Source organism: Heptranchias perlo, unplaced genomic scaffold (genome assembly GCF_035084215.1).
Source record: "Heptranchias perlo isolate sHepPer1 unplaced genomic scaffold, sHepPer1.hap1 HAP1_SCAFFOLD_286, whole genome shotgun sequence".
Lineage (NCBI taxonomy): Eukaryota > Metazoa > Chordata > Chondrichthyes > Hexanchiformes > Hexanchidae > Heptranchias > Heptranchias perlo.
In genome coordinates, this window is record NW_027139298.1 from 160,129 (window position 1) to 275,410 (window position 115,282).

Here is a 115,282-nt window from a genome sequence, read left to right on the forward strand (position 1 = left end):
TTGGGTAAATTCACAGGGCGATGGGGAGTGGGTTTAATTGGGTAAATTCACAGGGCGATGGGGAGTGGGTTTAATTGGGTAAATTCACAGGGCGATGGGGACTGGGTCTAATTGGATAAATTCACAGGGTGATGGGGAGTGGGTCCAATTGGGTAAATTCACAGGGCGATGGGGAGTGGGTCTAATTGGGTAAATTCACAGGGCGATGGGGACTGGGTCTAATTGGGTAAATTCACAGGGCGATGGGGAGTGGGTCTAATTGGATAAATTCACAGGGCGATGGGGAGTGGGTTTAATTGGGTAAATTCACAGGGCGATGGGGACTGGGTCGAATTGCGTAAATTCACAGGGCGATGGGGAGCGGGTCTAATTGGATAAATTCACAGGGCGATGGGGAGTGGGTCGAATTGGATAAATTCACAGGGCGATGGGGAGTGGGTCAAATTGGGTAAATTCACAGGGCGATGGGGAGTGGGTCTAATTGGATAAATTCACAGGGCGATGGGGAGTGGGTCTAATTGGGTAAATTCACAGGGCGATGGGGAGTGGGTCTAATTGGGTAAATTCACAGGGCGATGGGGAGAGGGTTTAATTGGGTAAATTCACAGGGCGATGGGGAGTGGGTCCAATTGGATAAATTCACACGGCGATGGGGAGTGGGTCTAATTGGGTAAATTCACAGGGTGATGGGGAGTGGGTCCAATTGGATAAATTCACAGGGCGATGGGGAGTGGGTCTAATTGGATAAATTCACAGGGCGATGGGGACTGGGTCTCATTGGATAAATTCACAGGGCAATGGGGAGTGGGTCTAAATGGGTAAATTCACAGGGCGATGGGGAGTGGGTCTAATTGGGTAAATTCACAGGGTGATTGGGAGTGGGTCCAATTGGATAAATTCACAGGGCGATGGGGAGTGGGTTTAATTGGGTAAATTCACAGGGCGATGGGGAGTGGGTTTAATTGGGTAAATTCACAGGGCGATGGGGAGTGGGTTTAATTGGGTAAATTCAAAGGGCGATGGGGAGTGGGTTTAATTGGGTAAATTCACAGGGCGATGGGGAGTGGGTTTAATTTGGTAAATTCACAGGGCGATGGGGAGTGGGTTTAATTGGGTAAATTCAAAGGGCGATGGGGAGTGGGTTTAATTAGGTAAATTCACAGGGCGATGGGGAGTGGGTTTAATTGGGTAAATTCACAGGGCGATGGGGAGTGGGTCTAAATGGGTAAATTCACAGGGCGATGGGGAGTGGGTCTAAATGGGTAAATTCACAGGGCGATGGGGAGTGGGTTTAATTGGGTAAATTCACAGGGCGATGGGGAGTGGGTCTAATTGGATAAATTCACAGGGCGATGGGGAGTGGGTCTAATTGGATAAATTCACAGGGCGATGGGGAGTGGGTCCAATTGGGTAAATTCACAGGGCGATGGGGAGTGGGTCTAAATGGGTAAATTCACAGGGCGATGGGGAGTGGGTCTAAATGGGTAAATTCACAGGGCGATGGGGAGTGGGTCTAATTGGGTAAATTCACAGGGCGATGGGGACTGGGTCTAATTGGGTAAATTCACAGGGCGATGGGGAGTGGGTCTAATTGGGTAAATTCACAGGGCGATGGGGAGTGGGTCTAATTGGGTAAATTCACAGGGCGATGGGGAGTGGGTCTAATTGGGTAAATTTACAGGGCGATGGGGAGTGGGTCTCATTGCGTAAATTCACAGGGCGATGGGGACTGGGTCTAATTGGATAAATTCACAGGGCGATGGGGAGTGGGTCCAATTGGATAAATTCACAGGGCGATGGGGACTGGGTCCAATTGGATAAATTCACAGGGCGATGGGGAGTGGGTCTCATTGGATAAATTCACAGGGCGATGGGGACTGGGTCTAATTGTGTAAATTCACAGGACGATGGGGAGTGGGTCGAATTGGGTAAATTCACAGGGCGATGGGGTGTGGGTCTAATTGGGTAAATTCACAGGGCGATGGGGACTGGGTCTAATTGTGTAAATTCACAGGGCGATGGGGTGTGGGTCTGATTGGGTAAATTCACAGGGCGATGGGGACTGGGTCTAATTGTGTAAATTCACAGGGCGATGGGGAGTGGGTCTAATTGGGTAAATTCACAGGGCGATGGGGTGTGGGTCTAATTGGGTAAATTCACAGGGCGATGGGGAGTGGGTCTAATTGGGTAAATTCACAGGGCGATGGGGTGTGGGTCTAATTGGATAAATTCACAGGGCGATGGGGAGTGGGTCCAATTGGGTAAATTCACAGGGTGATGGGGAGTGGGTCTGATTGGATAAATTCACAGGGCGATGGGGAGTGGGTCCAATTGGGTAAATTCACAGGGTGATGGGGAGTGGGTCTGATTGGGTAAATTCACAGGGCGATGGGGTGTGGGTCTAATTGGGTAAATTCACAGGGCGATGGGGTCGTCACGATGGGCCGAATGGCCTCCTCCAGTGCTGGATCTTCAACACTCCATCCCTCTGCTGGTCCAGTGCCTCATGACCCGCTTGTCCCCGCCCCTCGCTCTCCATTGGTCGAAGCCCGCGTCAATCGTTTCGACAAGCGGTGCTGATCATTGATTGGCCAGAGGCTTCCAGTACGTCCCACCCCTTTAATGGCAGCGGGCGGGCCCCAGAATCCACCGTGCGGCAGAAACCGCCCTATGCGGCCGGGCGGCACGGACTGCGCAGGCGCGGGTCGTCCCTGGGCCGAGAAGTCGCCGAGAGTCGCGGCCCGGAGAGGCGGACGATCGCTGCGGCCGGAGGCAGGTGAGAGGCGAGGCTTCGGCGCCAGGCCTGGTACCGGGCCAGGCTGAGGGGCAGCACGGGAGGCGAAGGCTTCGGGGCCGGAGGAGAGGCAGCAGGAGCGGCCGAGGGTTCGGGCCCGGTGGTGGGGCGGGAGGAGAGGCCGAGGCTTCGGGCCTGGTTATTGGGTGGGATGACCCCGTGATCTGGATATTATGGTCTGTGAGGGGGATCTGGATATTATGGTCTGTGAGGGGGATCTGGATATTATGGTCTGTGAGGGGGATCTGGATATTATGGTCTGTGAGGGGGGATCTGGATATTATGGTCTGTGAGGGGGGATCTGGATATTATGGTCTGTGAGTGGGGATCTGGATATTATGGTCTGTGAGGGGGATCTGGATATTATGGTCTGTGAGGGGGGATCTGGATATTATGGTCTGTGAGAGGGATCAGGATATTATGGTCTGTGAGGGGGATCTGGATATTATGGTCTGCGAGGGGGATCTGGATATTATGGTCTGTGAGGGGGGATCAGGATATTATGGTCTGTGAGAGGGGATCTGGATATTATGGTCTGTGAGGGGGATCTGGATATTATGGTCTGTGAGAGGGGATCTGGATATTATGGTCTGTGAGGGGGATCTGGATATTATGGTCTGTGAGGGGGGATCTGGATATTATGGTCTGTGAGAGGGGATCTGGATATTATGGTCTGTGAGGGGGATCTGGATATTATGGTCTGTGAGAGGGGATCTGGATATTATGGTCTGTGAGGGGGATCTGGATATTATGGTCTGTGAGGGGGGATCTGGATATTATGGTCTGTGAGAGGGATCAGGATATTATGGTCTGTGAGGGGGATCTGGATATTATGGTCTGTGAGGGTGGATCTGGATATTATGGTCTGTGAGAGGGATCTGGATATTATGGTCTGTGAGGGGGATCTGGATATTATGGTCTGTGAGGGGGATCTGGATATTATGGTCTGTGAGGGGGATCTGGATATTATGGTCTGTGAGGGTTGATCTGGATATTATGGTCTGTGAGGGGGATCTGGATATTATGGTGTGAGGGGGATCTGGATATTATGGTCTGTGAGGGGGATCTGGATATTATGGTCTGTGAGAGGGGATCTGGATATTATGGTCTGTGAGGGGGATCTGGATATTATGGTCTGTGAGGGGGATCTGGATATTATGGTCTGTGAGGGGGGATCTGGATATTATGGTCTGTGAGAGGGAGATCTGGATATTATGGTCTGTGAGGGGGATCTGGATATTATGGTCTGTGAGGGGGATCTGGATATTATGGTCTGTGAGGGGGATCAGGATATTATGGTCTGTGAGGGGGATCTGGATATTATGGTCTGTGAGATGGATCTGGATATTATGGTCTGTGAGGGGGGATCTGGATATTCTGGTCTGTGAGGGGGATCTGGATATTATGGTCTGTGAGAGGGATCTGGATATTATGGTCTGTGAGATGGATCTGGATATTATGGTCTGTGAGGGGGATCTGGATATTATGGTCTGTGAGGGGATCTGGATATTATGGTCTGTGAGAGGGATCTGGATATTATGGTCTGTGAAATGGGATCTGGATATTATGGTCTGTGAGGGGGATCTGGATATTTTGGTCTGTGAGAGGGGATCTGGATATTATGGTCTGTGAGGGGTATCTGGATATTATGGTCTGTGAGATGGATCGGGATATTATGGTCTGTGAGGGGGGATCTGGATATTATGGTCTGTGAGGAGGGATCTGGATATTATGGTCTGTGAGTGGGGATCTGGATATTATGGTCTGTGAGGGGGATCTGGATATTATGGTCTGTGAGATGGATCTGGATATTATGGTCTGTGAGGGGGATCTGGATATTATGGTCTGTGAGGGTGGATCTGGATATTCTGTTCTGTGAGAGGGATCTGGATATTATGGTCTGTGAGGGTGGATCTGGATATTATGGTCTGTGAGGGGGGATCAGGATATTATGGTCTGTGAGGGTGGATCTGGATATTATGGTCTGTGAGGGTGGATCTGGATATTATGGTCTGTGAGAGGGATCTGGATATTATGGTCTGTGAGGGGGATCTGGATATTATGGTCTGTGAGGGGGATCTGGATATTATGGTCTGTGAGTGGGGATCTGGATATTATGGTCTGTGAGGGTTGATCTGGATATTATGGTCTGTGAGGGGGATCTGGATATTATGGTCTGTGAGGGGGATCTGGATATTATGGTCTGTGAGGGGGATCAGGATATTATGGTCTGTGAGGGGGATCTGGATATTATGGTCTGAGGGGGATCTGGATATTATGGTCTGTGAGGGGGATCTGGATATTATGGTCTGTGAGGGTTGATCAGGATATTATGGTCTGTGAGGGGGGATCAGGATATTATGGTCTGTGAGGGGGGATCTGGATATTATGGTCTGTGAGGGTGGATCTGGATATTATGGTCTGTGAGGGTGGATCTGGATATAGGGGATCTGGATATAATGGTCTGTGAGGGGGGATCTGGATATTATGGTCTGTGAGGGGGATCTGGATATTATGGTCTGTGAGGCTGGATCTGGATATTATGGTCTGTGAGGGGGATCTGGATATTATGGTCTGTGAGGGGGATCTGGATATTATGGTCTGTGAGAGGGGATCTGGATATTATGGTCTGTGAGGGGGGATCTGGATATTATGGTCTGTGAGGGGGGATCTGGATATTATGGTCTGTGAGGGGGGATCTGGATATTATGGTCTGTGAGAGGGAGATCTGGATATTATGGTCTGTGAGAGGGATCTGGATATTATGGTCTGTGAGGGGGATCTGGATATTATGGTCTGTGAGGGGGATCTGGATATTATGGTCTGTGAGGGGGAATCTGGATATTATGGTCTGTGAGGGGGATCTGGATATTATGGTCTGTGAGATGGATCTGGATATTATGGTCTGTGAGGGGGGATCTGGATATTCTGGTCTGTGAGGGGGATCTGGATATTATGGTCTGTGAGAGGGATCTGGATATTATGGTCTGTGAGATGGATCTGGATATTATGGTCTGTGAGGGGGATCTGGATATTATGGTCTGTGAGGGGATCTGGATATTATGGACTGTGAGGGGGATCTGGATATTATGGTCTGTGAGGGGGGATCTGGATATTTTGGTCTGTGAGAGGGATCTGGATATTATGGTCTGTGAAATGGGATCTGGATATTATGGTCTGTGAGGGGGATCTGGATATTATGGTCTGTGAGGGGGATCTGGATATTATGGTCTGTGAGAGGGGATCTGGATATTTTGGTCTGTGAGAGGGGATCTGGATATTATGGTCTGTGAGGGGTATCTGGATATTATGGTCTGTGAGATGGATCGGGATATTATGGTCTGTGAGGGGGGATCTGGATATTATGGTCTGTGAGGAGGGATCTGGATATTATGGTCTGTGAGTGGGGATCTGGATATTATGGTCTGTGAGGGGGATCTGGATATTATGGTCTGTGAGATGGATCTGGATATTATGGTCTGTGAGGGGGATCTGGATATTATGGTCTGTGAGGGGGGATCTGGATATTCTGGTCTGTGAGGGGGATCTGGATATTATGGTCTGTGAGGGTGGATCTGGATATTATGGTCTGTGAGGGTGGATCTGGATATTATGGTCTGTGAGGGTGGATCTGGATATTATGGTCTGTGAGGGTGGATCTGGATATTATGGTCTGTGAGGGTGGATCTGGATATTATGGTCTGTGAGATGGATCTGGATATTATGGTCTGTGAGGGGGATCTGGATATTATGGTCTGTGAGGGGATCTGGATATTATGGTCTGTGAGAGGGATCTGGATATTATGGTCTGTGAAATGGGATCTGGATATTATGGTCTGTGAGGGGGATCTGGATATTATGGTCTGTGAGAGGGGATCTGGATATTATGGTCTGTGAGAGGGGATCTGGATATTATGGTCTGTGAGGGGGGATCTGGATATTATGGTCTGTGAGGGTGGATCTGGATATTATGGTCTGTGAGAGGGGATCTGGATATTATGGTCTGTGAGATGGATCGGGATATTATGGTCTGTGAGGGGGATCTGGATATTATGGTCTGTGAGAGGGATCTTGATATTATGGTCTGTGTGGAGGGGATCTGGATATTATGGTCTGTGAGGGGGATCTGGATATTATGGTCTGTGAGGGGGATCTGGATATTATGGTCTGTGAGATGGATCTGGATATTATGGTCTGTGAGGGGGATCTGGATATTATGGTCTGTGAGGGGATCTGGATATTATGGTCTGTGAGAGGGATCTGGATATTATGGTCTGTGAAATGGGATCTGGATATTATGGTCTGTGAGGGGGATCTGGATATTATGGTCTGTGAGAGGGGATCTGGATATTATGGTCTGTGAGAGGGGATCTGGATATTATGGTCTGTGAGGGGGGATCTGGATATTATGGTCTGTGAGGGTGGATCTGGATATTATGGTCTGTGAGAGGGGATCTGGATATTATGGTCTGTGAGATGGATCGGGATATTATGGTCTGTGAGGGGGATCTGGATATTATGGTCTGTGAGATGGATCTGGATATTATGGTCTGTGAGGGGGGATCTGGATATTATGGTCTGTGAGAGGGGATCTGGATATTATGGTCTGTGAGATGGATCGGGATATTATGGTCTGTGAGGGGGATCTGGATATTATGGTCTGTGAGATGGATCTGGATATTATGGTCTGTGAGGGGGATCTGGATATTGTGGTCTGTGAGAGGGGATCTGGATATTATGGTCTGTGAGGGGTTCTGGATATTATGGTCTGTGAGAGGGATCTGGATATTATGGTCTGTGAGGCTGGATCTGGATATGATGGTCTGTGAGGGGGATCTGGATATTATGGTCTGTGTGGGTGGATCTGGATATTATGGTCTGTGAGGGGGATCTGGATATTATGGTCTGTGAGTGGGATCTGGATATTATGGTCTGTGAGAGGGGATCTGGATATTATGGTCTGTGAGGGTTGATCTGGATATTATGGTCTGTGAGAGGGATCTGGATATTATGGTCTGTGAGGGTGGATCTGGATATTATGGTCTGTGAGGGGGGATCAGGATATTATGGTCTGTGAGGGTGGATCTGGATATTATGGTCTGTGGGGGTGGATCTGGATATTATGGTCTGTGAGGGTGGATCTGGATATTATGGTCTGTGAGGGTGGATCTGGATATTATGGTCTGTGAGAGGGATCTGGATATTATGGTGTGTGAGGGGGGATCTGGATATTATGGTCTGTGAGTGGGGATCAGGATATTATGGTCTGTGAGAGGGATCTGGATATTATGGTCTGTGAGGGGGATCTGGATATTATGGTCTGTGAGGGGGATCTGGATATTATGGTCTGTGAGTGGGATCTGGATATTATGGTCTGTGAGGGTGGATCAGGATATTATGGTCTGTGAGGGGGATCTGGATATTATGGTCTGTGAGGGTTGATCAGGATATTATGGTCTGTGAGAGGGGATCTGGATATTATGGTCTGAGGGGGATCTGGATATTATGGTCTGTGAGGGGGGATCTGGATATTATGGTCTGTGAGGGGGATCTGGATATTATGGTCTGTGAGGGGGATCTGGATATTATGGTCTGTGAGGGGGGATCTGGATATTATGGTCTGCGAGGGTTGATCTGGATATTATGGTCTGTGAGGGGGGATCAGGATATTATGGTCTGTGAGGGGGATCTGGATATTATGGTCTGTGAGAGGGGATCTGGATATTATGGTCTGTGAGGGTGGATCTGGATATTATGGTCTGTGAGGGGGGATCTGGATATTATGGTCTGTGAGGGGGATCTGGATATTCTGGTCTGCGAGGGTTGATCTGGATATTATGGTCTGTGAGGGGGGATCAGGATATTATGGCCTGTGAGGGTGGATCTGGATATTATGGTCTGTGAGGGTGGATCTGGATATTATGGTCTGTGAGAGGGGATCTGGATATTATGGTCTGTGAGGGGGGATCTGGATATTATGGTCTGTGAGGGGGATCTGGATATTATGGTCTGTGAGGCTGGATCTGGATATGATGGTCTGTGAGGGGGATCTGGATATTATGGTCTGTGAGGGGGATCTGGATATTATGGTCTGTGAGAGGGGATCTGGATATTATGGTCTGTGAGGGTGGATCTGGATATTATGGTCTGTGAGGGGGATCTGGATATTATGGTCTGTGAGGGGGGATCTGGATATTATGGTCTGTGAGGGTGGATCTGGATATTATGGTCTGTGAGGGTGGATCTGGATATTATGGTCTGTGAGAGGGGATCTGGATATTATGGTCTGTGAGGGGGGATCTGGATATTATGGTCTGTGTGGGGGATCTGGATATTATGGTCTGTGAGGCTGGATCTGGATATTATGGTCTGTGAGGGGGATCTGGATATTATGGTCTGTGAGGGGGATCTGGATATTATGGTCTGTGAGAGGGGATCTGGATATTATGGTCTGTGAGGGGGGATCTGGATATTATGGTCTGTGAGGGTGGATCTGGATATTATGGTCTGTGAGGGGGGATCTGGATATTATGGTCTGTGAGGGCGATCTGGATATTCTGGTCTGTGAGCGGGATCTGGATATTATGGTCTGTGAGGGGGATCTGGATATTATGGTCTGTGAGGGGGATCTGGATATTATGGTCTGTGAAATGGGATCTGGATATTATGGTCTGTGAGGGGGATCTGGATATTATGGTCTGTGAGAGGGGATCTGGATATTTTGGTCTGTGAGAGGGGATCTGGATATTATGGTCTGTGAGGGGTATCTGGATATTATGGTCTGTGAGATGGATCGGGATATTATGGTCTGTGAGGGTTGATCTGGATATTATGGTCTGTGAGGGTGGATCTGGATATTATGGTCTGTGAGGGTGGATCTGGATATTATGGTCTGTGAGGGTGGATCTGGATATTATGGTCTGTGAGGGTGGATCTGGATATTATGGTCTGTGAGATGGATCTGGATATTATGGTCTGTGAGGGGGATCTGGATATTATGGTCTGTGAGGGGGGATCTGGATATTCTGGTCTGAGAGGGGGATCTGGATATTATGGTCTGTGAGAGGGATCTGGATATTATGGTCTGTGAGATGGATCTGGATATTATGGTCTGTGAGGGGGATCTGGATATTATGGTCTGTGAGGGGATCTGGATATTATGGTCTGTGAGAGGGATCTGGATATTATGGTCTGTGAAATGGGATCTGGATATTATGGTCTGTGAGGGGGATCTGGATATTATGGTCTGTGAGAGGGGATCTGGATATTATGGTCTGTGAGAGGGGATCTGGATATTATGGTCTGTGAGGGGGGATCTGGATATTATGGTCTGTGAGGGTGGATCTGGATATTATGGTCTGTGAGAGGGGATCTGGATATTATGGTCTGTGAGATGGATCGGGATATTATGGTCTGTGAGGGGGATCTGGATATTATGGTCTGTGAGATGGATCTGGATATTATGGTCTGTGAGGGGGGATCTGGATATTATGGTCTGTGAGAGGGGATCTGGATATTATGGTCTGTGAGATGGATCGGGATATTATGGTCTGAGGGGGATCTGGATATTATGGTCTGTGAGATGGATCTGGATATTATGGTCTGTGAGGGGGATCTGGATATTGTGGTCTGTGAGAGGGGATCTGGATATTATGGTCTGTGAGGGGTTCTGGATATTATGGTCTGTGAGGGGGATCTGGATATTATGGTCTGTGAGTGGGATCTGGATATTATGGTCTGTGAGAGGGGATCTGGATATTATGGTCTGTGAGGCTGGATCTGGATATGATGGTCTGTGAGGGGGATCTGGATATTATGGTCTGTGTGGGTGGATCTGGATATTATGGTCTGTGAGTGGGATCTGGATATTATGGTCTGTGAGTGGGATCTGGATATTATGGTCTGTGAGAGGGGATCTGGATATTATGGTCTGTGAGGGTTGATCTGGATATTGTGGTCTGTGAGGGTGGATCTGGATATTATGGTCTGTGAGAGGGATCTGGATATTATGGTCTGTGAGGGTGGATCTGGATATTATGGTCTGTGAGGGGGGATCAGGATATTATGGTCTGTGAGGGTGGATCTGGATATTATGGTCTGTGGGGGTGGATCTGGATATTATGGTCTGTGAGGGTGGATCTGGATATTATGGTCTGTGAGGGTGGATCTGGATATTATGGTCTGTGAGGGTGGATCTGGATATTATGGTCTGTGAGAGGGATCTGGATATTATGGTGTGTGAGGGGGGATCTGGATATTATGGTCTGTGAGGGGGATCTGGATATTATGGTCTGTGAGTGGGGATCAGGATATTATGGTCTGTGAGAGGGATCTGGATATTATGGTCTGTGAGGGGGATCTGGATATTATGGTCTGTGAGGGGGATCTGGATATTATGGTCTGTGAGTGGGGATCTGGATATTATGGTCTGTGAGAGGGATCTGGATATTATGGGCTGTGAGGGGGATCTGGATATTATGGTCTGTGAGTGGGGATCTGGATATTATGGTCTGTGAGGGGGATCTGGATATTATGGTCTGTGAGGGTTGATCTGGATATTATGGTCTGTGAGGGGGATCTGGATATTATGGTCTGTGAGGGGGATCTGGATATTATGGTCTGTGAGGGGGATCAGGATATTATGGTCTGTGAGGGGGATCTGGATATTGTGGTCTGAGGGGGATCTGGATATTATGGTCTGTGAGGGTGATCTGGATATTATGGTCTGTGAGGGTTGATCAGGATATTATGGTCTGTGAGAGGGGATCTGGATATTATGGTCTGAGGGGGATCTGGATATTATGGTCTGTGAGGGGGGATCTGGATATTATGGTCTGTGAGGGGGATCTGGATATTATGGTCTGTGAGGGGGATCTGGATATTATGGTCTGTGAGGGGAATCTGGATATTATGGTCTGTGAGGGGGGATCTGGATATTATGGTCTGCGAGGGTTGATCTGGATATTATGGTCTGTGAGGGGGGATCAGGATATTATGGTCTGTGAGGGGGGATCTGGATATTATGGTCTGTGAGAGGGGATCTGGATATTATGGTCTGTGAGGGTGGATCTGGATATTATGGTCTGTGAGGGTGGATCTGGATATTATGGTCTGTGAGGGGGGATCTGGATATTATGGTCTGCGAGGGGATCTGGATATTATGGTCTGTGAGAGGGGATCTGGATATTATGGTCTGTGAGGGGGATCTGGATATTATGGTCTGTGAGGGTTGATCTGGATATTATGGTCTGTGAGGGTTGATCTGGATATTATGGTCTGTGAGGGGGGATCTGGATATTATGGTCTGTGAGGGTGGATCTGGATATTATGGTCTGTGAGTGGGGATCTGGATATTATGGTCTGTGAGGGGGATCTGGATATTATGGTCTGTGAGAGGGGATCTGGATATTATGGTCTGTGAGGGGGGATCTGGATATTATGGTCTGTGAGGGGGATCTGGATATTATGGTCTGTGAGGCTGGATCTGGATATTATGGTCTGTGAGGGGGGATCTGGATATTATGGTCTGTGAGGGGGGATCTGGATATTATGGTCTGTGAGAGGGATCTGGATATTATGGTCTGTGAGGGCGATCTGGATATTATGGTCTGTGAGAGGGATCTGGATATTATGGTCTGTGAGGGGGATCTGGATATTATGGTCTGTGAGGGGGATCTGGATATTATGGTCTGTGAGGGGGATCTGGATATTATGGTCTGTGAGAGGGATCAGGATATTATGGTCTGTGAGATGGATCTGGATATTATGGTCTGTGAGGGGGATCTGGATATTATGGTCTGTGAGGGGGGATCTGGATATTCTGGTCTGTGAGGGGGATCTGGATATTATGGTCTGTGAGAGGGATCTGGATATTATGGTCTGTGAGATGGATCTGGATATTATGGTCTGTGAGGGGGATCTGGATATTATGGTCTGTGAGGGGATCTGGATATTATGGTCTGTGAGAGGGATCTGGATATGATGGTCTGTGAAATGGGATCTGGATATTATGGTCTGTGACGGGGGATCTGGATATTATGGTCTGTGAGAGGGGATCTGGATATGATGGTCTGTGAGGGGGGATCTGGATATTATGGTCTGTGTGGGTGGATCTGGATATTATGGTCTGTGAGGGGGATCTGGATATTATGGTCGGTGAGTGGGATCTGGATATTATGGTCTGTGAGAGGGGATCTGGATGTTATGGTCTGTGAGGGTTGATCTGGATATTATGGTCTGTGAGGGTGGATCTGGATATTATGGTCTGTGAGAGGGATCTGGATATTATGGTCTGTGAGGGGGGATCAGGATATTATGGTCTGTGGGGGTGGATCTGGATATTATGGTCTGTGAGGGTGGATCTGGATATTATGGTCTGTGAGGGTGGATCTGGATATTATGGTCTGTGAGAGGGATCTGGATATTATGGTGTGTGAGGGGGGATCTGGATATTATGGTCTGTGAGGGGGATCTGGATATTATGGTCTGTGAGTGGGGATCTGGATATTATGGTCTGTGAGAGGGATCTGGATATTATGGTCTGTGAGGGTTGATCTGGATATTCTGGTCGGTGAGGGGGATCTGGATATTATGGTCTGTGAGGGGGGATCTGGATATTATGGTCTGTGAGTGGGATCTGGATATTATGGTCTGTGAGGGGGATCTGGATATTATGGTCTGTGAGTGGGGATCTGGATATTCTGGTCTGTGAGGGGGATCTGGATATTATGGTCTGTGAGGGGGATCTGGATATTATGGTCTGTGAGTGGGGATCTGGATATTATGGTCTGTGAGAGGGATCTGGATATTATGGGCTGTGAGGGGGATCTGGATATTATGTTCTGTGTGGGGATCTGGATATTATGGTCTGTGAGGGGGATCTGGATATTATGGTCTGTGAGAGGGATCTGGATATTATGGTCTGTGAGGGGGATCTGGATATTATGGTCTGTGTGGGGATCTGCATATTATGGTCTGTGAGGGTGGATCTGGATATTATGGTCTGTGAGGGGGATCTGGATATTGTGGTCTGTGAGAGGGATCTGGATATTATGGTCTGTGAGAGGGATCTGGATATTATGGTCTGTGAGAGGGATCTGGATATTATGGTCTGTGAGGGGGATCTGGATATTATGGTCTGTGAGGGGGATCAGGATATTATGGTCTGTGAGGGTGGATCTGGATATTATGGTCTGTGAGGGGGATCAGGATATTATGGTCTGTGAGAGGGATCTGGATATTATGGTCTGTGAGAGGGATCTGGATATTATGGTCTGTGAGAGGGATCTGGATATTATGGTCTGTGAGGGGGATCTGGATATTATGGTCTGTGAGGGGGATCTGGATATTATGGTCTGTGAGAGGGATCTGGATATTATGGTCTGTGAGGGTTGATCTGGATATTATGGTCTGTGAGGGTGGATCTGGATATTATGGTCTGTGAGAGGGGATCTGGATATTATGGTCTGTGAGGGGGATCTGGATATTATGGTCTGTGAGAGGGATCTGGATATTATGGTCTGTGAGTGAGGATCTGGATACTATGGTCTGTGAGGGTGGATCTGGATATTATGGTCTGTGAGGGGGGATCTGGATATTATGGTCTGTGAGGGTGGATCTGGATATTATGGTCTGTGAGAGGGGATCTGGATATTATGGTCTGTGAGGGGGATCTGGATATTATGGTCTGTGAGAGGGGATCTGGATATTATGGTCTGTGAGGGTTGATCTGGATATTATGGTCTGTGAGGGTGGATCTGGATATTATGGTCTGTGAGAGGGGATCTGGATATTATGGTCTGTGAGGGGGATCTGGATATTATGGTCTGTGAGGGTGGATCTGGATATTATGGTCTGTGAGGGTGGATCTGGATATTATGGTCTGTGAGGGGGGATCTGGATATTATGGTCTGTGAGGGACATCTGGATATTCTGGTCTGCGAGGGTTGATCTGGATATTATGGTCTGTGAGGGGGGATCAGGATATTATGGTCTGTGAGGGTGATCTGGATATTATGGTCTGTGAGTGGATCTGGATATTATGGTCTGTGAGGGGGGATCTGGATATTATGGTCTGTGAGGGTGGATCTGGATATTATGGTCTGTGAGGGTGGATCTGGATATTATGGTCTGTGAGGGGGGATCTGGATATTATGGTCTGTGAGGGGGATCTGGATATTATGGTCTGTGAGTGGGGATCTGGATATTATGGTCTGTGAGAGCGGATCTGGATATTATGGTCTGTGAGTGGGGATCTGGATATTATGGTCTGTGAGGGTGGATCTGGATATTATGGTCTGTGAGGGGGGATCTGGATATTATGGTCTGTGAGGGGGATCTGGATATTATGGTCTGTGAGGGTGGATCTGGATATTATGGTCTGTGAGGGGGGATCTGGATATTATGGTCTGTGAGGGGGGATCTGGATATTATGGTCTGTGAGGGGGATCTGGATATTATGGTCTGTGAGGCTGGATCTGGATATTATGGTCTGTGAGGGAGATCTGGATATTATGGTCTGTGAGAGGGGATCTGGAAATTATGGTCTGTGAGGGTGGATCTGGATATTATGGTCTGTGAGGGGGGATCTGGATATTATGGTCTGTGAGGGGGGATCTGGATATTATGGTCTGTGAGAGGGATCTGGATATTATGGTCTGTGAGGGGGGATCTGGATATTATGGTCTGTGAGGGCGATCTGGATATTATGGTCTGTGAGAGGGATCTGGATATTATGGTCTGTGAGGGGGATCTGGATATTATGGTCTGTGAGGGGGATCTGGATATTATGGTCTGTGAGATGGATCTGGATATTATGGTCTGTGAGGGGGATCTGGATATTATGGTCTGTGAGGGGGGATCTGGATATTCTGGTCTGTGAGGGGGATCTCGATATTATGGTCTGTGAGAGGGATCTGGATATTATGGTCTGTGAGAGGGATCTGGATATTATGGTCTGTGAGGGGGATCTGGATATTATGGTCTGTGAGAGGGATCTGGATATTATGGTCTGTGAGGGGGATCTGGATATTATGGTCTGTGAGGGGGATCTGGATATTATGGTCTGTGAGTGGGATCTGGATATTATGGTCTGTGAGGGGGATCTGGATATTATGGTCTGTGAGGGTGGATCTGGATATTATGGTCTGTGAGAGGGGTTCTGGATATTATGGTCTGTGAGGGGGATCTGGATATTATGGTCTGTGAGGGGGGATCAGGATATTCTGGTCTGTGAGGGGGATCTGGATGTTATGGTCTGTGAGAGGGATCTGGATATTATGGTCTGTGAGGGTTGATCTGGATATTATGGTCTGTGAGGGGGATCTGGATATTATGGTCTGTGAGGGGATCTGGACATTATGGTCTGTGAGGGGATCTGGATATTATGGTCTGTGAGAGGGATCTGGATATTATGGTCTGTGAAACGGGATCTGGATATTATGGTCTGTGAGGGGGATCTGGATATTATGGTCTGTGAGAGGGGATCTGGATATTATGGTCTGTGAGGGGGATCTGGATATTATGGTCTGTGAGATGGATCGGGATATTATGGTCTGTGAGGGGGATCTGGATATTATGGTCTGTGAGATGGATCTGGATATTATGGTCTGTGAGGGGGATCTGGATATTGTGGTCTGTGAGAGGGGATCTGGATATTATGGTCTGTGAGGGGTTCTGGATATTATGGTCTGTGAGAGGGATCTGGATATTATGGTCTGTGAGGCTGGATCTGGATATGATGGTCTGTGAGGGGGATCTGGATATTATGGTCTGTGAGAGGGATCTGGATATTATGGTCTGTGATGGTGGATCTGGATATTATGGTCTGTGTGGGTGGATCTGGATATTATGGTCTGTGAGGGGGATCTGGATATTATGGTCTGTGTGGGTGGATCTGGATATTATGGTCTGTGAGGGGGATCTGGATATTATGGTCTGTGAGTGGGATCTGGATATTATGGTCTGTGAGAGGGGATCTGGATATTATGGTCTGTGAGGGTTGATCTGGATATTATGGTCTGTGAGGGTGGATCTGGATATTGTGGTCTGTGAGAGGGATCTGGATATTATGGTCTGTGAGGGTGGATCTGGATATTATGGTCTGTGAGGGGGGATCAGGATATGATGGTCTGTGGGGGTGGATCTGGATATTATGGTCTGTGAGGGTGGATCTGGATATTATGGTCTGTGAGGGTGGATCTGGATATTATGGTGTGTGAGGGGGGATCTGGATATTATGGTCTGTGAGGGGGATATGGATATTATGGTCTGTGAGTGGGGATCTGGATATTATGGTCTGTGAGAGGGATCTGGATATTATGGTCTGTGAGGGGGATCTGGATATTATGGTCTGTGAGGGGGATCTGGATATTATGGTCTGTGAGAGGGATCTGGATATTATGGTCTGTGAGGGGGATCTTGATATTATGGTCTGTGAGTGGGGATCTGGATATTATGGTCTGTGAGGGGGATCTGGATATTATGGTCTGTGAGGGTTGATCTGGATATTATGGTCTGTGAGGGGGATCTGGATATTATGGTCTGTGAGTGGGGATCTGGATATTATGGTCTGTGAGAGGGATCTGGATATTATGGTCTGAGGGGGATCTGGATATTATGGTCTGTGAGGGGGATCTGGATATTATGGTCTGTGAGGGTGGATCTGGATATTATGGTCTGTGAGGGGGATCTGGATATTATGGTCTGTGAGGGTTGATCTGGATATTATGGTCTGTGAGTGGGGATCTGGATATTATGGTCTGTGAGAGGGATCTGGATATTATGGTCTGTGAGGGGATCTGGATATTATGGTCTGTGAGGGGGATCTGGATATTATGGTCTGTGAGGGTGGATCTGGATATTATGGTCTGTGAGGGGGATCTGGATATTATGGTCTGTGAGGGGGATCTGGATATTATGGTCTGAGGGGGATCTGGATATTATGGTCTGTGAGGGGGATCTGGATATTATGGTCTGTGAGGGTTGATCAGGATATTATGGTCTGTGAGAGGTGATCTGGATATTATGGTCTGTGAGGGGGATCTAGATATTATGGTCTGTGAGGGGGGATCTGGATATTATGGTCTGTGAGGGGGATCTGGATATTATGGTCTGTGAGGGTTGATCTGGATATTATGGTCTGTGAGTGGGGATCTGGATATTATGGTCTGTGAGAGGGATCTGGATATTATGGTCTGTGAGAGGGATCTGGATATTATGGTCTGTGAGGGGATCTGGATATTATGGTCTGTGAGGGGGATCTGGATATTATGGTCTGTGAGGGTTGATCTGGATATTATGGTCTGTGAGAGGGATCTGGATATTATGGTCTGTGAGAGGGGATCTGGATATTATGGTCTGTGAGGGTTGATCTGGATATTATGGTCTGTGAGGGGGATCTGGATATTATGGTCTGTGAGGGTGGATCTGGATATTATGGTCTGTGAGTGGGGATCTGGATATTATGGTCTGTGAGGGGGGATCTGGATATTATGGTCTGTGAGGGGGATCTGGATATTATGGTCTGTGAGGGTTGATCTGGATATTATGGTCTGTGAGTGGGGATCTGGATATTATGGTCTGTGAGAGGGGATCTGGATATTATGGTCTGTGAGGGGGGATCTGGATATTATGGTCTGTGAGGCGGATCTGGATATTCTGGTCTGTAAGTGGGGATCTGGATATTATGGTCTGTGAGAGGGATCTGGATATTATGGTCTGTGAGGGGGATCTGGAAATTATGGTCTGTGAGGGGGATCTGGATATTATGGTCTGTGAGTGGGGATCTGGATATTATGGTCTGTGAGAGGGATCTGGATATTATGGGCTGTGAGGGGGATCTGGATATTATGGTCTGTGAGTGGGGAGCTGGATATTATGGTCTGTGAGGGGGATCTGGATATTATGGTCTGTGAGGGTTGATCTGGATGTTATGGTCTGTGAGGGGGATCTGGATATTATGGTCTGTGAGTGGGGATCTGGATATTATGGTCTGAGGGGGATCTGGATATTATGGTCTGTGAGGGGGATCTGGATATTATGGTCTGTGAGGGTTGATCAGGATATTATGGTCTGTGAGAGGGGATCTGGATATTATGGTCTGAGGGGGATCTGGATATTATGGTCTGTGAGGGGGGATCTGGATATTATGGTCTGTGAGGGGGATCTGGATATTATGGTCTGTGAGGGTTGATCTGGATATTATGGTCTGTGAGTGGGGATCTGGATATTATGGTCTGTGAGAGGGATCTGGATATTATGGTCTGTGAGAGGGATCTGGATATTATGGTCTGTGAGGGGATCTGGATATTATGGTCTGTGAGGGGGATCTGGATATTATGGTCTGTGAGGGTGGATCTGGATATTATGGTCTGTGAGGGGGATCTGGATATTATGGTCTGTGAGGGGGATCAGGATATTATGGTCTGTGAGGGGGATCTGGATATTATGGTCTGTGAGGGTGGATCTGGATATTATGGTCTGTGAGAGGGGATCTGGATATTATGGTCTGAGGGGGATCAGGATATTATGGTCTGTGAGGGGGGATCTGGATATTATGGTCTGTGAGGGGGATCTGGATATTATGGTCTGTGAGGGGGATCTGGATATTATTGTCTGTGAGGGGGGATCTGGATATTATGGTCTGTGAGGGGGGATCTGGATATTATGGTCTGTGAGTGGGGATCTGGATATTATGGTCTGAGAGGGATCTGGATATTATGGTCTGTGAGAGGGATCTGGATATTATGGTCTGTGAGAGGATCTGGATATTATGGTCTGTGAGGGTTGATCTGGATATTATGGTCTGTGAGAGGGATCTGGATATTGTGGTCTGTGAGAGGGGATCTGGATATTATGGTCTGTGAGGGTTGATCTGGATATTATGGTCTGTGAGGGGGATCTGGATACTATGGTCTGTGAGGGTGGATCTGGATATTATGGTCTGTGAGTGGGGATCTGGATATTATGGTCTGTGAGGGGGGATCTGGATATTATGGTCTGTGAGGGGGATCTGGATATTATGGTCTGTGAGAGGGATCTGGATATTATGGTCTGTGAGGGGGGATCTGGATATTATGGTCTGTGAGGGGGATCTGGATATTATGGTCTGTGAGGGTGATCAGGATATTATGGTCTGTGAGTGGGGATCTGGATATTATGGTCTGTGAGAGGTGATCTGGATATTATGGTCTGTGAGGGGGGTTCTGGATATTATGGTCTGTGAGGGGGATCTGGATATTATGGTCTGTAAGTGGGGATCTGGATATTATGGTCTGTGAGAGGGATCTGGATATTATGGTCTGTGAGGGGGATCTGGAAATTATGGTCTGTGAGGGGCATCTGGATATTATGGTCTGTGAGTGGGGATCTGGACATTATGGGCTGTGAGGGGGATCTGGATATTATGGTCTGTGAGTGGGGATCTGGATATTATGGTCTGTGAGGGGGATCTGGAAATTATGGTCTGTGAGGGGGATCTGGATATTATGGTCTGAGAGGGGATCTGGATATTATGGGCTGTGAGGGGGATCTGGATATTATGGTCTGTGAGTGGGGATCTGGATATTATGGTCTGTGAGGGGGATCTGGATATTATGGTCTGTGAGGGTTGATCTGGATATTTTGGTCTTTGAGGGGGATCTGGATATTATGGTCTGTGAGTGGGGATCTGGATATTATGGTCTGAGGGGGATCTGGATATTATGGTCTGTGAGGGGGATCTGGATATTATGGTCTGTGAGAGGGGATCTGGATATTATGGTCTGAGGGGGATCTGGATATTATGGTCTGAGAGGGATCTGGATATTATGGTCTGTGAGGGGGATCTGGATATTATGGTCTGTGAGGGGGGATCTGGATATTATGGTCTGTGAGGGGGGATCTGGATATTATGGTCTGTGAGGGGGGATCTGGATATTATGGTCTGTGAGAGGGGATCTGGATATTATGGTCTGTGAGGGGGGATCTGGATATTATGGTCTGTGAGGGGGATCTGGATATTATGGTCTGTGAGGGTTGATCTGGATATTATGGTCTGTGAGTGGGGATCTGGATATTATGGTCTGTGAGAGGGATCTGGATATTATGGTCTGTGAGAGGGATCTGGATATTATGGTCTGTGAGGGGGATCTGGATATTATGGTCTGTGAGGGTTGATCTGGATATTATGGTCTGTGAGAGGGATCTGGATATTATGGTCTGTGAGAGGGGATCTGGATATTATGGTCTGTGAGGGTTGATCTGGATATTATGGTCTGTGAGGGGGATCTGGATATTATGGTCTGTGAGGGTGGATCTGGATATTATGGTCTGTGAGTGGGGATCTGGATATTATGGTCTGTGAGGGGGGATCTGGATATTATGGTCTGTGAGGGGGATCTGGATATTATGGTCTGTGAGGGTTGATCTGGATATTATGGTCTGTGAGTGGGGATCTGGATATTATGGTCTGTGAGGGGGGATCTGGATATTATGGTCTGTGAGGGGGATCTGGATATTATGGTCTGTGAGGGTGGATCTGGATATTATGGTCTGTGAGTGGGGATCTGGATATTATGGTCTGTGAGGGGGGATCTGGATATTATGGTCTGTGAGGGGGATCTGGATATTATGGTCTGTGAGGGTTGATCTGGATATTATGGTCTGTGAGTGGGGATCTGGATATTATGGTCTGTGAGAGGGATCTGGAAATTATGGTCTGTGAGGGGGATCTGGATATTATGGTCTGTGAGTGGGGATCTGGATATTATGGTCTGTGAGAGGGATCTGGATATTATGGGCTGTGAGGGGGATCTGGATATTATGGTCTGTGAGTGGGGAGCTGGATATTATGGTCTGTGAGGGGGATCTGGATATTATGGTCTGTGAGGGTTGATCTGGATATTATGGTCTGTGAGGGGGATCTGGATATTATGGTCTGTGAGTGGGGATCTGGATATTATGGTCTGAGGGGGATCTGGATATTATGGTCTGTGAGGGGGATCTGGATATTATGGTCTGTGAGGGTTGATCAGGATATTATGGTCTGTGAGAGGGGATCTGGATATTATGGTCTGAGGGGGATCTGGATATTATGGTCTGTGAGGGGGGATCTGGATATTATGGTCTGTGAGGGGGTATCTGGATATTATGGTCTGTGAGGGGGATCTGGATATTATGGTCTGTGAGGGTTGATCTGGATATTATGGTCTGTGAGTGGGGATCTGGATATTATGGTCTGTGAGAGGGATCTGGATATTATGGTCTGTGAGAGGGATCTGGATATTATGGTCTGTGAGAGGGATCTGGATATTATGGTCTGTGAGGGGATCTGGATATTATGGTCTGTGAGGGGTATCTGGATATTATGGTCTGTGAGGGTGGATCTGGATATTATGGTCTGTGAGGGGGATCTGGATATTATGGTCTGTGAGGGGGATCAGGATATGATGGTCTGTGAGGGGGATCTGGATATTATGGTCTGTGAGGGGGATCTGGATATTATGGTCTGTGAGGGTTGATCAGGATATTATGGTCTGTGAGAGGGGATCTGGATATTATGGTCTGAGGGGGATCTGGATATTATGGTCTGTGAGGGGGGATCTGGATATTATGGTCTGTGAGGGGGATCTGGATATTATGGTCTGTGAGAGGGGATCTGGATATTATGGTCTGAGGGGGATCTGGATATTATGGTCTGTGAGGGGGGATCTGGATATTATGGTCTGTGAGGGTTGATCTGGATATTATGGTCTGTGAGTGGGGATCTGGATATTATGGTCTGAGAGGGATCTGGATATTATGGTCTGTGAGAGGGATCTGGATATTATGGTCTGTGAGGGGATCTGGATATTATGGTCTGTGAGGGTTGATCTGGATATTATGGTCTGTGAGAGGGATCTGGATATTGTGGTCTGTGAGAGGGGATCTGGATATTATGGTCTGTGAGGGTTGATCTGGATATTATGGTCTGTGAGGGGGATCTGGATATTATGGTCTGTGAGGGTGGATCTGGATATTATGGTCTGTGAGTGGGGATCTGGATATTATGGTCTGTGAGGGGGATCTGGATATTATGGTCTGTGAGAGGGATCTGGATATTATGGTCTGTGAGGGGGGATCTGGATATTATGGTCTGTGAGGGGGATCTGGATATTATGGTCTGTGAGGGGGATCTGGATATTATGGTCTGTGAGTGGGGATCTGGATATTATGGTCTGTGAGAGGGGATCTGGATATTATGGTCTGTGAGGGGGATCTGGATATTATGGTCTGTGAGGGTTGATCAGGATATTATGGTCTGTGAGAGGGGATCTGGATATTATGGTCTGAGGGGGATCTGGATATTATGGTCTGTGAGGGGGGATCTGGATATTATGGTCTGTGAGGGTGGATCTGAATATTATGGTCTGTGAGGGGGATCTGGATATTATGGTCTGTGAGGGTTGATCTGGATATTATGGTCTGTGAGGGTGGATCTGGATATTATGGTCTGTGAGGGGGATCTGGATATTATGGTCTGTGAGAGGGATCTGGATATTATGGTCTGTGAGAGGGGATCTGGATATTATGGTCTGTGAGGGGGGATCTGGATATTATGGTCTGTGAGGGGATCTGGATATTATGGTCTGTGAGGGGGATCTGGATATTATGGTCTGTGAGGGTTGAACTGGATATTATGGTCTGTGAGAGGGATCTGGATATTATGGTCTGTGAGAGGGGTTCTGGATATTATGGTCTGTGAGGGTTGATCTGGATATTATGGTCTGTGAGGGGGATCTGGATATTATGGTCTGTGAGGGGGGATCTGGATATTATGGTCTGTGAGGGGGATCAGGATATTATGGTCTGTGAGGGGGATCTGGATATTATGGTCTGTGAGGGGGGATCTGGATATTATGGTCTGTGAGGGGGATCTGGATATTATGATCTGTGAGGGGATCTGGATATTATGGTCTGTGAGGGGGATCTGGATATTATGGTCTGTGAGGGGGGATCTGGATATTATGGTCTGTGAGGGTTGATCTGGATATTATGGTCTGTGAGTGGGGATCTGGATATTATGGTCTGTGAGAGGGGATCTGGATATTATGGTCTGTGAGAGCGGATCTGGATATTATGGTCTGTGAGGGGGATCTGGATATTATGGTCTGTGAGGGTGGATCTGGATATTATGGTCTGTGAGAGGGGATCTGGATATTATGGTCTGTGAGGTGGATCTGCATATTATGGTCTGTGAGGGGGATCTGGATATTATGGTCTGTGAGGGTGGATCTGGATATTATGGTCTGTGAGGGGGGATCTGGATATTATGGTCTGTGAGGGGGCATCTGGATATTCTGGTCTGTGAGGGGGAATCAGGATATTATGGTCTGTGAGGGGGGATCTGGATATTATGGTCTGTGAGAGGGGATCTGGATATTATGGTCTGTAAGGGGGATCTGGATATTATGGTCTGCAAGAGGGGATCTGGATATTATGGTCTGTGAGGGGGGATCTGGATATTCTGGTCTGTAAGGGGGATCAGGATATTATGGTCTGTAAGAGGGGATCTGGATATTATGGTCTGTGAGTGTTGATCTGGATATTATGGTCTGTGAGAGGGGATCTGGATATTATGGTCTGTGAGTGTTGATCTGGATATTATGGTCTGTGAGAGGGGATCTGGATATTATGGTCTGTGTGGGTGGATCTGGATATTATGGTCTGTGAGTGGGATCTGGATATTATGGTCTGTGAGGTTGATCTGGATATTATGGTCTGTGAGTGTTGATCTGGATATTATGGTCTGTGAGAGGGGATCTGGATATTGTGGTCTGTGAGTGTTGATCTGGATATTATGGTCTGTGAGAGGGGATCTGGATATTATGGTCTGTGAGTGTTGATCTGGATATTATGGTCTGTGAGGGGGATCAGGATATTATGGTCTGTGAGGGAGATCTGGATATTATGGTCTGTGAGGTTGATCTGGATATTATGGTCTGTGAGGGGGATCTGGATATTCTGGTCTGTGAGTGTTGATCTGGATATTATGGTCTGTGAGGGGGATCTGGATATTATGGTCTGTGAGGGGGATCTGGATATTATGGTCTGTGAGGGGGATCTGGATATTATGGTCTGTGAGGGTTGATCTGGATATTATGGTCTGTGAGGGGGGATCTGGATATTATGGTCTGTGAGGGGGATCTGGATATTATCGTCTGTGAGGGTGGATCTGGATATTATGGTCTGTGAGTGTTGATCTGGATATTATGGTCTGTGAGAGGGGATCTGGATATTATGGTCTGTGAGTGTTGATCTGGATATTATGGTCTGTGAGAGGGGATCTGGATATTATGGTCTGTGTGGGTGGATCTGGATATTATGGTCTGTGAGGGGGATCAGGATATTGTGGTCTGTGAGGGAGATCTGGATATTATGGTCTGTGAGGGTGGATCTGGATATTATGGTCTGTGAGGGGGATCTGGATATTATCGTCTGTGAGTGGGGATCTGGATATTATGGTCTGTGAGGGGGATCTGGATATTATGGTCTGTGAGGGGGATCTGGATATTATGGTCTGTGAGGGTTGATCTGGATATTATGGTCTGTGAGGGGGAACTGGATATTATGGTCTGTGAGGGTGGATCTGGATATTATGGTCTGTGAGGTTGATCTGGATATTATGGTCTGTGAGGGGGATCTGGATATTATGGTCTGTGAGTGGGGATCTGGATATTATGGTCTGTGAGGGGGATCTGGATATTATGGTCTGTGAGGGGGATCTGGATATTATGGACTGTGAGGGTTGATCTGGATATTATGGTCTGTGAGGGGGATCTGGATATTATGGTCTGTGAGGGGGGATCTGGATATTATGGTCTGTGAGGGTGGATCTGGATATTATGGTCTGTGAGGGGATCTGGATATTATGGTCTGTGAGGGGGGATCTGGATATTATGGTCTGTGAGGGGGATCTGGATATTATGGTCTGTGAGGGGGATCTGGATATTATGGTCTGTGAGGGTTGATCTGAATATTATGGTCTGTGAGTGGGGATCTGGATATTATGGTCTGTGAGAGGGGATCTGGATATTCTGGTCTGTGAGAGCGGATCTGGAAATTATGGTCTGTGAGGGTGGATCTGGATATTATGGTCTGTGAGGGGGGATCTGGATATTATGGTCTGTGAGGGTGGATCTGGATATTATGGTCTGTGAGGGGGATCTGGATATTATGGTCTGTGAGGGTGGATCTGGATATTATGGTCTGTGAGGGGGAATCAGGATATTATGGTCTGTGAGGGGGATCTGGATATTATGGTCTGCAAGAGGGGATCTGGATATTATGGTCTGTGAGAGGGGATCTGGATATTATGGTCTGTGAGAGGGGATCTGGATATTATGGTCTGTAAGAGGGGATCTGGATATTATGGTCTGTGAGGGGGAATCAGGATATTATGGTCTGTGAGGGGGATCTGGATATTATGGTCTGTAAGAGGGGATCTGGATATTATGGTCTGTGAGAGGGGATCTGGATATTATGGTCTGTGAGAGGGGATCTGGATATTATGGTCTGTAAGAGGGGATCTGGATATTATGGTCTGTGAGGGTGGATCAGGATATTATGGTCTGTGAGAGGGGATCTGGATATTATGGTCTGTGAGAGGGGATCTGGATATTATGGTCTGTGAGGGGGATCAGGATATTATGGTCTGTGAGGTGGATCAGGATATTATGGTCTGTGAGGGTGGATCTGGATATTATGGTCTGTGAGGGGGGATCTGGATATTATGGTCTGTGAGTGGGATCTGGATATTATGGTCTGTGAGTGGGATCTGGATATTATGGTCTGTGAGGGGGGATCTGGATATTATGGTCTGTGAGGGTGGATCTGGATATTCTGGTCTGTGAGGGGGATCTGGATATTATGGTCTGTGAGGGGGGATCTGGATATTATGGTCTGTGAGGGGGGATCTGGATATTATGGTCTGTGAGGGGGGATCTGGATATTATGGTCTGTGAGGGGGATCTGGATATTATGGTCTGTGAGGGGGGATCTGGATATTATGGTCTGTGAGGGGGATCTGGATATTATGGTCTGTGAGTGGGATCGAGATATTATGGTCTGAGGGTGGATCTGGATATTATGGTCTGTGAGGGGGATCTGGATATTATGGTCTGTGAGGGTGATCTGGATATTATGGTCTGTGAGGGGGATCTGGATATCATGGTCTGTGAGGGGATCTGGATATTATGGTCTGTGAGGGGATCTGGATATTATGGTCTGTGAGGGGGATCTGGATATTATGGTCTGTGAGGCTGGATCTGGATATTATGGTCTGTGAGGGGGATCTGGATAATATGGTCTGTGAGGGGGATCTGGATATTATGGTCTGTGAGGGTGGATCTGGATATTATGGTCTGTGAGAGGGATCTGGATATTATGGTCTGTGAGAGGGATTTGGATATTTTGGTCTGTGAGGGTGGATCTGGATATTATGGTCTGTGAGGGGGGATCAGGATATTATGGTCTGTGAGGGGGGATCTGGATATTATGGTCTGTGAGGGATCAGGATATTATGGTCTGTGGGGGTGGATCTGGATATTATGGTCTGTGAGGGTGGATCTGGATATTATGGTCTGTGAGGGAGGATCTGGATATTATGGTCTGTGAGGGGGATCTGGATATTATGGTCTGTGAGGGGGATCTGGATATTATGGTCTGTGAGGGTTGATCTGGATATTATGGTCTGTGAGGGGGATCTGGATATTATGGTCTGTGAGGGGGTATCTGGATATTATGGTCTGTGAGGGGGATCTGGATATTATGGTCTGTGAGGGTGGATCTGGATATTATGGTCTGTGAGGGGGGATCTGGATATTATGGTCTGTGAGGGGGATCTGGATATTATGGTCTGTGAGTGGGATCTGGATATTATGGTCTGTGAGGGGGGATCTGGATATTATGGTCTGTGAGGGTGGATCTGGATATCATGGTCTGTAAGGGGGATCTGGATATTATGGTCTGTGAGGGGGATCTGGATATTATGGTCTGTGAGAGTGATCTGGATATTATGGTCTGTGAGTGGGATCTGGATATTATGGTCTGAGGGTGGATCTGGATCTTATGGTCTGTGAGGGGGATCTGGATATTATGGTCTGTGAGAGTGATCTGGATATTATGGTCTGTGAGGGGGGATCTGGATATTATGGTCTGTGAAGGGGATCTGGATATTATGGTCTGTGAGGGGGGATCTGGATATTATGGTCTGTGAGGGGGATCTGGATATTATGGTCTGTGAGAGTGATCTGGATATTATGGTCTGTGAGGGGGGATCTGGATATTATGGTCTGTGAAGGGGATCTGGATATTATGGTCTGTGAGGGGGGATCTGGATATTATGGTCTGTGAGGGTGATCTGGATATTATGGTCTGTGAGTGGGGATCTGGATATTATGGTCTGTGAGGGGGATCTGGATATTATGGTCTGTGAGAGTGATCTGGATATTATGTTCTGTGAGGGTGATCTGGATATTATGGTCTGTGAGGGGGATCTGGATATTATGGTCTGTGAGAGTGATCTGGATATTCTGTTCTGTGAGGGGGGATCTGGATATTATGGTCTGTGAGGGTGATCTGGATATTATGGTCTGTGAGTGGGGATCTGGATATTATGGTCTGTGAGGGGGGATCTGGATATTATGGTCTGTGTGGGTGGATCTGGATATTATGGTCTGTGAGGGGGATCAGGATATTATGGTCTGTGAGGGGGATAAGGATATTATGGTCTGTGAGAAGGGATCTGGACATTATGGTCTGTGAGGGGGGATCTGGATATTATGGTCTGTGAGTATGATCTGGATATTATGGTCTGTGAGTGGGATCTGGATATTATGGTCTGTGAGAGGGAATCTGGATATTATGGTCTGTGAGGGTGGATCTGGATATTATGGTCTGTGAGGGGGGATCTGGATATTATGGTCTGTGAGGGTTGATCTGAATATTATGGTCTGTGAGTGGGGATCTGGATATTATGGTCTGTGAGAGGGGATCTGGATATTCTGGTCTGTGAGAGCGGATCTGGAAATTATGGTCTGTGAGGGTGGATCTGGATATTATGGTCTGTGAGGGGGGATCTGGATATTATGGTCTGTGAGGGTGGATCTGGATATTATGGTCTGTGAGGGGGATCTGGATATTATGGTCTGTGAGGGTGGATCTGGATATTATGGTCTGTGAGGGGGAATCAGGATATTATGGTCTGTGAGGGGGATCTGGATATTATGGTCTGCAAGAGGGGATCTGGATATTATGGTCTGTGAGAGGGGATCTGGATATTATGGTCTGTGAGAGGGGATCTGGATATTATGGTCTGTAAGAGGGGATCTGGATATTATGGTCTGTGAGGGGGAATCAGGATATTATGGTCTGTGAGGGGGATCTGGATATTATGGTCTGTAAGAGGGGATCTGGATATTATGGTCTGTGAGAGGGGATCTGGATATTATGGTCTGTGAGAGGGGATCTGGATATTATGGTCTGTGAGGGGGATCTGGATATTATGGTCTGTGAGGGGGGATCTGGATATTCTGGTCTGTGAGGGGGATCTGGATATTATGGTCTGTGAGGGGGGATCTGGATATTATGGTCTGTGAGGGGGGATCTGGATATTATGGTCTGTGAGGGGGGATCTGGATATTATGGTCTGTGAGGGGGATCTGGATATTATGGTCTGTGAGGGGGGATCTGGATATTATGGTCTGTGAGGGGGATCTGGATATTATGGTCTGTGAGTGGGATCGAGATATTATGGTCTGAGGGTGGATCTGGATATTATGGTCTGTGAGGGGGATCTGGATATTATGGTCTGTGAGGGTGATCTGGATATTATGGTCTGTGAGGGGGATCTGGATATCATGGTCTGTGAGGGGATCTGGATATTATGGTCTGTGAGGGGATCTGGATATTATGGTCTGTGAGGGGGATCTGGATATTATGGTCTGTGAGGCTGGATCTGGATATTATGGTCTGTGAGGGGGATCTGGATAATATGGTCTGTGAGGGGGATCTGGATATTATGGTCTGTGAGGGTGGATCTGGATATTATGGTCTGTGAGGGTGGATCTGGATATTATGGTCTGTGAGAGGGATCTGGATATTATGGTCTGTGAGAGGGATTTGGATATTATGGTCTGTGAGGGTGGATCTGGATATTATGGTCTGTGAGGGGGGATCAGGATATTATGGTCTGTGAGGGGGGATCTGGATATTATGGTCTGTGAGGGATCAGGATATTATGGTCTGTGGGGGTGGATCTGGATATTATGGTCTGTGAGGGTGGATCTGGATATTATGGTCTGTGAGGGAGGATCTGGATATTATGGTCTGTGAGGGGGATCTGGATATTATGGTCTGTGAGGGGGATCTGGATATTATGGTCTGTGAGGGTTGATCTGGATATTATGGTCTGTGAGGGGGATCTGGATATTATGGTCTGTGAGGGGGTATCTGGATATTATGGTCTGTGAGGGGGATCTGGATATTATGGTCTGTGAGGGTGGATCTGGATATTCTGGTCTGTGAGAGGGGATCTGGATATTATGGTCTGTGTGGGTGGATCTGGATATTATGGTCTGTGAGGGGGATCAGGATATTATGGTCTGTGAGGGGGATCAGGATATTATGGTCTGTGAGAGGGGATCTGGATATTATGGTCTGTGAGGGTGGATCTGGATATTATGGTCTGTGAGGGGGGATCTGGATATTATGGTCTGTGAGTGGGATCTGGATATTATGGTCTGTGAGTGGGATCTGGATATTATGGTCTGTGAGGGGGATCTGGATATTATGGTCTGCAAGAGGGGATCTGGATATTATGGTCTGTGAGAGGGGATCTGGATATTATGGTCTGTGAGAGGGGATCTGGATATTATGGTCTGTAAGAGGGGATCTGGATATTATGGTCTGTGAGGGGGAATCAGGATATTATGGTCTGTGAGGGGGATCTGGATATTATGGTCTGTAAGAGGGGATCTGGATATTATGGTCTGTGAGAGGGGATCTGGATATTATGGTCTGTGAGAGGGGATCTGGATATTATGGTCTGTAAGAGGGGATCTGGATATTATGGTCTGTGAGGGTGGATCAGGATATTATGGTCTGTGAGAGGGGATCTGGATATTATGGTCTGTGAGAGGGGATCTGGATATTATGGTCTGTGTGGGTGGATCTGGATATTATGGTCTGTGAGGGGGATCAGGATAATATGGTCTGTGAGGGGGATCTGGATATTATGGTCTGTGAGGGTGGATCTGGATATTATGGTCTGTGAGGGTGGATCTGGATATTATGGTCTGTGAGAGGGATCTGGATATTATGGTCTGTGAGAGGGATTTGGATATTATGGTCTGTGAGGGTGGATCTGGATATTATGGTCTGTGAGGGGGGATCAGGATATTATGGTCTGTGAGGGGGGATCTGGATATTATGGTCTGTGAGAGGGATCTGGATATTATGGTCTGTGAGTGGGATCGAGATATTATGGTCTGAGGGTGGATCTGGATATTATGGTCTGTGAGGGGGATCTGGATATTATGGTCTGTGAGGGTGATCTGGATATTATGGTCTGTGAGGGGGATCTGGATATCATGGTCTGTGAGGGGATCTGGATATTATGGTCTGTGAGGGGATCTGGATATTATGGTCTGTGAGGGGGATCTGGATATTATGGTCTGTGAGGGGGTATCTGGATATTATGGTCTGTGAGGGGGATCTGGATATTATGGTCTGTGAGGGTGGATCTGGATATTCTGGTCTGTGAGAGGGGATCTGGATATTATGGTCTGTGATGGGGATCTGGATATTATGGTCTGTGAGGGGGGATCTGGATATTATGGTCTGTGGGGGTGGATCTGGATATTATGGTCTGTGAGGGTTGATCTGGATATTATGGTCTGTAAGGGGGATCTGGATATTATGGTCTGTGAGGGGGATCTGGATATTATGGTCCGTGAGTGGGATCTGGATATTATGGTCTGAGGGTGGATCTGGATCTTATGGTCTGTGAGGGGGATCTGGATATTATGGTCTGTGAGAGTGATCTGGATATTATGGTCTGTGAGGGGGGATCTGGATATTATGGTCTGTGAAGGGGATCTGGATATTATGGTCTGTGAGGGGGGATCTGGATATTATGGTCTGTGAGGGTGATCTGGATATTATGGTCTGTGAGTGGGGATCTGGATATTATGGTCTGTGAGGGGGATCTGGATATTATGGTCTGTGAGAGTGATCTGGATATTATGTTCTGTGAGGGTGATCTGGATATTATGGTCTGTGAGGGGGATCTGGATATTATGGTCTGTGAGAGTGATCTGGATATTCTGTTCTGTGAGGGGGGATCTGGATATTATGGTCTGTGAGGGTGATCTGGATATTATGGTCTGTGAGTGGGGATCTGGATATTATGGTCTGTGAGGGGGGATCTGGATATTATGGTCTGTGTGGGTGGATCTGGATATTATGGTCTGTGAGGGGGATCAGGATATTATGGTCTGTGAGGGGGATAAGGATATTATGGTCTGTGAGAAGGGATCTGGACATTATGGTCTGTGAGGGGGGATCTGGATATTATGGTCTGTGAGTATGATCTGGATATTATGGTCTGTGAGTGGGATCTGGATATTATGGTCTGTGAGAGGGAATCTGGATATTATGGTCTGTGAGGGTGGATCTGGATATTATGGTCTGTGAGGGGGGATCTGGATATTATGGTCTGTGAGGGTTGATCTGAATATTATGGTCTGTGAGTGGGGATCTGGATATTATGGTCTGTGAGAGGGGATCTGGATATTCTGGTCTGTGAGAGCGGATCTGGAAATTATGGTCTGTGAGGGTGGATCTGGATATTATGGTCTGTGAGGGGGGATCTGGATATTATGGTCTGTGAGGGTGGATCTGGATATTATGGTCTGTGAGGGGGATCTGGATATTATGGTCTGTGAGGGTGGATCTGGATATTATGGTCTGTGAGGGGGAATCAGGATATTATGGTCTGTGAGGGGGATCTGGATATTATGGTCTGCAAGAGGGGATCTGGATATTATGGTCTGTGAGAGGGGATCTGGATATTATGGTCTGTGAGAGGGGATCTGGATATTATGGTCTGTAAGAGGGGATCTGGATATTATGGTCTGTGAGGGGGAATCAGGATATTATGGTCTGTGAGGGGGATCTGGATATTATGGTCTGTAAGAGGGGATCTGGATATTATGGTCTGTGAGAGGGGATCTGGATATTATGGTCTGTGAGAGGGGATCTGGATATTATGGTCTGTAAGAGGGGATCTGGATATTATGGTCTGTGAGGGTGGATCAGGATATTATGGTCTGTGAGAGGGGATCTGGATATTATGGTCTGTGAGAGGGGATCTGGATATTATGGTCTGTGTGGGTGGATCTGGATATTATGGTCTGTGAGGGGGATCAGGATATTATGGTCTGTGAGGTGGATCAGGATATTATGGTCTGTGAGGGTGGATCTGGATATTATGGTCTGTGAGGGGGGATCTGGATATTATGGTCTGTGAGTGGGATCTGGATATTATGGTCTGTGAGTGGGATCTGGATATTATGGTCTGTGAGGGGGGATCTGGATATTATGGTCTGTGAGGGTGGATCTGGATATTCTGGTCTGTGAGGGGGATCTGGATATTATGGTCTCTGAGGGGGGATCTGGATATTATGGTCTGTGAGGGGGGATCTGGATATTATGGTCTGTGAGGGGGGATCTGGATATTATGGTCTGTGAGGGGGGATCTGGATATTATGGTCTGTGAGGGTGGATCTGGATATTATGGTCTGTGAGAGGGGATCTGGATATTATGGTCTGTGAGAGGGATCTGGATATTATGGTCTGTGAGGGGGGATCTGGATATTATGGTCTGTGAGGGGGGATCTGGATATTATGGTCTGTGAGTGGGATCGAGATATTATGGTCTGAGGGTGGATCTGGATATTATGGTCTGTGAGGGGGATCTGGATATTATGGTCTGTGAGGGTGATCTGGATATTATGGTCTGTGAGGGGGATCTGGATATCATGGTCTGTGAGGGGATCTGGATATTATGGTCTGTGAGGGGATCTGGATATTATGGTCTGTGAGGGGGATCTGGATATTATGGTCTGTGAGGGGGTATCTGGATATTATGGTCTGTGAGGGGGATCTGGATATTATGGTCTGTGAGGGTGGATCTGGATATTCTGGTCTGTGAGAGGGGATCTGGATATTATGGTCTGTGTGGGTGGATCTGGATATTATGGTCTGTGAGGGGGATCAGGATATTATGGTCTGTGAGGGGGATCAGGATATTATGGTCTGTGAGAGGGGATCTGGATATTATGGTCTGTGAGGGTGGATCTGGATATTATGGTCTGTGAGGGGGGATCTGGATATTATGGTCTGTGAGTGGGATCTGGATATTATGGTCTGTGAGTGGGATCTGGATATTATGGTCTGTGAGGGTGGATCTGGATATCATGGTCTGTAAGGGGGATCTGGATATTATGGTCTGTGAGGGGGATCTGGATATTATGGTCTGTGAGGGGGGATCTGGATATTATGGTCTGTGAGGGGGATCTGGATATTATGGTCCGTGAGTGGGATCTGGATATTATGGTCTGAGGGTGGATCTGGATCTTATGGTCTGTGAGGGGGATCTGGATATTATGGTCTGTGAGAGTGATCTGGATATTATGGTCTGTGAGGGGGGATCTGGATATTATGGTCTGTGAAGGGGATCTGGATATTATGGTCTGTGAGGGGGGATCTGGATATTATGGTCTGTGAGGGTGATCTGGATATTATGGTCTGTGAGTGGGGATCTGGATATTATGGTCTGTGAGGGGGATCTGGATATTATGGTCTGTGAGAGTGATCTGGATATTATGTTCTGTGAGGGTGATCTGGATATTATGGTCTGTGAGGGGGATCTGGATATTATGGTCTGTGAGAGTGATCTGGATATTATGTTCTGTGAGGGGGGATCTGGATATTATGGTCTGTGAGGGTGATCTGGATATTATGGTCTGTGAGTGGGGTTCTGGATATTATGGTCTGTGAGGGGGGATCTGGATATTATGGTCTGTGTGGGTGGATCTGGATATTATGGTCTGTGAGGGGGATCAGGATATTATGGTCTGTGAGGGGGATCAGGATATTATGGTCTGTGAGAAGGGATCTGGACATTATGGTCTGTGAGGGGGGATCTGGATATTATGGTCTGTGAGTATGATCTGGATATTATGGTCTGTGAGTGGGATCTGGATATTATGGTCTGTGAGAGGGAATCTGGATATTATGGTCTGTGAGGGTGGATCTGGATATTATGGTCTGTGAGGGGGGATCTGGATATTATGGTCTGTGAGGGGGAATCAGGATATTATGGTCTGTGAGGGGGATCTGGATATTATGGTCTGCAAGAGGGGATCTGGATATTATGGTCTGTGAGAGGGGATCTGGATATTATGGTCTGTGAGAGGGGATCTGGATATTATGGTCTGTAAGAGGGGATCTGGATATTATGGTCTGTGAGGGGGAATCAGGATATTATGGTCTGTGAGGGGGATCTGGATATTATGGTCTGTAAGAGGGGATCTGGATATTATGGTCTGTGAGAGGGGATCTGGATATTATGGTCTGTGAGAGGGGATCTGGATATTATGGTCTGTAAGAGGGGATCTGGATATTATGGTCTGTGAGGGTGGATCAGGATATTATGGTCTGTGAGAGGGGATCTGGATATTATGGTCTGTGAGAGGGGATCTGGATATTATGGTCTGTGTGGGTGGATCTGGATATTATGGTCTGTGAGGGGGATCAGGATATTATGGTCTGTGAGGTGGATCAGGATATTATGGTCTGTGAGGGTGGATCTGGATATTATGGTCTGTGAGGGGGGATCTGGATATTATGGTCTGTGAGTGGGATCTGGATATTATGGTCTGTGAGTGGGATCTGGATATTATGGTCTGTGAGGGGGGATCTGGATATTATGGTCTGTGAGGGTGGATCTGGATATTCTGGTCTGTGAGGGGGATCTGGATATTATGGTCTCTGAGGGGGGATCTGGATATTATGGTCTGTGAGGGGGGATCTGGATATTATGGTCTGTGAGGGGGGATCTGGATATTATGGTCTGTGAGGGGGGATCTGGATATTATGGTCTGTGAGGGGGATCTGGATATTATGGTCTGTGAGGGGGGATCTGGATATTATGGTCTGTGAGGGGGATCTGGATATTATGGTCTGTGAGTGGGATCGAGATATTATGGTCTGAGGGTGGATCTGGATATTATGGTCTGTGAGGGGGATCTGGATATTATGGTCTGTGAGGGTGATCTGGATATTATGGTCTGTGAGGGGGATCTGGATATCATGGTCTGTGAGGGGATCTGGATATTATGGTCTGTGAGGGGATCTGGATATTATGGTCTGTGAGGGGGATCTGGATATTATGGTCTGTGAGGCTGGATCTGGATATTATGGTCTGTGAGGGGGATCTGGATAATATGGTCTGTGAGGGGGATCTGGATATTATGGTCTGTGAGGGTGGATCTGGATATTATGGTCTGTGAGGGTGGATCTGGATATTATGGTCTGTGAGAGGGATCTGGATATTATGGTCTGTGAGAGGGATTTGGATATTATGGTCTGTGAGGGTGGATCTGGATATTATGGTCTGTGAGGGGGGATCAGGATATTATGGTCTGTGAGGGGGGATCTGGATATTATGGTCTGTGAGGGATCAGGATATTATGGTCTGTGGGGGTGGATCTGGATATTATGGTCTGTGAGGGTGGATCTGGATATTATGGTCTGTGAGGGAGGATCTGGATATTATGGTCTGTGAGGGGGATCTGGATATTATGGTCTGTGAGGGGGATCTGGATATTATGGTCTGTGAGGGTTGATCTGGATATTATGGTCTGTGAGGGGGATCTGGATATTATGGTCTGTGAGGGGGTATCTGGATATTATGGTCTGTGAGGGGGATCTGGATATTATGGTCTGTGAGGGTGGATCTGGATATTCTGGTCTGTGAGAGGGGATCTGGATATTATGGTCTGTGTGGGTGGATCTGGATATTATGGTCTGTGAGGGGGATCAGGATATTATGGTCTGTGAGGGGGATCAGGATATTATGGTCTGTGAGAGGGGATCTGGATATTATGGTCTGTGAGGGTGGATCTGGATATTATGGTCTGTGAGGGGGGATCTGGATATTATGGTCTGTGAGTGGGATCTGGATATTATGGTCTGTGAGTGGGATCTGGATATTATGGTCTGTGAGGGGGGATCTGGATATTATGGTCTGTGAGGGTGGATCTGGATATCATGGTCTGTAAGGGGGATCTGGATATTATGGTCTGTGAGGGGGATCTGGATATTATGGTCCGTGAGTGGGATCTGGATATTATGGTCTGTGAGGGGGATCTGGATATTATGGTCTGTGAGGGGGATCTGGATATTATGGTCTGTGAGGGGGATCTGGATATTATGGTCTGAGGGTGGATCTGGATCTTATGGTCTGTGAGGGGGATCTGGATATTATGGTCTGTGAGAGTGATCTGGATATTATGGTCTGTGAGGGGGGATCTGGATATTATGGTCTGTGAAGGGGATCTGGATATTATGGTCTGTGAGGGGGGATCTGGATATTATGGTCTGTGAGGGTGATCTGGATATTATGGTCTGTGAGTGGGGATCTGGATATTATGGTCTGTGAGGGGGATCTGGATATTATGGTCTGTGAGAGTGATCTGGATATTATGTTCTGTGAGGGTGATCTGGATATTATGGTCTGTGAGGGGGATCTGGATATTATGGTCTGTGAGAGTGATCTGGATATTATGTTCTGTGAGGGGGGATCTGGATATTATGGTCTGTGAGGGTGATCTGGATATTATGGTCTGTGAGTGGGGATCTGGATATTATGGTCTGTGAGGGGGATCTGGATATTATGGTCTGTGTGGGTGGATCTGGATATTATGGTCTGTGAGGGGGATCAGGATATTATGGTCTGTGAGGGGGATCAGGATATTATGGTCTGTGAGAAGGGATCTGGACATTATGGTCTGTGAGGGGGGATCTGGATATTATGGTCTGTGAGTATGATCTGGATATTATGGTCTGTGAGTGGGATCTGGATATTATGGTCTGTGAGAGGGAATCTGGATATTATGGTCTGTGAGGGTGGATCTGGATATTATGGTCTGTGAGGGGGGATCTGGATATTATGGTCTGTGAGGGTGGATCTGGATATTATGGTCTGTGAGGGGGATCTGGATATTATGGTCTGTGAGTGGGATCTGGATATTATGGTCTGAGGGTGGATCTGGATATTATGGTCTGTGAGGGGGGATCTGGATATTATGGTCTGTGAGGGTGATCTGGATATTATGGTCTGTGAGGGGGATCTGGATATTATGGTCTGTGAGAGTGATCTGGATATTATGTTCTGTGAGGGGGGATCTGGATATTATGGTCTGTGAGGGTGGATCTGGATGTTATGGTCTGTGAGGGGGGATCTGAATATTATGGTCTGTGAGGGATCTGCATATTATGGTCTGTGAGGGTGATCTGGATATTATTGTCTGTGAGAGGGATCTGGATATTATGTTCTGTGAGGGGGGATCTGGATATGATGTTCTGTGATGGGGATCTGGATATTATGGTCTGTGAGGGGGATCTGGATATTATGGTCTGTGAGAGGGATCTGGATATTATGGTCTGTGAGGGGGGATCTGGATATGATGGTCTGTGAGGGGATCTGGATATTATGGTCTGTGAGAGGGGTTCTGGATATTATGGTCTGTGAGGGGGATCTGGATATTATGGTCTGTGAGGGGGATCTGGATATTATGGTCTGTGAGGGGGGATATGGATATTATGGTCTGTGAGGGTTGATCTGGATATTATGGTCTGTGAGGGGGGATCTGGATATTATGGTCTGTGAGGGGGGATCTGGATATTATGGTCTGTGAGGGTTGATCTGGATATGATGGTCTGTGAGGGGGGATCTGGATATTATGGTCTGTGAGGGTTGATCTGGATATGATGGTCTGTGAGGGGGGATCTGGATATTATGGTCTGTGAGGGTTGATCTGGATATTATGGTCTGTGAGGGGGGATCTGGATATTATGGTCTGTGAGGGGGGATCTGGATATTATGGTCTGTGAGGGTTGATCTGGATATTATGGTCTGTGAGAGGGGATCTGGATATTATGGTCTGTGAGGGTTGATCTGGATATTATGGTCTGTGAGGGGGGATCTGGATATTATGGTCTGTGAGGGGGGATCTGGATATTATGGTCTGTGAGGGTTGATCTGGATATTATGGTCTGTGAGGGTGGATCTGGATATTATGGTCTGTGAGGGGGGATCTGGATATTATGGTCTGTGAGGGGGGATCTGGATATTATGATCTGTGAGGTGATCTGGATATTATGGTCTGTGAGGGGGATCTGGATATTATGGTCTGTGAGGGTTGATCTGGATATTATGGTCTGTGAGTGGGGATCTGGATATTATGGTCTGTGAGGGTGGATCTGGATATTATGGTCTGTGAGGGGGGATCTGGATATTATGGTCTGTGAGAGGTTATCTGGATATTATGGTCTGTGAGGGGATCTGGATATTATGGTCTGTGAGGGGGATCTGGATATTATGGTCTGCGAGGGGGGATCTGGATATTATGGTCTGTGAGGGGGAATCAGGATATTATGGTCTGTGAGGGGGGATCTGGATATTATGGTCTGTGAGGGGGATCAGGATATTATGGTCTGTGAGGGGGGATCTGGATATTATGGTCTGTAAGAGGGGATCTGGATATTATGGTCTGTGAGAGGGGATCTGGATATTATGGTCTGTGAGGGTGGATCTGGATATTCTGGTCTGTGAGAGGGGATCTGGATATTATGGTCTGTGTGGGTGGATCTGGATATTATGGTCTGTGAGGGGGATCAGGATATTATGGTCTGTGAGGGGGATCAGGATATTATGGTCTGTGAGAGGGGATCTGGATATTATGGTCTGTGAGGGTGGATCTGGATATTATGGTCTGAGAGGGGATCTGGATATTATGGTCTGTGAGGGGGGATCTGGATATTATGGTCTGTGAGGGGGGATCTGGATATTATGGTCTGTGAGTGGGATCTGGATATTATGGTCTGTGAGTGGGATCTGGATATTATGGTCTGTGAGAGGGGATCTGGATATTATGGTCTGTGAGGGGGGATCTGGATATTATGGTCTGTGAGGGGGATCTGGATATTATGGTCTGTGAGTGGGATCTGGATATTATGGTCTGTGAGGGGGATCTGGATATTATGGTCTGTGAGTGGGATCTGGATATTATGGTCTGTGAGGGGGGATCTGGATATTATGGTCTGTGAGGGGGGATCTGGATATTATGGTCTGTGAGGGTGGATCTGGATATTATGGTCTGTGAGAGGGGATCTGGATATTATGGTCTGTGTGGGTGGATCTGGATATTATGGTCTGTGAGTGGGATCAGGATATTATGGTCTGTGAGGGGGATCAGGATATTATGGTCTGTGAGAGGGATCTGGATATTATGGTCTGTGAGGGTTGATCTGGATAATATGGTCTGTGAGAGGGGATCTGGATATTATGGTCTGTGAGGGTGGATCTGGATATTATGGTCTGTGAGGGGGGATCTGGATATTATGGTCTGTGAGTGGGATCTGGATATTATGGTCTGTGAGTGGGATCTGGATATTATGGTCTGTGAGAGGGGATCTGGATATTATGGTCTGTGAGGGGGAATCTGGATATTATGGTCTGTGTGGGTGGATCTGGATATTATGGTCTGTGAGGGGGATCTGGATATTATGGTCTGTGAGGGGGATCTGGATATTATGGTCTGTGAGAGTGATCTGGATATTATGTTCTGTGAGGGGGATCTGGATATTATGGTCTGTGAGAGGGGATCTGGATATTATGGTCTGTGAGAGTGATCTGGATGTTATGGTCTGTGAGGGTGGATCTGGATATTATGGTCTGTGAGGGGGATCTGGATATTATGGTCTGTGAGGGGGGATCTGGATATTATGGCCTGTGAGGGGGATCAGGATATTATGGTCTGTGAGTGGGGATCTGGTTATTATGGTCTGCAAGGGGGATCTGGATATTATGGTCTGCAAGAGGGGATCTGGATATTATGGTCTGTGAGGGGGGATCTGGATATTCTGGTCTGTAAGGGGGATCAGGATATTATGGTCTGTAAGAGGGGATCTGGATATTATGGTCTGTGAGTGTTGATCTGGATATTATGGTCTGTGAGAGGGGATCTGGATATTATGGTCTGTGAGTGTTGATCTGGATATTATGGTCTGTGAGAGGGGATCTGGATATTATGGTCTGTGTGGGTGGATCTGGATATTATGGTCTGTGAGTGGGATCTGGATATTATGGTCTGTGAGGTTGATCTGGATATTATGGTCTGTGAGGGGGATCTGGATATTATGGTCTGTGAGTGTTGATCTGGATATTATGGTCTGTGAGAGGGGATCTGGATATTGTGGTCTGTGAGTGTTGATCTGGATATTATGGTCTGTGAGAGGGGATCTGGATATTATGGTCTGTGAGTGTTGATCTGGATATTATGGTCTGTGAGGGGGATCAGGATATTATGGTCTGTGAGGGAGATCTGGATATTATGGTCTGTGAGGTTGATCTGGATATTATGGTCTGTGAGGGGGATCTGGATATTATGGTCTGTGAGTGTTGATCTGGATATTATGGTCTGTGAGGGGGATCTGGATATTATGGTCTGTGAGGGGGATCTGGATATTCTGGTCTGTGAGGGTTGATCTGGATATTATGGTCTGTGAGGGGGGATCTGGATATTATGGTCTGTGAGGGGGATCTGGATATTATCGTCTGTGAGGGTGGATCTGGATATTATGGTCTGTGAGTGTTGATCTGGATATTATGGTCTGTGAGAGGGGATCTGGATATTATGGTCTGTGAGTGTTGATCTGGATATTATGGTCTGTGAGAGGGGATCTGGATATTATGGTCTGTGTGGGTGGATCTGGATATTATGGTCTGTGAGGGGGATCAGGATATTATGGTCTGTGAGGGAGATCTGGATATTATGGTCTGTGAGGGTGGATCTGGATATTATGGTCTGTGAGGGGGATCTGGATATTATGGTCTGTGAGGGGGATCTGGATATTATGGTCTGTGAGTGGGGATCTGGATATTATGGTCTGTGAGGGGGATCTGGATATTATGGTCTGTGAGGGGGATCTGGATATTATGGTCTGTGAGGGTTGATCTGGATATTATGGTCTGTGAGGGGGAACTGGATATTATGGTCTGTGAGGGTGGATCTGGATATTATGGTCTGTGAGGTTGATCTGGATATTATGGTCTGTGAGGGGGATCTGGATATTATGGTCTGTGAGTGGGGATCTGGATATTATGGTCTGTGAGGGGGATCTGGATATTATGGTCTGTGAGGGGGATCTGGATATTATGGACTGTGAGGGTTGATCTGGATATTATGGTCTGTGAGGGGGATCTGGATATTATGGTCTGTGAGGGGGGATCTGGATATTATGGTCTGTGAGGGTGGATCTGGATATTATGGTCTGTGAGGGGATCTGGATATTATGGTCTGTGAGGGGGGATCTGGATATTATGATCTGTGAGGGGATCTGGATATTATGGTCTGTGAGGGGGATCTGGATATTATGGTCTGTGAGGGGGATCTGGATATTATGGTCTGTGAGGGTTGATCTGAATATTATGGTCTGTGAGTGGGGATCTGGATATTATGGTCTGTGAGAGGGGATCTGGATATTCTGGTCTGTGAGAGCGGATCTGGAAATTATGGTCTGTGAGGGTGGATCTGGATATTATGGTCTGTGAGGGGGGATCTGGATATTATGGTCTGTGAGGGTGGATCTGGATATTATGGTCTGTGAGGGGGATCTGGATATTATGGTCTGTGAGTGTGGATCTGGATATTATGGTCTGTGAGGGGGAATCAGGATATTATGGTCTGTGAGGGGGATCTGGATATTATGGTCTGTAAGAGGGGATCTGGATATTATGGTCTGTGAGGGGGAATCAGGATATTATGGTCTGTGAGGTGGATCAGGATATTATGGTCTGTGAGGGTGGATCTGGATATTATGGTCTGTGAGGGGGGATCTGGATATTATGGTCTGTGAGTGGGATCTGGATATTATGGTCTGTGAGTGGGATCTGGATATTATGGTCTGTGAGGGGGGATCTGGATATTATGGTCTGTGAGGGTGGATCTGGATATTCTGGTCTGTGAGGGGGATCTGGATATTATGGTCTGTGAGGGGGATCTGAATGTTATGGTCTGTGAGGGGGGATCTGGATATTATGGTCTGTGAGGGGGGATCTGGATATTATGGTCTGTGAGGGGGGATCTGGATATTATGGTCTGTGAGGGGGATCTGGATATTATGGTCTGTGAGGGGGGATCTGGATATTATGGTCTGTGAGGGGGATCTGGATATTATGGTCTGTGAGTGGGATCGAGATATTATGGTCTGAGGGTGGATCTGGATATTATGGTCTGTGAGGGGGATCTGGATATTATGGTCTGTGAGGGTGATCTGGATATTATGGTCTGTGAGGGGGATCTGGATATCATGGTCTGTGAGGGGATCTGGATATTATGGTCTGTGAGGGGATCTGGATATTATGGTCTGTGAGGGGGATCTGGATATTATGGTCTGTGAGGCTGGATCTGGATATTATGGTCTGTGAGGGGGATCTGGATAATATGGTCTGTGAGGGGGATCTGGATATTATGGTCTGTGAGGGTGGATCTGGATATTATGGTCTGTGAGGGTGGATCTGGATATTATGGTCTGTGAGAGGGATCTGGATATTATGGTCTGTGAGAGGGATTTGGATATTATGGTCTGTGAGGGTGGATCTGGATATTATGGTCTGTGAGGGGGGATCAGGATATTATGGTCTGTGAGGGGGGATCTGGATATTATGGTCTGTGAGGGATCAGGATATTATGGTCTGTGGGGGTGGATCTGGATATTATGGTCTGTGAGGGAGGATCTGGATATTATGGTCTGTGAGGGGGATCTGGATATTATGGTCTGTGAGGGGGATCTGGATATTATGGTCTGTGAGGGTTGATCTGGATATTATGGTCTGTGAGGGGGATCTGGATATTATGGTCTGTGAGGGGGTATCTGGATATTATGGTCTGTGAGGGGGATCTGGATATTATGGTCTGTGAGGGTGGATCTGGATATTCTGGTCTGTGAGAGGGGATCTGGATATTATGGTCTGTGTGGGTGGATCTGGATATTATGGTCTGTGAGGGGGATCAGGATATTATGGTCTGTGAGGGGGATCAGGATATTATGGTCTGTGAGAGGGGATCTGGATATTATGGTCTGTGAGGGTGGATCTGGATATTATGGTCTGTGAGGGGGGATCTGGATATTATGGTCTGTGAGTGGGATCTGGATATTATGGTCTGTGAGTGGGATCTGGATATTATGGTCTGTGAGAGGGAATCTGGATATTATGGTCTGTGAGGGGGGATCTGGATATTATGGTCTGTGAGGGTGGATCTGGATATCATGGTCTGTAAGGGGGATCTGGATATTATGGTCTGTGAGGGGGATCTGGATATTATGGTCCGTGAGTGGGATCTGGATATTATGGTCTGAGGGTGGATCTGGATCTTATGGTCTGTGAGGGGGATCTGGATATTATGGTCTGTGAGAGTGATCTGGATATTATGGTCTGTGAGGGGGGATCTGGATATTATGGTCTGTGAAGGGGATCTGGATATTATGGTCTGTGAGGGGGGATCTGGATATTATGGTCTGTGAGGGTGATCTGGATATTATGGTCTGTGAGTGGGGATCTGGATATTATGGTCTGTGAGTGGGGATCTGGATATTATGGTCTGTGAGGGGGATCTGGATATTCTGGTCTGTGAGAGTGATCTGGATATTATGGTCTGTGAGAGTGATCTGGATATTATGGTCTGTGAGGGTGATCTGGATATTATGGTCTGTGAGGGGGATCTGGATATTCTGGTCTGTGAGAGTGATCTGGATATTATGGTCTGTGAGGGGGGATCTGGATATTATGGTCTGTGAGGGTGATCTGGATATTATGGTCTGTGAGTGGGGATCTGGATATTATGGTCTGTGAGGGGGGATCTGGATATTATGGTCTGTGTGGGTGGATCTGGATATTATGGTCTGTGAGGGGGATCAGGATATTATGGTCTGTGAGGGGGATCAGGATATTGTGGTCTGTGAGAAGGGATCTGGATATTATGGTCTGTGAGGGGGGATCTGGATATTATGGTCTGTGAGTATGATCTGGATATTATGGTCTGTGAGTGGGATCTGGATATTATGGTCTGTGAGAGGGAATCTGGATATTATGGTCTGTGAGGGTGGATCTGGATATTATGGTCTGTGAGGGGGGATCTGGATATTATGGTCTGTGAGGGTGGATCTGGATATTATGGTCTGTGAGGGGGATCTGGATATTATGGTCTGTGAGTGGGATCTGGATATTATGGTCTGTGAGGGGGTATCTGGATATTATGGTCTGTGAGGGGGGATCTGGACATTATGGTCTGTGAGGGTGGATCTGGATATTATGGTCTGTGAGGGGGATCTGGATATTATGGTCTGTGAGAGTGATCTGGATATTATGTTCTGTGAGGGGGGATCTGGATATTATGGTCTGTGAGGGTGGATCTGGATATTATGGTCTGTGAGGGGGGATCTGGATATTATGGTCTGTGAGGGTGATCTGGATATTATTGTCTGTGAGAGGGATCTGGATATTATGTTCTGTGAGGGGGGATCTGGATATTATGGTCTGTGATGGGGATCTGGATATTATGGTCTGTGAGGGGGATCTGGATATTCTGGTCTGTGAGAGGGATCTGGATATTATGGTCTGTGAGGGGGGATCTGGATATTATGGTCTGTGAGGGGATCTGGATATTATGGTCTGTGAGAGGGGATCTGGATATTATGGTCTGTGAGGGGGATCTGGATATTATGGTCTGTGAGAGGGGATCTGGATATTATGGTCTGTGAGGGGGATCTGGATATTATGGTCTGTGAGGGGGATCTGGATATTATGGTCTGAGGGGGATCTGGATATTATGGTCTGTGAGAGGGGATCTGGATATTATGGTCTGTGAGGGGGGATATGGATATTATGGTCTGTGAGGGTTGATCTGGATATTATGGTCTGTGAGGGGGGATCTGGATATTATGGTCTGTGAGGGGATCTGGATATTCTGATCTGTGAGGGGGATCTGGATATTATGGTCTGTGAGGGGGATCTGGATATTATGGTCTGTGAGGGGGATCTGGATATTATGGTCTGTGAGGGGGGATATGGATATTATGGTCTGTGAGGGTTGATCTGGATATTATGGTCTGTGAGGGGGGATCTGGATATTATGGTCTGTGAGGGGGGATCTGGATATTATGGTCTGTGAGGGTTGATCTGGATATGATGGTCTGTGAGGGGGGATCTGGATATTATGGTCTGTGAGGGTTGATCTGGATATTATGGTCTGTGAGGGGGGATCTGGATATTATGGTCTGTGAGGGGGGATCTGGATATTATGGTCTGTGAGGGTTGATCTGGATATTATGGTCTGTGAGAGGGGATCTGGATATTATGGTCTGTGAGGGTTGATCTGGATATTATGGTCTGTGAGGGGGGATCTGGATATTATGGTCTGTGAGGGTTGATCTGGATATTATGGTCTGTGAGGGTGGATCTGGATATTATGGTCTGTGAGGGGGGATCTGGATATTATGGTCTGTGAGGGGGGATCTGGATATTATGATCTGTGAGGTGATCTGGATATTATGGTCTGTGAGGGGGATCTGGATATTATGGTCTGTGAGGGTTGATCTGGATATTATGGTCTGTGAGTGGGGATCTGGATATTATGGTCTGTGAGGGTGGATCTGGATATTATGGTCTGTGAGGGGGGATCTGGATATTATGGTCTGTGAGAGGTTATCTGGATATTATGGTCTGTGAGGGGATCTGGATATTATGGTCTGTGAGGGGGATCTGGATATTATGGTCTGCGAGGGGGATCAGGATATTATGGTCTGTGAGGGGGGATCTGGATATTATGGTCTGTAAGAGGGGATCTGGATATTATGGTCTGTGAGGGTGGATCTGGATATTATGGTCTGTGAGAGGGGATCTGGATATTATGGTCTGTGAGGGTGGATCTGGATATTATGGTCTGTGAGAGGGGATCTGGATATTATGGTCTGTGTGGGTGGATCTGGATATTATGGTCTGTGAGGGGGATCAGGATATTATGGTCTGTGAGGGGGATCAGGATATTATGGTCTGTGAGAGGGGATCTGGATATTATGGTCTGTGAGGGTGGATCTGGATATTATGGTCTGAGAGGGGATCTGGATATTATGGTCTGTGAGGGGGGATCTGGATATTATGGTCTGTGAGGGGGGATCTGGATATTATGGTCTGTGAGTGGGATCTGGATATTATGGTCTGTGAGTGGGATCTGGATATTATGGTCTGTGAGAGGGGATCTGGATATTATGGTCTGTGAGGGGGGATCTGGATATTATGGTCTGTGAGGGGGATCTGGATATTATGGTCTGTGAGGTGGATCAGGATATTATGGTCTGTGAGGGTGGATCTGGATATTATGGTCTGTGAGGGGGGATCTGGATATTATGGTCTGTGAGTGGGATCTGGATATTATGGTCTGTGAGTGGGATCTGGATATTATGGTCTGTGAGGGGGGATCTGGATATTATGGTCTGTGAGGGTGGATCTGGATATTCTGGTCTGTGAGGGGGATCTGGATATTATGGTCTCTGAGGGGGGATCTGGATATTATGGTCTGTGAGGGGGATCTGAATATTATGGTCTGTGAGGGGGGATCTGGATATTATGGTCTGTGAGGGGGATCTGGATATTATGGTCTGTGAGGGGGGATCTGGATATTATGGTCTGTGAGGGGGATCTGGATATTATGGTCTGTGAGGGGGGATCTGGATATTATGGTCTGTGAGGGGGATCTGGATATTATGGTCTGTGAGTGGGATCGAGATATTATGGTCTGAGGGTGGATCTGGATATTATGGTCTGTGAGGGGGATCTGGATATTATGGTCTGTGAGGGTGATCTGGATATTATGGTCTGTGAGGGGGATCTGGATATTATGGTCTGTGAGGGGGATCTGAATATTATGGTCTGTGAGGGGGGATCTGGATATCATGGTCTGTGAGGGGATCTGGATATTATGGTCTGTGAGGGGATCTGGATATTATGGTCTGTGAGGGGGATCTGGATATTATGGTCTGTGAGGCTGGATCTGGATATTATGGTCTGTGAGGGGGATCTGGATAATATGGTCTGTGAGGGGGATCTGGATATTATGGTCTGTGAGGGTGGATCTGGATATTATGGTCTGTGAGGGTGGATCTGGATATTATGGTCTGTGAGAGGGATCTGGATATTGTGGTCTGTTGGAGGGATTTGGATATTATGGTCTGTGAGGGGGGATCAGGATATTATGGTCTGTGAGGGGGGATCTGGATATTATGGTCTGTGAGGGATCAGGATATTATGGTCTGTGGGGGTGGATCTGGATATTATGGTCTGTGAGGGAGGATCTGGATATTATGGTCTGTGAGGGGGATCTGGATATTATGGTCTGTGAGGGGGATCTGGATATTATGGTCTGTGAGGGTTGATCTGGATATTATGGTCTGTGAGGGGGATCTGGATATTATGGTCTGTGAGGGGGTATCTGGATATTATGGTCTGTGAGGGGGATCTGGATATTATGGTCTGTGAGGGGGGATCTGGATATTATGGTCTGTGAGGGTGGATCTGGATATTCTGGTCTGTGAGGGGGATCTGGATATTATGGTCTCTGAGGGGGGATCTGGATATTATGGTCTGTGAGGGGGATCTGAATATTATGGTCTGTGAGGGGGGATCTGGATATTATGGTCTGTGAGGGGGATCTGGATATTATGGTCTGTGAGGGGGGATCTGGATATTATGGTCTGTGAGGGGGATCTGGATATTATGGTCTGTGAGGGGGGATCTGGATATTATGGTCTGTGAGGGGGATCTGGATATTATGGTCTGTGAGTGGGATCGAGATATTATGGTCTGAGGGTGGATCTGGATATTATGGTCTGTGAGGGGGATCTGGATATTATGGTCTGTGAGGGTGATCTGGATATTATGGTCTGTGAGGGGGATCTGGATATTATGGTCTGTGAGGGGGATCTGAATATTATGGTCTGTGAGGGGGGATCTGGATATCATGGTCTGTGAGGGGATCTGGATATTATGGTCTGTGAGGGGATCTGGATATTATGGTCTGTGAGGGGGATCTGGATATTATGGTCTGTGAGGCTGGATCTGGATATTATGGTCTGTGAGGGGGATCTGGATAATATGGTCTGTGAGGGGGATCTGGATATTATGGTCTGTGAGGGTGGATCTGGATATTATGGTCTGTGAGGGTGGATCTGGATATTATGGTCTGTGAGAGGGATCTGGATATTGTGGTCTGTTGGAGGGATTTGGATATTATGGTCTGTGAGGGGGGATCAGGATATTATGGTCTGTGAGGGGGGATCTGGATATTATGGTCTGTGAGGGATCAGGATATTATGGTCTGTGGGGGTGGATCTGGATATTATGGTCTGTGAGGGAGGATCTGGATATTATGGTCTGTGAGGGGGATCTGGATATTATGGTCTGTGAGGGGGATCTGGATATTATGGTCTGTGAGGGTTGATCTGGATATTATGGTCTGTGAGGGGGATCTGGATATTATGGTCTGTGAGGGGGTATCTGGATATTATGGTCTGTGAGGGGGATCTGGATATTATGGTCTGTGAGGGTGGATCTGGATATTCTGGTCTGTGAGAGGGGATCTGGATATTATGGTCTGTGTGGGTGGATCTGGATATTATGGTCTGTGAGGGGATCTGGATATTATGGTCTGTGAGTGGGATCTGGATATTATGGTCTGTGAGGGGGGATCTGGATATTATGGTCTGTGAGGGGGATCAGGATATTATGGTCTGTGAGGGGGATCAGGATATTATGGTCTGTGAGAGGGGATCTGGATATTATGGTCTGTGAGGGTGGATCTGGATATTATGGTCTGTGAGGGGGGATTTGGATATTATGGTCTGTGAGTGGGATCTGGATATTATGGTCTGTGAGTGGGATCTGGATATTATGGTCTGTGAGAGGGAATCTGGATATTATGGTCTGTGAGGGGGGATCAGGATATTATGGTCTGTGAGGGGGGATCTGGATATTATGGTCTGTGAGGGGGATCTGGATATTATGGTCTGTGAGTGTTGATCTGGATATTATGGTCTGTAAGGGGGATCTGGATATTATGGTCTGTGAGGGGGATCTGGATATTATGGTCCGTGAGTGGGATCTGGATATTATGGTCTGAGGGTGGATCTGGATCTTATGGTCTGTGAGGGGGATCTGGATATTATGGTCTGTGAGAGTGATCTGGATATTATGGTCTGTGAGGGGGGATCTGGATATTATGGTCTGTGAAGGGGATCTGGATATTATGGTCTGTGAGGGGGGAACTGGATATTATGGTCTGTGAGTGGGGATCTGGATATTATGGTCTGTGAGTGGGGATCTGGATATTATGGTCTGTGAGGGGGATCTGGATATTATGGTCTGTGAGAGTGATCTGGATATTATGGTCTGTGAGAGTGATCTGGATATTATGGTCTGTGAGGGTGATCTGGATATTATGGTCTGTGAGGGTGATCTGGATATTCTGGTCTGTGGGAGTGATCTGGATATTATGGTCTGTGAGGGGGGATCTGGATATTATGGTCTGTGAGGGTGATCTGGATATTATGGTCTGTGAGTGGGGATCTGGATATTATGGTCTGTGAGGGGGGATCTGGATATTATGGTCTGTGTGGGTGGATCTGGATATTATGGTCTGTGAGGGGGATCAGGATATTATGGTCTGTGAGGGGGATCAGGATATTATGGTCTGTGAGAAGGGATCTGGATATTATGGTCTGTGAGGGGGGATCTGGATATTATGGTCTGTGAGTATGATCTGGATATTATGGTCTGTGAGTGGGATCTGGATATTATGGTCTGTGAGAGGGAATCTGGATATTATGGTCTGTGAGGGTGGATCTGGATATTATGGTCTGTGAGGGGGATCTGGATATTATGGTCTGTGAGTGGGATCTGGATATTATGGTCTGTGAGGGGGTATCTGGATATTATGGTCTGTGAGGGGGATCTGGATATTATGGTCTGTGAGAGGGAATCTGGATATTATGGTCTGTGAGGGTGGATCTGGATATTATGGTCTGTGAGGGGGATCTGGATATTATGGTCTGTGAGAGGGAATCTGGATATTATGGTCTGTGAGGGTGGATCTGGATATTATGGTCTGTGAGGGGGATCTGGATATTATGGTCTGTGAGTGGGATCTGGATATTATGGTCTGTGAGGGGGTATCTGGATATTATGGTCTGTGAGGGGGGATCTGGATATTATGGTCTGTGAGGGTGGATCTGGATATTATGGTCTGTGAGGGGGATCTGGATATTATGGTCTGTGAGTGGGATCTGGATATTATGGTCTGTGAGGGGGTATCTGGATATTATGGTCTGTGAGGGGGGATCTGGATATTATGGTCTGTGAGGGTGGATCTGGATATTATGGTCTGTGAGGGGGATCTGGATATTATGGTCTGTGAGAGTGATCTGGATATTATGTTCTGTGAGGGGGGATCTGGATATTATGGTCTGTGAGGGTGGATCTGGATATTATGGTCTGTGAGGGGGGATCTGGATATTATGGTCTGTGAGGGTGATCTGGATATTATGGTCTGTGAGGGGGGATCTGGATATTATGGTCTGTGAGGGGGGATCTGGATATTATGGTCTGTGAGGGTGATCTGGATATTATTGTCTGTGAGAGGGATCTGGATATTATGTTCTGTGAGGGGGGATCTGGATATTATGGTCTGTGATGGGGATCTGGATATTATGGTCTGTGAGGGGGATCTGGATATTCTGGTCTGTGAGAGGGATCTGGATATTATGGTCTGTGAGGGGGGATCTGGATATTATGGTCTGTGAGGGGATCTGGATATTATGGTCTGTGAGAGGGGATCTGGATATTATGGTCTGTGAGGGGGATCTGGATATTATGGTCTGTGAGAGGGGATCTGGATATTATGGTCTGTGAGGTGGATCTGGATATTATGGTCTGTGAGAGGGGATCTGGATATTATGGTCTGTGAGGGTGGATCTGGATATTATGGTCTGTGAGAGGGGATCTGGATATTATGGTCTGTGTGGGTGGATCTGGATATTATGGTCTGTGAGTGGGATCTGGATATTATGGTCTGTGAGTGGGATCTGGATATTATGGTCTGTGAGAGGGGATCTGGATATTATGGTCTGTGAGGGGGGATCTGGATATTATGGTCTGTGAGTGGGATCTGGATATTATGGTCTGTGAGGGGGATCTGGATATTATGGTCTGTGAGTGGGATCTGGATATTATGGTCTGTGAGGGGGGATCTGGATATTATGGTCTGTGAGGGGGGATCTGGATATTATGGTCTGTGAGGGTGGATCTGGATATTATGGTCTGTGAGAGGGGATCTGGATATTATGGTCTGTGAGGGGGGATCTGGATATTATGGTCTGTGAGGGGGGATCTGGATATTATGGTCTGTGTGGGTGGATCTGGATATTATGGTCTGTGAGGGGGATCTGGATATTATGGTCTGTGAGGGGGATCTGGATATTATGGTCTGTGAGGGGTGATCTGGATATTATGGTCTGTGAGGGGGATCTGGATATTATGGTCTGTGAGAGTGATCTGGATATTATGTTCTGTGAGGGGGATCTGGATATTATGGTCTGTGAGAGGGGATCTGGATATTATGGTCTGTGAGAGTGATCTGGATGTTATGGTCTGTGAGGGTGGATCTGGATATTATGGTCTGTGAGGGGGATCTGGATATTATGGTCTGTGAGGGGGGATCTGGATATTATGGCCTGTGAGGGGGATCAGGATATTATGGTCTGTGAGTGGGGATCTGGATATTATGGTCTGTAAGGGGGATCTGGATATTATGGTCTGCAAGAGGGGATCTGGATATTATGGTCTGTGAGGGGGGATCTGGATATTCTGGTCTGTAAGGGGGATCAGGATATTATGGTCTGTAAGAGGGGATCTGGATATTATGGTCTGTGAGTGTTGATCTGGATATTATGGTCTGTGAGAGGGGATCTGGATATTATGGTCTGTGAGTGTTGATCTGGATATTATGGTCTGTGAGAGGGGATCTGGATATTATGGTCTGTGTGGGTGGATCTGGATATTATGGTCTGTGAGTGGGATCTGGATATTATGGTCTGTGAGGTTGATCTGGATATTATGGTCTGTGAGGGGGATCTGGATATTATGGTCTGTGAGTGTTGATCTGGATATTATGGTCTGTGAGAGGGGATCTGGATATTGTGGTCTGTGAGTGTTGATCTGGATATTATGGTCTGTGAGAGGGGATCTGGATATTATGGTCTGTGAGTGTTGATCTGGATATTATGGTCTGTGAGGGGGATCAGGATATTATGGTCTGTGAGGGAGATCTGGATATTATGGTCTGTGAGGTTGATCTGGATATTATGGTCTGTGAGGGGGATCTGGATATTATGGTCTGTGAGTGTTGATCTGGATATTATGGTCTGTGAGGGGGATCTGGATATTATGGTCTGTGAGGGGGATCTGGATATTATGGTCTGTGAGGGGGATCTGGATATTATGGTCTGTGAGGGTTGATCTGGATATTATGGTCTGTGAGGGGGGATCTGGATATTATGGTCTGTGAGGGGGATCTGGATATTATCGTCTGTGAGGGTGGATCTGGATATTATGGTCTGTGAGTGTTGATCTGGATATTATGGTCTGTGAGAGGGGATCTGGATATTATGGTCTGTGAGTGTTGATCTGGATATTATGGTCTGTGAGAGGGGATCTGGATATTATGGTCTGTGTGGGTGGATCTGGATATTATGGTCTGTGAGGGGGATCAGGATATTATGGTCTGTGAGGGAGATCTGGATATTATGGTCTGTGAGGGTGGATCTGGATATTATGGTCTGTGAGGGGGATCTGGATATTATGGTCTGTGAGGGGGATCTGGATATTATGGTCTGTGAGTGGGGATCTGGATATTATGGTCTGTGAGGGGGATCTGGATATTATGGTCTGTGAGGGGGATCTGGATATTATGGTCTGTGAGGGTTGATCTGGATATTATGGTCTGTGAGGGGGAACTGGATATTATGGTCTGTGAGGGTGGATCTGGATATTATGGTCTGTGAGGTTGATCTGGATATTATGGTCTGTGAGGGGGATCTGGATATTATGGTCTGTGAGTGGGGATCTGGATATTATGGTCTGTGAGGGGGATCTGGATATTATGGTCTGTGAGGGGGATCTGGATATTATGGACTGTGAGGGTTGATCTGGATATTATGGTCTGTGAGGGGGATCTGGATATTATGGTCTGTGAGGGGGGATCTGGATATTATGGTCTGTGAGGGTGGATCTGGATATTATGGTCTGTGAGGGGATCTGGATATTATGGTCTGTGAGGGGGGATCTGGATATTATGATCTGTGAGGGGATCTGGATATTATGGTCTGTGAGGGGGATCTGGATATTATGGTCTGTGAGGGGGATCTGGATATTATGGTCTGTGAGGGTTGATCTGAATATTATGGTCTGTGAGTGGGGATCTGGATATTATGGTCTGTGAGAGGGGATCTGGATATTCTGGTCTGTGAGAGCGGATCTGGAAATTATGGTCTGTGAGGGTGGATCTGGATATTATGGTCTGTGAGGGGGGATCTGGATATTATGGTCTGTGAGGGTGGATCTGGATATTATGGTCTGTGAGGGGGATCTGGATATTATGGTCTGTGAGAGTGATCTGGATATTATGGTCTGTGAGGGTGGATCTGGATATTATGGTCTGTGAGGGGGATCTGGATATTATGGTCTGTGAGGGTGGATCTGGATATTATGGTCTGTGAGGGGGAATCAGGATATTATGGTCTGTGAGGGGGATCTGGATATTATGGTCTGTAAGAGGGGATCTGGATATTATGGTCTGTGAGAGGGGATCTGGATATTATGGTCTGTGAGAGGGGATCTGGATATTATGGTCTGTAAGAGGGGATCTGGATATTATGGTCTGTGAGGGGGATCTGGATATTATGGTCTGTGAGTGGGATCTGGATATTATGGTCTGTGAGGGGGTATCTGGATATTATGGTCTGTGAGGGGGGATCTGGATATTATGGTCTGTGAGGGTGGATCTGGATATTATGGTCTGTGAGGGGGATCTGGATATTATGGTCTGTGAGAGTGATCTGGATATTATGTTCTGTGAGGGGGGATCTGGATATTATGGTCTGTGAGGGTGGATCTGGATATTATGGTCTGTGAGGGGGGATCTGGATATTATGGTCTGTGAGGGTGATCTGGATATTATGGTCTGTGAGGGGGGATCTGGATATTATGGTCTGTGAGGGGGGATCTGGATATTATGGTCTGTGAGGGTGATCTGGATATTATTGTCTGTGAGAGGGATCTGGATATTATGTTCTGTGAGGGGGGATCTGGATATTATGGTCTGTGATGGGGATCTGGATATTATGGTCTGTGAGGGGGATCTGGATATTCTGGTCTGTGAGAGGGATCTGGATATTATGGTCTGTGAGGGGGGATCTGGATATTATGGTCTGTGAGGGGATCTGGATATTATGGTCTGTGAGAGGGGATCTGGATATTATGGTCTGTGAGGGGGATCTGGATATTATGGTCTGTGAGAGGGGATCTGGATATTATGGTCTGTGAGGTGGATCTGGATATTATGGTCTGTGAGAGGGGATCTGGATATTATGGTCTGTGAGGGTGGATCTGGATATTATGGTCTGTGAGAGGGGATCTGGATATTATGGTCTGTGTGGGTGGATCTGGATATTATGGTCTGTGAGTGGGATCTGGATATTATGGTCTGTGAGTGGGATCTGGATATTATGGTCTGTGAGAGGGGATCTGGATATTATGGTCTGTGAGGGGGGATCTGGATATTATGGTCTGTGAGTGGGATCTGGATATTATGGTCTGTGAGGGGGATCTGGATATTATGGTCTGTGAGTGGGATCTGGATATTATGGTCTGTGAGGGGGGATCTGGATATTATGGTCTGTGAGGGGGGATCTGGATATTATGGTCTGTGAGGGTGGATCTGGATATTATGGTCTGTGAGAGGGGATCTGGATATTATGGTCTGTGAGGGGGGATCTGGATATTATGGTCTGTGAGGGGGGATCTGGATATTATGGTCTGTGTGGGTGGATCTGGATATTATGGTCTGTGAGGGGGATCTGGATATTATGGTCTGTGAGGGGGATCTGGATATTATGGTCTGTGAGGGGTGATCTGGATATTATGGTCTGTGAGGGGGATCTGGATATTATGGTCTGTGAGAGTGATCTGGATATTATGTTCTGTGAGGGGGATCTGGATATTATGGTCTGTGAGAGGGGATCTGGATATTATGGTCTGTGAGGGGGATCTGGATATTATGGCCTGTGAGGGGGATCAGGATATTATGGTCTGTGAGTGGGGATCTGGATATTATGGTCTGTAAGGGGGATCTGGATATTATGGTCTGCAAGAGGGGATCTGGATATTATGGTCTGTGAGGGGGGATCTGGATATTCTGGTCTGTAAGGGGGATCAGGATATTATGGTCTGTAAGAGGGGATCTGGATATTATGGTCTGTGAGTGTTGATCTGGATATTATGGTCTGTGAGAGGGGATCTGGATATTATGGTCTGTGAGTGTTGATCTGGATATTATGGTCTGTGAGAGGGGATCTGGATATTATGGTCTGTGTGGGTGGATCTGGATATTATGGTCTGTGAGTGGGATCTGGATATTATGGTCTGTGAGGTTGATCTGGATATTATGGTCTGTGAGGGGGATCTGGATATTATGGTCTGTGAGTGTTGATCTGGATATTATGGTCTGTGAGAGGGGATCTGGATATTGTGGTCTGTGAGTGTTGATCTGGATATTATGGTCTGTGAGAGGGGATCTGGATATTATGGTCTGTGAGTGTTGATCTGGATATTATGGTCTGTGAGGGGGATCAGGATATTATGGTCTGTGAGGGAGATCTGGATATTATGGTCTGTGAGGTTGATCTGGATATTATGGTCTGTGAGGGGGATCTGGATATTATGGTCTGTGAGTGTTGATCTGGATATTATGGTCTGTGAGGGGGATCTGGATATTATGGTCTGTGAGGGGGATCTGGATATTATGGTCTGTGAGGGGGATCTGGATATTATGGTCTGTGAGGGTTGATCTGGATATTATGGTCTGTGAGGGGGGATCTGGATATTATGGTCTGTGAGGGGGATCTGGATATTATCGTCTGTGAGGGTGGATCTGGATATTATGGTCTGTGAGTGTTGATCTGGATATTATGGTCTGTGAGAGGGGATCTGGATATTATGGTCTGTGAGTGTTGATCTGGATATTATGGTCTGTGAGAGGGGATCTGGATATTATGGTCTGTGTGGGTGGATCTGGATATTATGGTCTGTGAGGGGGATCAGGATATTATGGTCTGTGAGGGAGATCTGGATATTATGGTCTGTGAGGGTGGATCTGGATATTATGGTCTGTGAGGGGGATCTGGATATTATGGTCTGTGAGGGGGATCTGGATATTATGGTCTGTGAGTGGGGATCTGGATATTATGGTCTGTGAGGGGGATCTGGATATTATGGTCTGTGAGGGGGATCTGGATATTATGGTCTGTGAGGGTTGATCTGGATATTATGGTCTGTGAGGGGGAACTGGATATTATGGTCTGTGAGGGTGGATCTGGATATTATGGTCTGTGAGGTTGATCTGGATATTATGGTCTGTGAGGGGGATCTGGATATTATGGTCTGTGAGTGGGGATCTGGATATTATGGTCTGTGAGGGGGATCTGGATATTATGGTCTGTGAGGGGGATCTGGATATTATGGACTGTGAGGGTTGATCTGGATATTATGGTCTGTGAGGGGGATCTGGATATTATGGTCTGTGAGGGGGGATCTGGATATTATGGTCTGTGAGGGTGGATCTGGATATTATGGTCTGTGAGGGGATCTGGATATTATGGTCTGTGAGGGGGGATCTGGATATTATGATCTGTGAGGGGATCTGGATATTATGGTCTGTGAGGGGGATCTGGATATTATGGTCTGTGAGGGGGATCTGGATATTATGGTCTGTGAGGGTTGATCTGAATATTATGGTCTGTGAGTGGGGATCTGGATATTATGGTCTGTGAGAGGGGATCTGGATATTCTGGTCTGTGAGAGCGGATCTGGAAATTATGGTCTGTGAGGGTGGATCTGGATATTATGGTCTGTGAGGGGGGATCTGGATATTATGGTCTGTGAGGGTGGATCTGGATATTATGGTCTGTGAGGGGGATCTGGATATTATGGTCTGTGAGGGTGGATCTGGATATTATGGTCTGTGAGGGGGAATCAGGATATTATGGTCTGTGAGGGGGATCTGGATATTATGGTCTGTAAGAGGGGATCTGGATATTATGGTCTGTGAGGGGGATCTGGATATTATGGTCTGTGAGAGGGGATCTGGATATTATGGTCTGTGAGAGGGGATCTGGATATTATGGTCTGTAAGAGGGGATCTGGATATTATGGTCTGTGAGGGGGAATCAGGATATTATGGTCTGTGAGGGGGATCTGGATATTATGGTCTGTAAGAGGGGATCTGGATATTATGGTCTGTGAGAGGGGATCTGGATATTATGGTCTGTGAGAGGGGATCTGGATATTATGGTCTGTAAGAGGGGATCTGGATATTATGGTCTGTAAGAGGGGATCTGGATATTATGGTCTGTGAGGGTGGATCTGGATATTATGGTCTGTGAGAGGGGATCTGGATATTATGGTCTGTGTGGGTGGATCTGGATATTATGGTCTGTGAGGGGGATCAGGATATTATGGTCTGTGAGGTGGATCAGGATATTATGGTCTGTGAGGGTGGATCTGGATATTATGGTCTGTGAGGGGGGATCTGGATATTATGGTCTGTGAGTGGGATCTGGATATTATGGTCTGTGAGTGGGATCTGGATATTATGGTCTGTGAGGGGGGATCTGGATATTATGGTCTGTGAGGGTGGATCTGGATATTCTGGTCTGTGAGGGGGATCTGGATATTATGGTCTGTGAGGGGGATCTGAATATTATGGTCTGTGAGGGGGGATCTGGATATTATGGTCTGTGAGGGGGGATCTGGATATTATGGTCTGTGAGGGGGATCTGGATATTATGGTCTGTGAGGGGGGATCTGGATATTATGGTCTGTTAGGGGGATCTGGATATTATGGTCTGTGAGTGGGATCGAGATATTATGGTCTGTGAGGGGGATCAGGATATTATGGTCTGTGAGAAGGGATCTGGATATTATGGTCTGTGAGGGGGGATCTGGATATTATGGTCTGTGAGTATGATCTGGATATTATGGTCTGTGAGTGGGATCTGGATATTATGGTCTGTGAGAGGGAATCTGGATATTATGGTCTGTGAGGGTGGATCTGGATATTATGGTCTGTGAGGGGGGATCTGGATATTATGGTCTGTGAGGGTGGATCTGGATATTATGGTCTGTGAGGGGGATCTGGATATTATGGTCTGTGAGGGGGGATCTGGATATTATGTTCTGTGAGGGTGGATCTGGATATTATGGTCTGTGAGGGGGGATCTGGATATTATGGTCTGTGAGGGGGATCTGGATATTATGGTCTGTGAGAGTGATCTGGATATTATGTTCTGTGAGGGGGGATCTGGATATTATGGTCTGTGAGGGTGGATCTGGATATTATGGTCTGTGAGGGGGGATCTGGATATTATGGTCTGTGAGGGTGATCTGGATATTATTGTCTGTGAGAGGGATCTGGATATTATGTTCTGTGAGGGGGGATCTGGATATTATGGTCTGTGATGGGGATCTGGATATTATGGTCTGTGAGGGGATCTGGATATTCTGGTCTGTGAGAGGGATCTGGATATTATGGTCTGTGAGGGGGGATCTGGATATTATGGTCTGTGAGGGGATCTGGATATTATGGTCTGTGAGAGGGGATCTGGATATTATGGTCTGTGAGGGGGATCTGGATATTATGGTCTGTGAGAGGGGATCTGGATATTATGGTCTGTGAGGGGGATCTGGATATTATGGTCTGTGAGGGGGATCTGGATATTATGGTCTGAGGGGGATCTGGATATTATGGTCTGTGAGAGGGGATCTGGATATTATGGTCTGTGAGGGGGGATATGGATATTATGGTCTGTGAGGGTTGATCTGGATATTATGGTCTGTGAGGGGGGATCTGGATATTATGGTCTGTGAGGGGATCTGGATATTCTGATCTGTGAGGGGGATCTGGATATTATGGTCTGTGAGGGGGATCTGGATATTATGGTCTGTGAGGGGGATCTGGATATTATGGTCTGTGAGGGGGGATATGGATATTATGGTCTGTGAGGGTTGATCTGGATATTATGGTCTGTGAGGGGGGATCTGGATATTATGGTCTGTGAGGGGGGATCTGGATATTATGGTCTGTGAGGGTTGATCTGGATATGATGGTCTGTGAGGGGGGATCTGGATATTATGGTCTGTGAGGGTTGATCTGGATATTATGGTCTGTGAGGGTGGATCTGGATATTATGGTCTGTGAGGGGGATCTGGATATTATGGTCTGTGAGGGTGGATCTGGATATTATGGTCTGTGAGGGTGGATCTGGATATTATGGTCTGTGAGAGGAATCTGGATATTGTGGTCTGTTGGAGGGATTTGGATATTATGGTCTGTGAGGGTGGATCTGGATATTATGGTCTGTGAGGGGGGATCAGGATATTATGGTCTGTGAGGGGGGATCTGGATATTATGGTCTGTGAGGGATCAGGATATTATGGTCTGTGGGGGTGGATCTGGATATTATGGTCTGTGAGGGAGGATCTGGATATTATGGTCTGTGAGGGGGATCTGGATATTATGGTCTGTGAGGGTTGATCTGGATATTATGGTCTGTGAGGGGGATCTGGATATTATGGTCTGTGAGGGGGTATCTGGATATTATGGTCTGTGAGGGGGATCTGGATATTATGGTCTGTGAGGGTGGATCTGGATATTCTGGTCTGTGAGAGGGGATCTGGATATTATGGTCTGTGTGGGTGGATCTGGATATTATGGTCTGTGAGGGGGATCAGGATATTATGGTCTGTGAGGGGGATCAGGATATTATGGTCTGTGAGAGGGGATCTGGATATTATGGTCTGTGAGGGTGGATCTGGATATTATGGTCTGTGAGGGGGGATCTGGATATTATGGTCTGTGAGTGGGATCTGGATATTATGGTCTGTGAGTGGGATCTGGATATTATGGTCTGTGAGAGGGAATCTGGATATTATGGTCTGTGAGGGGGGATATGGATATTATGGTCTGTGAGGGTGGATCTGGATATCATGGTCTGTAAGGGGGATCTGGATATTATGGTCTGTGAGGGGGATCTGGATATTATGGTCTGTGAGGGGGATCTGGATATTATGGTCCGTGAGTGGGATCTGGATATTATGGTCTGTGAGGGGGATCTGGATATTATGGTCTGTGAGGGGAGATCTGGATATTATGGTCTGTGAAGGGGATCTGGATATTATGGTCTGTGAGGGGGGATCTGGATATTATGGTCTGTGAGTGGGGATCTGGATATTATGGTCTGTGAGTGGGGATCTGGATATTATGGTCTGTGAGGGGGATCTGGATATTATGGTCTGTGAGAGTGATCTGGATATTATGGTCTGTGAGAGTGATCTGGATATTATGGTCTGTGAGGGTGATCTGGATATTATGGTCTGTGAGGGGGATCTGGATATTCTGGTCTGTGAGAGTGATCTGGATATTATGGTCTGTGAGGCGGGATCTGGATATTATGGTCTGTGAGGGTGATCTGGATATTATGGTCTGTGAGTGGGGATCTGGATATTATGGTCTGTGAGGGGGGATCTGGATATTATGGTCTGTGTGGGTGGATCTGGATATTATGGTCTGTGAGGGGGATCAGGATATTATGGTCTGTGAGGGGGATCAGGATATTATGGTCTGTGAGAAGGGATCTGGATATTATGGTCTGTGAGGGGGGATCTGGATATTATGGTCTGTGAGTATGATCTGGATATTATGGTCTGTGAGTGGGATCTGGATATTATGGTCTGTGAGAGGGAATCTGGATATTATGGTCTGTGAGGGTGGATCTGGATATTATGGTCTGTGAGGGGGGATCTGGATATTATGGTCTGTGAGGGTGGATCTGGATATTATGGTCTGTGAGGGGGATCTGGATATTATGGTCTGTGAGTGGGATCTGGATATTATGGTCTGTGAGGGGGTATCTGGATATTATGGTCTGTGAGGGTGGATCTGGATATTATGGTCTGTGAGGGGGGATCTGGATATTATGGTCTGTGAGGGTGGATCTGGATATTATGGTCTGTGAGGGGGATCTGGATATTATGGTCTGTGAGAGTGATCTGGATATTATGGTCTGTGAGGGGGGATCTGGATATTATGGTCTGTGAGGGTGGATCTGGATATTATGGTCTGTGAGGGTGGATCTGGATATTATGGTCTGTGAGGGGGGATCTGGATATTATGGTCTGTGAGGGGGGATCTGGATATTATGGTCTGTGAGAGGGGATCTGGATATTATGGTCTGTGAGGGGGATCTGGATATTATGTTCTGTGAGGGGGGATCTGGATATTATGGTCTGTGAGGGTGGATCTGGATATTATGGTCTGTGAGGGGGGATCTGGATATTATGGTCTGTGATGGGGATCTGGATATTATGGTCTGTGAGGGGGATCTGGATATTCTGGTCTGTGAGAGGGATCTGGATATTATGGTCTGTGAGGGGGGATCTGGATATTATGGTCTGTGAGGGGATCTGGATATTATGGTCTGTGAGAGGGGATCTGGATATTATGGTCTGTGAGGGGGATCTGGATATTATGGTCTGTGAGAGGGGATCTGGATATTATGGTCTGTGAGGGGGATCTGGATATTATGGTCTGTGAGGGGGATCTGGATATTATGGTCTGAGGGGGATCTGGATATTATGGTCTGTGAGAGGGGATCTGGATATTATGGTCTGTGAGGGGGGATATGGATATTATGGTCTGTGAGGGTTGATCTGGATATTATGGTCTGTGAGGGGGGATCTGGATATTATGGTCTGTGAGGGGATCTGGATATTCTGATCTGTGAGGGGGATCTGGATATTATGGTCTGTGAGGGGGATCTGGATATTATGGTCTGTGAGGGGGATCTGGATATTATGGTCTGTGAGGGGGGATCTGGATATTATGGTCTGTGAGGGTTGATCTGGATATTATGGTCTGTGAGGGGGGATCTGGATATTATGGTCTGTGAGGGGGGATCTGGATATTATGGTCTGTGAGGGTTGATCTGGATATGATGGTCTGTGAGGGGGGATCTGGATATTATGGTCTGTGAGGGTTGATCTGGATATTATGGTCTGTGAGGGGGGATCTGGATATTATGGTCTGTGAGGGGGGATCTGGATATTATGGTCTGTGAGGGTTGATCTGGATATTATGGTCTGTGAGAGGGGATCTGGATATTATGGTCTGTGAGGGTTGATCTGGATATTATGGTCTGTGAGGGGGGATCTGGATATTATGGTCTGTGAGGGTTGATCTGGATATTATGGTCTGTGAGGGTGGATCTGGATATTATGGTCTGTGAGGGGGGATCTGGATATTATGGTCTGTGAGTGGGATCTGGATATTATGGTCTGTGAGGGGGGATCTGGATATTATGGTCTGTGAGAGGGATCTGGATATTATGGTCTGTGAGGGGATCTGGATATTATGGTCTGTGAGGGGGGATCTGGATATTATGGTCTGTGAGGGGGGATCTGGATATTATGATCTGTGAGGTGATCTGGATATTATGGTCTGTGAGGGGGATCTGGATATTATGGTCTGTGAGGGTTGATCTGGATATTATGGTCTGTGAGGGGGGATCTGGATATTATGGTCTGTGAGAGGGATCTGGATATTATGGTCTGTGAGGGGATCTGGATATTATGGTCTGTGAGGGGGGATCTGGATATTATGGTCTGTGAGGGGGGATCTGGATATTATGATCTGTGAGGTGATCTGGATATTATGGTCTGTGAGGGGGATCTGGATATTATGGTCTGTGAGGGTTGATCTGGATATTATGGTCTGTGAGTGGGGATCTGGATATTATGGTCTGTGAGGGTGGATCTGGATATTATGGTCTGGGAGGGGGGATCTGGATATTATGGTCTGTGAGAGGTTATCTGGATATTATGGTCTGTGAGGGGATCTGGATATTATGGTCTGTGAGGGGGATCTGGATATTATGGTCTGCGAGGGGGATCAGGATATTATGGTCTGTGAGGGGGGATCTGGATATTATGGTCTGTAAGAGGGGATCTGGATATTATGGTCTGTGAGGGTGGATCTGGATATTATGGTCTGTGAGAGGGGATCTGGATATTATGGTCTGTGAGGGTGGATCTGGATATTATGGTCTGTGAGAGGGGATCTGGATATTATGGTCTGTGTGGGTGGATCTGGATATTATGGTCTGTGAGGGGGATCATGATATTATGGTCTGTGAGGGGGATCAGGATATTATGGTCTGTGAGAGGGGATCTGGATATTATGGTCTGTGAGGGTGGATCTGGATATTATGGTCTGAGAGGGGATCTGGATATTATGGTCTGTGAGGGGGGATCTGGATATTATGGTCTGTGAGGGGGGATCTGGATATTATGGTCTGTGAGTGGGATCTGGATATTATGGTCTGTGAGTGGGATCTGGATATTATGGTCTGTGAGAGGGGATCTGGATATTATGGTCTGTGAGGGGGGATCTGGATATTATGGTCTGTGAGGGGGATCTGGATATTCTGGTCTGTGAGTGGGATCTGGATATTATGGTCTGTGAGGGGGATCTGGATATTATGGTCTGTGAGTGGGATCTGGATATTATGGTCTGTGAGGGGGGATCTGGATATTATGGTCTGTGAGGGGGGATCTGGATATTATGGTCTGTGAGGGTGGATCTGGATATTATGGTCTGTGAGAGGGGATCTGGATATTATGGTCTGTGTGGGTGGATCAGGATATTATGGTCTGTGAGGGGGATCAGGATATTATGGTCTGTGAGAGGGGATCTGGATATTATGGTCTGTGAGGGTGGATCTGGATATTATGGTCTGTGAGGGGGGATCTGGATATTATGGTCTGTGAGTGGGATCTGGATATTATGGTCTGTGAGAGGGGATCTGGATATTATGGTCTGTGAGGGGGGATCTGGATATTATGGTCTGTGAGGGGGGATCTGGATATTATGGTCTGTGTGGGTGGATCTGGATATTATGGTCTGTGAGGGGGATCTGGATATTATGGTCTGTGAGGGGGATCTGGATATTATGGTCTGTGAGGGGTGATCTGGATATTATGGTCTGTGAGGGGGATCTGGATATTATGGTCTGTGAGAGTGATCTGGATATTATGTTCTGTGAGGGGGATCTGGATATTATGGTCTGTGAGAGTGATCTGGATGTTATGGTCTGTGAGGGTGGATCTGGATATTATGGTCTGTGAGGGGGGATCTGGATATTATGGCCTGTGAGGGGGATCAGGATATTATGGTCTGTGAGTGGGGATCTGGATATTATGGTCTGTGAGGGGGATCTGGATATTATGGTCTGTGAGGGTGGATCTGGATATTCTGGTCTGTGAGGGGGATCTGGATATTATGGTCTGTGAGTGGGGATCTGGATATTATGGTCTGTGAGGGGGGATCTGGATATTATGGTCTGTGAGGGTGGATCTGGATATTATGGTCTGTGAGAGGGGATCTGGATATTAAGGTCTGTGAGGGGGATCTGGATATGATGGTCTGTGAGAGGGATCTGGATATTATGGTCTGTGAGGGGGGATCTGAATATTATGGTCTGTGAGGGATCTGCATATTATGGTCTGTGAGGGTGATCTGGATATTATGGTCTGTGAGAGGGATCTGGATATTATGGTCTGTGAGGGTGGATCTGGATATTATGGTCTGTGAGGGGGATCTGGATATTATGGTCTGTGAGGGGGATCTGGATATTATGGTCTGTGATGGGGATCTGGATATTATGGTCTGTGAGGGTGGATCTGGATATTATGGTCTGTGAGGGGGATCTGGATATTATGGTCTGTGAGGGGGATCTGGATATTATGGTCTGTGATGGGGATCTGGATATTATGGTCTGTGAGAGGGGATCTGGATATTATGGTCTGTGAGGGGGATCTGGATATTATGGTCTGTGATGGGGATCTGGATATTATGGTCTGTGAGAGGGGTTCTGGATATGATGGTCTGTGAGGGGGGATCTGGATATTATGGTCTGTGAGAGGGGATCTGGATATTATGGTCTGTGAGGGGGATCTGGATATTATGGTCTGTGAGGGGGATCTGGATATTATGGTCTGTGAGGGGGATCTGGATATTATGGTCTGAGGGGGATCTGGATATTATGGTCTGTGAGACTGGATCTGGATATTCTGGTCTGTGAGGGTGGATCTGGATATTATGGTCTGTGAGGGTTGATCTGGATATTATGGTCTGTGAGGGGGGATATGGATATTATGGTCTGTGAGGGTTGATCTGGATATTATGGTCTGTGAGGGGGATCTGGATATTATGGTCTGTGAGGGGGATCTGGATATTATGGTCTGTGAGGGGGGTTCTGGATATTATGGTCTGTGAGGGTGGATCTGGATATTATGGTCTGTGAGGGTTGATCTGGATATTATGGTCTGTGAGGGGGGATCTGGATATTAAGGTCTGTGAGGGTTGATCTGGATATTATGGTCTGTGAGGGGGGATCTGGATATTATGGTGTGTGAGGGGGGTTCTGGATATTATGGTCTGTGAGGGGGGATCTGGATATTATGGTCTGTGAGGGTTGATCTGGATATTATGGTCTGTGAGGGGGGATCTGGATATTATGGTCTGTGAGGGGGGATCTGGATATTATGGTCTGTGAGTGGGATCTGGATATTATGGTCTGTGAGGGGGATCTGGATATTATGGTCTGTGAGTGGGATCTGGATATTATGGTCTGTGAGGGTGGATCTGGATATTATGGTCTGTGAGAGGGATCTGGATATTATGGTCTGTGAGTGGGATCTGGATATTATGGTCTGTGAGGGTGATCTGGATATTGTGGATTGTGAGAGGGGATCTGGATATTATGGTCTGTGAGGGGGGATCTGGATATTATGGTCTGTGAGGGTGGATCTGGATATTATGGTCTGTGAGGGTGGATCTGGATATTATGGTCTGTGAGGGGGGATCTGGATATTATGGTCTGTGAGGGTGGATCTGGATATTATGGTCTGTGAGGGTGATCTGGATATTATGGTCTGTGAGGGGGATCTGGATATTATGGTCTGTGAGGGGGATCTGGATATTATGGTCTGTGAGGGGGATCTGGATATTATGGTCTGTGAGGGGGATCTGGATATTATGGTCTGTGAGAGGTATCTGGATATTATGGTCTGTGAGGGGGATCTGGATATTATGGTCTGTGAGGGTGATCTGGATATTATGGTCTGTGAGGGGGGATCTGGATATTATGGTCTGTGAGGGTGGATCTGGATATTATGGTCTGTGAGAGGGGATCTGGATATTATGGTCTGTGAGGGGGGATCTGGATATTATGGTCTGTGAGTGGGATCTGGATATTATGGTCTGTGAGGGGGGATCTGGATATTATGGTCTGTGAGAGGGGATCTGGATATTATGTTCTGTGAGGGGGATCTGGATATTATGGTCTGTGAGGGGGATCTGGATGTTATGTTCTGTGAGGGGGATCTGGATATTATGGTCTGTGAGAGTGATCTGGATATTATGGTCTGTGAGGGGGATCTGGATATTATGGTCTGTGAGGGGGATCTGGATATTATGGTCTGTGAGTGGGTATCTGGATATTATGGTCTGTGAGGGGGATCTGGATGTTATGGTCTGTGAGGGGGATCTGGATATTATGGTCTGTGAGGGGGATCTGGATATTATGGTCTGTGAGGACCCAGGGATCTGGATATTATGGTCTGTGTGGACCCAGGGATCTGGATATTATGGTCTGTGAGAGGGGATCTGGATATTATGGTCTGTGAGGGAGATCTGGATATTATGGTCTGTGAGGGGGATCTCGATATTATGGTCTGTGAGAGGGGATCAGGATATTATGGTCTGTGTGGGGGATCTGGATGTTATGGTCTGTGAGGGGGATCTGGATATTATGGTCTGTGAGGGGGATCTGGATATTATGGTCTGTGAGGACCCAGGGATCTGGATATTATGGTCTGTGTGGACCCAGGGATCTGGATATTATGGTCTGTGAGAGGGGATCTGGATATTATGGTCTGTGAGGGAGATCTGGATATTATGGTCTGTGAGGGGGATCTCGATATTATGGTCTGTGAGAGGGGATCAGGATATTATGGTCTGTGAGAGGGGATCAGGATATTATGGTCTGTGTGGGGGATCTGGATATTATGGTCTGTGAGGGGATCTGGATATTATGGTCTGTGGGGATCTGGATATTATGGTCTGTGAGTGGGATCTGGATATTATGGTCTGTGAGTGGGATCTGGATATTATGGTCTGTGAGGAGATCTGGATATTATGGTCTGTGGGGATCTGGATATTATGGTCTGTGAGTGGGATCTGGATATCATGGTCTGTGAGGGGGATCTGGATATTATGGTCTGTGAGGCTGGATCTGGATATTATGGTCTGTGAGGGGGATCTGGATATTATGGTCTGTGAGAGGGGATCTGGATATTATGGTCTGTGAGGGGGATCTGGATATTATGGTCTGTGAGGGGATCTGGATATTATGGTCTGTGAGGGTGGATCTGGATATTATGGTCTGTGAGGGTGGATCTGGATATTATGGTCTGTGAGGGTTGATCTGGATATTATGGTCTGTGAGGGGGATCTGGATATTATGGTCTGTGAGGGGGGATCTGGATATTATGGTCTGTGAGAGGGATCTGGATATTATGGTCTGTGAGGGGGATCTGGATATTATGGTCTGTGAGGGGGATCTGGATATCATGGTCTGTGAGGGTGGATCTGGATATCATGGTCTGTGAGGGGGGTTCAGGATATTATGGTCTGTGAGGGGGGATCTGGATATTATGGTCTGTGAGGGGGATCTGGATATTATGGTCTGTGAGGGGGGATCTGGATATTATGGTCTGTGAGGGGGGATCTGGATATTATGGTCTGTGAGGGGGATCTGGATATTATGGTCTGTGAGAGTGGATCTGGATATTATGGTCTGTGAGGGTGGATCTGGATATTATGGTCTGTGAGGGGGGATCTGGATATTATGGTCTGTGAGGGGGATCTGGATATTATGGTCTGTGAGGGTGGATCTGGATATTATGGTCTGTGAGGGGGGATCTGGATATTATGGTCTGTGAGAGGGGATCTGGATATTATGGTCTGTGAGGGGGATCAGGATATTATGGTCTGTGAGGGGGGATCTGGATATTATGGTCTGTGAGGGGGGATCTGGATATTATGGTCTGTGAGGGGGGATCTGGATATTATGGTCTGTGAGTGGGATCTGGATATTATGGTCTGTGAGAGGGGATCTGGATATGATGTTCTGTGAGAGGGGATCTGGATATTATGGTCTGTGAGGGGGATCAGGATATTATGGTCTGTGAGGGAGATCTGGATATTATGGTCTGTGAGGGGGATCTGGATATTATGGTCTGTGAGGTTGATCTGGATATTATGGTCTGTGAGGGGGATCTGGATATTATGGTCTGTGAGGGGGATCTGGTTATTATGGTCTGTGAGGGGGGATCTGGATATTATGGTCTGTGAGGGGGGATCTGGATATTATGTTCTGTGAGGGGGATCTGGATATTATGGTCTGTGAGGGGGATCTGGATATTATGGTCTGTGAGGGGGGATCTGGATATTATGGTCTGTGAGGGGGATCTGGATATTATGGTCTGTGAGGGTGGATCAGGATATTATGGTCTGTGAGGGGGGATCAGGATATTATGGTCTGTGAGGGGGGATCTGGATATTATGGTCTGTGAGGGGGATCTTGATATTATGGTCTGTGAGAGGGGTTCTGGATATTATGGTCTGAGGGGGATCTGGATATTATGGTCTGTGAGGGTGGATCTGGATATTATGGTCTGTGAGGGTTGATCTGGATATGATGGACTGTGAGGATTGATCTGGATATTATGGTCTGTGAGGGGGATCTGGATATTATGGTCTGTGAGGGTGGATCAGGATATTATGGTCTGTGAGGGGGGATCAGGATATTATGGTCTGTGAGTGGGATCTGGATATTATGGTCTGTGAGTGGGATCTGGATATTATGGTCTGTGAGTGGGATCTGGATATTATGGTCTGTGAGGGGGATCTGGATATTATGGTCTGTGAGGGGATCTGGATATTATGGTCTGTGAGGGGGGGATCTGGATATTATGGTCTGTGAGGGTTGATCTGGATATTATGGTCTGTGAGAGGGATCTGGATATTATGGTCTGTGAGGGGGATCTGGATATTATGGTCTGTGAGGGGGATCTGGATATTATGGTCTGTGAGGGGGATCTGGATATTATGGTCTGTGAGGGGGATCTGGATATTATGGTCTGTGAGGGGGATCTGGATATTATGGTCTGTGAGGGGGATCTGGATATTATGGTCTGTGAGTGTGGATCTGGATATTATGGTCTGTGAGGGGGGATCTGGATATTATGGTCTGTGAGAGGGATCTGGATATTATGGTCTGTGAGAGGGATTCTGGATATTATGGTCTGTGAGGGGGATCTGGATATTATGGTCTGTGAGGGGGATCTGCATATTATGGTCTGTGATGGGGATCTGGATATTATGGTCTGTGAGGGGGATCTGGATATTATGGTCTGTGAGGCTGGATCTGGATATTATGGTCTGTGAGGAGGGATCTGGATATTATGGTCTGTGAGGGGGGATCTGGATATTATGGTCTGTGAGGGTGGATCTGGATATTATGGTCTGTGAGGGGGATCTGAATATTATGGTCTGTGAGGGGGTTCTGGATATTATGGTCTGTGAGGGGGGATCTGGATATTATGGTCTGTGAGGGGGATCTGGATATTATGGTCTGTGAGGGGGGGATATGGATATTATGGTCTGTGAGGGTTGATCTGGATATTATGGTCTGTGATGGGGATCTGGATATTATGGTCTGTGAGGGGGGATCTGGATATTATGGTCTGTGAGGGGGATCTGGATATTATGGTCTGTGAGGGGGGATCTGGATATTATGATCTGTGATGGGGATCTGGATATTATGGTCTGTGAGGGGGGGATATGGATATTATGGTCTGTGAGGGGGGATCTGGATATTCTGGTCTGTAAGGGGGATCAGGATATTATGGTCTGTAAGAGGGGATCTGGATATTATGGTCTGTGAGTGTTGATCTGGATATTATGGTCTGTGAGAGGGGATCTGGATATTATGGTCTGTGATTGTTGATCTGGATATTATGGTCTGTGAGAGGGGATCTGGATATTATGGTCTGTGTGGGTGGATCTGGATATTATGGTCTGTGAGTGGGATCTGGATATTATGGTCTGTGAGGTTGATCTGGATATTATGGTCTGTGAGGGGGATCTGGATATTATGGTCTGTGAGTGTTGATCTGGATATTATGGTCTGTGAGAGGGGATCTGGATATTGTGGTCTGTGAGTGTTGATCTGGATATTATGGTCTGTGAGAGGGGATCTGGATATTATGGTCTGTGAGTGTTGATCTGGATATTATGGTCTGTGAGGGGGATCAGGATATTATGGTCTGTGAGGGAGATCTGGATATTATGGTCTGTGAGGTTGATCTGGATATTATGGTCTGTGAGGGGGATCTGGATATTATGGTCTGTGAGTGTTGATCTGGATATTATGGTCTGTGAGGGGGATCTGGATATTATGGTCTGTGAGGGGGATCTGGATATTATGGTCTGTGAGGGTTGATCTGGATATTATGGTCTGTGAGGGGGGATCTGGATATTATGGTCTGTGAGGGGGATCTGGATATTATCGTCTGTGAGGGTGGATCTGGATATTATGGTCTGTGAGTGTTGATCTGGATATTATGGTCTGTGAGAGGGGATCTGGATATGATGGTCTGTGAGTGTTGATCTGGATATTATGGTCTGTGAGAGGGGATCTGGATATTATGGTCTGTGTGGGTGGATCTGGATATTATGGTCTGTGAGGGAGATCTGGATATTATGGTCTGTGAGGGTGGATCTGGATATTATGGTCTGTGAGGGGGATCTGGATATTATGGTCTGTGAGGGGGATCTGGATATTATGGTCTGTGAGGGGGATCTGGATATTATGGTCTGTGAGTGGGGATCTGGATATTATGGTCTGTGAGGGGGATCTGGATATTATGGTCTGTGAGGGGGATCTGGATATTATGGTCTGTGAGGGTTGATCTGGATATTATGGTCTGTGAGGGGGAACTGGATATTATGGTCTGTGAGGGTGGATCTGGATATTATGGTCTGTGAGGTTGATCTGGATATTATGGTCTGTGAGGGGGATCTGGATATTATGGTCTGTGAGTGGGGATCTGGATATTATGGTCTGTGAGGGGGATCTGGATATTATGGTCTGTGAGGGGGATCTGGATATTATGGACTGTGAGGGTTGATCTGGATATTTTGGTCTGTGAGGGGGATCTGGATATTATGGTCTGTGAGGGGAGATCTGGATATTATGGTCTGTGAGGGTGGATCTGGATATTATGGTCTGTGAGGGGATCTGGATATTATGGTCTGTGAGGGGGGATCTGGATATTATGATCTGTGAGGGGATCTGGATATTATGGTCTGTGAGGGGGATCTGGATATTATGGTCTGTGAGGGGGATCTGGATATTATGGTCTGTGAGGGTTGATCTGGATATTATGGTCTGTGAGTGGGGATCTGGATATTATGGTCTGTGAGAGGGGATCTGGATATTCTGGTCTGTGAGAGCGGATCTGGAAATTATGGTCTGTGAGGGTGGATCTGGATATTATGGTCTGTGAGGGGGGATCTGGATATTATGGTCTGTGAGGGTGGATCTGGATATTATGGTCTGTGAGGGGGATCTGGATATTATGGTCTGTGAGGGTGGATCTGGATATTATGGTCTGTGAGGGGGAATCAGGATATTATGGTCTGTGAGGGGGATCTGGATATTATGGTCTGTAAGAGGGGATCTGGATATTATGGTCTGTGAGAGGGGATCTGGATATTATGGTCTGTGAGAGGGGATCTGGATATTATGGTCTGTAAGAGGGGATCTGGATATTATGGTCTGTGAGGGGGAATCAGGATATTATGGTCTGTGAGGGGGATCTGGATATTATGGTCTGTAAGAGGGGATCTGGATATTATGGTCTGTGAGAGGGGATCTGGATATTATGGTCTGTGAGAGGGGATCTGGATATTATGGTCTGTGAGAGGGGATCTGGATATTATGGTCTGTGAGGGTGGATCTGGATATTATGGTCTGTGAGAGGGGATCTGGATATTATGGTCTGTGTGGGTGGATCTGGATATTATGGTCTGTGAGGGGGATCAGGATATTATGGTCTGTGAGGTGGATCAGGATATTATGGTCTGTGAGGGTGGATCTGGATATTATGGTCTGTGAGGGGGGATCTGGATATTATGGTCTGTGAGTGGGATCTGGATATTATGGTCTGTGAGTGGGATCTGGATATTATGGTCTGTGAGGGGGGATCTGGATATTATGGTCTGTGAGGGTGGATCTGGATATTCTGGTCTGTGAGGGGGATCTGGATATTATGGTCTGTGAGGGGGATCTGGATATTATGGTCTGTGAGGGGGGATCTGGATATTATGGTCTGTGAGGGGGGATCTGGATATTATGGTCTGTGAGGGGGGATCTGGATATTATGGTCTGTGAGGGGGATCTGGATATTATGGTCTGTGAGGGGGGATCTGGATATTATGGTCTGTGAGGGGGATCTGGATATTATGGTCTGTGAGTGGGATCGAGATATTATGGTCTGAGGGTGGATCTGGATATTATGGTCTGTGAGGGGGATCTGGATATTATGGTCTGTGAGGGTGATCTGGATATTATGGTCTGTGAGGGGGATCTGGATATCATGGTCTGTGAGGGGATCTGGATATTATGGTCTGTGAGGGGATCTGGATATTATGGTCTGTGAGGGGGATCTGGATATTATGGTCTGTGAGGCTGGATCTGGATATTATGGTCTGTGAGGCTGGATCTGGATATTATGGTCTGTGAGGGGGATCTGGATAATATGGTCTGTGAGGGGGATCTGGATATTATGGTCTGTGAGGGTGGATCTGGATATTATGGTCTGTGAGGGTGGATCTGGATATTATGGTCTGTGAGAGGGATCTGGATATTATGGTCTGTGAGGGTGGATCTGGATATTATGGTCTGTGAGGGGGGATCAGGATATTATGGTCTGTGAGGGGATCTGGATATTATGGTCTGTGGGGATCTGGATATTATGGTCTGTGAGGGGGATCTGGATATTATGGTCTGTGAGGGTGGATCTGGATATTATGGTCTGTGAGGGTAGATCTGGATATTATGGTCTGTGAGAGGGGATCTGGATATTATGGTCTGTGAGAGGGGATCAGGATATTATGGTCTGTGAGGGTGATCTGGATATTATGGTCTGTGAGTGGGGATCTGGATATTCTGGTCTGTGAGGGTGGATCAGGATATTATGGTCTGTGAGGGTGGATCTGGATATTATGGTCTGTGAGGGTGGATCAGGATATTATGGTCTGATTATGGATCTGGATATTATGGTCTGTGAGGGTGGATCTGGATATTATGGTCTGTGAGGACCCAGGGATCTGGATATTATGGTCTGTGAGGGGGGATCTGGATATTATGGTCTGTGAGGGTGGATCTGGATATTTTGGTCTGTGAGGGGGGATCTGGATATTATGGTCTGTGAGGGGGGATCTGGATATTATGGTCTGTGAGGGGATCTGCACATTATGGTCTGTGAGGGGGATCTGGATATTATGGTCTGTTAGGGTGTCTGGATATTATGGTCTGAGTGGGATCTGGACATTTTGGTCTGTGAGAGGGGATCTGGATATTATGGTCTGTTAGGGTATCTGGATATTATGGTCTGTGAGAGGGGATCTGGATATTATGGTCTGTTAGGGTGTCTGGATATTATGGTCTGTGAGAGGGGATCTGGATATTATGGTCTGTTAGGGTATCTGGATATTATGGTCTGTGAGAGGGGATCAGGATATTATGGTCTGTGAGGGTGGATCTGGATATTATGGTCTGAGAGGGGGATCAGGATATTATGGTCTGTGAGGGGGGATCAGGATATTATGGTCTGTGAGTGGTGATCTGGATATTATGGTCTGTGAGGGATCAGGATATTATGGTCTGTGAGGGATCAGGATATTATGGTCTGTGAGAGGTGATCTGGATATTATGGTCTGTGAGGGTGGATCTGGATATTATGGTCTGTGACGGGATCAGGATATTATGGTCTGTGAGGGTGGATCTGGATATTATGGTCTGTGAGGGTGGATCTGGATATTATGGTCTGTGAGGGGCATCTGCATATTATGGTCTGTGAGGACCCAGGGATCTGGATATTATGATCTGTGAGTGGGATCTGGATATTATGGTCTGTGAGAGGTGATCTGGATATTATGGTCTGTGTGGAGGGGATCTGGATATTATGGTCTGTGAGAGGGGATCTGGATATTATGGTCTGTGAGGGGATCAGGATATTGTGGTCTGTGAGTCAGACATCTGCATATTATGGTCTGTGAGGGGATCTGGATATTATGGTCTGTGAGAGGGGATCTGGATATTATGGTCTGTGAGGGGATCTGGATATTATGGTCTGTGAGGGTTGATCTGGATTTTATGGCCTGTGAGGGGGGATCTGGATATTATGGTCTGTGAGAGGGGATCTGGATATTATGGTCTGTGAGGGGATCTGGATATTATGGTCTGTGAGAGGGGATCTGGAAATTATGGTCTGTGAGGGGATCTGGATATTATGGTCTGTGCGTGGGCGTCTGGATATTATGGTCTGTGAGGGGATCAGGATATTATGGTCTGAGGGTGGATCTGGATATTATGGTCTGTGAGGGTGGATCTGGATATTATGGTCTGTGAGGAGGGATATGAATATTATGGTCTGTGAGAGGGGATCTGGATATTATGGACTGTGACGGTGGAACTGGATATTATGGTCTGTGAGGGGGATCTGGATATTATGGTCTGTGAGGAGGATCTGGATATTATGGTCTGTGAGGGGGATCTGGATATTATGGTCTGTGAGAGGGATCTGGATATTATGGTCTGTGAGAGGGATCTGGATATTTTGGTCTGTGAGAGGGGATCTGGATATTATGGTCTGTGAGGGGGATCTGGATATTATGGTCTGTGAGGGTGGATCAGGATATTATGGTCTGAGGGTGGATCTGGATATTATGGTCTGTGAGGGTGGATCTGGATATTATGGTCTGTGAGGGTGGATCTGAATATTATGGTCTGTCAGGACCCAGGGATCTGGATATTATGGTCTGTGAGGGGGGATCTGGATATTATGGTCTGTGAGGGTGGATCTGGATATTATGGTCTGTGAGGGGGGATCTGGATATTATGGTCTGTGAGGGGGGATCTGGATATTATGGTCTGTGAGGGGATCTGCATATTATGGTCTGTGAGAGGGGATCTGGATATTATGGTCTGTTAGGGTGTCTGGATATTATGGTCTGTGAGAGGGGATCTGGATATTATGGTCTGTTAGGGTGTGTGGATATTATGGTCTGTGAGAGGGGATCTGGATATTATGGTCTGTGAGAGGGGATCTGGATATTATGGTCTGTTAGGGTGTGTGGATATTATGGTCTATGAGAGGGGATCTGGATATTATGGTCTGTTAGGGTATCTGGATATTATGGTCTGAGTGGGATCTGGACATTTTGGTCTGTGAGAGGGGATCTGGATATTATGGTCTGTTAGGGTATCTGGATATTATGGTCTGTGAGAGGGGATCTGGATATTATGGTCTGTTGGGGTGTCTGGATGTTATGGTCTGTGAGAGGGGATCTGGATATTATGGTCTGTTAGGGTGTCTGGATGTTATGGTCTGTGAGGGGGATCTGGATATTTTGGTCTGTGAGAGGGGATCTGGATATTATGGTCTGTGAGGGGGGATCTGGATATTATGGTCTGTGACGGTGGATCTGGATATTCTGGTCTGTGAGGGGGATCTGGATATTATGGTCTGTGAGGAGGATCTGGATATTATGGTCTGTGAGGGGGATCTGGATATTATGGTCTGTGAGAGCGATCTGGATATTATGGTCTGTGAGAGGGATCTGGATATTTTGGTCTGTGAGAGGGGATCTGGATATTATGGTCTGTGAGGGGGATCTGGATATTATGGTCTGTGAGGAGGATCTGGATATTATGGTCTGTGAGGGGGATCTGGATATTATGGTCTGTGAGGGGGGATCTGGATATTATGGTCTGTGAGGGGGATCTGGATATTCTGGTCTTTGAGGGGATCTGGATATTATGGTCTGTGAGGCTGGATCTGGATATTATGGTCTGTGAGAGGGGATCTGGATGTTCTGGTCTGTGAGAGGGATCTGGATATTATGGTCTGTGAGGGGGATCTGCATATTATGGTCTGTGAGGGGGGATCTGGATATTATGGTCTGTGAGGGGGATCTGGATATTATGGTCTGTGAGGGGGGATCTGGATATTATGGTCTGTGAGGGGGATCTGGATATTATGGTCTGTGAGGGGGGATCTGGATATTCTGGTCTGTGACGGTGGATCTGGATATTATGGTCTGTGAGGGGGATCAGGATATTATGGTCTGTGGGGGATCTCAATATTATGGTCTGTGAGGGGGATCTGGATATTATGGTCTGTGTGGGGGATCTCAATATTATGGTCTGTGAGGGGGATCTGGATATTATGGTCTGTGAGGAGGATCTGCATATTATGGTCTGTGAGGACCCAGGGATCTGGATATTATGGTCTGTGAGGACCCAGGGTTCTGGATATTATGGTCTGTGAGGGGGATCTGGATATTATGGTCTGTGAGGGGGATCTGGATATTATGGTCTGTGAGAGGGGATCTGGATATTATGGTCTGTGAGGGGGATCTGGATATTATGGTCTGTGAGGGTATCTGGATATTATGGTCTGTGGGAGGGGATCTGGATATTATGGTCTGTGAGAGGGGATCTGGATATTATGGTCTGTGAGAGGGATCAGGATATTATGGTCTGTGAGGGGGATCTGGATATTATGGTCTGTGAGGGGATCTGGATATTTTTGTCTGTGAGAGGGGATCTGGATATTATGGTCTGTGAGGGGATCTGGATATTATGGTTTGTGAGAGGGATCAGGATATTATGGTCTGTGAGGGGATCTGGATATTATGGTTTGTGAGGGGATCTGGATATTATGGTCTGTGGGGATCTGGATATTATGGTCTGTGAGGGGATCTGGATATTATGGTTTGTGAGGGGATCTGGATATTATGGTCTGTGGGGATCTGGATATTATGGTTTGTGAGGGGATCTGGATATTATGGTCTGTGAGAGGGATCAGGATATTATGGTCTGTGAGAGGGGATCTGGATATTATGGTCTGTGAGGACCCAGGGATCTGGATATTATGGTCTGTGAGGGGGATCAGGATATTATGGTCTGTGAGGGGATCTGGATATTATGGTCTGTGAGAGGGATCAGGATATTATGGTCTGTGAGAGGGGATCTGGATATTATGGTCTGTGACGTGCATCAGGATATTATGGTCTGTGAGGGTGGATCTGGATATTATGGTCTGTGAGGGTGGATCTGGATATTATGGTCTGTGAGGGTGGATCTGGATATTATGGTCTGTGAGGGGGATCTGGATATTATGGTCTGTGAGGGTGGATCTGGATATTATGGTCTGTGAGGGTGGATCAGGATATTATGATCTGTGAGGGGCATCTGCATATTATGGTCTGTGAGGACCCAGTGATCTGGATATTATGGTCTGTGAGTGGGGATCTGGATATTATGGTCTGTGAGTGGGGATCTGGATATTATGGTCTGTGAGAGGGATCTGGATATTATGGTCTGTGAGGGGGATCTGGATATTATGGTCTGTGAGAGGGGATCTGGATATTATGGTCTGTGAGAGGGGATCTGGATATTATGGTCTGTGAGGGGGGATCTGGATATTATGGTCTGTGAGGGGGGATCTGGATATTATGGTCTGTGAGGGGGGATCTGGATATTATGGTCTGTGAGTGGGGATCTGGATATTATGGTCTGTGAGGGTGATCTGGATATTATGGTCTGTGAGAGGGGATCTGGATATTATGGTCTGTGAGAGGGGATCTGGATATTATGGTCTGCGATAGGGGATCTGGATATTGTGGTCTGTGAGAGGGGATCTGGATATTATGGTCTGTGAGGGGGATCTGGATATTATGGTCTGTGAGGGGATCTGGATATTATGGCCTGTCAGGGAGGATCTGGATATTATGGTCTGTGAGGGGATCTGGATATTATGGTCTGTGAGGGCATCTGGATATTATGGTCTGTGAGGGTTGATCTGGATATTATGGCCTGTGAGGGAGGATCTGGATATTATGGTCTGTGATTCGGATATCTGCATATTATGGTCTGTGAGAGGGGATCTGGATCTTATGGTCTGTGAGGGGATCTGGATATTATGGTCTGTGAGTGGGGATCTGGATATTATGGTCTGTGAGATGGGGTCTCGATATTCTGGTCTGTGAGGGGATCAGGATATTATGGTCTGCGTGGGTGGTTCTGGATATTATGGTCTGTGACCAGATCTGGATATTATGGTCTGTGAGGGGGATCTGGATATTATGGTGTGTGAGGGGGATGTGGATATTATGGGCTGTGAGGGGGATCTGGATATTTTGGTCTGTGAGGGGGGATCTGGATATTATGGTCTGTGAGGGGGATCTGGATATTATGGTCTGTGAGGGGGGATCTGGATATTATGGTCTGGGAGGGGGATCTGGATATTATGGTCTGTGAGGGGGGATCTGGATATTGTGGCCTGTGAGGGGGATGTGGATATTATGGTCTGTGAGAGGGGATCTGGATATTATGGTCTGTTAGGGTATCTGGATATTATGGTCTGTGAGAGGGGATCTGGATATTATGGTCTGTTAGGGTGTCTGGATATTATGGTCTGTGAGAGGGGATCTGGATATTATGGTCTGTTAGGGTATCTGGATATTATGGTCTGTGAGGGTGGATCTGGATATTATGGTCTGTGACAGGGGATCAGGATATTGTGGTCTGTGAGGGTGGATCTGGATATTATGGTCTGTGAGGGGGGATCAGGATATTATGGTCTGTGAGTGGTGATCTGGATATTATGGTCTGTGAGGGATCAGGATATTATGGTCTGTGAGAGGTGATCTGGATATTATGGTCTGTGAGGGTGGATCTGGATATTGTGGTCTGTGACAGGGGATCAGGATATTATGGTCTGTGAGGGTGGATCTGGATATTATGGTCTGTGAGGGGGGATCTGGATATTCTGGACTGTGACGGTGGATCTGGATATTATGGTCTGTGAGGGGGATCTGGATATTATGGTCTGTGAGGGTAGATCTGGATATTATGGTCTGTGAGGGGGATCTGGATATTATGGTCTGTGAGTGGGATCTGGATATTATGGTCTGTGAGAGGGGATCTGGATATTATGGTCTGTGTGGAGGGGATCTGGATATTATGGTCTGTGAGGGGATCTGGATATTATGGTCTGTGAGGGGGGATCTGGATATTGTGGCCTGTGAGGAGGGATCTGGATATTCTGGTCTGTGAGGGGGATCTGGATATTATGGTCTGTGAGGGGATCTGGATATTATGGTCTGTGAGGGGATCTGGATATTATGGTCTGTGAGGGTTGATCTGGATATTATGGTCTGTGAGAGGGGATCTGGATATTATGGTCTGTGAGTCAGACATCTGCATATTATGGTCTGTGAGGGGATCTGCATATTATGGTCTGTGAGGGGATCTGGATATTATTGTCTGTGAGAGGGATCTCGATATTATGGTCTGTGAGGGGGATCTGGATATTATGGTCTGTGAGGGGATCTGGATATTATGGTCTGTGAGGGTTGATCTGGATATTATGGTCTGTGAGAGGGGATCTGGATATTATGGTCTGTGAGTCAGACATCTGCATATTATGGTCTGTGAGGGGATCTGGATATTATGGTCTGTGAGAGGGGATCTGGAAATTATGGTCTGTGAGGGGATCTGGATATTATGGTCTGTGCGTGGGCGTCTGGATATTATGGTCTGTGAGGGGATCACGATATTATGGTGTGTGTGGGTGGTTCTGGATATTATGGTCTGTGAGGAGGGATATGAATATTATGGTCTGTGAGAGGGGATCTGGATATTATGGACTGTGACGGTGGATCTGGATATTATGGTCTGTGAGGGGGGATCTGGATATTATGGTCTGTGAGGGGGATCTGGATATTATGGTCTGTGAGGGGATCTGGATATTTTGGTCTGTGAGAGGGGATCTGGATATTATGGTCTGTGAGGGGGATCTGGATATTATGGTCTGTGAGGAGGATCTGGATGTTATGGTCTGTGAGGGGGGTCTGGATATTATGGTCTGTGAGAGGGATCTGGATATTATGGTCTGTGAGAGGGATCTGGATATTATGGTCTGTGAGGGGGGATCTGGATATTATGGTCTGTGAGGGGGATCTGGATATTATGGTCTTTGAGGGGATCTGGATATTATGGTCTGTGAGGCTGGATCTGGATATTATGGTCTGTGAGAGGGGATCTGGATGTTCTGGTCTGAGAGGGATCTGGATATTATGGTCTGTGAGGGGGATCTGGATATTATGGTCTGTGAGGGGGGATCTGGATATTATGGTCTGTGAGGGGGATCTGGATATTATGGTCTGTGAGGGGGATCTGGATATTATGGTCTGTGAGGGGGCATCTGGATATTCTGGTCTGTGACGGTGGATCTGGATATTATGGTCTGTGAGGGGGGATCAGGATATTATGGTCTGTGAGGGGGATCAGGATATTATGGTCTGTGAGGGTGGATCTCGATATTATGGTCTGTGAGTGTGGATCTGGATATTATGGTCTGTGAGTGGGGATCTGGATATTATGGTCTGTGAGGGGGATCAGGATATTATGGTCTGTGAGGAGGATCTGGATATTATGGTCTGTGACGGTGGATCTGGATATTCTGGTCTGTGAGGGGGATCTGGATATTATGGTCTGTGAGGGGGGATCTGGATATTATGGTCTGTGAGGAGGATCTGGATATTATGGTCTTTGAGGGGATCTGGATGTTATGGTCTGTGAGGCTGGATCTGGATATTATGGTCTGTGAGAGGGGATCTGGATGTTCTGGTCTGTGAGGGGGATCTGGATATTATGGTCTGTGAGGGGGGATCTGGATATTATGGTCTGTGAGGGGGATCTGGATATTCTGGTCTGTGACGGTGGATCTGGATATTATGGTCTGTGAGGGGGATCAGGATATTATGGTCTGTGTGGGGGATCTCAATATTATGGTCTGTGAGGGGGATCTGGATATTATGGTCTGTGAGGGGGATCTGGATATTATGGTCTGTGTGGGGGATCTCAATATTATGGTCTGTGAGGGGGATCTGGATATTATGGTCTGTGAGGAGGATCTGCATATTATGGTCTGTGAGGACCCAGGGATCTGGATATTATGGTCTGTGAGGACCCAGGGTTCTGGATATTATGGTCTGTGAGGGGGATCTGGATATTATGGTCTGTGAGGGGGATCTGGATATTATGGTCTGTTCGGGTATCTGGATATTATGGTCTGTGAGAGGGGATCTGGATATTATGGTCTGTGAGGGGGATCTGGATATTATGGTCTGTGAGGGTATCTGGATATTATGGTCTGTGAGAGGGGATCTGGATATTATGGTCTGTGAGAGGGGATCTGGATATTATGGTCTGTGAGAGGGATCAGGATATTATGGTCTGTGAGGGGGATCTGGATATTATGGTCTGTGAGGGGATCTGGATATTATGGTTTGTGAGAGGGATCAGGATATTATGGTCTGTGAGGGGATCTGGATATTATGGTTTGTGAGAGGGATCAGGATATTATGGTCTGTGAGGGGATCTGGATATTATGGTTTGTGAGAGGGATCAGGATATTATGGTCTGTGAGGGGATCTGGATATTATGGTTTGTGAGGGGATCTGGATATTATGGTTTGTGAGCGGATCTGGATATTATGGTCTGTGAGAGGGATCTGGATATTATGGTCTGTGAGAGGGATCAGGATATTATGGTCTGTGAGAGGGGATCTGGATATTATGGTCTGTGAGGACCCAGGGATCTGGATATTATGGTCTGTGAGGGGGATCAGGATATTATGGTCTGTGAGGGGATCTGGATATTATGGTCTGTGAGAGGGATCAGGATATTATGGTCTGTGAGAGGGGATCTGGATATTATTGTCTGTGACGTGGATCAGGATATTATGGTCTGTGAGGGTGGATCTGGATATTATGGTCTGTGAGGGTGGATCTGGATATTATGGTCTGTGAGGGTGGATCTGGATATTATGGTCTGTGAGGGGGATCTGGATATTATGGTCTGTGAGGGTGGATCTGGATATTATGGTCTGTGAGGGTGGATCAGGATATTATGGTCTGTGAGGGTGGATCTGGATATTATGGTCTGTGAGGGGCATCTGCATATTATGGTCTGTGAGGACCCAGTGATCTGGATATTATGGTCTGTGAGTGGGGATCTGGATATTATGGTCTGTGAGTGGGGATCTGGATATTATGGTCTGTGAGTGGGATCTGGATATTATGGTCTGTGAGAGGGATCTGGATATTATGGTCTGTGAGAGGGATCTGGATATTATGGTCTGTGAGAGGGATCTGGATATTATGGTCTGTGAGGGGGATCTGGATATTATGGTCTGTGAGAGGGGATCTGGATATTATGGTCTGTGAGAGGGGATCTGGATATTATGGTCTGTGAGGGTGATCTGGATATTATGGTCTGTGAGAGGGGATCTGGATATTATGGTCTGTGAGAGGGGATCTGGATATTATGGTCTGCGAGAGGGGATCTGGATATTGTGGTCTGTGAGAGGGGATCTGGATATTATGGTCTGTGAGGGGGATCTGGATATTATGGTCTGTGAGGGGGATCTGGATATTATGGTCTGTGAGAGTGGATCTGGATATTATGGTCTGTGAGGGGATCTGGATATTATGGCCTGTCAGGGAGGATCTGGATATTATGGTCTGTGAGGGGATCTGGATATTATGGTCTGTGAGGGGATCTGGATATTATGGCCTGTGAGGGAGGATCTGGATATTATGGTCTGTGAGTCGGATATCTGCATATTGTGGTCTGTGAGAGGGGATCTGGATCTTATGGTCTGTGAGTGGGGATCTGGATATTATGGTCTGTGGGGGGATCTGGATATTATGGTCTGTGCGTGGGGATCTGGATATTATGGTCTGTGAGAGGGGGTCTCGATATTCTGGTCTGTGAGGGGATCAGGATATTATGGTCTGTGTGGGTGGTTCTGGATGTTATGGTCTGTGACCAGATCTGGATATTATGGTCTGTGAGGGGGATCTGGATATTATGGTCTGTGAGGGGGATGTGGATATTATGGTCTGTGAGGGGGATCTGGATATTTTGGTCTGTGAGGGGTGATCTGGATATTATGGTCTGTGAGGGGGATGTGGATATTATGGTCTGTGAGGTGGATCTGGATATTATGGTCTGTGAGGGGGATCTGGATATTATGGTCTGAGAGGGATCTGGATATTATGGTCTGTGAGGGGGGATCTGGATATTATGGTCTGTGAGGGGGATCTGTATATTATGGTCTGTGAGGGGGGATCTGGATATTATGGTCGGAGAGGGATCTGGATATTATGGTCTGTGAGGGAGATCTGGATATTATGGTCTGTGAGGGGGATCTGGATATTATGGTCTGTGAGGGGGATCTGGATATTATGGTCTGTGGGGAGGAACTGGATATTATGGTCTGTGAGGGGGGATCTGGATATTATGGTCTGTGAGGGTGGATCTGGATATTATGGTCTGTGAGAGGGGACCTGGATATTATGATCTGTGAGAGGGGATCTGGATATTATGGTCTGTGAGGGGGATCTGGATATTATGGTCTGTGAGGGGGATCTGGATATTATGGTCTGTGGGGAGGATCTGGATATTATGGTCTGTGAGGGTGGATCAGGATATTATGGTCTGTGAGAGGGATCTGCATATTATGGTCTGTGAGGGTGGATCTGGATATTATGGTCTGTGAGGGGGGATCAGGATATTATGGTCTGTGAGAGGGGATCTGGATATTATGGTCTGTGAGAGGGGATCTGGATATTATGGTCTGTGAGAGTTGATCAGGATATTATGGTCTGTGAGGGGGATCTGGATATTATGGTCTGGGAGGGGGATCTGAATATTATGGTCTGTGTGGGTTGATCTGGATATTATGGTCTGTGAGGACCCTGGACCTGGTTATTATGGTCTGTGAGGGTGGATCTGGATATTATGGTCTGTGAGGGGGACCTGGATATTATGGTCTGTGAGAGGGGACCTGGATATTATGGACTGTGAGGGGGACCTGGATATTATGAGTGTGAGGGGGATCTGGATATTATGGTCTGTGAGGGATGATCTGGATATTCTGGTCTGTGAGGGGGATCTTGATATTATTGTTTATGAGGACCCCGGATCTGAATATTGTTTTCACTGATGACCCCGGGATCTGGATATTATGGTTTGTGAGGGCAGATCTGGATATTATGGTCCGTGACGGGAGATCTGGATATTGTGGTCTGTGATGGCCAAGCTGGATATTATGGTCTGTGAAGGCAGATCCGGATATTATGGTCTGTGAGGGGCATCTGGATGTTGTGGTCTGTGAGGGGTGGTCTGCATATTTTGTTCTGTGAGGACCCTGGTGTCTGGATATTATGGTCTGTGTGAGGACTTCGGGATGTGGATATTACGTTTTGCGAGCTGTGACGGCCAGTAACTGGTCCATCTGTTGCAGGAGACGCCAATGGAGGAGCAACAGAAGAAGCAGTCAGTGGCTCGGTCGAAGAAGATGTTGCCGGTGGGCATCCGGGCGATATTCCGCCCTCCAGGAGGAGGGGGAACCCGTCGGCGTTGCCGACCTGACCAGCGGGGCTTCATCTGCTCAGACTGCGGCAAGACCTTCGAGCACTCCTGCCACTTTGAGCGGCACCTGCGGGTTCACACGGGCGAACGGCCCTTCAAATGCACCACCTGCGACAAGGACTTCAACCACAAGTCGAACCTGGTGCGGCACGAGCGCACTCACACGGGCGAGAGGCCCTTCCAGTGCCAGACCTGTGGCAAGGAGTTCAGCCAGCCCTCCAACCTGGTCAAGCACCAGCTGACCCACACTGGAGAGAAGCCTTTTCGCTGCCAGACCTGTGGGCGGGACTTCAGCCGTCTCTCTAACCTGGCCACCCACCAGCGCACCCACACAGGCGAGAAGCCCTTTCGCTGCCCCATCTGTGCCAAGGACTTCAGCCAGTCCTCTATCCTCCGCCGGCACCAGCGCACTCACACCAAGGAGAAGAAGTATCGCTGTGTGGTGTACGGGGCCGGAGCCCGGTCAGGGAGGCGCGTGCTGCTGCACACGGGAGACAAGGCCAGGTAACACCGCCTGGGGGTGAGGGGGGACGATGGAGGACGATGGAGGGAGGGGCAAGAGAGCGAAAGGGAAGAGACCACGGGGTGTGGGCCCAATCCCGACCCCAAGTCCCGACCCCCTACCCCCTCTGAGCCCCGACCCCCTCCTCCCTCCGACCCCGACCCCCTACCCCCTCCGAGCCCCGAGCCCCTCCGAGCCCCGAGCCCCTCCGAGCCCCGAGCCCCTCCGAGCCCCGAGCCCCTCCGACCCCGAGCCCCTCCGACCCCGAGCCCCTCCGACCCCGAGCCCCTCCGACCCCGAGCCCCTCCGACCCCGAGCCCCTCCGACCCCGAGCCCCTCCGACCCCGACCCGCTCCGACCCCGAGCCTTGACCCCCCCCCTGAGCCCCGACGCCGAGCCCTGAGCCCCGACCCCCCTGTAATGAGAGTGATGGACTGATTGGAGAGACTGTGCTAACACTAATCCTGCTCCGTTTTCTGTTGCAGTGTGTTGGAGGTCGGCCGCCTGCAGCTGAGTGACTCGGACCAGGCTGAGGCACTGGACAAGGACCGGGCCCGGGAGTCTGACCTGTCGGATGAGGAATATCAGGGCGCCGCGGAGCTCTTCATCTGCTCGGACTGTGGGAAGAGCTTCAAGACCATGTCCAAGCTGGAGAAGCACCAGGAGGAGCACGGAGATGAGAGCGCCTTGCCCGGCACTGACCGCTAGGATCGCGGCTCGCGAGGGACCCCGCCAGGAGTGTCGCCGATTGCCGCTCGACTCCAGGCTTCCTCCCGACACTCCACAGGAGAGCAGAGCCCTGTCTCCCTATGAACTGAAACTCGCTCCCTTAGGCGTGAGGTGAAGTGGAGAAGTGAGTCACTGGATGAAGCGTTACCCTTTTTACCGCTGGGATGATCTGGTCTCCTGTCGGCTCAAAGTGGCTCCGTCGCATCCAGGTTAAGAAAAAAAAGTCGGATTTATTTACAAGTAGGTGGATTACACAGAAGCGGAAACACCGTCGCATCCAGGTTAAGACAAATAGTCAGATTTATTTACAAGTAGGTCGGTTACACAGAAGTCGTCGCACGCAGCGAGAAGCTAGATTGTAGAATAATTGAATTAACGACGCAAACCATTTTGAAATATTGAAGAGTCCATTCCAATTATTGTGAACCGAGTCTCTTGACTGAATGTTAACACGGATATTTGACACTACGGCCCACCCCCCTCTTTTCCCCCACCCCCCCCATCCTTCAATGCTGCTTCAGAGCGGGGAAAGGCAGACAGCGTAGGGGAACTGGAAGTCTTACGGCTGCTGCTACATTTCTTGGAAGTGGAAGCAGGCTTTTGAGAAATAATTGGGGGTCTCTCGTGGCCGGGACATCAAACTATCGCTCATTTCTACCCCTCCAGTAGCTAATGGCATGAACCGGGATCACTTGCTCTTCGCACAACAGAAACCGTTCAGCGTGCCTCAGGCGAATTTGCCCGCATCAACATTTCAAAGGCGGGCAGGACTCCACAGAATCGCCCTCCCAGCTTGACTCGATTTCCATCCTGATTACTCCGTCAATGCCTGGTCACTGCCCCTCGAGACTAGCCGTTGTCTGGAGACAGTTCTGCGAATAGACTCTCTCCCCACTAAGATAAAGAGGTGCCGTTAAGGATAAAACTACCTGAAGTCAGACTTGAAATGACATCAACCACTCTGGTCGTTTTAAAAAGACCTGAAGTTTCATTGACAGACGTTGCTTCTGTACAACGTGGACATATTGGCACGCCGTAAAGTCTTGGCACTGACAAGCCCATTAAAGGACGGGTCTGAGGGGGCCCGAGGGCCTTTGTCACGGTCTCTCAGTTGAGAGTTCCCACGTGTACGACTATCGCAACCTCAGGACATCCCAGAGCACTTTGCAGCCAATGAAGAACTTTTGAAGCGCAGTCACTGGGAATGTGTGGTGGCCATTTTATGCACAGCAAGATCCCACAAACAACAATGTGATGAATAACCCATTTAATGTGGGGGTTTTCTTGGTTGGTTGGTGGGTGGGGGGGGCAGTTGTCACTTGAGGGAGGAATATTGGCCCCAGGACTCCGGTGAGAACTCCCTCTGCTCTTCCAATAGTGGCCATGGGATCTTTAACATCCACCCGAGGGGGCAGACGGGGGCTTCAATTTAACGTCTCTTCCAAAGGGACGGCACCTCCGACAGTGCGACGCTCCCTCAGTACTGACCCTCCGACAGCGCGGCGCTCCCTCAGCACCGACCCTCCGACAGCGCGGCGCTCCCTCAGTACCGACCCTCCGACAGCGCGGCGCTCCCTCAGCACCGACCCTCCGACAGCGCGGCGCTCCCTCAGTACCGACCCTCCGACAGCGTGGCGCTCCCTCAGTACCGACCCTCCGACAGCGCGGCGCTCCCTCAGTACGGACCCTCCGACAGCGTGGCGCTCCCTCAGTACCGACCCTCCGACAGCGCGGCGCTCCCTCAGTACCGACCCTCCGACAGCGCGGCGCTCCCTCAGTACCGACCCTCCGACAGCGCGGCGCTCCCTCAGTATCGACCCTCCGACAGCGCGGCGCTCCCTCAGTACCAACCCTCCGACAGCGCGGCGCTCCCTCAGTACCGACCCTCCGACAGCGCGGCGCTCTCTCAGTACCGACCCTCCGAAAGCGCGGCGCTCCCTCAGTACCGACACCCTCCAACAATGATCAACTTTGGGAGTTAGGGGTCTTCTAACCGACTGTCTCACTTGGAGAGACACCACATCCTGCCCGGTGAGCATGTCTGCCTTTGATTTCCCGACCCTCTGGGTTACGGCTTGTGTTACTGACTTGGTCGCCTGTTTCCATGGAGATGAGGAGTGGAGGCGTATGGGGGAAGAGGTGTAACTCGCAGTCACTGAGCTACTCCCCCGGCCTGCGATCGACCAGCACCATGCCACTCACCCATTCCCGGGGCTCCTCCTGTGTCCACGTTTAAAGAATAAAGACACTACGTCTCCCCACATTTCTGACCTGCCGAGGGGGTTTTCTCACTGCTAAGTCTGCGCCAATACGTCCGGGGAAAATCGGATAACCGTACTCCTTTGCCCTCCATCTCCCAGCGCGAACGGTGAATGGCCCGTGGGTCAAGGGGCAGCCTAGATTAGTTGGAGGGCGAAGGTCACCTGGCGAGTGGCGCAGAAGCTCCCCCCCCTGTTGCGTTTTGGGGATTTCCGACAGGGATATTTTCCGATTTTTTTTTTTGATACGATTCAGATTAACTCCCATAAGATGCAGAATCTCTCCCTCTTTATCTGGACAGAGAGGGGAAAATGGCGACTTGTTATGTCAATGAGTAGGAGATAGGTCACTCGCTGACACGGTTGCCCATATCAGCTTGAGACAATGGGGGGCTGAAAACTCATTTCAGCGTCCCCAATGAACATCGGCTCTGGGTCTCCTGTCTTCACAAGAGCTCAGCGGGATTGGCTGGAAGCTCTTAGACGTAGGAGGACCATAGCCAATATGATTGGCGGCTGAAACGGCCAATCCCGGGTGCAGAGAAGCAGGGAGGGTGAAAGGATACACCCTTGGGGCTCCCTATCCAGCTGGGAGAGATGGGTCGATGCGGAGGGGAATTCAAGCGCAGGGAGAGAGCATTGTCTCCTTCGGATTAGTACTGACCAGACTCGGAGAAACCATTGGTCGGTAGAGTGTATGTGGGCCATCGACGGGCATCGTGCCGTCTTTATAGTTTTCATGTTTTGAGGAGTGTTATGAAATAGTTTAGAATTCACTGTAAATGTTCCCTCTGTGTGTAAAATAAACCTTCCGTTTGGTTTACAGTTGGCCGTGTCTCGCGAGAGTTTTCATCAGCCCACCTTCCATGGGGGACACGTGTGAACAGGTGACCCGGTGGGCGTAACCTGGTGGGTTGGCGGCTCCGCCCCTCACCATCAGGTGACCCGGTGGGCGTAACCTGGTGGGTTGGCGGCTCCGCCCCTCACCGTCAGGTGACCCGGTGGGCGTAACCTGGTGGGTTGGCGGCTCCGCCCCTCACCGTCAGGTGACCCGATGGGCGTAACCTGGTGGGTTGGCGGCTCCGCCCCTCACCGTCAGGTGACCCGGTGGGCGTAACCTGGTGGGTTGGCGGCTCCGCCCCTCACCATCAGGTGACCCAGTGGGCGTAACCTGGTGGGTTGGTGGCTCCGCCCCCTCACCATCAGGTGACCTGGTGGGCGTAACCTGGTGGGTTGGCGGCTCCGCCCCTCACCATCAGGTGACCCGGTGGGCGTAACCTGGTGGGTTGGCGGCTCCGCCCCTCACCGTCAGGTGACCCGGTGGGCGTAACCTGGTGGGTTGGCGGCTCCGCCCCTCACCATCAGGTGACCCGGTGGGCGTAACCTGGTGGGTTGGCGGCTCCGCCCCTCACATGACCAGATGTTGAACAAAAGAGAGACTTTCATGACCTCTCGCTGTCTCACAGCCAATGGTACTTTTTGAAGTGTCCTCACTGTTGTAATGTAGGAAACATGGCAGCCAATTAGCGCACAGCAAGATCCCACAAACAGCAATGTGATAAAGGACCAAATTATCTGATTTTAGTGATGTTGGTTGAATGATAAATATTGGCCCCAGGACACCATGGAGAACTCCACCTGCTCTTCTCAACTAGTGGCCGTGGGATCTTTTACACCCACCTGAGAGGGGCAGACGGGGCCTCGGTTTAACGTCTCATCCGAAAGACGGCACCTCTGACAGTGCAGCACTCCCTCAGTACTGGGACCGGGGAGTGTGGGCCTGGATTATGGGGCTCAAGTCCTAGAGTATATCCATCTCCCTCCGACAGTGCAGCACTCTCTCAGTACTGGGACCGGGGAGTGTGGGCCTGGATTATGGGGCTCAAGTCCTAGAGTATATCCATCTACCTCCGACAGTGCAGCACTCCCTCAGTACTGGGACCGGGGAGTGTGGGCCTGGATTATGGGGCTCAAGTCCTAGAGTATATCCATCTACCTCCGACAGTGCAGCACTCCCTCAGTACTGGGAGCGGGGAGTGTGGGCCTGGATTATGGGGCTCAAGTCCTAGAGTATATCCATCTACCTCCGACAGTGCAGCACTCCCTCAGTACTGGGACCGGGGAGTGTGGGCCTGGATTATGGGGCTCGAGTCCTAGAGTATATCCATCTCCCTCCGACAGTGCAGCACTCCCTCAGTACTGGGACCGGGGAGTGTGGGCCCGGATTATGGGCTCAAGTCCCAGAGTATATCCATCTCCCTCCGACAGTGCAGCACTCCCTCAGTACTGGGACCGGGGAGTGTGGGCCTGGATTATGGGCTCAGGTCCTAGAGTATATCCATCTCCCTCCGACAGTGCAGCACTCCCTCAGTACTGGCACCGGGGAGTGTGGGCCTGGATTATGGGGCTCAGGTCCTAGAGTATATCCATCTACCTCCGACAGTGCAGCACTCCCTCAGTACTGGGACCGGGGAGTGTGGGCCTGGATTATGGGGCTCAGGTCCTAGAGTATATCCATCTCCCTCCGACAGTGCAGCACTCCCTCAGTACTGGCACCGGGGAGTGTGGGCCTGGATTATGGGGCTCGAGTCCTAGAGTATATCCATCTACCTCCGACAGTGCAGCACTCCCTCAGTCCTGGGACCGGGGAGTGTGGGCCTGGATTATGGGGCTCAAGTCCTAGAGTATATCCATCTACCTCCGACAGTGCAGCACTCCCTCAGTACTGGGACCGGGGAGTGTGGGCCTGGATTATGGGGCTCGAGTCCTGGAGTATATCCATCTACCTCCGACAGTGCAGCACTCCCTCAGTACTGGCACCGGGGAGTGTGGGCCTGGATAATGGGGCTCGAGTCCTGGAGTATATCCATCTACCTCCGACAGTGCAGCACTCCCTCAGTACTGGGACCGGGGAGCGTGGGCCTGGATTATGGGTCTCAAGTCCGAGAGTATATCCATCTACCTCCGACAGTGCAGCACTCCCTCAGTACTGGGACCGGGGAGTGTGGGCCTGGATTATGGGGCTCGAGTCTCTGGAGTAGGCGCTCAAACCCCAAACCTTCTGATTGAAGAGGTGAGAGAGCTACCACTGAGCCACTGCCGTCACCACACCGTAGCTGGTCCAGGCTGGCCGTCCATTGCACTGGTCTGTGGTAAGACCTGTCCTGTGACTGCACTCTGACCTTCCACATTGAGGGCATCCTCTGCTCAGCTCAAAGAAAGCACCCACGCAGAGAGAGAGAGAATTGGTGCTTAAATCGCATCTCATCACATCTCAAACCCTTTACAAGCAGTGGATCATCAGCCAAGTGCAGTCATGGTTCTGTAGTCAAATGTAGCACAGCAAGATCACACAAACAGAAAATGGATGACTGACCAGTTATTGGTTAAGGGAGGAAAGTTCGGCCCCAGGACACTGGGAGAACTGTCCCAGCTCTCCTTCCAATAGTAAGAACATAAAGAAATAGGAGCAGGAGTAGGCCATTCGGCCCCTCGAGCCTGCTCCACCATTCAATCAGACCATGGCTGATCTTCAACCAACTCCACTTTCCCACCCGATCCCCATATCCCTTGATTCCCCTCGAGTCCAAAAATCTATCGATCTCAGCCTTGAATATACTCAACGACTGAGCATCCACAGCCCTCTGGGGTAGAGAATTCCAAAGATTCACAACCCTCTGAGTGAAGAAATTCCTCCTCTCTCAGTCTTGAATGTCCGACCCCTTATCCTGAGACTATGCCCCCTAGTTCTAGACTCTCCAGCCAGGGGAAACAGCCTCTCAGCATCTACCCTGTCAAGCCCCCTCAGAATCTGATATGTTTCAATGAGATCACCTCTCATTCTTCTAAACTCCAGAGAGTATCGGCCCATTCTACTCAATCTCTCCTCATAGGACAACCCTCTCATCCCAGGAATCAATCAGGTGAACCTTCGTTGCACCCCCTCTAAGGCAAGTATATCCTTCCTTAGATAAGGAGAGCAAAACTGTACACAGTACTCCAGGTGAGGTCTCACCAAAGCCCTGTACAATTGTAGTAAGACTTCCTTACTCTTGTACTCCAACCCACTTGCAATAAAGGCCAACATACTATTTGCTTTCCTAATTACTTGCTGTACCTGCATGTTAACTTTCTGTGTTTCATGTACCAGGACACCCAAATCCCTCTGAACACCAACATTTAATAGTTTCTCACCATTTAAAAATATTCTGTTTTTCTATTCTTCCTACCAAAGTGAATAACCTCACATTTCCCCACATTATACCCCATCTGCCACCTTCTTGCCCACTCACTTAACCTGTCCATATCCCTTTGTAGACTCTTTGTGTCCTCCTCACAGCTTACTTTCCCACCGAGCTTTGTATCGTCAGCAAACTTGGATACATTACACTCGGTCCCTTCATCTCAGTCATTAATATAGATTGTAAATAGCTGAGGCCCGAGCACTGATCCTTGCGGCACCCCACTAGTTGCAGCCTGCTAACCTGAAAAAAAGAGAAAAAAACATAGACAATAGGAGCAGGAGTCGGCCCTTCAGCCCTTCGAGCCTGCTCCAACATTCAATATGACCATGGCTGATCCTCTATCTCAACACTATATTCCCGCTCCCTCCCCATACCCCTTGATGCCTTTTGTGTCTAGAAATCTATCTAGCTCCTTCTTAAATATATTCAGTGACTTGGCCTCCACAGCCTTCTGTGGTAGAGAATTCCACAGGTTCACCACCCTCTGAGTGAAGAAATTTCCCCTCATCTCAGTCCTAAATATGCTACCTCGTATCCTGAGACTGTGACTCCTCGTTCTGGATCCCCCAGCCAGGGGAAACATCCTCCCTGCATCCAGTCTGTCTAGCCCTGTCAGAATTTTATATGTTTCAATGAGATCCCCTCTCATTCTTCTAAACTCGAGTGAATACAGGCCGAGTCGACCCAATCTCTCCTCATATGACAGTCCTGCCATCCCAGGGACCAGTCTGGTGAACCTTTGCTGCACTCCCACTATGGCAAGTATATCCTTTCTTAGGTAAGGAGACCAAAACTGCACACCATACTCCAGGTGTGATCTCACCAAGGCCCTGTATAACTGCAGTAAGACATCCTTGCTCCTGTACTCAAATCCTCTTGCAATGAAGGCCAACATACCATTTGCCTTCCTAACTGCTTGCTTTCAGAGATTGGTGTACAAGGATACCCAGGTCCCTTTCTACATCAACATTCCCCAATCTATCACCATTTAAATAATACTCTGCCTTTCTGTTTTTCCTTCCGAAGTGGATAACTTCACATTTATCCACATTATACTGCATCTGCCATGTATTTGCCCACTCACTTAGCCTGTTTACATCCTCTTGAAGCCTCTTTGCATCCTCCTCACAACTCACAATCCCACCTAGTTTTGTGCCTGCCACCCCGAAAAAGACCCGTTTATTCCTACTCTCTGTTTTCTGTCTGTTAACCAATTCTCAATCCATGCCAGTATATTACCTCCAATCCCATGTGCTTTAATTTTGCACACTAACCTCTTATGTGGGACTTTATCAAAGGCCTTCTGAAAATCCAAATGAACCACATCCACTGGTTCTCCCTTATCTATTCTACCAGTTACATAGAATCATAGAAGTTTACAACATGGAAACAGGCCCTTCGGCCCAACATGTCCAGCAGGTTTGTCAAACATGATTTCTAATCCCGTTGATATTTTCTAAATGTCCTGTTATCACATCCTTTATAATAGACTCTAGCATTTTCCCTACTACTGATGTCAGGCTAACCAGTCTGTAGTTCCTTGTTTACTCTCTCCTTTTTAAATAGTGGGGTTACATTTGCCACCCTCCAATCTGCAGGAACTGTTCCATAATCTATAGAATTTTGGAAGATGACAACCAATGCATCCACTATTTCCATGGCTACCTCTTTTAGTACTCTGGGATGCAGATTATCAGGCCCTGGGGATTTATCAGCTTTCAGTCCCATTAATTTCTCCAGCACTTCTTTTTACTAATCCTAATTTCCTTTAATTCCTCCTTCTCACTAGTCCCTTGGTTCCCTTGCATTTCTGGGAAGTTATTTGTATCCTCTTCTGTGAAGACAGAGCCAAAGTATTTGTTTAATTGCTCTGCCATTTCCCTGTTGCCCATTATAAATTCTCCCCTTTCTGACTGTAAGGGACCTACATTTGTCTTCACTGATCTTTTTCTTTTTACATACTTGTAGAAGCTTTTACTGTCCACTTTTATGTTCCTTGCAAGTTTACTCTCGTACTCTATTTTTCCCCTCTTGGTCCTTTTTTGCTGAATTCTAAACTGCTCCCAATCCTCAGGCTTGCTACTTTTTCTGGCAACTTTATATGACTCCTCTTTGGATTGAATACTATCCTTAATTTCTTTTGTTAGCCATGGTTGGGCTGTTTTTCCTTTTGTGCTTTTGCACCAGAAAGGAATGTATAATTGTTGCAATTCATGCATTCGTTCCTTCAATGTTAGCCATTGCCTATCCACCGTCATGCCTTTTAATGAAGCTTCCCAATCTATCATGGCCAACTCACTCCTCATACCTTCGTACTTTCCTTTGATTAGATTTAGGACTCTAGTTTCGGATTGGACTACTTCACTTTCCATCTTAATGAAGAATTCTATCATGTTATGGTCACTCTTCCCTAAAGGACTCCGCACAACAAGATTATTAATTAACCCCTTCTCATTGCACAATACCCAATCTAGGATAGTCTGCTCCCGAGTTGGCTCCTCAACATACTGGTCTAAAAAACCATCTCGTACACACTCCAGGAATTCATCCTCCACAGTATTATTGCTAATTTGGTTTGGCCAGTCTATGTGCAGATTAAAGTCACCCATGATTACTGTAGTACCCTTGTTACATGCATCTCTAATTTCCTGTTTGATCCCATCCCCTACATTACCACTACTGTTTGGAGGCCTATAGACAACTCCCACCAGTGTTTTCTGCCCCTTGGTACTTCTTAACTCCACCCAGACTGATTCTACATCTTGATTTTCTGAGTCAATATCCTTTCTCACCACTGTCCTTACGTCTTCCTGTATCATCAAGGGGCTACCCCGCACCCTCACCCCCCTTTTCCATTCTTCCTGTCTTTTTGCAAAGTCAAGTACCCTGGAATATTTAGTTCCCGACCTTGGTCACCTTGCAACCATGTCTCAGTAATGGCTACTAGATCAAACCCATTTGTGCCCTATCTTGTTAACGAACGCTTCATGCATTCAGATAAAGTTTTCAATTTTGACTTTTCACTATTTTTCCCTGATTTGACCTTATTCACTGATGCACTATTACCGTTAAACTCTCTGTCCCTTCCTGTCACAGGTCTGCTTATCTTTACCCATATCGCTACACTGTTCTATGGCCTGGACTTTTCTCTTCAGATGTATACATTTTCCCTCACCTGAACCCTCCACTTTTTTGTTTAAAGCCCTGTCTACCGCCCTAGTTATTCGATTTGCCAGGACGCTGGTCCCAGCCCTGTTTAAGTGGAACCCGTCCCAATGGAACAGCTCCCTCTTTCCCCAGTACTGGTGCCAGTGCCCCATGAATTGAAACCCCTGTCTCCCACACCACTCTCTAATCTGTTTGACCCGATGCCAATTTGTGTGTGACTCAGGTGGTAATGCAGAGATTATTAGCTTTGAGGTTCTGCTTATTTGGTCCCTCGCTCCTCAAACTCCCTCAGCAACACCTCATTCCTAGTTCTACCTACGTCGTTGGTTCCGACGTGGACAACTGGACCCTCCCCCTCATGCTCCAAGTTATTTTCCAGCCGCGAGGAGATATCCTCAACCCTGGAATGAGGCAGGCAATTGCATCTACTTTCCATCACCCTGTGAATTTACCCATTAGTCCCACTCCCCTGCTCTTTCCCCATCGCCCTGTGAATTTATCCATTAGTCCCCCTCCCCTGCTCTTTCCCCATCACCCTGTGAATTTATCCATTAGTCCCCCTCCCCTGCTCTTTCCCCATCACCCTGTGAATTTATCCATTAGTCCCACTCCCCTGCTCTTTCCCCATCACCCTGTGTATTTATCCATTAGTCCCACTCCCCTGCTCTTTCCCCATCACCCTGTGAATTTATCCATTAGTCCCACTCCCCTGCTCTTTCCCCATCACCCTGTGAATTTATCCATTAGTCCCACTCCCCTGCTCTTTCCCCATCACCCTGTGAATTTATCCATTAGTCCCACTCCCCTGCTCTTTCCCCATCACCCTGTGAATTTATCCATTATTCCCACTCCCCTGCTCTTTCCCCATCACCCTGTGAATTTATCCATTAGTCCCACTCCCCTGCTCTTTCCCCATCACCCTGTGAATTTATCCATTATTCCCACTCCCCTGCTCTTTCCCCATCACCCTGTGAATTTATCCATTAGTCCCACTCCCCTGCTCTTTTCCCCATCACCCTGGGCTCTGATCCCTCGGGGAGAGGTCGGCTTCCTCGGTCGCCCCCCCCCGGGGGCGGGGTTGGGGCAGGTGGGGAGGAAGAGGTTGGCTTCCTCTTCCCCCCCCCCCCCCCGGGGGAGCAGAGCCCTCAGGCGGCCCTGTTGGTGCTCCCTCTGCCCCAGGTCCTTCGGGCAGGTGTCCCACGTCCTGGTCCATGGGCGGGTCTACACAGGCGTGCGGCCCTACCAGTGCCAGGAGTAAAACAAGAGCTGCACCTTCGCTTCCTGCCTGGTCCCCCATCGGTAGTGCCACACCGGGGAGAGGCCCTTCTGCTGCCTGCTGTGTGGCAAGGCTTTTGCCCATTACACCAGCAGATCTACCCGGGGCCCAAGGGGCCGCTGTGAGTGACAGGAGCCGCCGGGCGAGGCACGTCCCGGGGAATGAGCGGCCGGGCCAGGCATCTCTCTGAGTGAGCTATTTGTCCATGGGGGTTCTCACAGAGTCGGTCAGCCTTCCGCCCCCACCGACACGTCCAACGTCTGCGAGACTCCGAAGCAGACAAGCCCTCCCTGGACAGACAGTATGTTTGCCTCTGTTGGGGGGGTGGAGAGACACAATACACAAAACTACCTTGATTCATCCACAGTTTATCAACCGACCCCCAGAAACAGATGATCTGGTCATTTATCACATTTCTGTTTGTGGGATCTTGCTGTGCACAAATTGGCTGCGGCGTTCCCTACATTACAACAGTGAGCACACTTCAAAAATACTTCATTGGCTGCGAAGCACTTTGGGACGTCCTGAGGTGGTGAAAGGTGCAAGCCTTTCTGCTTTCAATAAGCTTGTATTGCTGACACCGTCTCTGTCGATACTGGTGTCTGAGGGTTAAGTTTGCCTGATGGCAGACAGGGGGACGTAGGACACCGTCATTATCTGTGATGGCTGGGCCATTGGAAGGGAGATATTTGATGTCTTGACATGTAGACCTGTCAAGGTCTTTGGTTGCACTGAAGGAACAGAGTCTTGCGTTCTGTTTTGGGATTGTGGAATCTCTCTTCTCCCAAAAACCGCATACCAACATGGCGTCGGGAACTCTGCAGAGGACTGTACCCCATCAGGTATCATACTGTGGGAGAAAGGTGACATTCGGAAGATCATTTATGGATTGATTCAATCTGTGGTTCAGGGAAAAGGCCCATCATCATCACCACCACCACCACCTCCGGCCAACTAGGGAGGGACAATAAATGCCAGCCTTGCCAGTGATGTCCACATCCTCAGAACAATGCTTTGGAACTGACGACACGGACCATCATATGACCCTGAATATTTACACCTTCAATTTACAGCACACGAGGCGGCCATTCGGCCCATCGTGACTGTGCTGCTGCTCGCTCCTCAACTAGAGACATCCATCTATCTATCCTAATCTTACTTTCCCTTATCCTATTCCCTGTAAACTGTGTTAGTCTCTGCCTCAGTAGCCCCTTGTGAATAACTCTCTCTGAATACAATTCTTCGAATCTCCCCCTTCATTCCTTTAATGACAATGCTCAGTGCACATTACCAGGCAGGGGGAAGACTGGGGTTAGGGCCCATAGCAACCGAGCCTGGCGTCAGGGTCCATAGCAACCGAGCCTGGCGTCAGGGTCCATAACAACCGAGCCTGGCGTTTATCATCTTTTGCGGTGTGAACCAGATACTTTGTTTCTGTCGCACATACTTCTCCAAACTGTTTGAAGGCAACCCAGAAAAACATTTGGTGAGACGAGGCCAGATACGAATCATTAAGCTGCTTGGAGCACTGTGCACAGTTCTGGTCTCCATATACCTCGGTTAGACCACACTTGGAGCACCGTGCACAGTTCTGGTCTCCATATACCTCGGTTAGACCACACTTGGAGCACTGTGCACAGTTCTGGTCTCCATGTACCTCGGTTAGACCACACTTGGAGCACTGTGCACAGTTCTGGTCTCCATATACCTTGGTTAGACCACACTTGGAGCACTGTGCACAGTTCCGGTCTCCGTATACCTCGGTTAGACCACACTTTGAGCACTGTGCACAGTTGTGGTCTCAATATACCTTGGTTAGACCACACTTGGAGCACTGTGCACAGTTCTGGTCTCCATATACCTTGGTTAGACCACACTTGGAGCACTGTGCACAGTTCTGGTCTCCATATACCTTGGTTAGACCACACTTGGAGCACCGTGCACAGTTCTGGTCTCCATATACCTTGGTTAGACCACACTTGGAGCACTGTGCACAGTTCTGGTCTCCATATACCTTGGTTAGACCACACTTGGAGCACCGTGCACAGTTCTGGTCTCCATATACCTTGGTTAGACCGCACTTGGAGCACTGTGCGCAGTTCCGGTCTCCATATACCTTGGTTAGACCACACTTGGAGCACTGTGCACAGTTCTGGTCTCCATATACCTTGGTTAGACCGCACTTGGAGCACTGTGCACAGTTCTGGTCTCCATATACCTTGGTTAGACCACACTTGGAGCACTGTGCACAGTTCTGGTCTCCATATACCTTGGTTAGATCACACTTGGAGCACCGTGCACAGTTCTGGTCTCCATATACTTTGGTTAGACCGCACTTGGAGCACTGTGCGCAGTTCCGGTCTCCATATACCTTGGTTAGACCACACTTGGAGCACTGTGCACAGTTCTGGTCTCCATATACCTTGGTTAGACCGCACTTGGAGCACTGTGCACAGTTCTGGTCTCCATATACCTTGGTTAGACCACACTTGGAGCACTGTGCACAGTTCCGGACTCCATATTATAAAAAGGATATAGAGGCGCTGGAGAAGGTGCAAAAAAATATTTACATGGATGATAGCAGAACTGAGAGATTATAACTATCAGGGAAGATTGAACAGGGGAAGACGGAGGGTGACCTGATAGAGGTCTTTAAGCTAATGAAAGACCAGAACTAAGGGCCATAAATATAAGATAGTCACTAATAAATCCAATCAGGAATTCAGGAGAAACTTCTTTACCCAGAGAGTGGTGAGAATGTGGAACTCGCTCCCACAAGGAGTAGTTGAGGCGAATAGTGTAGATGGATTTAAGGGGAAGCTGGATAAACACATGAGGGAGAAAGGAACAGAAGGATATGGGGATAGGGTGAGATGAAGTAGGGAGTGAGGAGGCTTGTGTGGAGCATAATCACCGGCATGGACCAGTTGGGCTGAATGGCCTGTTTCTGTGCTGTACATTCGATGTAATTTCACAGGTAAACATATAGAGCAATAATTATGAGCAGACTCACTGAATTCAATCTGTATAACTTATCTTGGCTCATTAGAAAGTGATGAGAATGCTGCCCTTCTTCACATCAGTGGGTCACGTTACTTGAGTGAAACAAAATAACTTCTCAGCACCCTTAATTTCTGAGCCTGTCCACAGCTTGTTCTTGTGGCTTTGTGTTTTAAAAAGCTGCCTGTCCCTGTTTTGATCAGCCCGCGGTCAGAGCCAGGAGGGAAGGTCTGTCAGACCAGACCTACTGTACACCTCACACCAGAGATTTCCCAACACAATGGGGATGAAGTGTTTCAGTCATTTTGAATGAATATTGTTTACAGTCGCTGGGGAAAATGAGCATCTTAACCCTCCTTCATCTTCGGGCCTTTTTAAAATAAAACAATTGTTGTGAATACACTTCGGTTCAGAACAACAACCCGAAAACGTTGACTCCATCTCCCCAATCCTTTCGGTGAAAAATGGTCAAATAATCCCAAAATGAGAGAGTCCCTGATGAGCGGGACGCAGTGTCACCATGTCCCAGAGCCCAGCTGATTGTGACAAACTCAAGGAAAGCCTTTCACGGTGCTATTCGACCATCTCGGCATCGTTCCTCAGTGTGCTCCCTATCAGCCCCCAGTCTCAGTCAGTGGCACATCTCAGCTGCACGAATTCCCTCATTTAATCCATGATTTTCTTATCGCCAGACTCCCCAATTCCAATGCTCTCCCGGCCGGCCGGCCTCCCATCTCCCACCCTCCGGAAACTCCAGATCATCCAAAACTCCTGCTGCCCCCGTATCCTAACTCACACCGAGTCCCGTTCACCCCTCACCCCCCGTATCCTGACTCACACCGAGTCCCTTTCACCCCTCACCCCCCCGTATCCTAACTCACACCGAGTCCCGTTCACCCCTCACCCCCCCCCCCCCGTATCCTGACTCACACCGAGTCCCGTTCACCCCTCACCCCCCCCCCCCCGTATCCTGACTCACACCGAGTCCCGTTCACCCCTCACCCCCCCGTATCCTAACTCACACCGAGTCCCGTTCACCCCTCAACCCCCGTATCCTAACTCACACCGAGTCCCGTTCACCCCTCACCCCTCCGTATCCGAACTCACACCGAGTCCCGTTCACCCCTCACCCCCCGTATCCTAACTCACACCGAGTCCCGTTCACCCCTCACCCCCCCGTATCCTAACTCACACCGAGTCCCGTTCACCCCTCACCCCCCCGTATCCTAACTCACACCGAGTCCCGTTCACCCCTCACCCCCCCGTATCCTAACTCACACCGAGTCCCGTTCACCCCTCACCCCCCCCCCCGTATCCTAACTCACACCGAGTCCCGTTCACCCCTCACCCCCCCCGTATCCTAACTCACACCGAGTCCCGTTCACCCCTCACCCCCCCGTATCCTAACTCACACCGAGTCCCGTTCACCCCTCACCCCCCCGTATCCTAACTCACACCGAGTCCCGTTCACCCCTCACCCCCCCCCCGTATCCTAACTCACACCGAGTCCCGTTCACCCCTCGCCCCCCCGTATCCTAACTCACACCGAGTCCCGTTCATCCCTCACCCCCCGTATCCTAACTCACACCGAGTCCCGTTCACCCCTCACCCCCCGTATCCTAACTCACACCGAGTCCCGTTCACCCCTCACCCCCCCCCCCGTATCCTAACTCACACCGAGTCCCGTTCACCCCTCACCCCCCGTATCCTAACTCACACCGAGTCCCGTTCACCCCTCGCCCCCTGTGCTCTCTGGACCCAACATTGGCTCCCAGTCCAGGAACAACGCGATTTTAAAATTCTCATCCTCCTGTTCAAATCCCTCCATGGCCCTCACCCCCCTCCCTATCTCTGTAACCTCCTCCAGCCCCTACAATTCTCATCCTCCTGTTCAAATCCCTCCATGGCCCTCACCCCCCTCCCTATCTCTGTAACCTCCTCCAGCCCCTACAATTCTCATCCTCCTGTTCAAATCACTCCATGGCCCTCACCCCCCTCCCTATCTCTATAACCTCCTCCAGCCCCTACAATTCTCATCCTCCTGTTCAAATCACTCCATGGCCCTCACCCCCCTCCCTATCTCTATAACCTCCTCCAGCCCCTACAATTCTCATCCTCCTGTTCAAATCACTCCATGGCCCTCGCCCCCCCTCCCTATCTCTGTACCTCCTCCAGCCCTACAATTCTCAGATCTCTGCGCTTCTCCAATTCCTGTGTTTTGTTCATCCCCGATTTTAAATCGCTCCACCATTGGCGGCCATGCCTTCAGCTACCTCGGCCCTAAGCTCTGGAGTTCCCTCCCTCCTTTAAGGCGATCCTGAAAACCTCTATCTTTGACTGAGCTTTAGGTCACCTGTTCTAATATCTCCTTATGTGGCTCGGTGTCAAATTCTGTTTGATATTCGCTCCTGTGAAGCTCCCTGGGACGTTTTACTGCGATAAATGGGAGCTGTTGTAAACAGATACCTCGCAAAAGTCCCTTGGGAACAGGCTGTTCAGACAACCAGCCACCAGGGGGTTCACCACCTACCGAGAAGCCTGGTCTTGTCTCCACTTACGAAGCCAGAGCAGGAGCTTTAGGGATGAGTTCTGCACCCACAGGAACAGGAGGGGGCCGTTCAGCCCCTCGAGCCTGTTCCGCCATTCTATTAGATCCTGGCTGATCTGTATCTTAACTCCATTTACCTGCCTTTGCTCCATATCCCTCGGTACCCTTCCCCAATAAAAATCTACCGATCAGTCTTGAAAGCTCCAACTGACCCCCAGAATCCACAGCTTTTTGGGGGGAAGAGAGTTCCAGATTCCCACTCCCCCTTTGTGTGAAGAAATGCTTCCTGACATCGCCCCTGAACGGGCCGAGCTCCAATTTTAAGATTCTGCCCCCTTGTTCTGGACTCCCCCCACCACCCAGAGGAAATAGTTTCTCTCTATTGACCCTATCAAATCCTTTAATCATCTTAAACCCCTCAATGAAATCCCCCCTTAATCTTCTATACTCGAGGGAATACAAGTCTAGTCTGTGTGACCCGTCCTCGTCATTTAACCCTTTTAGAACGGGGATTATTCTGGTGAATCTGCGCTGCCCCCCCCTCCAAAGGCCAATCTATCCTTCCTGAGGTGCGGGGTCCAGGACTGAACCCAGTCTCTCCAGGTGGGGTCTAACCAGAGTTTATATAAATGAGATAACTTCCATGCATTTGAAATCCAGACCCCTTGAGACAAAGGCCAACATCCCATTAGTCTTTTAACTTATTTTTCTATGTGTCTGTCAGTATCTCTGTCTCTCTCTCACTATCCTGTTTCTGTTTCTCTCTCTCTCTCTCTCTCTATCCTCACTATCCTGTTTCTGTATCTCTCTCTCTCTCTCTATCCTCACTATCCTGTTTCTGCATCTCTCTCTCTCTCTCTCTCTCTATCCCCATCCTCACTATCCTGTTTCTGCATCTCTCTCTCTCTCTCTCTCTCTATCCCCATCCTCACTATCCTGTTTCTGTATATATCTCTCTCTCTCTCTCTCTCTCTCTATCCCCATCCTCACTATCCTGTTTCTGTATCTCTCTCTCTCTCTATCCCCATCCTCACTATCCTGTTTCTGTATATATCTCTCTCTCTCTCTCTCTCTATCCCCATCCTCACTATCCTGTTTCTGTATCTCTCTCTCTCTCTCTCTCTCTCTATCCCCATCCTCACTATCCTGTTTCTGTATCTCTCTCTCTCTCTATCCCCATCCTCACTATCCTGTTTCTGTATCTCTCTCTCTCTCTCTCTCTATCCCCATCCTCACTATCCTGTTTCTGTATCTCTCTCTCTCTCTCTCTCTCTCTATCCCCATCCTCACTATCCTGTTTCTGTATCTCTCTCTCGCTCTCTATCTCCATCCTCACTATCCTGTTTCTGTCTCTCTCTCTCTCCCCTCACTATCCTGTTTCTGTCTCTCTCTCTATCCTCACTATCCTGTTTCTGTCTCTCTCTCTATCCTCACTATCCTGTTTCTGTCTCTCTCTCTATCCTCACTATCCTGTTTCTGTCTCTCTCTCTCTCTCTCTCCCCTCACTATCCTGTTTCTGTCTCTCTCTCTCTATCCTCACTATCCTGTTTCTGTCTCTCTCTCTATCCCCATCCTCACTATCCTGTTTCTGTATCTCTCTCTCTCTCTCTATCCCCATCCTCACTATCCTGTTTCTGTATCTCTCTCTCTCTCTCTATCCCCATCCTCACTATCCTGTTTCTGTATCTCTCTCTCTCTCTCTCTCTCTATCCCCATCCTCACTATCCTGTTTCTGTATCTCTCTCTCTCTCTCTATCTCCATCCTCACTATCCTGTTTCTGTCTCTCTCTCTCTACCCTCACTATCCTGTTTCTGTCTCTCTCTCTATCCTCACTATCCTGTTTCTGTATCTCTCTCTCTCTCTATCCTCACTATCCTGTTTCTGTCTCTCTCTCTCTCACTCTCTATCCTCACTATCCTGTTTCTGTCTGTCTCTCTCTACCCTCACTATCCTGTTTCTGTATCTCTCTCTCTCTCTATCCTCACTATCCTGTTTCTGTCTCTCTCTCTCTCTCTATCCTCACTATCCTGTTTCTGTCTCTCTCTCTCTCTCTCTCTATCCTCACTATCCTGTTTCTGTCTCTCTCTCTATCTATCCTCACTATCCTGTTTCTGTCTCTCTCTCTATCCTCATTATCCTGTTTCTGTCTCTCTCTCTATCTATCCTCACTATCCTGTTTCTGTATCTCTCTCTCTCTAGCCCCATCCTCACTATCCTGTTTCTGTATCTCTCTCTCTCTCTCTATCCCCATCCTCACTATCCTGTTTCTGTATCTCTCTATCTATCCTCACTATCCTGTTTCTGTATCTCTCTCTCTCTCTCTCTATCCCCATCCTCACTATCCTGTTTCTGTATCTCTCTCTCTCTCTCTCTCTATCCCCATCCTCACTATCCTGTTTCTGTATCTCTCTCTCTCTATCCCCATCCTCACTATCCTGTTTCTGTATCTCTCTCTCTCTCTCTCTCTCTATCTCCATCCTCACGATCCTGTTTCTGTATCTCTCTCTATCTCTCTCTGTCTCTATCCCCATCCTCACTATCCTGTTTCTGTATATCTCTCTCTCTCTCTCTATCCCCATCCTCACTATCCTGTTTCTGTATCTCTCTCTCTCTATCCCCATCCTCACGATCCTGTTTCTGTATCTCTCTCTATCTCTCTCTCTCTCTCTCTATCCCCATCCTCACCATCTGTTTGTGTCTCTCTCTATCCTCACTATCCTGTTTCTGTATCTCTCTCTCTCCCTCCCTATCCTGTTTCTGTATCTCTCTCCCTCTCTCTTTCCCTATCCTGTTTCTGTATCTCTCTCTCTCTCCCTATCCTGTTTCTGTATCTCTCTCTCTCTCCCTATCCTGTTTCTGTATCTCTCTCTCTCCCCCTATCCTGTTTCTGTATCTCTCTCTCTCCCTCCCTATCCTGTTTCTGTATCTCTCTCTCTCCCTCCCTATCCTGTTTCTGTATCTCTCTCTCTCTCTCTCCCTATCCTGTTTCTGTATCTCTCTCCCTCACTATCCTGTTTCTGTATCTCTGTCCCTCTCTCTTTCCCTATCCTGTTTCTGTATCTCTCTCTCTTTCCCTATCCTGTTTCTGTATCTCTCTCTCTCTCCCTATCCTGTTTCTGTATCTCTCTCTCTCTCCTTATCCTGTTTCTGTATCTCTCTCTCTCTCCCTATCCTGTTTCTGTATCTCTCTCTCTCCCTCCCTATCCTGTTTCTGTATCTCTCTCTCCCTCCCTATCCTGTTTCTGTATCTCTCTCTCTCTCTCCCTATCCTGTTTCTGTATCTCTCTCTTTCCTCACTATCCTGTTTCTGTATCTCACTCTCCCTATCCTGTTTGTGTATCTCTCTCTCTCCCTCTCTCCCTATCCTGTTTCTGTATCTCACTCTCCCTCACTATCCTGTTTCTGTATCTCTCTCTCTCCCTCTCCTCACTCTCCTGTTTCTGTATCTCTCTCTCTCTCCCTATCCTGTTTCTGTATCTCTCTCTCTCTCCCTATCCTGTTTCTGTATCTCTCTCCCTCTCTCTATCCCTATCCCGTTTCTGTATCTCTCTCTCTCTATCCTGTTTCTGTATCTCACTCTCCCTCCCTATCCTGTTTCTGTATCTCACTCTCTCTCCCTATCCTGTTTCTGTATCTCTCTCTCCCTCCCTATCCTGTTTCTGTATCTCACTCGCTCTCCCTATGCTGTTTCTGTATCTCACTCTCTCTCTCCCTATCCTGTTTCTGTATCTCTCTCTCTCTCCCTCCCTATCCTGTTTCTGTATCTCTCTCTCTCTCCCTCCCTATCCTGTTTCTGTATCTCTCTCTCCCTCCCTATCCTGTTTCTGTATCTCTCTCTCCCTCACTATCCCGTTTCTGTATCTCTCTCTCTGCCTATCCTGTTTCTGTATCTCTCTCCCTCTCTCTATCCCTATCCCGTTTCTGTATCTCTCTCTCTCTCCCTATCCTGTTTCTGTATCACACTCTCCCTCCCTATCCTGTTTCTGTATCTCACTCTCTCTCCCTATCCTGTTTCTGTATCTCTCTCTCCCTCCCTATCCTGTTTCTGTATCTCACTCTCTCTCCCTATGCTGTTTCTGTATCTCTCTCTCTCCCTCCCTATCCTGTTTCTGTATCTCTCTCTCTCTCCCTCCCTATCCTGTTTCTGTATCTCTCTCTCTCTCCCTCCCTATCCTGTTTCTGTATCTCTCTCTCCCTCACTATCCTGTTTCTGTATCTTTCTCTCTGCCTATCCTGTTTCTGTATCTCTCTCTCTGCCTATCCTGTTTCTGTATCTCTCTCCCTCTCTCTATCCCTATCCCGTTTCTGTATCTCTCTCTCTCTCCCTATCCTGTTTCTGTATCTCACTCTCCCTCCCTATCCTGTTTCTGTATCTCACTCTCTCTCCCTCTCCTGTTTCTGTATCTCACGCTCCCTCCCTATCCTGTTTCGGTATCTCTCTCTCTCTCCCTATCCTGTTTCTGTATCTCACTCTCTCTCTCCCTATCCTGTTTCTGTATCTCACTCTCTCTCTCCCTATCCTGTTTCTGTATCTCACTCTCTCTCCCTATCCTGTTTCTGTATCTCTCTCTCTCTCCCTCCCTATCCTGTTTCTGTATCTCTCTCTCTCTCCCTCCCTATCCTGTTTCTGTATCTCTCTCTCCCTCCCTATCCTGTTTCTGTATCTCTCTCTCCTGTTTCTGTATCTCTCTCTCTCTCTCTCTCTCTCTCCCTATCCTGTTTCTGTATCTCACTCTCCCTCACTATCCTGTTTCTGTATCTCACTCTCTCTCTCCCGATCCTGTTTCTGTATCTCACTCTCTCTCTCCCTATCCTGTTTCTGTATCTCACTCTCTCTCCCTATCCTGTTTCTGTATCTCACTCTCTCTCTCCCTATCCTGTTTCTGTATCTCACTCTCTCTCTCCCTATCCTGTTTCTGTATCTCTCTCTCTCTCCCTCCCTATCCTGTTTCTGTATCTCTCTCTCTCTCCCTCCCTATCCTCTTTCTGTATCTCTCTCTCTCTCCCTCCCTATCCTGTTTCTGTATCTCTCTCTCTCTCCCTATCCTGTTTCTGTATCTCACTCTCCTGTTTCTGTATCTCTCTCTCTCTCTCTCCCTATCCTGTTTCTGTATCTCTCTCTCTCTCCCTCCTATTCCTGTTTCTGTATCTCTCTCTCTCTCCCTCCCTATCCTGTTTCTGTATCTCTCTCTCTCTCCCTCCCTATCCTGTTTCTGTATCTCTCTCTCTCTCCCTCCCTATCCTGTTTCTGTATCTCTCTCTCTCTCCATCCCTATCCTGTTTCTGTATCTCTCTCTCTCTCCCTCCCTATCCTGTTTCTGTATCTCTCTCTCCTGTTTCTGTATCTCTCTCTCTCTCTCTCTCCCTATCCTGTTTCTGTATCTCACTCTCCCTCACTATCCTGTTTCTGTATCTCACTCTCTCTCCCTATCCTGTTTCTGTATCTCACTCTCTCTCTCCCTATCCTGTTTCTGTATCTCACTCTCTCTCTCCCTATCCTGTTTCTGTATCTCACTCTCCCTCCCTATCCTGTTTCTGTATCTCACTCTCTCTCTCCCTATCCTGTTTCTGTATCTCTCTCTCTCCCTCCCTATCCTGTTTCTGTATCTCTCTCTCTCTCCCTCCCTATCCTGTTTCTGTATCTCTCTCTCTCTCCCTCCCTATCCTGTTTCTGTATCTCTCTCTCTCTCTCTCCCTATCCTGTTTCTGTATCTCACTCTCCTGTTTCTGTATCTCTCTCTCTCTCTCTCCCTATCCTGTTTCTGTATCTCTCTCTCTCTCCCTCCTATTCCTGTTTCTGTATCTCTCTCTCTCTCCCTCCCTATCCTGTTTCTGTATCTCTCTCTCTCTCCCTCCCTATCCTGTTTCTGTATCTCTCTCTCTCTCCCTCCCTATCCTGTTTCTGTATCTCTCTCTCTCTCCATCCCTATCCTGTTTCTGTATCTCTCTCTCTCTCCCTCCCTATCCTGTTTCTGTATCTCTCTCTCCTGTTTCTGTATCTCTCTCTCTCTCTCTCTCCCTATCCTGTTTCTGTATCTCACTCTCCCTCACTGTCCTGTTTCTGTATCTCACTCTCTCTCCCTATCCTGTTTCTGTATCTCACTCTCTCTCTCCCTATCCTGTTTCTGTATCTCACTCTCTCTCTCCCTATCCTGTTTCTGTATCTCACTCTCCCTCCCTATCCTGTTTCTGTATCTCACTCTCTCTCTCCCTATCCTGTTTCTGTATCTCACTCTCTCTCTCCCTATCCTGTTTCTGTATCTCTCTCTCTCCCTCCCTATCCTGTTTCTGTATCTCTCTCTCTCTCCCTCCCTATCCTGTTTCTGTATCTCTCTCTCTCTCCCTCCCTATCCTGTTTCTGTATCTCTCTCTCTCTCTCTCCCTATCCTGTTTCTGTATCTCACTCTCCTGTTTCTGTATCTCTCTCTCTCTCTCTCCCTATCCTGTTTCTGTATCTCACTCTCCCTCACTATCCTGTTTCTGTATCTCACTCTCTCTCCCTATCCTGTTTCTGTATCTCACTCTCTCTCTCCCTATCCTGTTTCTGTATCTCTCTCTCTCTCTCCCTCCCTATCCTGTTTCTGTATCTCTCTCTCTCTCTCCCTCCCTATCCTGTTTCTGTATCTCTCTCTCCTCACTATCCTGTTTCTGCATCTCTCTCCCTCACCTCACTATCCTGTTTCTGTATCTCTCTCTCTCTCTCCCTATCCTATTTCTGTATCTCACTCTCTCTCCCCCTATCCTGTTTCTGTATCTCTCTCTCTCTCCCCCTATCCTGTTTCTGTATCTCTCTCTCTCTCTCCCTATCCTGTTTCTGTATCTCACTCTCCCTCCCTATCCTGTTTCTGTATCTCACTCTCTCTCCCTATCCTGTTTCTGCATCTCACTCTCCCTCACTATCCTGTTTCGGTATCTCTCTCTCTCTCCCTATCCTGTTTCTGTATCTCACTCTCTCTCTCCCTATCCTGTTTCTGTATCTCTCTCTCTCTCTCTCCCTATCCTGTTTCTGTATCTCTCTCTCTCTCACTCCCTATCCTGTTTCTGTATCTCTCTCTCTCTCTCCCTCCCTATCCTGTTTCTGTATCTCTCTCTCTCTCCCTCCCTATCCTGTTTCTGTATCTCACTCTCTCTCTCCCTATCCTGTTTCTGTATCTCTCTCTCTCTCTCTCCCTATCCTGTTTCTGTATCTCTCTCTCTCTCACTCCCTATCCTGTTTCTGTATCTCTCTCTCTCTCTCTCTCTCTCCCTATCCTGTTTCTGTATCTCACTCTCCTGTTTCTGTATCTCTCTCTCTCTCCCTATCCTGTTTCTGTATCTCTCTCTCTCTCCCTCACTATCCTGTTTCTGTATCTCACTCTCCTTCACTATCCTGTTTCTGTATCTCTCTCTCCTCACTATCCTGTTTCTGCATCTCTCTCTCTCACCTCACTATCCTGTTTCTGTATCTCACTCTCCCTCCCTATCCCATTTCTGTATCTCTCTCTCTCTCCCTCACTATCCTGTTTCTGTATCTCTCTCTCTCTCTCCCTCTCTATCCTGTTTCTGTATCTCTCTCTCCTCACTATCCTGTTTCTGCATCTCTCTCTCTCACCTCACTATCCTGTTTCTGTATCTCACTCTCCCTCCCTATCCCGTTTCTGTATCTCTCTCACTCTCCCTCCCTATCCTGTTTCTGTATCTCTCTCTCTCCCTATCCTGTTTCTGTATCTCACTCTCCCTCCCTATCCTGTTTCTGTATCTCTCTCTCTCCCTATCCTGTTTCTGTATCTCACTCTCTCTCTCCCTATCCTGTTTCTGTATCTCACTCTCTCTCTCCCTATCCTGTTTCTGTATCTCTCTCTCCTCACTATCCTGTTTCTGCATCTCTCTCTCTCACCTCACTATCCTGTTTCTGTATCTCACTCTCCCTCCCTATCCCGTTTCTGTATCTCTCTCTCTCTCCCTGACTATCCTGTTTCTGTATCTCACTCTCTCTCTCCCTATCCTGTTTCTGTATCTCTCTCTCTCCCTCCCTCCCTATCCTGTTTCTGTATCTCTCTCTCTCTCCCTCCCTATCATGTTTCTGTATCTCTCTCCCTATCCTGTTTCTGTATCTCTCTCCCTCACTATCCTGTTTCTGTCTCTCTCTCTCTCTCTCTCCCTATCCTGTTTCTGTATCTCACTCTCCCTCACTATCCTGTTTCTGTATCTCTCTCTCTCTCCCTATCCTGTTTCTGTATCTCTCTCTCCCTCTCCTCACTCTCCGGTTTCTGTATCTCTCTCTCTCTCCCTATCCTGTTTCTGTATCTCTCTCTCTCCCTATCCTGTTTCTGTATCTCTCTCTCTCTCTCTCCCTATCCTGTTTCTGTATCTCACTCTCCCTCCCTATCCTGTTTCTGTATCTCTCTCCCTCCCTATCCTGTTTCTGTATCTCTCTCCCTCCCTATCCTGTTTCTGTATCTCTCTCCCTCACTATCCTGTTTCTGTATCTCACTCTCCCTCCCTATCCTGTTTCTGCATCTCTCTCTCCCCCTATCCTGTTTCTGCATCTCTCTCTCTCTCTCCCCCTATCCTGTTTCTGCATCTCTCTCTCTCTCTCTCTCCCTATCCTGTTTCTGCATCTCTCTCTCTCTCTCTCCCTATCCTGTTTCTGCATCTCTCTCTCTCTCCCCCTATCCTGTTTCTGTATCTCTCTCTCTCTCTCTCCCTATCCTGTTTCTGCATCTCACTCTCCCTCACTATCCTGTTTCTGTATCTCTCTCTCTCTCCCCCTATCCTGTTTCTGTATCTCTCTCTCTCCCCCTATCCTGTTTCTGTATCTCTCTCTCTCCCTATCCTGTTTCTGTATCTCTCTCTCTCTCTCTCTCCCTATCCTGTTTCTGTATCTCTCTCTCTCTCTCTCCCTATCATGTTTTTGTATCTCTCTCTCTCTCCGTATCCTGTTTCTGTATCTCTCTCACGCTCTCCCTATCCTGTTTTTTTTTATTCGTTCATGGGATGTGGGCGTCGCTGGCGAGGCCGGCATTTATTGCCCTTCCCTAATTGCCCTTGAGAAGGTGGTGGTGAGCCGCCTTCTTGAACCGCTGCAGTCCGTGTGGTGACGGTTCTCCCACAGTGCTGTTAGGAAGGGAGTTCCAGGATTTTGACCCAGCGACAATGAAGGAACGGCGATATATTTCCAAGTCGGGATGGTGTGTGACTTGGAGGGGAACGTGCAGGTGGTGTTGTTCCCATGCGCCTGCTGCCCTTGTCCTTCTAGGTGGTAGAGGTCGCGGGTTTGGGAGGTGCTGTCGAAGAAGCCTTGGCGAGTTGCTGCAGTGCATCCTGTGGATGGTGCACACTGCAGCCACAGTGCGCCGGTGGTGAAGGGAGTGAATGTTTAGGGTGGTGGATGGGGTGCCAATCAAGCGGGCTGCTTTATCTTGGATGGTGTCGAGCTTCTTGAGTGTTGTTGGAGCTGCACTCATCCAGGCAAGTGGAGAGTATTCCATCACACTCCTGACTTGTGCCTTGGAGATGGTGGAAAGGCTTTGGGGAGTCAGGAGGTGAGTCACTCGCCACAGAATACCCAGCCTCTGACCTGCTCTTGTAGCTACAGTATTTATATGGCTGGTCCAGTTAAGTTTCTGGTCAATGGTGACCCCCAGGATGTTGATGGTGGGGGATTCGGCGATGGTAATGCCGTTGAATGTCAAGGGGAGGTGGTTAGACTCTCTCTTGTTGGAGATGGTCATTGCCTGGCACTTATCTGGCGCGAATGTTACTTGCCACTTATCAGCCCAAGCCTGGATGTTGTCCAGGTCTTGCTGCATGCAGGCTCGGACTGCTTCATTATCTGAGGGGTTGCGAATGGAACTGAACACTGTGCAGTCATCAGCGAACATCCCCATTTCTGACCTTATGATGGAGGGAAGGTCATTGATGAAGCAGCTGAAGATGGTTGGGCCTAGGACACTGCCCTGAGGAACTCCTGCAGCAATGCCCTGGGGCTGAGATGATTGGCCTCCAACAACCACTACCATCTTCCTTTGTGCTAGGTATGACTCCAGCCACTGGAGAGTTTTCCCCCTGATTCCCATTGACTTCAATTTTACTAGGGCTCCTTGGTGCCACACTCGGTCAAATGCTGCCTTGATGTCAAGGGCAGTCACTCTCACCTCACCTCTGGAATTCAGCTCTTTTGTCCATGTTTGGACCAAGGCTGTAATGAGGCCTGGAGCCGAGTGGTCCTGGCGGAACCCAAACTGAGCATCGGTGAGCAGGTTATTGGTGAGTAAGTGCCGCTTGATAGCACTGTCGACGACACCTTCCATCACTTTGCTGATGATTGAGAGTAGACTGATGGGGCGGTAATTGGCCGGATTGGATTTGTCCTGCTTTTTGTGGACAGGACATACCTGGGCAATTTTCCACATTGTCGGGTGGATGCCAGTGTTGTAGCTGTACTGGAACAGCTTGGCTAGAGGCGCAGCTAGTTCTGGAGCACAAGTATTCAGCACTACAGCTGGGATGTTGTCAGGGCCCATAGCCTTTGCTGTATCCAGTGCACTCAGCCGTTTCTTGATATCACGTGGAGTGAATCGAATTGGCCGAAGACTGGCTTCCGTGTTGGTGGGGATATCGGGAGGAGGCTGAGATGGATCATCCACTCGACACTTCTGGCTGAAGTGCCGAGTGGATAATCCAGAAACAGGATAGTGAGGGTAGAGAGAGAGAGCGCGAGATATACAGAAACAGGATAGTGAGGGTTTCTGTATATCTGTGTCTCTCTCTCTCTCTCTCTCTCCTCACTACCCTGTTTCTGTATATCTCTCTCACTCTACCCTCACTATCCTGTTTCTGTATATCTCTCTCTCTCTACCCTCACTATCCTGTTTCTGTATATCTCTCTCTCTCTCTACCCTCACTATCCTGTTTCTGTATATCTCTCTCTCTCACTCTACCCTCACTATCCTGTTTCTGTATATCTCTCTCTCTCTACCCTCACTATCCTGTTTCTGTCTGTCTGTCTCTCTCTCTCTACCCTCACTATCCTGTTTCTGTCTCTCTCTCTCTCTCTACCCTCACTATCCTGTTTCTGTCTATCTCGCTCTCTCTCTCTACCCTCACTATCCTG

At 47.9% G+C, this 115,282-nt stretch overlaps 1 protein-coding gene across 1 annotated transcript; it reads left to right on the forward strand.

The window, feature by feature from the left end:
• Positions 1-2,649: 2,649 nt before the first annotated feature.
• LOC137310884 (zinc finger protein 572-like) lies at positions 2,650-90,775 on the forward strand. The gene is made up of 3 exons (XM_067978433.1): positions 2,650-2,776; positions 86,334-86,965; positions 87,449-90,775. Exons 2-3 carry the CDS (start codon positions 86,343-86,345, stop codon positions 87,669-87,671), a joined length of 846 nt encoding a protein of 281 aa, XP_067834534.1. The 5' UTR covers positions 2,650-2,776; positions 86,334-86,342; the 3' UTR covers positions 87,672-90,775.
• Positions 90,776-115,282: the final 24,507 nt, after the last annotated feature.

Bases quoted from the DNA above. Each gene is read 5' to 3' on its own strand.
- LOC137310884 (XM_067978433.1), top strand. From the start codon at position 86,343: ATGGAGGAGCAACAGAAGAAGCAGTCAGTGGCTCGGTCGAAGAAGATG. The intron at 86,966-87,448 runs GTAACACCGCCT...TTTCTGTTGCAG, and splicing joins CACACGGGAGACAAGGCCAG to TGTGTTGGAGGTCGGCCGCC.